The following is a 144,179-nucleotide window of genomic DNA, read 5'->3' on the forward strand; positions in this document are numbered from 1 at the left end:
TGGGCAACCTTCAGATTGATATTATAAATATACTTATGGAAAATATCATAACTGTAGTATCAAGGGTGCTCTCAGCTATATATTCGTCCTGATATATAATCGATATAAAATCTCCAACTGTCCTCTGTATCATGTTTTTTGGCAAATATCTGTTGAGGTGTTGATATGTAAACATATACAGAGGGAGGATTCTAACACACTTAAATGCATGTAGAGTTGGGGGGTGGGGATGTAGTGTTGTAACGGGTATATCTACGAAGGCGTTCAAAAAGTAGTCAGCCTCACCTAGAATATGATACAAATGCAACTGTTTTATTTTTCTACAAATTATCTGTCAACCTCAAACAAATTTGTTTTGTTATGTTCCAGCCTCACGATCCCCATTTTGTTTGACTTTTATCTTGGTACTCCCCAAAAACGCACACTCTGCAATAATAGCATCATAAACTTCAGGAAAGAAAATGCGCAAGTGAGTGAGTTAAAATTGTACGTCACATCGGCAATATTTCAACCATATCGAGACGACGAAAAAGGTATGTACTAAGAATATATATATGTGCGCACACACACACACACACACACACATATATATATATATATATATATATATATATATACACTTAATTACCGGCCAGAGAAGGACAGCATAACGACAAGTTTATCACACATTAATAACATCTTTAACTAGTTTGAGTTCAGTGTAAAATGCTAAATCATTTCAAAGCAACACAATATGAAATCGGGCTGTAGATTGCCAGCAAGTAAAGGTAGATCACTATGTGGACTTACGTTACTTTTGCTATCTGCATGGTCCCTATCGGGATTAATATCATCCCCTCGGCTGTTGGCGAATTTTGTCGAAGCCATAAATTAAAACCAGAAACATTCTACGATTAAAAATCTTGCAATGATCAACAAACATTAAATGACGTGGTCTTAAGTACCCTTTTCGGAGGACAATATTTTTCGCTACTTCCGAGGGTACAGCCACTAACAATCACAGTTATGTATTCATTCGACCAAATTTAAAAAGAACGTATTAATTACACAGACAGACAGACAGATTTATTTGTATAAGTGGCCCTGAGGCCAATGGTACATGTGTAAAATAATAACAGTGCATTTATGCGCAACCTGTAAATACGCGAGTTATAGGAACATCACTAAATCCATAAACACCCATTCACAACTCTCTCAATATAAGTATGTGGTACAACACAAGGGCTACCTTAAACAACAAGTCAATATTTTCTGTGCGAAGTAGCTTACAGAATTAATGTCTCGACGGTTGGTTGTAGAAAAAATAAGGCAAATATGTTTCGTATTAATTATTATCCATGATCGATCGGAGTTGAGAGAGAATGGTTGTTCCATGAAGTCACCAGACATCGTCGCTCTATGCTGTTTCCTCTGATGACTTAACCACACTTATGGTTATATCAGCTACATATTTAAAAAATGTTCATCTCAAGGAAATATATGTCTGCTCTCTTTGACCGTAATATAGTAATATGTCAGTTACAATGTATATCAAAAGTTTACAACTTTTCAAGGTTCATGTTCAAGCTCGTGCTTTCAACCCTGCCCCTTTGTTTATGTACAGTAAATTTACAGTTTGCACCATTGTCATGCAGTTTATATACTGTTAATCTCAACCTGGATACTTGTCACCCACGTCCTCATATCTTAGACGTGGACTGTGTGAGACAAGCAGTGGGGTAAACCTTGTTTGTTGTCAGTAACCTGGACATTCTGTGGCTAGTCCCAAGGAGACAAGATTTTCTGGAGGATGGAAGGTGTCTTACTGATTTTGTGGCTCACACTTTTAACCTTTTTTACACAATAGGTCCTGTTGTTACTTTGGGCCAAGGACGAAGTTTGTTGCGTGTCCCACTGGTGAGGCTGGGTGACCTCGACTTTGTTAACTGCTGAACATTAGAGATAAATAGACTGCATTTCTAAGCAGAACTATTGTGGCGATCCATTACTGTTCAGCCTAATGAGCCACAAGAAAAGCGACATAAACATCACACAAATTGTATGTCTGATGTTTTCGATTTAGATCAACTAGCTCACATGATAAATAACAAATTGAAATGCTGAGAGGTAGTCGTTTGATATAAAGGTAGTGATTGTGTAGGTATGTTTACGATACGGACAGACAGATTAGACAGACAGATTATTTATTAAAGTCTCAAATTCTTAAAAAATTGCATGTACATGTATTATGAGTAACAATAATTAAAAGTTATATAATACGGATTTTCTCCTTTATACAATAACATGGCAGGTTTTGGCAGCTATAAAACAGATATTGCTATTGGACAGGATAAAAGCAGTTTTTTGTATATCAGTAAGATTACTAAAATTCTGACATAGGCTATCACAAGTATTTAAAAGACTAAAACGTTCATCACTATAAACCGGACAATTAATTAAAACATGAACTTCGTCTTCAACACAGTGTTTATAATAAAAAAAAATTCTGTCGTTAAGTGGGATATTGTTATATCTACCCAGCTCAATATTAATTGGTACAGTGCCGCATCTGAACTTAGCATATGCACTTCTGTATGGGCGGGGCATGGGATGAGTTACGTAAAATTCTGGGGTATAAACATCCTTAAAAGTACCATAAAAGCGTAGTTTATTTTCCACTGTTTAGACGGACCACATATAAAGATAGTGATTGTGTAGGTATGTTTACCATACCTTTCATGTTGACCTTGCCAGTGGTTGCATCATGAAGGTCAACTAAATGTACAGTGGTATTTTCCATGAAGCAGTCTTCAGACGTCATAAATGACGAGAAAAATATTTCCGCATTTCTAACCTGAACTAATGGGGCGATCCATTACGGTTCAACAAGAAAAGCGACATTACCCAAATTGTATGTCTCGAATGTCTGACGCTTACGGTTACAGATGACAAAACTACATTGATGATCAATTTCTTTATTTTAACAATGGCGACGTTTCGGTATAAATTCTTATACCGTTTTCAAGCATATGGTGTTGTGCACCAGTTTATATACAAGATACATGTACATATGATAATGAGATAACAATAACAATGGAGGGGAAACAAAGCATCAGAGAAAGTTACATGATGAGCTACAATAACACGATGATGAGCTAAGATAACAAAATGAGATGAGTGGGACTACCATGACAGTTAGTGAATGCAAGTTAATTAGGCAGAAGCCAAGGTGGTGGGGGATTAATTAGTGGGAAGCCAGTGGTGAGGAAGGTGTCCTCCCATTAGAATGTCAGTTAGGCCTGGTGATGAGAAGCCAGGGTGGGTTGAGTGGTCAATTATTTGTGGATTATGTGGTTATAAGCTGATGGGATGTAATAGCCCTGATCTCTATTAATAGAGGGATTAAAACGGCGTGTTTGTAACGCTTCGGCCAATTTACGCTGAGCCATTTCGGAACACATCACCAAATTTCCTCAACACAACATCAACTGGGACACTGTCAAAACACTTACAAACAACAAACATGATTACACTCAGCGTAAATTGGCCGAGGCATTACAAATACGCCGTTTTAATCCCTCCATTAACAGGGATCAGGGCTGTTACATCCCATCAGCTTATGTTTAAAGTAAGTGGGTTTTTCTATTCTCCGTCCTCGGTGATTAACTAGGAGTGAGTGAGTTAAAATTTACAGTCACATCGGCAGTATTTCAGCCATATCGTGACTAAGAAGGTTGTAAATTTATAAATGAATAAAAAAAACACTTTAGAGAATATACTTACTTGTCTTCAAAGGACAGTAAAACAACCAGATTATCACAGATATAAATTTAAAAATAGTTATTAAAACTAAAATATTTTTACTATTAATGACAATACAATATAAACCATACTAGGGTCCATGGGGACTTACATGTACAGTACATTTGCTTTCTGCATGGATCCTAGCTGGGTTTACACCATCCCTTCAGATGTTAGCAATTTTGGGGAATCTAGCCATACATTAAAATGACATATATACTGCGGATTAAAAAGTAGTAAGTTTAGATTTACTTTGAACGTTTGGAGACTTACGTACCCTCTCAGGAGGACAATATTTTACAGTACTTTAACCCCTTTTGAGGATGCAGCCCCGAACAATCCAAGTTGATAATCTAAACTACATGTACTAATTTTAAAATATTTATCTATTTACGAAACATATCAACATTTATGCAACACAAGTTTATTTCTTTAAAATAAGCCCAATAATTAAATGAAAATTTACAGTAGTGAAAAGATCCTTAACAGTTTTTACATTGAAATACTTATCCCTTGTGAGGGAAAAATCAATACAGTCAAGCAGTACATTCTTTCCTATCATGCTGCATATTATTTAATATTTGTTTTATTCATGTATCAATGAAATGGAGAGGTATTCAAATAAGCCATTACGGCTTGTTTACCAGTCCTAGTTCAATTTATTTTGAATAAAATATGTTTACACTACATGCTTGACCGTGATTCTTTCATCACAAGGGATACAAAACGGAGGAACCTCACCTTTTAATAAGTATTCATGTGTATATCACGTAAGGCCAATGTGACATCGTCGCACGATGACCTCCTCAACTCTGGACTGACAAGCCAAGTAGGTGTAACGGATAGTTGGTTTTATTTGATGTAATTTATTGATACCTACTTGGGTGTCCCACTTCTTCTGCATCAGATCATGGATATCAGATTTGATGATAGCTTTATAATCAGAGTATGGAATCAGAAGTGGTGTCACAGATTTGTTGAGTGCTGCCTTAGAAGCAAAATCGTCTCTTGTATTACCAGAAAATACAACATGGCTGGGTAACCAAAGACGATGTCGTATTGGCCTGTAGCAAGATTATTACATATTTCAATAATTTCTATTAAAAGTGGATGTTGAGAAGATAAATTTTTAATATCCTGAAGGCACGAAAGAGAGTCGGAAAAGATTATGTATTGTTTATGTTCAGGGTGTTTATCGATATATTTTTAAGGCTGTAAATGTGGCATTTGCTTCGAATTCAGCTGTAAAGATCGAGCTGTTATCGGATAATCGAGAAGATATTGTTCTGGATCCAATGACAGTGGCACAAGCAACCGCGCCGCCATCCTTAGATCCATCTGTAATTAAGGATTTGTAAGTATATATTTATTTCTTAATTAATTATATTCTTGTCTGTATTTTAATTCATTTGTTTCAGATTTCTTTAATGTGGTCAGTGTTAAGTCTACTTGTGGCCTCACCAATTGCCAAGGAGGAGAATATAACAGGCGGGAATGAGATGTATTATTTAGGTCAATGTTAGAAGCAGAAAGAAACGGTTTTATTCTTATTCCAAGAGGTGGAATAAGAGAAGATGTTTTATTGTACAGATCCTCATGACACACACAGTTATAAGCAGGGTTGGACTGATTCAAAATAATTATTGTTTAAACAAAGCTGCAGTTGTCTTTCAAAAGAATGTATTTTTTCCACGACAAGAAATGTTAAAATCATCCACAAATAACGATCCATCAATTGAATTTTGTTTAAAACATTTGCTAAACTATTAATCTTTGTATTAAACAATGTGACAAAATACTTCTTTGTGAGACACCCTGATCCTGACTATAATGATCAGACAAGACAGAACCCACTCGTACTTGAAACTGCCTGTCATTTAAAAATGTGGTTATAAATTGAGGCAAACGGCCACTCAATCCACAGTCATGTACATCTTTTAAAATACCGTATTTCCATCTAGTGTCGTATGCCTTTTCTAGATGGAAAAAGATCAACACTGCATGTTGTTTATTAATTACAGCGTTTTTGACAAATGATTCTAAACGCACTAAGTGATCAATGTTTTTTCTTTTTTTCACGAAAACTACATTTGAATGTCAGTTATTAGGTTCAAATGTGCAAGAAACATTTTGCATGTTTCAGATTGGTAGAAGTCCGCTAGAATCAAACTTAGATATTAAAGTGCAAATTCAACGGCAACTTGAAATTACAATCGCTTGTTCAAGTGACTCCCCCTTCATGTTTACTGAAAGAACTTGGTTTGGAGACACTACCGACCCCCTTTCAAATGACGTAATCATAAGGACATAAGTTATTCTAATGTTTTCACTTATTCATACATGATGCCAAAGCTTCAAACGAAATACTGAATGGTCACACTAGTTTGGAGACACTACCCACCCCCTTTCAAATGACGAAACATAAGGACATAACTTATTCTAATCTTTTCACTTATTCATGCATGATGCCAAAGCTTCAAACGAAATACTGAATGGTCACACAAGTGTCAGCTCTCAATATATATCTGGACACAATGTTTTTGAAAGATTAACATAGGGGTGTCCTTAAAAAACAGCCCCCGTCTGAAAATAATCAAGCAATCCAAATCTTTGACTGTTGATTATGACGGGAAGTCATCCAATACTATACTGAACATATTTTATATGATATTATCTGAAGGCATACCACTATCAAGAGGTACCAAATGACAGATCGTTTTTCATATTCAGAAAATTTTATAGAAATATTATACCCCAATATGTTCTGATGACTAATATCTCGTTAACCACATTACCCACATATGTGAAATTTTGGATATGACTTTGCTAATGATTCCTTCAAAATAAAATGGAAGCTTTCATAACATTGGACATCGAGAATATAGTTAGGCTGGATACTTTTTCAACGCCCATCGTAACATACTCAAAAGAAAAGAGAATGCCGAAGGAAAAAGGCGTTTCGATCTCTGAATACTTCTTACCTATTTTGATACAAAACACAAAGGAATAAAGTAAACTATTATTATGCGATATTTATATAGCGCACATATCCAGGCAACTAGTGCTTGCTCAAGGCGCTGGTATTTTTTTCCCTCGATCATTGGATGTCAGTCTCAACGGCACATCGTGTTATCAATCTCAACTCCCTGCCTTCAGATAATATCATATAAATAATCTGAATAGAATAGCCAAGGTAAACTTTTATTCTAATTTTGATAACTATTTATCATCTCAGTCTACTCAATCAGGTGGTTATTGGATGATCTTTAATTTTTTGTTGAAAGGTACTACTTCATCGGGACCCATTCCCCATCTTGTCACTGATGATTCTGGGATACCTTCATTTTTTTACAGATTTGGATAAAGCTCAAACATTAAATGAATATTTTGTATATGTTTCAAATGTTAATGATGGCGGCAAGACTTTGCCACCTGTTAGCCATCGCTGTGTTAACAGTATAACAAATGTCACTGGAACCGAAAAGGAGGTATCTGGTATGATTAAGACCTCACCAGCAAACAAATCTAGTGGACCTGATGGCATTAACATGAGAGTGTTAAAACGAATTTGTACATCTATAGCTGAACCTCTTTGTTGGAAATACAGTCACACAGTGATATATTATACATCATATATCACTGTGTGAATGTATTTCCTACAATGTGGAAAACGAAACGGGTAATCTTACTCCTATTTTGAAAGAAGGAGATACATCCCTCCCAACTAATTACAGACCTATTTGTTTACTATCTATCCTGGTTAAAATTCTTGAAAGAATAATGGTAAAGCATATGAATAACCATTTCCATGAACATAGCATTTTAAGTTAATTCCAGTCAGGTTTTACTGCTAGTCATCCTACTACATCTCAACTCATAGACATTGATCATAATATATGCTCAGTCCTAGATAATCGCCACCTTTTCTGTATGGTATTTTGTGACATTTAAAAAGCTTTTGACAGGGCTTGGCATAAAGGTTTATTGCACAAATTAGAAAATTATTGTGTTCGTGGAAACGTACTTACAGTCCGTTTGGCTCAAAAGCGGACCGATGAATTGCGAGAAACACGTTCACAGACAAAGTTATTTATTCATTAACCTGTGCTGTGCCGTCTCCATCCGTTCTCGAACACCTGGCTGTCCCTTTCTCTGCACTCCTCCCTCGTAACAAATAGTGAACTGTGTCAATATTTTAATGATAGTTTGTTAAACAACTTTTTAATTTAGGACAAAAATTCTGCAAAAACCTCACAGAGTGGGTATGATGTTTTGATTATGATCAGCGTTTCATTAGTATTTTATGTTTATTAGTTTTCGAGTTAGATTGCAATTCATCGGTCCGCTTTTGAGCCAAACGGACTATAGTGGGTTAACTAACTATCTATCTGATAGACGACAGTGTGTCTCTGTTAATGGAACATTATTAAATAACTAAATGTTACTGCAGGGGATCCTCAAGGGTCTGTCCTTGGTCCATTTTTATTCGTTGTATATATATCAATGATTTACCTGGAAATTTATAAAATATCACACAAGTGTTTGTTGATGACGCATCAATCGGAAAAGATGTAAAATCCATAGAAGCTACTCTCAACTATGATTTAGTCCAATTGAATAAATGGGCAGAAAAGTGGTTAGTTAAGTTTAACCCTAATAAGACTAAATTTATGCTTTTCAACCATGGACATTGGCCTCAAGTCCCTGATTTGATCTTCAATAATGAACATTTGGAGTGTGTACATCAAAATAAACATCTTGGTATTATCTTATCGGACAATACAAAGGGATCTCATCATGCAACTGCTGTAATAGAAAAGGCCTCTAAAATAGTTTCCTCATTACGGTCGTTAAAGTACGCCCTACCAAGAAATATTTATCAAGCATGTAGAAAATGTACGCTAGACCTATCTAAGAATTAACTTCAAATATGTCCTTGCGTCAACGTTGAAAATAATTCCAAAATGAAAAAGAATAAACGTACTTTTCAAAGCGTAAACAAACAATATCCTGTTATTTTGGCATATGGCATGAAGAACTTTATAAGGAAATAGAATTTACATTAAAATATTGAATGCTATTGCTCGTAAAATATGTCATGGTGTCAACAGTGAAAATAACTCCATAATAAAAAAAACAATAAACTTTAATATTCAAAACAAACACAAATAATCTCTGGTAGTTTTAAGACGTGTCACGAATAATTTCATAGCTGGTAGAATTAACATGAAATTATAGAAACCAATTTCAAGCAAAATTTTGAAAATCCGTAATGAAAAGGTTCTTGTCACAAACACAGCTATTACCCCCGCCCAGGGCCACATCTGAATATCGCAATAATCCTCTGCGTGACCCTGCAAAGTATCTAAACGTTTGCGAAACTGCCATCTAATGCCTTGATACAAAATGCGAACAAATTCCATCCATTAGTTTGGGAGATATCGCAAGAATATTCGCTGTGACCTCGATAATTATCCGAAGATCACTGAATTCGACTGGCGTTAGACGATATTCCCAACACATTTTGGAACTACTTTTAAGCAGAATATATTAATTCTTTCTTGTGTTTTCGCACTAAAATGTTAGACATGTGCAAAACAATACAATTTTCGCTGTGAACTCAAAATGAGTTCCCCAATCAACTGGTGTAGGGGAAATCCCGCCAAAACACCCTGATATGAAATTGGACGAAAATCTGTTAATTCTGTCTCAAGTTATCGCCCTAACAAGCTTATATGATGTATGAAATGCAACGAAAAACGAACACACGCGTATTTACGAATGATTAAAACTATTATTACAATTTACGTAAATATTTATTACATTTTTACCGCAACTAAAATTATTACAATTTACTTATTACAAATTACGTCAAGGGTTATTACAATTTGCTGCAAGTATTACAATTTACGTTTATATTACAATTTACGTCGTAACAGCCTATCTACCTCCATCCAGTCACCAGGTCCGGGGTGCTGGGGTTCACATCTTCCCGAGAGACAGAGTACCGAATTATCTACAACATTACCCTAAACGCATCCGTGTACATCCCAACGAGTGACAAGCAGGACCTCTGTGTTGTACCTGTGCACTGAACAAATATTTGTAGTTGCAGAGGTTGTGAGCTCGGAAAAGTAATGACGCCACGTCGTTTGCTAACAATGGAGATGCAGTTGTGGGTGTCGCCGGCTGTCACGAATATGTCGATCGCGTCTGTTGAATCTATACTCGCAATTCAGCCAGGCAGGGGCGGTTGTTTGATATTGTTGGGTGGGTCCTTGAATTTTATGAAAATTTAAAAAATAGTAATGCTTCAAATTTTTGAATATAAAGAAAAATTATTCGTGCAAAATCAAACGCCCAAGACATAGATGTTGTCATAAGTAAGTTTATTTTAAGCCGCTTTTAGCAATATTCCAGCCGGGACACCAGAAATGAGCTTCACACATTGTACCCATGTGAGATTTCAACGAGACGAGCCAACGCTTTATCCACTAGGCTACCCTACCGCTAGAAGGTTATAGTCATATGACTTATCCCACCGGGTACCCATTTTCTGCTGGGTGAATTCGACCAGAGGCAATTTTTTAACAAACTCACTTGCCTAAGGTGAGACCACATGTGTCATATGTGCTTCGTTGTGGGGCAGGACTGTAGTCCTAGAAACTCTCAGAAGTCAAGTTGACAAACACGGTCACCCATCCAACGGCTCTCCGCGCCCAGCGTTGCTTAACTTCACCATATTTGTGACCTGAGGTCTATGCACAGGACCACATACCAACAAATAATTCCACATCATCGCGTTAAAGCACAAATCAGAATTCGTTTCTATTGATAATATATTTGGTACTTGGGATTAAACATGTATTATGTATAACCCGCAGCATACCCAATGCAAAACTTCAACACTGTATGTGTATTTACTATGTATAATATTCTTTATAGAACATATGTGTGGTCGTCTTCTGTTGTAAGTCCCAGCATTAACTGACGTTCCCACCGTCACCGTCCATATGTAGTGAATGATTCACCCTCGGTTGGTATTTACTTGCGCTAGGTGAGACGGTGCAGGTACATCATACCTGTACTCACCTGTCAGGTGTGTTAATACAGGTAACACATACGTGCTGCCTGAGAACTTGAGATGAAGGTCGATTTGTGATGTTACAAGTCTGCAAACAATCATCAGTGTTTGATTAAAACACTTGATGCCTTTTTTTCTGAAGAAATATGAAAATTATATAAGTGCACGATAATATTTCAAAGATTCGCATATAAATCCTGTTTTTCACCTTTATTTCTTGAAAATATCACCAATAAGTTATGTTACGTATACTGTAGACAATGAAGCGTGTAGTTATTAGTAACAGGTATGTGGATAAACAAAGGGTTGACGGTAATTGTGATATGGTTGATGGTTGATGGGTGGTGGGGTAGCACATTCGTTAAAGCGTTCGCTCGTCACGCCGAAGGCCCGGTTTCGATTCCCCACATGAGCACAAAGTGTAATTATATATTTCAAGTCATTATGCAAGATCTGAATATTTATTTTTTCTTGTCATAATTATGATGAGTAAATAAATACTATTGCTTATACCAAGTGTTTGGGTATCATTTATTTTGTCACATGATTTTTTCGTATTGTCTTCACATCACAAACCTACACAACCAAATTAATGGTATTTTGTTCTTCAACGCCACTCTCAGCTATTTGACAAAGCATAGATATATAGCCTCACCTCGCCTCCAATACATACAGGGGCGGTGGGGTAGCCTTGTGGTGAAAGCGTTCTCTCGTCACGCCGAAGACCCGGGTTCGATTCCCCACATGGGTACAATGTGTGAAGCCCATTTCTGGTGTCCCCCGCTGTGATAGCGCTGGAATATTGCTAAAAGTGTCGTAAACCCCAACACACTCACTCACACACTGATATACATGCAGTTGAAAATACAAGTTGTTTCGTAACCAAGCGGGTCACGTCGTTCGTTGTAGAGTTGTGTCCCTTGGTCGTGCAGGGTCCGCTGAACATGGTCCACGATCCTAGCTTTGTATCTCCATCTATGCTGCTCAGGTTGTTAAGGCAGTTCTAGGGGAAGAATTGACATGTTTGGGCTGTCGTGTGACAAGTCGAGATACATGCTCGAGCCGTCATGACATGTGTGGATACAGGACTGTCATGATAGTCTGTCAAGACACTCCAGTTGCTTAGGCGTCCATGACATGTCTCCATTCGAGGTTGGCATGCACGGGATGTCATGATGTGATCAGATACAGACATGACATGTTCGGTCTGTAACGACATAACCTGACATCGGGTTGTCACGCACGGGATGTCATGATGATGTTATGAGGATGTGTTTATGTTAATTATAATCATTATGTCACATTTATTAACTTTTGGTTGTTGGTTTAAAGCGTTATGGGTCATAAAGTTACCTCCCTTCGGTTTCGTTGAACGATGGTGGAATTACCAGCGCTGGAGTAGAACTGTACAATAGAACTCGCATCTTGAACTTAGGCTATGCAATTTCACCTGTTAAGTGTTCAAAGTTACCTTCCCTTCGGTTTCTAGGAGGAAGACGACGGGATTCCAGTAATTTCCAAACGCTGGTGGTATGGTATGGATTTTGCTAGAATTCTCAAGAACTATATAATAGATATATAAGAGACGGTTGTTGAGAGGTATGGAGCGACTACTTTGGATGCACGCTCATCATGTCTGCTACCAGATACAGACCTGACATGCTCGGTCTGTAACACATAAATTTGACACCAGGCTGTCATGCACGTTAATCATTTGACCAGATACAGTGACATCTGTTTAACGTCACATAACAGATGCGAATCATGCAATTGTTTGATAACGTGACCAGTTACAGACCTGACATGTTCGAGATTTAACAACATGGCATAACACCGGGTTGTCATGCACGTTATGTCATGATGTGACCAGATACAGACCTGACATGTTCGGTCTGTAACGATCTGACATAGCACATGTACCTGATACACCGGGTTGTCATGCACGTTATGTCATGATGTGACCAGATACAGACCTGACATGCTCGGTCTGTACGACGACCTGGCATGACACCGGGTTGTCATGCACGTTATGTCATGATGTGACCAGATACAGACTTGACATGTTCGGTCTGTAACGACATGGCATGACACCGGGTTGTCATGCACGTTATGTCATGATGTGACCAGATACAGACTTGACATGTTCGAGATGTAACGACATGGCATGACACCGGGTTGTCATGCACGTTATGTCATGATGTGACCAGATACAGACCTGACATGTTCGAGATGTAACGACATGGCATGACACCGGGTTGTCATGCACGTTATGTCATGATGTGACCAGATACAGACCTGACATGTTCGGTCTGTAACGACATGGCATGACACCGGGTTGTCATGCACGTTATGTCATGATGTGACCAGATACAGACCTGACATGTTCGGTCTGTAACGACATGGCATGACACCGGGTTGTCATGCACGTTATGTCATGATGTGACCAGATACAGACCTGACATGCTCGGTCTGTAACGACATGGCATGACACCAGGTTGTCATTCTTAAGGTATCATGACGTCCGGATACTGGGTGTAAATTTGCGAGAGGTGCCATTTCCGAGTCAGTTTCACAAATCAGTATTGATTCTGTACACCGAAGATAAGAGGAACTCAATAAATCTACACTGATTGGCTCCTGGGCAAGATGCTGTGCAACACAGTGTACGGCAATTTACAGGACTGATACCTCTGGACCTCACGCAACACCCGGGCACATGTCGGTTGTGGGTAGTAATTCAATAACTGGTTAGACCAGTCGTACCCAGCTAGTGTTAACTAGAACAAAACCTTAAGCCAACAATGGTGACACTAATTAAACATTGTATCTTGGTGGAAAATGTATGGTCGAGCAAGACAGGTTTGCAAAACTGTCAACAGTCCACTCGAGCAGGTCATTTTCTTCAATGAGTGACTGAGTCCATACTTTGCGTCGCTTTTAGAAATATTCCAGGAACACCATGGCGTGGAGCACCACCAATGCTCCTCAAACATTAAACCCGTGTGGGGATTCGAACACAACCCCTGGGAATAACATGCAGAAACTAAAGTCACGGGTGGTTGAAGCGTTCGCTAGTCACACAGAAGACCCGAATTCGATTCCCCACATGGGTACAATGTGTGAAGCCAATTTCTGCTGTCCACCGCCGTGATGTTGCTGGAATATTGCTAAACGCGGCATAAAACCATACTCACTCATGTATATTTTGATCACCAATAGCCATTTATTTACGGGTCTGGATCGTGAAAAATGTGAAATTCATAAAAGTGAACTGGTCAGTAAGTTGGTGAGTGAGTCTGGTTTTATGCCGCTTTACAATTGTTCAATACATATCAAGCCGGACACTTGAAAGGGAAGTTTTAAGGGTGGCCATGCGGAGATTCGAACTACGGCGCGGTGACGCTTTGTCCACTAGGCTACCTATTAGCAAGGGGTATTTTAATGATTATATGTCTGCCTTAAACAGTACTGATAATATGCTCTTCAAATAAAGAGTTTAATAAACTTTCAATTTCTTTAGGAAGTATAACCTTTAGCAAACTCTTTTTTAAGAATAAAGAATACCTATCATATTAACCATTTTTACACATTACCATGCACATAATCACGTGGGCTCTTACTTGAAGCATGATAATCCTAATATCTAACCGAAAAAAATATCTTTGATCATACGACAACAAATGTAAGGAAGTGAAGTACGGAAGTACAAGAATGGTGTGGTCATTCAAAGTCCTGTAGGAAATGTTCTGTTGAGGAAACAGCGCTGATCAAAGGGACGTTATTCTAGAGTATTTGGCTGGAATCAGGCCTTTTGAAGCGGACCTAAAATATCAACAAAATAACCATAAACCATTCTCATCAAATCCATTTCTTTCGGAAATGCCTGTGTACCCCTGAGGCAATGGTTCAGAACAGTGTGAACCTTCTCAAAAGGATGAACCGGAATTTTACATTCTCAATGTTAGCATGTCGCAAGAACGCTTTGGACGCGGTAAACGCCTCATTAGAGCGTCCGCCCGAGAGCGGACGCTCATACCAAAGACGTTAAAATATGGTACTTGTTGGCCCCTGCCTGGGGCTCGGCATTAATGGGTACAACAAGGACTGGTCGGCTCGGAGTCAGTATAATGTGTCTGAGTGGGGTATTCATGCTTCACTGCGGTGTGGTATCACAGTGGGCTAGCACTATAAAACCAGCTTCAGTCTGGGCTAGTACAAGCAGCCGCACCTACACATACACACGCATGCACGTCGTCATATGAGCGAAATATTCTCAAGCACGACGTTAAACCCAATTTCACCTCACCTCACCTCACATTTGTAAACAGCCAGCTATGTATCTGTCTACGTACTTGTCAAATATTACGAGAAATCCCTTGCTGCCAATGACCAGTCGTTCCATATCATCCTCAATGATGTGGACCAGTGATGGTCCGGGTTAGAATTGGTGTTCAGCAACCCATGCTTGTCGTAACAGGCGACTAACGGGATCGGGAGGTCAGGCTCACTCACTTGATTGACACATGTCATCGTTTCCTAATTGTGTAGATCGATGCCATGCTGTTGACTCGATTATTTACAGACGGCCGCCATATAGCTTGGATATAAGCTGAGTGCGGCGTTAAACAACAAACTACATAATCAACCAACTCAGTGACGTGTACGGATGGATACCTGTCCTGTCAATTGTGTGCGAGAGTAATTTGCGTTACACACGCATTTTATCTGAGGCTGCTGTTGATCACTGGTTTGTCTCATCCAGACTCGATTATTTACAGACCGCCGCCATACAGCTGGACTATTGCTGAGTGCGGCCTAAAACTATACTCACTCACTCATTTATCTGAGACAACGGTTTGATAAAAATGTGAACAAGTGAGTGCACGGAGGGGGGTATTGCTAAAAGCAAATGCAACCCCTCACTCCCCCATCCAAGCATCAAACATTCACCTACCCACTCACTACATAACTTATTCATTGTTCAGTGGTGTGTTTGTGGAGAAAGAACCTTGCGCTTGTTGCATGAAGACCGCGAAACAAACCGTAGGCCAATTGAGCATCACGTCTTTTGAGTCGGGATTCGAACCTGGGAAGCCCGGACGTTCATGGACAAAAGAAGCACCTCCAGATCTAGAATTGTGAAAGAAATAGCAAAATGTTTTCAATTTAATTTCTTAAACTTTCAAATATTTATTCCTACCCTGATTTCATTTTTTCATGAGGTTTTAGATTGTAGTCCCCGACGTATTTTCTAAGTGTGCCTTCAACTGGTTGACTTTGTTGACCCGTCACCGCCTGCCAACGTGCTAATGTTTAAAAAAACACATGTGAGGACAAAAATAGAAATTGGCATAGCAGGGTACGAACAAAAGTATTGATGATTCTATTTACAGATAATGTCTTAAAGTTCAAACGTAATCTTTTGAAACCTCACTTTTTGAATTTTAAGAATGGACATATATATGCTTTAGAGCTAATGGATTTTCAGACATAAAAGGTGGAGTGTACGGTTTGAATAAATCGCATTTGAACAGTATACAGACCCACCGTGGCTTAGTCTGACGCTGACTGTGGTTTAGACTGTCTGACTGTGGTTTAATCGCTGTCTGACTCTGGTCTAGCCTATTCCTGACTGTGGTTTAGTTTCTGTCTGACTGTGGTTTAGTCTGTGGCTGACTGTGGTTTAGTCTGTGCCTGACTGTGGTTTAGTCTGTGCCTGACTGTGGTTTAGTCTGTGCCTGACTGTGGTTTTTTACACTGTGTCTGACTGTGGTTTAGTCTGTGACTGACTGGGGTCGGTCTGTGCCTGACTGGTTTAAGCGTGTCTGACTGTGGTTTAGAAGACTGTGGTTCTGTTCCCACTGTGGGTTCTAGTCTGTGTGAAGCTCATTTAGTGGTGTTCCTGACCGTGTTTATATTGCCTGACTGTGGTTTAAAAAGCGGCGTAAAACCTGCCTGACTGTGGATTAGTCTGTGACTGACTGTGGTCTAGTTTGTGCCTGACTGTGGATTAGTCTGTGGCTGACAGTGGTTTAGTCTGTGCCTGACTGTGGTTTAGTCTGTGCCTGACTGTGGTTTAGTCTGTGCCTGACTGTGGTTTAGTTTCTATCTGACTGTGTTTAGTCTGTGTCTGACTGTGGTTTAGTCTGTGCCTGACTGTGGTTTAGTCTGTGCCTGACTGTGGTTTAGTCTGTGCCTGACTGTGGTTTAGTCTGTGCCTGACTGTGGTTTAGTTTGTGTCTGACTGTGGTTTAGTCTGTGGCTGACTGTGGTTTAGTATGTGTCTGACTGTGGTTTAGTCTGTGGCTGACTGTGGTTTAGTTTGTTTCTGACTGTGGTCTAGTCCTGTGTCTGACTGTGGATTAGTCTGTTTCTGACTGTGGTCTAGCGTGTGTCTGACTGTGGTTTAGTCTGCCTGTGACTGTGGTTTAGTTTCTGTCTGACTGTTGTTTAATCTCTGTCTGACTGTGGTTTAGTTTGTGTCTGACTGTGGTTTAGTCTGTGTCTGACTGTGGTTTAGTCTGTGGATGACTGTGGTTTAGTCTGTGCCTGACTGTGGTGTAGTCTGTATCTGACTGTTGTTTAATCTCTGTCTGACTGTTGTTTAGTCTGAGGATGACTGTGGTTTAGTCTGTGCCTGACTTTGATGTAGTCTGTATCTGACTGTTGTTTAATCTCTGTCTAAAAAGTGGTTTAGTCTGTGCCTGACTGAGTCTGTGGATGACTGTGGTTTAGTCTGTGCCTGACTGTGGTGTAGTCTGTATCTGACTGTTGTTTAATCTCTGTCTGACTGTTGTTTAGTCTGAGGATGACTGTGGTTTAGTCTGTGCCTGACTTTGGTGTAGTCTGTATCTGACTGTTGTTTAATCTCTGTCTGACTGTTGTTTAGTCTGAGGATGACTGTGGTTTAGTCTGTGCCTGACTTTGGTGTAGTCTGTATCTGACTGTTGTTTAATCTCTGTCTAAAAAGTGACTTAGTCTGAGGATGACTGTGGTTTAGTCTGTGCCTGACTTTGATGTAGTCTGTATCTGACTGTGGTTTAATCTCTGTCTAAAAGCGGCTTAGTCTGAGGATGACTGTGGTTTAGTCTGTGCCTGACTTTGGTGTAGCCTGTATCTGACTGTTGTTTAATCTCTGTCTGACTGTTGTTTAGTCTGTGGGTGACTGTGGTTTAGTCTCTGTTTGATTGTGGTTTAGTCTGCTGCTGACTGCGGTTTAGTCTGTGGCAGACTGGTTTAGTCACAGACTGTGGTTTTAGTCTGCCGCTGACTGTGGTTTAATCTCTGGCTGACTTTGGTTTAATCTCTGGCTGACTGTGGCTTAATCTCTGGCTGACTGTGGTCCAGTCTCTGCTTGACTGTGGTTTCATATCTCCCTGACTGTCTCTGGTGGATGTGGTTTAATCCGTGCCTGGCTTTCGGTTAGTCTCTGTATCACTGTGGTTTAGTCTGTTGCTGACTGCGGTTTAATCTCTGTCGGACTGTGGTTTAATCTCACTGACTGGTTTAATCTGTGTGTGACTGTGGTGTAGTCTGTGATATATTGTAGTTTAATCTGTTGGTGACTGTTATTTAATCAATGGCTGACTGTGCACGTGGCTGACTGTGATTACTGTAGTGTAATTTGTGGGTGACTGTGGTTTAGTCTTTGACTGACTGTGATTTACTCTCTGACTGTGGTTTAGACTGTGGTTGATGTTAGTTTAGTGATTGACTGACTGTAGAGGAACCAGGACTGGGCCATACTGATCAGACATCACTAAACAGCTGTATTAACAGGTCAAATCTCATAAGAGTTGATGAACCAAGAGGGTATCTGATCAGATGCACTGAGTACACCTCTATGACTCAAATAGTCTGTCGGGTGACTAAGTCGACGGGGTGTAAGTGTACGACAACCGCTGTTGATCGTTGCTCGTTACCGCATGATTGTCTGATCTAGACTAAATTATTTCCATGTCATATAGTTGGAACATAACTGCGAGGTAAACAACAAAGAAAGAATGATGATTATCAGGTATTGAATAATGTATGCATGCATGTATGTGTGTGTGTGTGTGTGTGTGTGTGTGTGTGTATTGGAGGTGAGGTGAGCTTATATAACTATGCTTTGTCGAATAGCTGGAACTTTGTGTGTGTGTGTGTGTGTGTGTGTGTGTGTGTGTGTGTGTGTGTGTGTGTGTGTGTGTGTGTGTGTGTGTGTGTATTGGAGGTGAGGTGAGGTTATATATCTATGCTTTGTCGAATAGCTGGAACTTTGCTGAGAGCGGCGTTGAAGAACAAAATACCATTAATATTGGTTGCGTACATGTGAAGACAATACGAAAGAGTAATGTGACAAAATATATTGTAACCCGAACACTTGGTATAAGCAATAGTTTTTATTTACTCATCATAATTATGACAAGAAAAAATAAACATTCAGATCTTGCATAATGACTTGAAATATATTACACTTTGTGGAGGGTATAGATCATATCTATGTCACAATGTAAGTTGGGTAGGGGGCACACAGGTCGTTATTACAATGTAAGTTCTGGGGTCCACTTTAGGCCACGTGGTTATATTACAATGTAAGTTCAGGCGGGTCCACGCAGATCTTTATTACAAGTTCGGAGGTGCACTATAGGTAACATGGCTATATTACAATGTAAGTTGGGTGGGTCCATGCACAGATCTTTATGACAAGTTCGGAGGGTCCACTGTAGGTTACATGGCTATATTACAATGTAAGTTAGGGCGGATCCAAGGTCCTCATTACAATGTTACATAAGGGGTTCAGTACATGACAAAGGGTTATGTACAATGTGAAGGTCAACGTGTCACTGAATATCACGTGATCTCAGGCACTCAAGACGCTGGATGTACACTGCATATATAGTCACATAGAGTTCACACCGACACTATTTACATGTTATATACACCATACATCTATAATCCATGCTACATCCATTCACTATCAGTAAAGAAAATCGATGCAGTCGGTCTATCGAAGCTTTTAGCTGTAATGAAGTTAAACGCAACGTAACGAACCTATTACAATAGCAAGAGATCATTAAAATGAATAAATATCAATATTTAAACTTTTCCGTAACACAATATCATGAAGATAGAGGCTGATTTATTGTGTGTTCAATGTCAACGCCTATATATAGCATTGAACAATAGGCACGTGGTTAGTGAATCTGGATACACTGCACATGACCAAGCTATCTACTGATGTCACTACCTGCCGTGTGAATATTGCGTAGGTGACATATTGGATGAACTTGCCGTTATTCTTTTCACGTTTGCCATGTGAACACCTGCCATGCCTACCATTACACGTCAGTAAAAGCAAAATATACTGCAAACGTGACTCGAATAAGCCTGAGAAATGCAGTTGTTGGCCATTGCACTATGATATAGTAGAAGCATACAATCGTAAAGGTATCCATTTCTCGTTCTTCAGAGGCAGTTTATAAGTTCCTCAGCAGGTTCTACTTACTTAAAATCAAACTCTCAGAAAGATTTGACTTTTGGAGCAACCAAACCATGATAAAGCTTCCGCCTATTGAGATACGAGTTACATATCCAATATACCTATATATGTGATGAGTGCATAATTTATTGCGATTATATATAACATATCTTTTTAGACGGTGGTGTCTTTGTCTACGGGATAAATTTTCTTTTTAGACGATGATGTGATGCCATAAAATGACACTAACTTCTGAGATCAACAGTTTCAATAATATCGCTACTGTATCACCTATTGTACCACTGTGTACCACCTGTGTTACCATAATACCGCAACCTGCTGACGCCCTGCAATTTAAATTTGAAATATAGAACTGACTCTAGCTTGTACATGAGCTTTGTTCCTTGATCTCCAAGGGTTTGATGATGACGAAGAAGAACACTGTAACAAAGAATGAACAAGGCTAGTCACAGAAAGGATGCATAGATTGTACGTCTTCTAGCAAATTGCCACGTTAATAAAGTGTCCGGAAGCCTGGTCTATCTATCCATTACAGTGTCACTCAAGAATGTTCTACTTCATAAACCCGACATCAGACATATACCATCACTACATTCTCCTGTCTCTGAATCAGGCTGTCCTCTCAAGCAGCAACATGCACGCATCTCCACGTGGATACATCGTCATCAAACACCTTCTACGGCACATTAAACAGTCTCGAAATCGCGAAATACGGACTCCGTCAAGGGAAGTAACCCAGAGATTGCTCGAAATCTGTTCCGGAAGTAGTGTAAGGAGTTGGCTCCCCTTTCTGAAGTTGGAAGTTCGTAAACATTGATGCAATCTCGGCTTCTTTCCCTTTAGGACCTTGTCCGCCATCCCCACCAGAAGGCGCTCTGCTACCGAGGTCGTAGTTAGACTGAGATCGTCCTTGACCTCCACCACTTGACCCGCTCCAACGGTTACCCGGATCATGTGATCTGTCGTCGTAAGCCGTTGATGGTGCGCTATACCTGTTGGAACCCCCTTTGTCCGCCTGCCTATGGTCAGTATCCCGTCTCTGGACACCGTAAGGCCCATCGTAGCTTTCAATATATTGACGGCTTTCGGTCTTCTCGTCGCTGATTTGCCGTCCATATTCAGGGGCGTAGCTGAAGCCCCGATTCTGGCTGCCCTCTTTAGTGTAGCTGCTGTCGCCGTAGGTGCCCCCTTTGTTGTAGTCACCGTAGCCCCCGCTCCTGCCGTAGTTATCTCCCCCTTTACCGTAGTTATCGCCCGCTTTACCGTAGTTATCTCCTCCTTTACCGTAGTTATCTCCCCCTTTACCGTAGTTGTCTCCCCCTTTTCCCCGGCCCTCGTTGCTGTGATTGTGATTATATATGTTCCGTTCTTCGGTGTATTTTTCTGAATGGTAGTTCTGATAGTCATTGGTGGGCTTCTTGTACATATGGATGTTGTTGTCGTAGTCAGGATCCGAATCCTCAGACCCATAACTTCTGTCATGTTTAGTTGTCTTGGGTTTCAACTTAATTGCTGAGGGAGCGAAACCAGTTGGAAGAACCTTCACGCCAGCCACCATGTGTGGTGGAACCTTAGCCACAGGCTTGGGAGCTGCCTCCTCTTCAGGCACCCGGACATCGGTCTGTCTACTCTCGAGATTGGACATGGAGTAGACGGGTCCACCGGGAGAAGAGGGGCCATAGCGTCCCCCTTGTGCAGGCTGGTTGTAGGCAGATGCTGGAGGGTGCTGATAGTTGGCTGATCGGGGCGAGTCCATTCCGCGGGGGGAGAGGGGACGAGGAGGGGAGTGTTGGTTGGGGCTGGGAGGACCCATTGATCTCATCATGGGGTCGGGTTTTTGTGGTTTCTCGGCTACCCTGGGGGGTGGGAGATGTGCTGCACGGGGTGAGATGTTACCCCGTTCCCGCTCATTCCATGACCTTCTTTCTGTGTGATCATCATGCCTACCACCCCTTTCTGATGAATCGCTGAAACTCATATTCATCCGCCCCTCACCACTATCAGACGACCTTTGACGACCGTGACTGATGTACTCTCTTCCGCCTTGATCGTAAGAGTACTCTCCCCTGTTTTGAGAACCCGCTCTCAGCTGCCCAGGAAAACGTTCATCTTGCCCACCAAACCGATCGTGGTCAAAGGTGCGCCAATGTTCATCATTGTTTTCTCTAGAGCGTTCATAAGACCACCCATACCCCGGATCCTCGTTGTTGAAATCAGGACCCCCTTCTGGTCCGGGGGGTCTGTATTCACCCTGTGGACCGCCTTCTTGTCCTGGGGGTCGGAAGAAGTCATCCTTGAGTTCATATTGCTTCTGTCCCCTGTACACGGAATACTCCCCGTATTCAGTTCGTATCACATCATTGTTCTGGCCGCGCTTGAAACTGCTGTTGTCGTTCTGTTTCAACTCAGTCATCACATCAGGGTTGGACCCCCGGGTCTGAATATGTCTCACTATGGACACAATCTTAAAAGCATCCTCAACATTTTCCAGCATGAAAATATGGCAGTCCAGAGCTTTGACTCCTTTTGGCCTTCTCAAGACGCAGGCCAACAGCGCGGGATGACTGATCTGAGTCAGGAAGTGAAAGTTCTTGTCGATGGTAAATGCGTTCTTGTCTTTCACACTTGGCAGAGATGATTCACCCAGAGGAACAAACATTGCACGAACTTTCTTGTCACTGTTCCCACTCAGCACAGTAAACCTGAGACTCTCAATGTAGCTGATGGAACTGATTTCGTAGAACATCTCTCCCTTCTGGCCGCCGCCCGTGTCAACAAGACTGATGGCCAAACCGGCCTGAACCAGTCTAAGCATTACTTTCTTGGAGTTTCCTTGTTTCCGGGCCTTCAGGTACTGCTCCTTGATCGGCTGCTGGAGAATCCCCACCCCAGTAGCCGGTTTGGAGAGGGTGGAGTACCCGATGTAGTCGCCGTTGAAGGTGTAACCGTCCATGGCGTCCCACTCGGAGGGTCACGGCTGATGAAGTGGTGTGCCTTCGTCAGCGAGTTCCGCCGATCTGAAACAGAAGATGAACGGTAAGTATTGATGAAGATGGGTATGTTCTATCAGTTACCAACTTACTACACTGCGATGATTGGAGTTTGGGCTGAGATTGTTCTGAACATTTGAGGGCCTAAAGAGGCAAGTACATAGATCAAATGGTCTATCTTTGGATCGATGGTGGTGAGTCGTCATACACAACGAGCACCTTAACCACTGAGATACCCCAACGCCCTGGACCTTCTTTTGAAACAATATTGCTAAAAGCGGCGTAAAACCAAACTCAGTCAGTCAGTCAGTCTGAAACACAGGGGGGTTAATCTCTCTCTCTGCTTGGTGAGGTAGACTGTTAAAGTGTTAGCTCAACACGTCGAAGGTCCGGGTGCGATGTCCTACTTGGAAACCCATATGCTTTTCTCTGTCGTTGATTGACTGTAATATTTCCAAACGCAACAGCAAAACCACACTTATATCCATGTAAAGGGAACTAAGAACAGACATTGTTCCAGTCTGAGAACTCCACCACTGGTTTCCATCCTCAAAGAATATTATCACACTCAACCCATCGTCAGCGGTACAAGGATGATAACTTTACACATAGTATTCATCAACACACAGATGTGTGCAGACCGCCACCGTGGTGTAGTGGTTAGAGCGTCCGCCCGGAGAGCGGAAGGTCGCCGGTTCGATCCCCGACCGCGTCATACCAAAAGACGTTAAAATATGGTACTTGCTGGTCCCTGCCTGGCGCTCGGCATTAATGGGTACAACAAGGACTGGTCGGCTCGGAGTCAGTATAATGTGTCTGAGTGGGGTATTCATGCTTCACTGCGGCATGGTATCTCAGTGAGCTAGCACTATAAAACCAGCTTCAGTCTGGGCTAGTACAAGCAGCCGCAAATACACATACACACGCATGCACGTCGTCATATGAGCGAAATATTCTCAAGCAGGACGTAAAACCCAATTTCACCTCACAGATGTGTGCATGGGTACATTACTTATACAACTGATTTCAGGGAAGGACATGCATATTGACTTGTTTGGTTAGGTTGGGTCAGATTTTACTCTTTACAAAAATTAAAGATTCCATTAAATTCTGGTATATTTTCGATCTTCGTATTTCGACAGAAGCAAACTTATTCCTTCTATTTTATTTAGGCCAGTACTTTAACCATCAGTCAACTTCATCATCTCATTGACGATAATGAACATTTATATTCCAGTATGTAATAGTTACTTAATTGTCAGGTATTTATGGAAGTGTGGGTGTGAACTCAATTTTGATAGGTTTATCTCGAGTTTGAGTTTAATAAACCAATATCACATGCAGTTTATTCATTTTCATCCAATATGCCTTGCAATCCCTGAAGAGTAATAAAAGTCGTGAAAAACAACACGCAAAAGAATGTTGACAGCAATAACATGCCGCTCTTTGTAATCCATCACAAAGACTGAAAGGTGACTGACGAGAGACAGCAATGAATCTCACTTATGACAATATGATTGACAGGTCACTCAGGGATCGCCTCCAAATTTGTTATTTTTCAAAATTGATCTAATCCTTATTTAAAGAACATATTTAAGTTAGAATAATTTCTACATCAAAAAGATTAAAAGAATTACAATAAAATCCATTTTCCGAATAACTTGAAAATCTTAGGTGACTACAATTGTGCTTTCTTCTATTTTGACACAAAATATTCGGAATATTTTGTGATACGTTCCCTGTTAATATTTTGCGAGATAAACACGATTGTTCTGTTGACGACAACGTCTTGGTGTGTGCTATCCAATCTGTCACAGAGGACGTCTCAACAACACTCGGCTCTCTTATTTGTATGACCATTTTTTCCGACTTTCTCAAGCAACAGAGTGATTGCTATTGTTTGTTGTTTACCAACACATTGACATCACAAACAACGCCTAAACAACATGACAGGACTTGAATTTACATGATCCCAATTTCATTAAATCCTACGTGCACCCGTGGGTTTGAAATTAACTCACATGCGTGGTATATTTAACTTCATATTAATTCTTTCCACTTTGTATGTTTAGCGCCGAGACGGTTTGACTCTAATTATATTTTTATTGAGCAAACGATAAAGCAAAAAAAATGTTCTTTCAATTCGATAATGAGTTTAAAACCTTGATCAATGTCAAGTCGGTTTAATATCTGAGAACACCTTGACACTGAATGACATTTAAACCATTTAAGAAGTTATTTATAATTCAAACGTATAAAAATAGAGTGATTAACATGTAATGTCCAAGTTTTAATTGTTTATTAAAAAATAAGGTTTAAAGAATTTGAAATACGTGTTTTAACGTTCGAATGCCATTTAGATTATAATGTTTGCCACTATTTAAGCAAGCTGACATTTCGCGTGATGTATTGCTCTGTACAAACATGTACATGTATGCTGTACGATAGTGTATGGCGGTGCATCATGGGAAATCAGCTGACTGATGGGATTGTATGAAATTGACATGATGCAGACAACTGTATAAGTGGTCACGTGGTTATGCAATCATATGTCCACGGAGAGCGCTTGGTAGAAATTAACATGATAATGACATAACAGTAACGAGCCTTTGATGCTGACGTCGGAAAATGTCAAAAACATTAAAGTAATTAAAGTAATACGGACTCATTAACGTTTACACTACTAAATGTATTGCAGAAGTAACAAACATGGTTGAAATACAGGTTCCCTAAACGATCTCCGAACTGATTGATTGAATGAAAAGTTATGTTCACGTATTTAGCAATATTCTGGCAATGTTATAGCGGGGACTACGAATGTCTATCACTAAACGGGGATCGAACCCTGTCTTCGGTCATGTAAGTCAACTCTTCACCACCTGGTTAACGTAAGTGAGTGAGTGAGTATGGTTTTACGCCGCTTTTAGCAATATTCCAGCAATATCACGGTCGGGGACACCAGAAATGGGCTTCACACCTTGTAACCACGTGGAATCAAACCCAGGTCTTCAGCATGACGAGCGGATGCTTTAACCACTAGGCTACCCCACGCCCTGCTTAAGACTACGGTCTTTTGTTGATTTCATTCAGCTGGTAGTACACGTGTCATCAATAATAGGAGTACAGTATGATTGTCAACAGACAATGTTGACAATATAACTGTTTAAAGTGTCATCAATATCACTGTTCACAAGAATATTATCTATCGATCTATCTATGGAAAAACTTATATAGCGCCATATCCAGAAATAAACTGCTCTGCAGCGCTTGAGACTCTGATGGAAAGTTAGTTGTATGCTTCACGGAAGTAATGAGTCTTTAGCTGTGATTTGAATGAGTCCAGGTCGTGGTTAGATCTCAGTTGTTGTGGGAGTTGATTCCACAAGTTTGGTCCGGCAATTTGGAAACAAAGGCTGGTGATGCGACTGGTTTTTAGTGCAGGTGGCTGAAGGTGAAACTGGTGAGAGGACCGACGAGATCTGACAGGTTGATATCTGGTTATCATGCTGGAGAGATACTGAGGGGCTCGATTGTGGAGACACTTGAACACAAGCAGGACAGCTTTGTATTATGATTCTGACACAATGACTATTGTTGACAAAATAAGTATTAATACTGTAGTCGGTGTTTGCCTGTCTCCAGTTCAGATATGACGTGCACGGCTCACGTCTCCACACGTGAGAGAAGCATGCCTGCATCAGTCACCTGTCATGTACATTTCACCCGGCATCACCTGTCATGTTGATAGCACTCCACGTCACGCCCACAGCCAGCTAGTGACAATGACAATGGAATCAACGACACGGCAACATTTCCAAACATTACGTCATATTCTACAGCTATGATTACACTTGATACATACACGCATAATCTTGTGTTCAAGTAGATGAGAGTATGATACTCCATAATGACAGAGATTTCTGTCCGGAGTCTCAAAATGAATGAATGAATGAATGAATGACTGACTGAATGAATGAACATACAGACGTTTTTTTGTCCGGAGTCTCAAATAAATAAATAAATAAATAAATAAATAAATACAATCAAGAATGAATGAATGAATGAATGAATGAATGAATGAATGAATGAATGAATGAATGAATGAATGAACTTTTTTGTCCGGAGTCTCACATAAATAAATGAATAATACATTTTTACATCGAACTTCAACTCCAGAAAATAACCAGTCTCGTATGTCTCAAATATCCACCGAAACAGTTCCCAGAGACGACGTAGCAGTGAAAAGAATATTCATGGATCGCTGGAAATTTGTATTGACGCAGTTGTATATTTATCTTGCCCAACCAGTAGCATCGGCAACTAACACGCTTTACATAAAGAAATGAGTTTGTTGCCTGACTCCGCACAGTAACTCTCTTGCCATTCGACCTAACATATATCACATGTTTAACACATATATTGTAACCTACCGTGCAAAAACACTCCATTCAACCAAGGCTGCATATTGGGACGAACTCCTTTGCAGCAACCGCTCATTTTTACCACCGATATTTATCCAACGCATCCAGATGCCAAATTCACAAGTGCTTCAAGAATATTATGTCTTGATTATTACTCAAGCGTCGATTAATTTATATCAATAAAATAGTCACAGCATGTCAATACAGGGAATACGCCATGACACGTGGACATGACGTTGTTTATTGCTGTTTATTGCCCAAACTTGCCTCATATAAGAAAGTGCGGTGCACAAACTGATAACGATCAGTTTTTCAGAATAAGTCAGTCCAGGTTGCATTATGCTCCTTATCATGTCAAACGGTAGATAATGCCGGAAGCGTGGAGAGAGTCATAAGAGAATATATGACTCTACACTTATACAAGATGTATTCAGGTTCGGCTTGGTTTATTGCCGATGTCCTTCAGAAGCAGTTATTCTCAGAATTTCGATAACACTTCCTGGTCGAGAGTTCCTAGAATCGACAGTTTATGCACGACAGGTGCAGATATTGCTATTTAAAGCGGGGGCTTTGTTTAGAAATGCACGGCTCTAGCATTCTGTTCGCTCATAAATTCATTCTGTAAAGCTTTTCGTATAGAAAAAGGCAAATTAGCATATAACGCCATATGCCCGGGAGTAATACAATACTGAAATACGTGTAGGGAAAGTCGAATATCATCTATGTTGTACAATATACAATAACCATATATAACCATAGATATAGAATAACGATGCTAATAATAATAATAATCATCATCATCATTATAATCAGTATAGTGATGGAGTATACTTGTTACTGAGTAATATCTAAGTTTTTTAACTCGGATATATACACCTAGGAGTTTATTTCACAGGGGTGAGGTGAAATTGGGTTTAACGTCGTGCTTGAGAATATTTCGCTCATATGACGACGTGCATGCATGTGTATGTGTAGGTGCGGCTGCTTGTACTAGCCCAGACTGAAGCTGGTTTTATAGTGCTAGTCCACTGAGATACCACGCCGCAGTGAAGCATGAATACTCCACTCAGACACATTATACTGACTCCGAGCCGACCAGTCCTTGTTGTACCCATTAATGCCGAACGCCAGGCAGGGACCAACAAGTACCATAGTTTAACGTCTTTTGGTATGACGCGGTCGGGGATCGAACCCGCGACCTTCCGCTCTCCGGGCGGACGCTCTAACCACTACACCACGGAGGAGGTCTTATTTCACAGGGACACGATGGGGTAGCTTAGTAGTTAAAGCGTTCGCTCGTCACGCCGAAGGCCCGGGTTCGATTCTCCACATGGGTACAATGTGTGAAGCCCATTTCGGGTGTCCCCCGCCGTGATATTGTTGGAATATTGCTAAAAGCGGCGTAAAACTAAACTCACTCACCATTTCACATGTGGAAACAGTTTTTAAAATAAATTGCTCATCATACTCGGTGCACTATGTACTCAGAAGAGGTGGACCGACACAAACAGAACCCTCACCCAACCTTCGACACTTTCGGCTTATTCGATTAAGGTTGCTAAGATTCGAGACAATTTGTCAGCAGTGAGGTTTATCGTGTGTCGCTACAGCAAAATGTACTCTTACAAAAATGTATAAAATGTAATTAAGTGCAAAAGGGTAAATGTTTGTCCTGTCCGTTCTGATACCTAGCAACGCATCTACGTGACTAGTGCATAGGAAGCCAAATCGGATTATCCCTAAAGGATTACGGTAGAATTCATAACATATCGCTCACCAAACAATGGAAAGTTTCTATAAGCACACATCGTTTGATGGTAAACATCACGTAAACATCATGTAAACATCATGTAAAGCACCATGCCATGAGATCCGTCTCGAGGTACGCGCATCTACATGGCTAACATCTTTCTAGACCACAAGCCGATTTACACTGGAATTTATTAAATATGGAACACACATATAAAATTTGAGGTGAAAGGTTTTAGATATCATGTACACACTACATTCACGTGTTGGGATGGTTGTGGGACAGCCGCTCTACCTGAGGTATATTAACGGATTATCTGCACTGCACTAGATTATCCCCCTTGAAGTGTTCCATTAAAACCCACGACCAGAACAATGCCAGAACAGTATACAAATATTTGTCAATAAAACACGAATGATTTTGAAAAAAAGTCGATTACAATGGTTTCATAATTGTTCTTATCAATGAAAGTATGTGACTGTATATATACTGATGTAAACAAATAACGGAACATGTAGCGAATCATAAGAAGAACAATGAGCACTGCTGTGGTAACAAAGAGCGACAATACTCTTGTTTCCATAATCATAAGATATGTCAGCTGAAAGAAGACTTGATTGGACGATAAAAACAAACGCATCATATTGATGGACAACGGATGAATGGCAACGCCTGGTGCATTCCTAAATTGATATTAAAAACTTAATGTATATAAGACACTACATACACCATACACCCGTGGCTTTATATATTCCCGTCAGTACATACTGCTCAAAAGACGGCTAAGGACATTTGATCCATTCATCTCCTGACAGAATAACAATAGAAATATAACAAATTAGGGTGTTTTTGAACTTCTTGTAAGTAGCATATTTTTTACATAAAGTATGAGACATTTCTCTCACAAATCTGATGTAAATAGTAAGGGTACACCTAAAACCGTGTCAAAGCTCTAATGCTTTACTGACTGACTGAGTTTTAGGTTTTACGCCGCTTTTAGCAATATTCCAGCAACATCACGGCGGGGACACCAGAAATGGGCTTCACATATTGTACCCATGTGGGGATTCGAACCCGGGACTTCGGCGTGACGAGCCAACGCTTTAACCATTAGGCTACCCCACTCTCATGCTTTAGCATACTGTGATTGTGCCAAAGCTTTTATGCTTTAGAATGGACTATCTTAGTACCAGTGTGGCTTATAGCAGGGGTCCTGTGTCAGCTTTTATCGCACATTTTCCACAAGCTGAAACTGCCATAAAATGACCTCAGGAAAATCTTAAACTCACCCTACCTGCATAAAGTAATTAACCGCAATGTACATAGATAAACCCTTTTTTGTGGATTAATGTTTTTGAAAACATGATGCTACCATTTACTCAAAACTGTTATATACGTAAGAGAAAACTCCTTTACACCCAAAGCTGACCTTTGTCATAAAGACACGTTTAGCAATGGAAATTGCTACATTGTTTTATTGTTATATTCAATTCAATGTACGCGCTGCATTGCTTACAGTATCACTTGGTTTCTTGTTACATAACAGGACTGTATTATCACAATATTACACACATCTTCATTGGTTACATTGCTACATTTTTGCATAATTACAATATTGTGAACATCTATAGTGTAATATTGTTACTTGAAACAATGCTACATTATTGCATAACTACAATATTGCACACATCTAAATTGTAATATTGTTACATTGCTACAGAGTTGCATTATTACAGAATTACACTTATCAACATGGTAACATTACTCTACGAGCTACAGTGCTACACTATTGAATGAGTACAGCATTTACTATAATCATATCTACACTGTAACACTAGTATGTGCTACATTACTACATCTTGGTATTATTACAATATTACACCCATCTATACAGTAACACTGTAACATTGTAACATGCTTCATTGCTACAGTATTATCGTGCTACGTTGCTGCAGGGTGTCGTCAGTTCAGACATCATCATCGATAACACTTTCCCTATCTCCCTACAGCAATACAATTGTCTTGAGGTAAGGACACATTCAGCGCCGAAGTCAAACATGATATCATTGTTTATCGAGACGTACATACATGGTTTTAACGTACCTCCCGGCCCTCTGGCAACACGGCGGTTTGGTATTGCCTGTAGCTATCGTTTAAGGTTAGTGGCTTAATGAAGCGGGATAACATTACATGTAACACAGGAATACAACAAAGCCCATTGGCATGCATTGCGTACTTTGCCGTATACGTGAATGGACTTCTGTCCACCAAATGTATAAGTGTCAAGGTTTACCGGCGAGGTTGCTGTGTAGCAGGTTTCTTTACACGCTAATGGTTGTGAAATACTCCAAAGATAAGTTTGGATGTAGCTGACGTTGTCAATGAGAATGAATATTCTCTGGCTTTGACCTCTACATCTAATACAGTTATACAAAACCCACATTGTTTGTTTGCCTCTAACAATCTAATAGTCATTATTGTTTGTCTATCTCGCATGTTTTAATGTCTAACAATGTATTAGTCAATATCGTTCGCCTGTCGCTCATGTTTTAATGGCTAACAACCCAATAGTTAGTATTTTTATTAGACACTGGCAATGCTTCAGTTCTACATGTGACAGATTAAAACATCTTCACATAGACTTCAAACGGTTACAAGATTGGCACTCCTCTAACTTAAGAGCTAATTCTTTTGAAAAATATAGCGTAAATAAGTTTAATATGTCACGGTATGAATTTTCATACCATTAGTGTTGAATGTCATGAAAAAACACCTTCAGAGTCATATGGTGTATAACAATAAATCATAGGCAAAATATCAACTACATAATGGAACAGATCTTGACACAAGCAATACATGTCAAAATATGAAAGAATTGCTAAAAAAAATTAACACATTTTACATTTCGACCGAAATACAATTTGAAAGGTGTTAGAAAAAGATCCACTTGGTTGATAATCAAAATATAAAAATACATAATAATAAACCTCTGGTACATCTTGACAAATATGTGACACATACCTTTGCTTCGTTTCAATTTCATCTTGAAGTATTATTCGTTGCAGATGGAGATATATAACAAGAGCAGTCTGAGATTCTATGTAGTTGTCACTTCAACACATAGCTTTAAAGCTCATCTCCACAGTGGGGTCCTGCAAGGTTGCTTCTGACTCCGTACGTTTCTATACAAATTGTGGAAGAAAGCGCTTCAGTGACAGAATCGCAACCCACGTCCGTGCTGCATCCAACACAAGCAGTCAATGTCAAGTTCTCGAACAAATTCTTGATTTTGTAGAAATAAAAAAAATGTCATTCCTTTCCCCGTTTGCTCAGTGCGCCATTGTGGTCAATATCAACAGCGAGTCAGGGCGAAACAACGTGGAGCCGAGATTAACATACAGGCCGGCGGGACCTCGTATAATACGCTTACACACACTTGGACAACCTATTGTTTTCTACTGCCTCTGGCTACAAGCCTCGATACAGTAACCCGTAGAGCAACTCCCCGTGGCTGTCACCACGACAATGATCGTCATCATATACACCGGTTATAAGTCATGTTCACGTTTAATTGCGAAAGGGCGTTGGTTGTTTGCTTGAAAATTTCAGCATGACGGTATATCAGAGTAAGTGTCATGTTGTCATTCAGCGTGATGTCGACTAATTTTTGGAATTGCGAAATACGTATTCACATTCCGTATGTTTGGATAAGAACGCTATCGTATCATGAATGAACCATGGTCGTATGGGCTCGCCTACTGCGTGCGTAAAGTATGTTGATACAAGTACAGAGTCACTGAACACGTGACCTGATAAACGTAGTATCCGCTATTGCAAATACAGCAACGCTATTGGTCATACTGAGTCAATACAAGTGCAATGAACGTCTAAAGATACCCGGGTATATAATACATGCAGGTCTTTCGTAAGACATTCATTTCCTTGGGTGTGTTTGTGACGGGTGCCGCCAATGGGGTGGAATACGTTCACTTATATCCAGTACCATCACTATTTCATAGTGATTCATAAACACTTATGGCATAGTTGCAATCGTACAGGGAACTCTGCTCTTGGCGGAGATTTATTATGATGATGAACATGTTTTTAGATTTTGTATTTATAACGTTTTTCTAACATGATATCTCGTCGAGGGTCATCGCATAGAACATACATCTAAGCATTAGACAGGCACGAATTATTGATACAACAGAGCTAAGTCTGAAACAACTACATGAAATAATAACAGTAAACTCAAGTGATAACGGTAGGTTTGATACTTCAATATACACAGTGAAAGTCGCTCATGCCATAAAACAAGATTTAATGTAAATATGGTAAAATTTATCAAGGATTCCGACATAGTACTGGATTTACATGTTTTACAGTTGTGGGACTCGAACATTAAAGAACTCATTAACCACACTGGCAACTTTATCGCGCCAGATACTCGCCACCGTTGCAACAGGACTTCGTTGTGTACTGATTACAGACATGAGGCCCTTTGTTGTAAAATACTACAATCTTAGTTGTAAAGACTACAATTATGTATGAAGCCATACTATTCGAATTATCGCACGATCTGTCTCCCGCCTTTTTAGAAACTACAGCTACGTTGTTGGGTGTGCCTTGATGTTGTGAGGGAAAGGCAGCGGTGAAGGGGGTGTCTGTGTGGGAGTGTGCGAGCGTGTGCATCGGCGGATCCAGAGGGGGGAGTCGAACCTCCCTTTAGAAAATAACTTAAGACCACATTGAAGATCACATCAATATAACCCCCTGAACCACCCACCCCCCTTTCAAAATTCCTGGATCCGCCCATGGTGTGTATGTATGTGTGTGTGTGTGTGTGTGTGTGTGCGTGCGTGCGTGCGTGTGCATGCATGCATGCTTACGTGTTTGAGCAAATCTGGGAATCGAACCGACACATAGTGGGCCAGGAATGTGGGATCTGTGAGCCATCCATTTCTTCAGATACAAGCATATTTAAGTATTCAATACAAATAATATGTATAATTCTTATAAATTAACATGATAATGAACTTTCCATAAGAAGCTTTGATTCGTCATCTGAATAATATTTAATCAAATACTTTCGTTTCGAAATCACTATATACAAATTTGCCGCAATACGGTATTGTAATGTCGTAATATCTTCACCACATACATCAAATAGAACGATTTATGGCAAGCCCTTCCTTCATTGTTGATATCAAAACTGTTGTAATGTGAGACAGTTAAAGTGTTGTAATGTGGAACAGTTAAACTGTTGTTGATATACCGATTGGAGAGTCCTGATCTTAATAGAAATATGCCAGGTATCTGTTAATATGGGCCACAATACCAGGCCATCTGAATGCGGTATGCTAAGCCCGTCCCTGTGTAAATGAGAGGGTTTCGCTATGTTACAGAACACACACACTTCGAAACTGTCCGTAGTGACTTCATGGACGTTGTGTGGACATACCCCACTCTCCTCCCAAACTTGACCTCAGGTCAAGTAATGTGTAACGCTTACTCGCTAAATGCTTGGACAAACAAATGAACTCAAAGTCACGAGTCTTCGGCTTGACTTGCAAAGGCTTCTGTGGAAGTAATCTAGAGATTGGACAGACGTACATTAGAACCAAGTATTTATGTCACTGCAGTTGTTGCTGTGGTGGATCCAGGCTATACGACCCTCATATCTCCGTTTCGGTTTAGGACAAAATGGTAGAAACAAAGTGTTACCTTTGAATTCATCAAATGGAAACGTGTGTTCACACTTTTCACGGGGGTCGTAGGGTAGCCTAGTGGTAGAAACGTTCGCCTGTCACGCCGTAGACCCGTTTTTAGCAACATTCCAGCAATATCATGGCGGGGACACCAGAAACGGGCTTCACACATTGTACTCATGTGGGGAATCGAATCCAGGACTTCAGCGTGACGAGCGAACGCTTTAACCACTAGGCTACCCCACCGCCTAAAACACTGATGAACAAATACATCTTCATCACCTTGGTCAAGTTCAAGAGCACCAATAAGAATCCTAATCAGGTCGCATCTTGGACATTGTCCACTCTTCATGTTGGAAGCGCCTCAGGTCACAGGCAAGTCGTACCCCTATTACATTCTCAAACCATGTGAAGAGAACTCATTTCAAAATGCCATCATCTCCAGAGCTCGTTTAGGTTAATGTACAGTTGAGAGGCGGGGTTAGTTCGGGTCAGTAATGTTGAAGCTTGTCTAATGACCTTGGTAGCTACAAACCCCAGGCAGTAAGTGCTGAGTCTATACCGAGACGTGAGGCGATCCTGTATCTGGGCAAGTTAAACAGGAATGTTACAAGTGTACATGTAGTTAGCAAATGGCTGTCACCCGACGTCTATAATTAAGACTTAGTATATATCAACCAATTTTAAATGGCTGAAGGGGCGGTGGGGTAGCCTAGTGGTTAAAGTGTTTGCTCGTCACGCACAAGACCCGGCTTCGATTCCCCATATGAGTACAATGTGTGAATCCCATTTCTGGTGTCCCCAGCCGTGATATTGCTGGACTATTGCTTAAAGCGCCGTAAGACTAAAGTCACTCACTCACTCACTCACTCACTAAAGCTAATATAGCCGAAGGCAGATATGTTATCACCGCCACAGATGCATTTCCTTGCTAGAGGAAGGATAATTATGATAATGTGTACTCCCCAAGGAGTTGATAATGAAATATGATAGTACATATCCGTTGCCTGAGGTAATAACAAATAGAGCGCTTCGGGCATGTTTCCATGTGGAGTTACAAGCATCATCATCGTCATCACTACCAACGTCGTCATCATAAGGATCATCACTGACAACGTCTTCAGGATCATCACTGACAACGTCTTCATCCTTCTAGTCATTATTATTGTTATTTATCAGGGATCAGTGCTCTAAAATAATTAACTGAAAGGCTATCAGAACCTCATTATATTCCACCGAATCGCTACCACTATTTGCTTATTGCAAGAATTATGATATATTACAAAGCGGTAATACATTCTGAAATACCGAATTACCCCCGGGACAAAAACTACCTCCCTGCGTGGTTCTAAAAAGTGTGACCTGGCAAACTCCATGACCCCTCACTGTTGATCCATGGGTTGTTCGATACCGTCTGGGACAATATATACCTCTCATACCTGAAGAACTAACGATTGCATTATTCCAGTTTTTATTGTGCGATTTGTGACGAGCATCCGTCATTAAACAAACCCAAATGATTCATTAAAATACATATAATATATTCTCCTACGTTGTTGTCTTCATACACAAGACAAGGTAGTGTACCAAAGGTAAGATATATGTACAATGGATAACAATTTACTTTGTCACCTTGGATACATGGGTAGATTTGACTTGATATATGCTCTCTAATGGTAGATGTGTATCTCCACGTAGACTATGCCTGTGTCAATGGGAAACCTTTCCCTCACACTGTGACCCGTGTCTCCAGCAGGGAGAGATTGGAATTCGGCTAAGATTAGGTAATACTTTAAGTTGGGGTCTGATTATCGGTTTTCAAACGGTGTGAAATAAATATTTTGAAGGCTTGCAACACTGTTATCTCACATGGAGCGATCCTTTAGCGAAGCCCCCGCAGAAATGCAACATGGAGTTAGCGCCGTTGTGAGATATGCACGTCGAATTTCCATCACATCGTTTACCTCCCTTTATATTCGTATGTCCTTACAAGTTGAAATGTTCTAAATTTTAGCTTTACTTTTTCGGGTTTGGGGTGACGCGCGCCATGCTGTTGCTTGTGTTGGGATATGGGACACCACACTTGAACATTGCGTCATGTGTTGAGCAAAGCACAGACAGAACCCTATCAATGTTTAGAGGCGGACAAGGCCCTTGGTCCAGCGGTTGTAGTGAAAGGGGACAGAGGGTAGACAAACCTGTCCCTCTACCCCCTCCCCCGCATCCTGACACCCACGACCTGCCCCACGTTAGCACCAGAACCAGATACAGCTGGTCTTCAACAAGGGGGTTAAGGAATGGGTTTGCTGAGCGTTTCGTTTCTTTGCAGTGAGGAATGCAAAAACGTTGCTATCTCAGACCTGTCTTTTATTGGGAATAGTATTCGTTCCTGTAGCGGTCTCAAGAACATGGCGATCGTTTTCAGCTTTTATGTTAAATCCCTTTATCCCGTTTAGACAATCCCTATGAGGTTATGAGTTTATTCGCTTTATCTTAAAACTTGCACTTGATTTCATCTAGCTGTTCTCACGTGTGATCGCTGAATCTAACATTGTGCATTAAAGCCGTAGCTTAACTTTCATGGATAAAAAAAACTCATAAAAAGGCTTTTGAAAAGAGGCAACATTTTGTCAGTCAAAGTGTTCATGTAGTAACTACGGGAAATGTACGGGGGCCAGATCATAGATATACTGCCAAGACAATATATCTATAAACCATTATATCCGTGTCCCAACCTGATGTTTTGTGTAACGATGTCATACCCCCAAAGACTTCTGAAATTATTTCAAGTGCAATAAAGCTTGTTGCTGCAGCCCCAAGAAGAAGACCCCCCACTACCCGGAGGATTTGACAACATCAAAATCATGAAGGGATGTCTCAATATGTCAGATGACTTGGGTACATATTCATGCGAACAATTTTCGGTATCGCCAAGAAAAAGAAGCAAATGAAGTAACTGTATAATTATAAGTAAAATAACAAAAGTAACAAAAGTTGACCGTTGTCATCCAGTAATACAGTATCTTGAAATAGCTCACTATCCCTTCCAAATATTGAGCACAATCGGTTCAACAGAAGGTTCGTGTATCTTCTTGAAATCACTCCTATGTATGCGCTATTGCAAGTATGTGTGTCCTCTTGAGAACACGGCCCGTGAAGGTCCGGGCTAGACTTTATCTTCAGTAACCCATGCTTGTCGTAAGAGGCGACTAACGGGATCGGGTGGTCAGGCTCGCTGACTTGCTTGACACATGTCATCGTATCCCAATTTCGTAGATCGATGCTCATGCTGTTGATCACTGGAGTGTCTGATCCAGACTCGATTATTTTATAGACCGCCGCCATATAGCTGGAATATTGCTGAGTGCGGCGTAAAACTAAACTCACTCGTACACTCTTAAGAACACCTCTGTATATGCACTATAGCATGTATAAAAAATTATAGGTTTGACTTCTTGAGAACACACCTACATATGCGCAATTGCATGTAGGTGTGTCACCCCTGTATATGCAAGTACAGGTATGCCAGACAAACAGTTAACCCCTTATGGTTTCTTCACTGTTTTGTTATTGGGCCAGGGAACCAATAACGAGTGTTGGAGTGATTGTGTTGATAGGTTGGTATATGGTACAGTAACGTGCGTGACTTTTATCAGCGACAGTGTCTCGCGTAACGTAAATGTAAGAACCACTTAAAGTGACACGGAGTTGGCGTATGGTGATATAAAGATAAGAATATGTGTACGTACATAGTATGCATTCGTATACAAACTGGGTCACTTTTTAATATTTTAAATGATGTAATACGAAACCTCGTTAATACGGACATCGACTTTATAATTTAAATGCATAAATGACAAGGTGTGAGTGAGTGAATTTAGTTTTACGCCGCACTCAACAATATTCCAGCTATATGACGGCGGTCTGTAAATAATCGAGTCTGGACCAGACAATCCAGTGATCAACAACATGATCATCGATCTGCGCAATTTGGGACAGGATGACATATGTCAACCAAGTCAGCGAGCCTGACCACCCGATCCCGTTAGTCGCCTCTTACGACAAGCATGGGTTACTGAAGGTTCATTCTAACCCGGACCTTCACGGGTCTTATAAATGACAAGGAAATATGATAATACGCAATCTGTAATTCCTAAGCAGAGACTGATGAGGAACAGTAAGGATGAAAATAAATTATTCTAACTATATTGAACAAAATAAGTTAGGGATAATGGCTATAAAATGACATGGGCATACTTACAATAATTGATTTCCAGTCTTAACAACAAAGAAATCTGCAACAATATTTTTGCATTTTTGCACATAAAATATTACTGTTCCAATAATGAACTCCTTTGGTACACAAAAGGTATTAAGAATGATCATCTGTTGTTCAAATGCTCAAAATTTCAATCACGACAATCACAGAAGGAAAAAAATTAACGGCAAATTCCTTTGGAAGGGATGAAAGGCAGGAAGGGTCTTAATATATCAATGCATTATTACATTGTCAAATCTGAAACTTACGTCATTGCAATCCTTAAAACATACCATTGAAATATGGCATTAACATCAAAGCAAACGGTTATTAACAGAGTGGACATAAGGTACTGTCCACCATGACCTTGACTTGACCTCTGTCATCCAGACAGCCAGTTGGTGCAATGCCATGTTCTGTTTGCAGAGATTCGGGGATGGAGCCACACAATACTGGAATGAAAATATTGTCTTTGGGATTTCCGTAATGCACTTTAAGCCACGTTAAACATGTGGGCAACAATACATAATTGATCCAATTAGGAAACAGCAGCCGTGCACCAGAAGGTGGAATGGAACATGAAGAGGAGACGGATGAACATTTTACATGTGCACGTTTTGTATTTTGTTTGGATTCCTATGGGTCCCGGGCTGGATGTGTCGGGTTTATTGTGGCTTTGAACAGTGTTTCGTTCGCATCAAGACGAGTCAGTTGATGTAGAAGATCCCGAATCATGCAGACTTGAAAGTTCACCTCTTGGATTAAACCCTCCAGCACCGATGTGCTTACGGGCAAAAACATCGTCACGACAAGGTAGATTCGAACCCACGATCAGTGAGTCAACATCTGAACGACTCGGATAACTGGGCGTATGTGGCTCTTTAGTCTGGGATACACTGAAGACGCCATGAGGTGAGATAAGGGACCTTTCATAATTTATGGCTTGGGGGGGTGATGATGATTTTTATGGAGAAACATGTACAATTTGAATGCCACCCCTAAAGTTATGTACAAAGTATGTGACCCCCGCATCCTACCTCCCCAGAACAAAATGGGTGAGCCCTTTCTCTCTCCCTCCTCTTAAAATCATCATCACCCGCCCCAGCCATAAATTATGAACGGTCCCTAAATGTCCTCTAACGTCCCTTTCTATAATCGGTTTTATGGCGTTATCCCATTGAGACACCATTCAAGGGTTTAATATGGAAACCCCCTCAGACGCAGAATACCGACTCCGAGTGACCAGTCCGTGTTATATTCCCTTTATGTCGAGCACAAGGCAGGTAACAACAAGTACCATCTTTACACGTATGTTGGTATGACCACTGATCACTCGTCTCCGGATAGGTGTTCTGTCCTCTAAACCACGGAGGTGGTCAGATTCCTCCAGAAGGTCACACAGACACCTTTAAGGTAGGTAAATGTTACGCTTCGTCCCCAGGACATTAGTGGCAGGTAAAATAGGCCAGGGGACACCGAATCTGGATGTATGCATTACGCCAATGCACGATGAGTCCAGTCGAATGAAAGTGACCACGACTGTCACATACTCGACGGATTTAGGAAACTATCATCTACAAGGACCATTTGGGTACCTGGTGTGTTCAATTCAACACATACGTCCACCGTGTAAATCCAATATTCTTGGTAACCATCGTCTACTCCACCGTAGTGTGATATTGATAGAATAAACCCAGCTGTGATATTGTTGGAATAAATATTAAAATCTAATAAAACATCCAAAACGATCCCGAATCGCCTCTGGCAACCAGAAAAAATTTTGTTCGATCGATATTTGATATAAGGCTTATAGAGCGAACAATACAACACGCATGATCAAACTAATCTGCAACCATTACGATAATGAAAGAAATCGTACATTTTGATCACTGTTCCAAATATAATCAGTGACGATAAAAATAAGCTTTGCTTATATTACTCCCTGAATATATGTTCCTTTGGGCTAATATATACCTGTTATAAAATATGTACCTGTCGTGTTCACCTGGTTCCTCCAATAACCTGGCTAATCAACAGGTTAACGACACCTGCTGTCTGAGTGCGGAGTACGGATCAAATCGATACCATCATACATCTCCCACACGGTGAGAGGCAAAGAGGCCAGTTTGCAGACAGGCAAAGGATACGAATGACGGAGTGGTTAGACTCGTTGTCTCAGTATTGATTCGATATTAATAGCAAAAGCTATTTCGACGTATTCTCCTACTGAAATATTAATATTTATCTGCTGTAATATCATACGTCCATTACCAATGTCCAAATCGTAAATTGCATTATTCTATTGATTATTGTATTGTTAGATGTTCATCGAAACTTCAGGAAGAGCATAATCGATCGACGTTGGTATCATCACAATTATCGACACCATCATCGTCGTCTTTGGCATCATCATCATCGCCACCACCACCATTATCATCATCATCATCATCATCATCATCATCATCATCGTCGTCATCATCGTCATCATCCTCCCACTCGTCTTCGTCGTTGTCATCCTGGGCATCTTCATAATTGTTACTAGATAAAGCATCCTCGTCGTCGATATTATCGACAGTTTTATCAACATGAAATTATTCTTGTTCATTTAACTCAGACAGACATGTCTCCACATTGCAACATTAATTGAAGTGTGCCATGAAATACCATGGCATAACTACGATCAAAGGCACCTCGACCCACATGCCGGCATTACTATTGTCGCCCATGTAACTGACGCTCTTCAAGGCATAGACGTTGTTCTAATGAGACGGGGAGCTCACGTTGCATCAAGGTCAGGGTCGACCGCACGGGGCTCGTTGTCATCATGACTCAGGTATTACTGTAACTGACGCGTCTACTTGTCACACCCTCAGCATGTCTTACATTCCTGATCTGTGTCTGCTAACGATGTGTACCGGTCCGTGGCCGGGGATCCCTTCCCTTGCCCCTTGTCCCCCAGTGTCTCGCATACCAATATCTACAGTTCGGCAAATAGTGAGAGTGTCATTTTAAAATGCTCTGCTCCACTGAAACTGACATCCACAGTTAGGCAAATAGTCAGAGTGTCATTATAAAAGGTTATGCCCCAGTACCATTAACCGTGATATCCATGGCCATAGTTCGGCAAATAGTGAGAGTGACATCAAATGTTCTGCCCCAATAACATTAACACTGATATCCACAATTCGGCAAATAGTGAGAGTGACAATATCAAATGCTCTGCCCCAGTACCATTAACACTGATATCAGCAGTTCGGCAAACAGTCAGAATGACATTATCAAATGTTCTGCCCCAGTAGCATTGACAGGGACATCGACAGTTCGGCAAAAAGTGAGAGTGACATTATCAAATGCTCTGCCCCAGTACCATTAACACTGATATCAGCAGTTCGGCAAACAGTCAGAATGACATTATCAAATGCTCTGCCCCAGTACCATTAACACTGATATCAGCAGTTCTGCAAACAGTCAGAATGACATTATCAAATGCTCTGCTCCAGTACCATTACCGGTGACATCCACAATTCGGCGAACAGTGAGATTGACATTATCAAATGCTCTGCTCAGTGCGGAAAATAGTGAAAACGACAGTTCGGCAAATAGCGAGAGTGACACAGCTCTATGCTCTGTCCCAATACTATTGACACAGGCGGTTCGACGGTCTTCGTACCATTTACAATCTGACATCTGACAGATCCAACAGTTAGGCGGATTGAGTAATGGCCACAATCCCTGTGTTCATCGTTTCATCTTCATTACTCCCATAAAGATGCCACGATGCAACACCACGCATCCGTGGAAAAGACAGGTGCTCAACTTGCAATATAACCTGTAATTGATTCCAAAATATTGATCGGAAAACAAGGTAATTTTAGCGTTTATGATACCATAATTTGAAAAACAATACGTCATGCCCGAGACTACTCTTTCTTGAGTGGCTGATAATTATGTGGGCGGGGCTTATGTTGCATTGCGCTGAACAATGTAGCTGCTTTCGCGTCGGTCTACTTTTTAGTTAAAGCAAAAATAAGAGATTTTCCTTGACTAATTCATTTATAATAATTGACCTCAATATACTTTGGTGTTTATGAAGTTACGAACGTTTGTTTGGTTGCCTGTTTATAACGCAGCACTCAGCAATATTTCAGCTATTTGATAATCAATTCTGCACCAGACAATCCAGTGATCAACAGCATGAGCATCGATCTACGCAACTGGGGCAGGATGACATGTGTCAACCAAGTCAGCGAGCCTGACCAACCCGATCATGTTAGTCACCTCTTTAAGACAAGTATGGGTTACTGAACACCAATTCTGACCCGGATCTTAACATTTTGTACATATTTTCTGTATCTCCGTAAGCGCAAAATATATTGACCTCGATTCCTAAGCATCATCTCTATGTACGACATGATACGTATCATAGCAACACCCCACACTGATACTGATCATATCCACATCGACACCTGGTCAACCTCACTCCGACACCCACAATATTAATCCTGAATTTGACAAACAGATTTGTTTACATATATAAAGATTATATTTCATACCTGGTCTATAACGGACGTGTTAATATCAATTTCATATCAACAACGCTGCACTTCAAACAATGTTTAAACACCCTTAAATGGTTTAATTATGTACACTATTATTGAATATTACGAAGTGGGTCAACATTAACGACTTGATGAAAATTATACCCACTTTATGCCATACGCTCTAATAGGCTTGAAGCCAACAAAGTACTTCGTGATACAACACCATAAAAACTAATAAAGGACTTTTGCCACCGCTGAAATATCACTTAAGTGAAAGTTAAGTTATTCCGTACACATACAATGCATTCCTCAGTATATGATCGCCGAGACTTATAGAACCCCATCGAACTCACGCTTATTTGACAGTTTGTAGTGGGAGCACAACTAAGTGAGAATGAACAGGTATATTTACGCTACCGATCGACCGCCAGACCAGCACTCCTCACTCCTAGGAATCCTGAATTGCCCAGAAATGTGAAAGTCGTGTAGAACGGAAACAAAGTGACACATGGGTCGAAAAGATCGATGTTTGCTAAATACTTGTGGGTAAAAGCACCGTGAGTAATCTCATCGACCGGAGGGACAGGTGGGAACAGGTTGGGGGACTGATGTGGAGACGGGTAGCAAGGAGGAGGGGGATCGGGGTAGTGACAATTATACCATTACAATTCTAATGTGAGTGAGTATGGTTTTACGCCGATTTAAGTAATATTTCAGCAATATCACGACGGTGGACACCAGCAATGGGCTTCACACATTGTACCCATGTGGGAATCGAACCCGGGTCTTCGGCGTGACGAGCAAACACTTTAACCACTTCGCTACCCCACCACCGAACAATCCTAAAGAGCGTGCATTAACTTATGGTTTGTGTTTGTATGTAATTACATTGGTTTGAATTTCTCCAAACTTTGGTTTGATAGTGCAAGGACCATACGTGACGGAACGTTGTTTGTTCATGGTACAATATTTCCATATGTTATTTCAGGTGACGTTAAGAAATGGAGCAGCGTGTTCAAGGTCAGGTAATGAAGCCCAAAGGTGAAGGTCACGGTCTGTTAGTGGAACCAGTGGGCAGGATTCAGTTTAAGGAATGTGTTCATGATACAGAATCGACCCTGGTTTAAACCACGACCACCGGATCCTGTAACTAGGGACTAAAACAACACGATACAATCAGCACCTTAAACCAATGGGCCATCCAACCCCCTCAAGAGCATATACCACCCTACTAGTCCACTAACATCACCATCAACAATAGAAGTGTTGATTACAACGTACATTACTTCCACCTGTTCCAGTTACCATGGCAATGCATCTACCTGAGTTGACGAAATAACAGGTCTGGTACAATGGCTTACATTGATCACGCGCGACGTACAGTCAGAGGAAATTACGCATTGTCCAATAATCACTAGTATAGATACAATGACAGCCGAGTGCCCGTTATTGTATGTGGCAGATTGTTGGGTAAAGTCCCACAGCTATGGTAATACACACCCATACTCACACACTTGACAACCTTAACTTGTAATTATCCCAGTGAGACTAAATCTAGGCAATATTGTGCTGTAAGCCAAGGCTCGCTGGTCCAAAGCTACATCAACGCTAGTCTGTCTCACAGTCCCTGAACCACATTATTTTCCCTACAGCCTAGTCCTCCTAGTCTGTCTCACAGTCCCTGAACCACATTATTTTCCCTACAGCCTAGCCTTCCCTGTAGTGCTAAAGCCCTAAACGAAGCAAGTCTAATCTCTGGTCTCCCTAGGGCTCCTTTTCAATTTAAATGGGCTTGTTTGTTACTATCAAAATTATATATATTCAGAGACTAAGCCTTAGTCTATAGTCCTCCCTGCAATGCTAAAGCCCTAAATGAAGCAAGTCTAGATCTCCTCGGGTTCTCTGTTCTCCCAGGGGCTCCTTTTCAATTTTAATGGGTTTATTTGTTACAATCAAATTATATATATTCAGAGACTAAACGTGAGTCTACATTTCGCCAACCCCAGTGTACCTTATCGGGATATTGCTAGTGTATATTGCAAGAGTATTCCAACAGTATATTACATTTCAATCATATTTCACAACACGGCAATAATTTACGGAAATATTTGAAACCGTAATTACTTTAAACCGTAAATGCATCGTTCACACGCTTTTCCTTCATATCTTTTTGATGCTAATATTTTGCTTGACCTTAGCGTTGCATATATACATGACACCAAGTGCGTTAGGGGACACTATATTTTTAAGCGCTTATTCATCACGCAACACGCTGGTTTGAATCCACAAATGGTTCATAGTGTTAACTTTAGAGGCGTGTTGTCCCCAAGCTAAAACATTACCAGAAGAAGTGTAACCCCTTTTTCCTTACATCCCTCGAAAAACCCAAAGCAAAAAGTCTTTAAAAACTTTTCTCTTTACTTAAACCCTAAAGAACCAGTAAAAAGTTTGTGGGTTTGTATTTTTCAGTATATTGCTACACCTCTGTTTTGGAGTGCTACGGTGTGACTAAGTGTTTGAACGGCAGTAATGACACACGTGTACTTAAAGGGAGTCAACAACTCGCATGATATACAACAGGATAAATACTACTAGCTGGACTTGACAAGGTGAGTGCTAGTCCCTGATAGCTACCTGATTTCACAGAATGTATTGACTTTGACATTTAGTCGTGACTGTCTAGACAAATTAGGACCTCATTTCCACCTCTCCATAAGACTGTCAGCGTGATTGTGGTTAATTTGTGAGACAATTATTTGCTTTCAACATGATCTACCGATTACCCAAATAAATGTTAATTAAATATTTGGTGCAGACATATTGAGCAATTACGACTTCAAACCATTACATTATCATAAGCTAACCTGGGCATGACATGCTTTATACTAAAACATGCAGTGCTGAAATAGGTTGCACCAGCTGTCGATCACTGTGAAATAGACATCGTGTGTATGTTTCACACTGTGATGTAATTACCACGTGAGTGGTTGTGAGTGCTGTTGTCAGGTGGTGGAGTGTGTGGTATACAGTGTCGGCAGTGAGGGTTTGCCGAGGGTGAGTTGTGTCTATACGTATCTTTGTATGTGAAGGTGTTAACGTGACACTTTGGGGACCACACAGTGTCCTCAACCAAAATGTAGGAGACAGTGTCCTACAAATAAACACTAGAGTCACTACAGTCCTACACTTAAAACACATGGGTCGGGGTGTCCTAGGCAACAAAAAGGGTGTCCCAATGGCCCACACTACAACACAGGTATCACATTGTCCTAGGCCACAACAGAGGTGTCACAATGGCCCACACTACAACACGGGTGTCCCACTGTCCTAGGCCACAACAGAGGTGCCCCAATGGCCCACAGTACAGTGCAGGGGGCACATTGTCCTAGGCCACAACAGAGGTGCCCAATGGCCCACACTACATCACAGATGTCACATTGCACTAGGCCACAACAGAGGTGCCCAATGGCCAACACTACAACACAGATGTCACATTGCACTAGGCCACAACAGAGGTGTCCAATGGCCAACACTACATCACAGATGTCACATTGTCCTAGGCCACAACAGAGGTGCCCCAGTGACCCACACTACATCACAGATGTCACATTGCACTAGGCCACAACAGAGGTGTCCAATGGCCCACACTACAACACAGATGTCACATTGCACTAGGCCACAACAGAGGTGCCCAATGGCCCACACTACATCACAGATGTCACATTGCACTAGGCCACAACAGAGGTGTCCCAATGGCCAACACTACAACATAGATCTCACAGTGTCCTAGGCCACAACAGAGGTGCCCAATAGCCCACACTACATCACAGATGTCACATTGCACTAGGCCACAACAGAGGTGTCCCAATGGCCAACACTACAACACAGATCTCACGTTGTCCTAGGCCACAACAGAGGTGTCCCAATGGCCCACACTACAACACAGATGTCACATTGCACTAGGCCACAACAGAGGTGCCCAATGTACCACACTACATCACAGATGCCACATTGTCCTAGGCCACAACAGAGGTGCCCCAGTGAGGTGCCCCAGTGCCCACACTACAACACAGATGTCACATTGCACTAGGCCACAACAGAGGTGTCCCAATGGCCCACACTACATCACAGATGTCACATCGTCCTAGGCCACAACAGAGGTGCCCAATGTACCACACTACAACACAGATGCCACATTGTCCTAGGCCACAACAGAGGTGCCCCAGTGAGGTGCCCCAGTGCCCACACTACATCACAGATGTCACATTGTCCTAGGCCACAACAGAGGTGCCCCAGTGAGGTGCCCAAGTGCCCACACTACATCACAGATGCCCCACCGTCTACACCACCATCATACAGTGATCACACTGTCCTAAACCATCTATGACAGTAAGTATGCCCAAAACCATCTTCCAAAAACTCTATCAATATGTAAGGCTTCATCTATTGCACAGGAGAGTGTATCCTTACACCATTTAGCATATTATTATCTATCATAGACTTGCATAAGTCTCTAAGATTATAATTAATAGTTTAAATGATATTTTCTAAAAAATATATATATCCCTCGAACATAATGGCGTCCTTAGATGTCCACTTATCTAGATTTGCCTCTTTAAAGGACAGAATTACTATACATCCATGGGCTTAGCCTTCGGTACAGCCTTGGAGCAAGGCTAGGTCTATCATGGCCAACAACATCTATGGAACAGAGGTCAGCATGCCCTATAGCTACTCAGTGGATACCTAGATACAGTTAACCTGAAGTGATGCAGTTGCTGGTGGCAGGTATGTCGAGATGCTGTCACTGACACAGCCTGTCTGATCATGTGGACCAGTCCAGGTCAGATGGTGTGCTGCATAATAACAGCTGCTCATTACCATCATTTCATGCTGCAGGCGTTCACAGACAAGAGAGTGAGTGAGTTTAGTTTTACGCCGCACTCAGCAATATTCCAGCTATATGGCGGCGGTCTGTAAATAATCCAGTCTGGACCAGACAATCCAGTGATCAACAGCATGAGCATCGATCTACGCAATTGGGAACCGATAACATGTGTCAACCAAGTCAGCGAGCCTGACCACCCGATCCCGTTAGTCGCCTCTTACGACAAGCATGGGTTACTGAAGAACAATATTCTAACCCGCTTCACGGGTCACAGACAAGAGATTGTTCTTTAATGAATTCCCCACAGGTTATTTGTCAGTTCACCTGTCGAGTCTCTCATTTCATTTTAAAGACTGCCAACAGTATAGTTAACCTGAGAATGACAGATCAACTATAGAAATGTGAAGGTATCGGGAAGTCCTTCATTCTTTTCAGTAGTGTGTTAGGACTAATGTTTAGTCTCTGATTATATGTGATTTTTATAGAAACATGTAATTCCTTTTAAATCAAAAAGGGAGCCCCAGAGAGATTCAGACCCTGAGGATATCTAGACTTGCTTCATTTAGAGCTTTAACATTTCAGAAAGGGCTAGGTGGAAGAAGAAATAATGCCGTTCAGAGACTGTGAGACAGTCTATAGCGTATTGTATAAATGCTTAAAATATGCACATTTGTAATTGTTAAAGATGACTGACTGACTGAGTATGGTTTTACGCCGTTTTTAGCAATATTCCAGCAATATCACGGCGGGGGACACCAGAAATGGGCTTCACAAATTGTACCTATGTGGGGAATCGAAACCGGGCCTTCGGCGTGAGGAGCGAACGCTTTAACCATTAGGCTACCCCACCGCCCCTCATGAAGATGAAGAATACGAGGTACAAATAATGGTTTGGTTACAAAATGTACTCAAGTGTAAATTTACAAGCTATTAAGATTTTTGTTAGATATGGCGAAAACTACTAATAAATATAATTGCTTCGTTTCACAAACAATCGTCAGATGAAAGACAATATTTGCAATACACATCAAATCGGGACCTTTATATGATATTTACCAGGATTCGTTTGAAGTGCACTTATATCCCCTACAGACTCGCTGGGAACACACAGTATAGTGTTAACAATACAATGAAACAACCGATTGACCATAAGGGCCACTGGTCACGCCTCGCTGACCACTTGGAAGGTGCGTGATAAGCACGGTGTTATAACAGGGGTATTGCCTAGCCGGGGGTGACATACGTTAATGTAACCACGATTATAAAGATATGGAAACCCTTGGGAGGCCATTATCTCTGGCTTGAAGAACAGTCTTCAACCTACCTGCTATATTGCGTGATTACGATGTGCTGACTTACGATACATGAGCAAAATAGCGTATTGTCAACAAGATAAGTATACATGTCAACACGTCGCGTAATGTGTATCAATTCAATGACAAAGTTATTAATAGTGTGAGTCAGTGTGTATTTGTAGTAATTCTATAATCGGCCTCGACAGATCTAAACGTAGACTAAGGCTTAGTCTCTGAATATATATAATTTTGATAGTAACAAACAAGCCCATTTAAATTGAAAAGGAGCCCTAGGGAGACCAGAGATTCAGAACCTGGGGAAATCTAGACTTGCTTCGTTTAGGGCTTTAGCACTACAGGGAAGGCTAGGCTGTAGGGAAAATAATGTGGTTCAGGGACTGTGAGACAGACTAGTCTATACGCTGTATTCATCTATGAGAAGAGTATGGTATGTTGTTGGTATGTTGTTGGTATGTTGTCAATACCAGCTGTGGCGACTGTGACCCATAGATTGATATTCAGAATCTATATACGGCTGTTCTCAGAGTACATTCCACACTGTTGGATCATAAAAATACTGTATTATTGTCACTGAATGGCCTTTGGTAACAATGTGTACATGCAAACCTTGAGATTCACTATGAAATATGACGAAAACGGGGTATAAGTATACTTTCTTTGATATACCTGTTGATCCATCCAAACATACTGCTACGTTTATTTAACAGATATAACATGTTCGATTCATATTGTTATGATATACTCGATCCTAATGTTTCGAAGTTCGAATAACTCGAATGACTTCGAATTATCTGATAAATGCATTTTATCCTCTCGCGCCAATCGTCATTAAACCTACTGACGCGTGTTGTGACAAGCAGACATATTTATCAATGCCTTTTAATCTCTTCATTACATGTTTTATCAATGACTATCGGAAAACAATAAAGATTCCACTGTGTGTCAATTTGTAAAATATTTGATTGATTGGGTCTTGAAACCAGTCAATGAACACGTTCTAGTCTGTTAAACAGGAACCGATTACATTAATCAATACTTAGAAACAAACAACGATCTGCAAGTTCAGAAAGTGCGTCCTTCTCAGCTATTTAATTTTTTAATAGCTAGTGAGTCATTAGACCACCAAAAGCTATTAACTTCGCGACAATATCAAGTTGTTTTCTCCAGTTTCAATACTTTCAAACCACTACACATAAAATTTAAATATTAATATAAGATATTGACTGAAGCATCGACAAAACATCTGGACGTGTTTTTGAAAAGGGCGTGGTCCGCCCAAAGTGTGATCGTGTCTCTGTATACATGTTTAATATAATCATGACCTAGTTTTTCGAGGACAGGATACAGTGATGCAGCTATTTTAATAATATACATTTATTACCACATTACGATTGACACGTGATTTACAAAACAGAGCCTCTTTTGTGACAGTTGTCAAAAACACTGTGCAATAGACGACAAAACCCTCTACCGTATGAAACATTTAAAACACATCGGGGTTATCCAAAAACACCAGCATCTAGACTCTATTAAGCATAATCGTGTGGTACACGAAGTTGCTACCGTGACGGTGCCGTGTCGTGTATCGTGACCATAGAATCTATTTATACAACAAGGGCAGTCTTTCCACTTCGGTGGAGCCTCACTCTGTAGAGGAGTGTGGTTGATACGAAGAAGCGGTTTCCATATCTCGAATACCATACGACTCGTGTACAATGGCCAGTGCAACCAATTCAAGCAACTGTTACATAAACTACCAGATGATCGGTCTCGCCATAAACTGTGGCAAGACGGGCGGAGGGTAATCTGAGACTTGGAACTGCCTAGACGAGGAAGTTGTACACAAAAGATATACAATGCTTGTACTGGGTCACAGTGGGTGACTTCGTAGGCTATTGACTGCTCGACAATGCATGGCAGTTTTCAATACGTATTTCAAACTAACGACGTACTTTATGACATGACATGACAGCCTCTGAAATGTATTCCACACCAACGATATACCCGTGTCAACATAAGTTTACACTGATTAAACCAATTGTTGAACATCAGGCTAATCTTTCAATAGGTTTGGAAATATAACAAATTCAAATATGGCTATATGGGATTGGCATCGCACAGGCTGAAATGACTCAACCAACACACATCAATATGAAAGGGTCTGATGTGTAAACAACACGAAGACATAAATTATTAATTATTAATAAACACAATAACGAATTCCACGTACGGAGCTTCGTTGGCACCGGTAACATCAGTCAAAAAGAGCACTAGTTTTTACAAACGTCAATACGATTCTGCCATATATATATCAACCTCAATGTAGTAATGTAATAACAGCAACGACAATGCCACACGACGTCTTCATTTCACAGCAGGAAACGACAGCTACGGTGGCTTGATATATGAATATTTCATGATTAATATAAATACATTGATCGACAATGTAGATAGGTATTTTGTCACAACTGAACAATACCTACCTATACAAATGAACTTTGCGACAGAACACTACAGCGAAAATCCATGGTAGCTTGTCCAATACACAGACGGTTGAACCGGAGTTCACTCCCGTGAAAGAATCACTCCCTTCTTCTTTCCTAAACCAGTTAATGTCGACAAATCCTGTTCAAAATGCCCCTGACAGGGTGGGGAGGCTTCTGTCACTAAGATAAATGTCAGACAATGCCGCAGTGATTATACCGCGCGGTATACCGAGACCCGCCCGTAGCGTCCCGCCCTCAGGTGAGTACAGGTAGCATGATGGCGTTGTTGGCTTACAATTGCCGCACATTAAAATGGGTCAACAGTGTGTGTCGGTGAAGTAACCGTAATTCTCAAACAAATACATCTAAATAACAAATATTTGCCACGTCTCAGTTACAGGGTTTAGCCCAGATCGGTATCATAACTCTTACCTTGTTTAAAATAGAAATACCATTGTTTACAAATCGCAAATCGATCGATAGATCACAAACGTGGATATTTCACAACGCGCAGTTCTCCGCCCTTGGGGTTTGCTGTGGGTTGGAATGGGTGGATGGTCTACCTACCTGTATAGACTCTGCAGGTAGAAACAGCATTAGGTATCCGACATAGAGTCACATGTCGTCAATTCTGGGCATGGAGTGGGTCGCGCCGATAGACCGGCTGCCGTGTCGGAGTGAGATGTGTAATCACGCACATCAATACTCCATGGGCTCTCGGCTCACAACGGGTATGTTTACTGAACAGATAAAGTGAGGGGGAAACAGGGTGTGGTCGAGAGGGGTGTAGGACAGTGGGTTGTTTAAACTGTATCGACTTTAGCATTGTGGATCATATTTATGAATTAATAAATAATAATTTGAGCTTTGTGCACGTGTACATATTAATTAGACCCGCCTTACACAGGTTGTGTGTGGACAAATGTCGATTAAAGCTGCAGTGTATCTGTTAACACGAATAACTTGGGTCATGTCGAGATGGGTGTAATTCGACACAAACGGAGTGTCGAGATGTGTATAATTCGAAACAAACGGGGTGTTGAGATGTGTATCGAAACAAACGGGGTGTTGAGGTGTGTAATTCAAAACAAACGGGGTGTTGAGATGTGTAATTCGAAACAAACGGAATGTCGAGATGCATGCAATTCGAAACAAACGGGGTGTTGAATTCTAAACATACGGGGTGTTGAGGTGTGTTATTCGAAACAAACGGGATGTCGAGATGTGTGTAATTCGAAACAAACGGAGCATCGAGATGTGAATAATTCGAAACAAACGGGGTGTCGAGATGTCTCTAATTTGAAACAAACGGGGTGTCGAGATGTGTATACTTCGAAACAAACGGGGTGTCGAGACATGTGTAATTCGAAACAAACGGAGTGTCGAGATGAAATGATAGTGTAGTGACTCAGTAACGCCTATTAAATTCCTTTGCCTTTAGAGTATCGGTCCGGAGTGCGTAATGTCAGTGGTTCGAATCCTTGGCTGGGTCAAACCAAAAAATGGTACTTGATGTCACCATGTAGGGAGCATGGTATTAAGAGTATATTACGAAGATTGGTTGGTTTGTGTTATGAGGCGACCTGGGATCGAACCACCACCCTTCAGCTCTCCTGTCAGACACTCTATCCACTGGGCCACGGAGACGTGTCTCCACCGACAAGAACCAGCCACATTATCTGTTTGCTTACATGCAGGATAATACCTTCAATACAAGCATGTAAACATGAGAAAACCCGTTCTAGCTGGTCGTCAGACAAGTAGTATATGTTATACACAATCAGTTGACAGGCCAGTAGGACATGACAATTCATAACGAGAATACCCGTGACACACAAAACAAGGAAGAAAGCTGAATCATTCGCATGTTTTAAAAACTTTAGATTTTTTTCATCTTTCTACAGTATTATGTTTTCCCCAGGTTCACATTTAGATTGACGGAACATGAATTTACATGAAATAGCCAAGTGGTAAAAGCGTTTGGTCAGGAAGCCGAAGACCCGAGTTCGATTCCCAACATGCGTACCGTTCGTAGCGCCTGTATCCTTCACGTAAGTCTATTCAGTGATAAACCGAGGGGTAAAATGATTTACGCTGATTGGGGTATTTTCATGTGAGGGTATTTAATAGAATGTGAAAATATATACATATTGCTATGAAACGCATCATCGATGTTTTACAGCTAATAGCCATTAATCAATATATAATTCACCCATTTGAAAAAAAAATCAATTGAATATATTTAAACCATATAAGTAGGTTATCGTATATTTTAAACTCTTGGCCAGTCACGCTTAAATTCTAATTTTAGCTATAATAAAAAATAAAAAAGACCAAACAATTCTTCTATGCTAATTTTTCGTATAAAAATTATGTAAATCGCAGATTTTCCTGTTTCAAATGACACAATTATTCTCGTAACACGAAACCCTCCGTTTAACTGACAGCAACCGTTATTTAGTTTGACAACATCTAATTTTCCGCCTAAATATGCAAATATCTCCCTCAGGTGAAGCGGGCGGGTTAAATTTATACCCCTTCATCCATTAAGCTAAGTCAATAGACTTTCCCGTTAGTTCCCATCAGAGTGGAAGTTTTGCACTTAGTAAGTAAATTCCATTACCAACAGTAGGCTGCACCCCTGCCTAGCACCGTACTTTTCACTTGATGCGATTACAACGGTAAATAGCATGGAACGTGTTCTGCGTTGCCTATGAATAATTTGGGCATATTTAACGACTAGGCATGTCGCTTTCTGTCGAAAAAAAATATAATTAAATACGATCACAAATACTCCATCCGGACGAATGCGTCCCTTTTGTTGCACTACGGGGCGGGGCCACAATTAGGTGATTGACGTAAGTACCTACTTAACGATGACGTTGCGTTTTATTACGTCCGGAACAAGGTAGAGTGATTTCACTATTTTCAAACCCATTATTGCTTCCACTGATAAAATAACATTAAATTAGGTGATATTTAACTCAAACGTCATCAATGACGTAATTATTTCACTGGATAATTATGTATTGTGGAATAGCTCCGAAAATTCATTACAAGCAATTGGAGCAAATACCGGGGATATTAACATGATCGATCAGGTGATTCAACACGGCAGTTTGCGCTCCTCCAAGCACAATGTAAATCCCACCAAATGTGTATAATCTATTTGCGTCCCTGTCCAAGTGATGTCCATTTGCGCCACGCCTTCCCACGGACCCACATAATACACAGTAGTTTGCAGTCACGAATCTGCATATTCCGATGGTGGTCTGATTTCTCCATATTCTGATGGTGGTCTAATTTCTCCATATTCTGATGGTGGTCTAATTTCTCCATATTCTGATGGTGGTCTAATTTCTCCATATTCTGATGGTGGTCTGATTTCTCCATATTCTGATGGTGGTCTAATTTCTCCATATTCTGATGGTGGTCTAATTTCTCCATATTCTGATGGTGGTCTAATTTCTCCATATTCTGATGGTGGTCTAATTTCTCCATATTCTGATGGTGGTCTAATTCCTCCATATTCTGATGGTGGTCTAATTTCTCCATATTCTGATGGTGGTTAGATTTTCCATATTCTGATGGTGGTTTGATTTTTCTCCATATTCTGATGGTGGTCTAATTTCTCCATATTCTGATGGTGGTCTAATTTCTCCATATTCTGATGGTGGTCTAATTTCTCCATATTCTGATGGTGGTCTAATTTCTCCATATTCTGATGGTGGTCTGATTTCTCCATATTCTGATGGTGGTATGATTTCTCCATATTCTGATGGTGGTTTAATTTCTCCATATTCTGATGGTGGTCTAATTTCTCCATATTCTGATGGTGGTCTAATTTCTCCATATTCTGATGGTGGTCTAAGTTCTCCATATTCTGATGGTGGTATTCTGATGGTGGTCTAATTTCTCCATATTCTGATGGAGATCTCATTTCTCCATATTCTGATGGTGGTCTAATTTCTCCATATTCTGATGGTGGTCTAATTTCTCCATATTCTGGTATTGGACCATAAGACGTCGGAATCTTGGTGACGAGATGTGAATCAGTTGCATATCATATTTTCACAAAACACCAAAACCACCTGTCTAATGTAATTACACTATACAAATGTAAGTGTTAAAACATAAATGTCAATTTGGTTCAAGCCCACCCTATCTTGAACGTACCTAAACCGGCTCAATCTACGGCAGAGACAGAAACTCCTCCACCGACGTGACGTCACCTTTTTGCATTTAAAAATATGACATTGTCCAAACATATTTTGGAATCGAACCCACGACAGCCATTGCTACCAGCTACACAGATGCATTTACTGAGAGAGTTACTGCCCTTTTAATCGTTACGTCAGCACCACTGATCTGTGCTCTAGCATAATCAAACATTAACGCATTTACATTGATAAACATTTCTTGTGCTTCGCCGTTCGTTATCATTATCAAATGTTACTCAATGTTTACATCAGATCATTTGACAGGAAAAAATGAATAAACAATGCCTTTCCGAAAGTAGTCGGAAATGTAAAATTTGGAATTACGGTTTCTTTGTAAAGTACAAATTACTTTGAGGGTTGAGTCTTGTCCGGGATTCGAACCCCCATTTCAGAATTGAGGCATTAAACGTCAGCTTACAAAGTCCGCGATCTAACGCACTCAGCTACCGAGGCTTCCACTTGTACTTTACTAAGAGGGCGTAATCCAAAAATTGTGACATAAAAAATGTTATTTGACTACGAAAATGAAGTAACCGATAGCCTTCTTCAAGGTAACAGATATGTCTACATCACAAAGACAAATAACGCACGTCAGCTGTCGCAGTGCATGTTATATCGTGTATAGCATGCGATGGTAGGGTTGTTATAGCACTATACAGCCTCTGAAGACACTGGACGCTACAGACCAGTGTGCGAAATAGCCAGTGGCCCGCTAGCCCGTGGCAAGTAAAAAACCGCTCGGGCCAGTAAATCACCACAGTCACTGGCCCGACTGGCTAGTGAATTACAGCCTCTGGGGTCACTGGACGCTACAGAACATATCAGTGGCCCGTTAGCCCGTGGCTAGTAAAACCGCTCGGGCCAGTAAATCACCACAGTCACTGATTATGGGGTCCTTTTTAAACATATCATGTTATGTACTTTTAAATCATGCACGATTATGGCGTGATACATGATAGTATTTTACCTTTTGTGTAATCTTTGCTTAATTTCTGCATTTTGGGCTAGTGAAATAATTTGTGGACTGGTAACTTTCGGGCAGCCAGCTTCATGTCACCGACATCTGAGGACGTGATCGAGTCTCGGTTCGAATTCCACACAGTTTGATAAAATAAAGCCGGTATTTGGTATTGAATGGGCTAGTGGCTGCATGGGTGTTTTAGGGAATGGGTCGATGGATGGTTTGATGGATGGATGGATGGATGGATGGATGGATGAGTTAGAGGTTCGGTGGGCTTGTGAGTTTTGTCTGTTTGTTGTTTAACGCGGTACTCAGCATTATTCAGTACATAATCAAGTCTGGACCAGACAATCCAGTGATCAACACCATGAGCATCAGCAATTGGGAACCGATGACATGTGTCAACCAAGTCAGCGAGCCTGACCACCCGATCCCGTTAGGCGCTTCTTAAGACAAGCATGGGTTACTGAAGAAAAATCTAACCCGGATCATCACGGGCTGGTCAACTTGTGTGAATGAGCGTAAATAGACAGTCGTATGTGGGTCTGGGTGTGTGGAGTTTTAAGCCTGTTTTATAGTTCTGTAAGTCTTTGATATTTTTGTTGAACTTCACACTCAATGTTGATACTATTTGGCGTCGGTCTGAAACTAATCGTGTGGACCAAACAATCCAGTGATTGACATCATGAGCACCGATTCACGCAAACTGGTACAATAACATGCAATATACATGTCGTGAAGCCTGAAAACGCCAACATTAAATGTCCTCTTACGACAAGCATAGCTTGGTAGGGACCTATATTCTAGTCACTTCGTTTGGTAAGTGGATAGGATGACAAGTGTTTTCTTGAGTGCGTACGTGCGTGAGTAAGCGTGTTAGTGAAACAGCTGTTACAATATTACGTATTAAGAACGTCCTTCACATACTTGTGTTCACGTCAGGTATATAAACCTCCGGATACTGGGGGACACCAGAAATGGGCTTCACACATTCCACAGATGTAGGAATCGAACCATTTCTTCGGCGTGACAAGCGAACCCTTAACCACTGGGCCACCCCACCGCCCCAGTTCTACATAACTAACGGCAACGGTGAAGATGGTCATACATGATAAATGAACAAATTGATCAAAGAACAGCAACGGGGGCGATAACACCGGTAATATGATCAAACCATATTTTGTTTTTTGTTCATCATGCATAAGCGCAAAACCCTTGTACACCGCCATTGCTGTACCGTCGCCGTAGGTCACCGGTGTGTAATCGTGTTACATGTTGGTATAGAACTATCGGAAATCTGAAGTCAGCGTAACAGATAGATGACAACGTCAGAGCAACTGATGACATTAATTATGAATGTGAAGGCAGCATAACTCAATCTCAGGATGCCCAGTGTTGAAGTCAGTCAGCCATGGTGACAGCCTACATATTGATTGACGTCAATGGGATTCATGTGTCGGATTTTTATCTGGGTATTTTTAGAATTTGGGGGTTGGTTGGTTGGTTTGGGGGTGGCTGGTTTGGGAGTTGCGGTTGAGTGTGTGTGTGTGTGTGTGTGGGGTAGTTAGTTGGTAGGATGGTTTAGTGGGTGAATGATACGTGCGTTGTTTGGTTGGTCATGTAGCTGGTTAGTGGGTGGGTGGGTTGTTGGTTGCTGGTAGTTGGTTCTACGAGTAAGCATTGCACTGTATTGTGAGAATCAAAGATTCAATTATAGGCTCCTCACACGTCAAAGGGAAGAAACTCTGCATAGCAAATCTCGACGCCTGGGACGATTACCTAGATATGTATTGTGAATGAAGTGAATGAGCTTGTTTCAACACACGTCGAAGACTCGTAACACGCATAAATGTAAGTTTGGAAGATAAAGTAAGCATGGAAAACGTGTGTATTGAGGAATTGTGAAGGCAATGATGATTTGATGAAGATACATAGATACTTCGATTATGCCAAGACGATACATTGTCTCGTGTTGATTCAGTGATTCCGCTTGGACTGATGGTACATGACGTCATAGACAATTACGTCATTATGACATCATAATAGTCTTTCACACAACCGATATCTGGGTCCGCTTGCACATAGCAATCTTAGCGCTACAATTATTGAAAATCCTTAAGATCGCGATCTTAGGCTTCGGCTACAATCGCCATCCACTTGCACAAAGCGATTGTAAGCTAAGATCATTGTAAGCTACAATCGAAACTTACAATTGTTCCGGACCAATTGTAAGGAGCTAAGATCGTTGTAGTCTGTGTCAAAATGGCGTTCAGGTTAGGGTCTGTTTCACGCAAGTAATTTGTTTTACGCTTGGAAATTGCTTTAATATTGCATAAAACTGTATGATTCACCTCGACACTTCAACAACAGAGAGAATGCATCACCGATTTAACGTCAGAAACATTGTTACATGCTGTAGTGAACCACATATCGAGTCAGTATCAGAAAGTACTATTCTCACCCAATTCAGTGTTGGAAGAAGTGTGGAACAACATACTTTTTCGATAATAATACGTTACTCCTGATCAAACTGACTAACTGACTTCAACATCACTTCCACCAGAATAAGCCGACATTCATATTATCTGGTTCATGGGTAGATGTCAAACACACAGACAAACACCCCCAACCCCCCACCCGACACACACGCACACATAAACACTACGTTTGAAACAGTAACTGATTGTAGTTATCTATTTCAATGCATCTTCAACGTACCCAGAATCCAAACATTCCATCACGATACCAGCTACCCATCAAACACCACCATAACAGCTCGCACCTAAATACACACTTATTCCTCCCAACGTAAGTAATGATTTTCCACTGAGCGCCCGACTCAAAGCTGCACACAACTGGTTCTCCGACCAGTAGGCGTGACGTAAATAGACGCTTCATCGCAACATGCTTTTTCACTCGGCTAAAGATCAAATCCTTACAACGAATGCTCCCTTGGTTTTAGGACATCAAAGGGGAAAACAAGCAACTGTTATTAATTACAACGTGAGAGCAACTTGTCACATGATGGGTGTTTGGGTTTGGAGGTTGGTGATGTGTCGTTCTACTCTACAAAGTGCAATCGCCTTGGATTTTCAGCTGCCGTCGGCAATGAAAGGGGGTCGTTCACCGTAACGAGGCCGCAATTACAAGATCTAAGACACTGAGACCATTCCGTACAAGGCCTATGAGCTTAAAGGTGGCAGGATTGTAAGTGCCCATCTGTTAAATGGTTCATGGTGGGTCTCAGTTGTCAAAGTCGCCTGAATTCGCTGATATAAATGTCCGTCAAAATTAACAGAGTACAATGCTCGAGGTTCGATACAACATTCGTCCCCTTCATTTGGTTCCTCAACACAATATCCATGTTGGAACCTTTCACTGAAGTTGTACAATTATTTATTTGGCTATTTCACAATTATGTCAATTAATTCAATATGGTGAGGGTAGCCTAGTGGTTAAAGCCTTCGCTCGTCACGCTGAAGACCTGGGTTCGATTCCCCACATGCATGGGTACAATTAGTGAAGCCCATTTCAGGTGTCCCCGCCGTGATATTGCTGGAATATTGCTAAGAGCTCACTAACTCACTCACTCATGCCTTATCCCATGAACAGAATGCATCATTATACATCAGCACCCGATCAGCAGATAAGATCCCCTGGCCCTGTGTCTCCCATTACACAATGCTGAAGTATGAGGTGAGGTGAAATTGGGTTTAACGTCGTGCTTGAGAATATTTCGCTCATATGACGACGTGCATGCGTGTGTATGTGTATGTGCGGCTGCTTGTACTAGCCCAGACTTAAGCTGGTTTTATAGTGCTAGCCCACTGAGATACCATGCCGCAGTGAAGCAGGAATACCCCACTCAGACACATTATACTGACTCCGAGCCGACCAGTCCTTGTTGTACCCATTAATGCCGAGCGCCAGGCAGGGACCAACAAGTACCATATTTTAACGTCTTTTGGTATGACGCGGTCGGGGATCGAACCCGCGACCTTCCGCTCTCCGGGCGGACGCTCTAACCACTACACCACGGAGGCGGTCACTGAAGTATGACATTACGATAGTCGAAGTCCTGAGGTCGCTATGGTAGGACCGATCGAGTCATCGAACAGCATCCTACATCACGACATAATAGCTGTTAGCCAAAGATAATTCTTGCTGTTCATTAGTCAATCTCACAGTCCCTGAACCACAATATTTTCCCTTCTGCCCAGCTCTTTCTGTAATGGTAAAGCTCTTGGGTCCTCCATCTCATGGGGCTCCTTTTCAATTTAAATGGGATTATTTGTTAATTTCAAAATGATATATATTCAGATACTAAGCTTAGTCTAGCTGTTCATGGGTGTGGTCTTTACGGACTACGGATCACAATGGAGGAGGATCAAGAATCGAACACAGGATCCAGACACACCTAAGGGAGGCAACTCTATATAAAAAGAACGTAACGATCTGGGCAGTCGTGAACTATGACGCACTGATGTAATGATGGTGGTCGACGAGAGCAACTGACGTGGAGGATGAGGGGAAACTTATGATGATGATTTTAATCATACAGATAATTAACATTACATTATGATTCAATCCGTGAGTGATCATTTTCGGACGTTCCGCAATAAATGGACGGCGATGCAGCCGGCATTTTAGACAATTTCTGTGAAACAACACACGTCATATTAACCTTGACCTTTTCAGGTAATAACAAAGCAGAAAATATATCATTATATCTTGACAATATTGACCATTTAAAACTTGAAAAGAACCATTGTGTATTTAGTGAATATATGACTGCTGAGGTTTATCAAACATCTTTCCTATTTTTATCAATGCTATGGGTGTTGTTTACACATCTCAACACAATACACTTCTATTATACCACGTTGAAAGTGTTGATGAGTGCCAACTTGGATTTGAAAAAACATTAAAAAGAGGTTATATTTGCTCTCAGATTACAGTCAAAGAAACACGGGAATGGTAAAATTTCTTTTGTCAAGTTTGACAAACAAACTATTTTTTGCTGTGTTTTCGCACTATTCCACCAAAAATAGCCACTGGGTCTATTTCAGGTTAATATCTCGCCGAAAATCCATTTTGTAATTGCATTAACACATGGATGGTGTTGACAAGAGGCAATTGGTGTCAATATCAGTGTTACAAAACATATCAACCGGCGTTTTTCACTAGTTGACGAACATGGCTGTGTTTGTTCCCAGATCATTGCATTGTAAGGCGACCTCCGACGCCAGCAGCAGAACGTTCTACTGTAAGCCGCCGGGCGTGATACGGGAGCGATTAGAGAAAGTGCTCCCTAATCATGACTCACGGGACTCGATGTTCTGTGTACAGAACATACTTTATAGTCCTCTCCTTTGAAATGAGGAGATTCGGTTGGGTGTGCAGGTTATACAAGGTTGCACGTAACGACTGGCTTGTCGGTCTGAATGGAATAGTGATGACTCGGCTGATTGCTACACTTGGTGCAGTATTTGTGTAGATCTATAGTATATATGCCTGTAATTGTCTGGGTGCAATCTGTGTGTACAGAACGTGAGTCATGTCACTCGGTGCATGTGATGCACGTGTTAGATGTGACGTGAATTTAGATACATACGGTACTTCAGAATAATTATCCGTCGCTTTACAATGACGTCATCGACAACACATAGCTGAGCCAGTAAATATTGTTTTAGGAAGAGTAGTTGTACCCATGTGGGGAATACATCCTCATGCGAGAAGGGCGGACTCTTTAACTCTCGAACCTAGACTAACATCTAGCCTCTGAAATTAACATATTTTACAGAAAAACGGTTCCTAAATTATGTTCATAAAATATAATAAAAAGGAGCCCAGAGACTTCTTCATTTTCAGTGGTAATCTAGACTTGCCTCATATTCTCAGTCTAAGTAAACTTAGGCTCAGTATTATTCGTTACACTGCTATACTGATCAGTGAGTGAGTGAGTGTGAGCGAGTGAGTGAGTGAGTTGGGTTCGACGCTTCTTTGAGCACATCCTTTAGCATATGTGCACCATAGTGAAACGACAAGTCATGATGCTTCGAACACCTTGTGTAGACCCCATCTGTAGCATAGCATGTCTTGCATCTGAACCTTCTAACAAACAAGCCACCCCCCACCCCCTGTAACATTATACACCGCGTGACGCCACCATGCCTGTAAAATCAAACGGTTTACGGTTATTTATACCGAACTTTTAAGTCAACTTTTATGTCAACTATGATTTCGTAAAGAGCGATTACTACGGGAGTCAGTGAGTCACATGACCATCTCTTATCTCCGTTGACACAACTGCTTATAATCCAACAACTGCGGCATTTTAGAGACTGGCGGAAATGTCTGGGATCTTAAATCACTTTTATCGATCCAAACGAGACGTCCTTGGTCGTTTTAAAACTACTTGTACTGCAATATATCAATATACGCACCCTTTATGCCCCGTGATCGTTTAACAGCTTGAAGGTAGTCGTATTTGTTTTGGGGCGGTGGGATAGTCTTGTGGTTAAAACGTTCGCCGAAGACCCAGGTTCGATTCCGATATGTAACATGTGTGAAGCCCACTTCTGATGTTATTCGCCGTGATATTGCTGGGCCTAGATTTTCGAAGCTCTCTTAGCGCTAAGATGGTCGTAAGTTAATGTTAATGTATGGCATTTACGACTATCTTAGCGCTAAGAGAGCTTCGAAATTCTAGGCCCTGGAATATTACTAAAGGCTGTGTTAAACCTCACCCACTCACTCACTCACTCGTATTGGGTTTTCACGGGGGTACTGCGAGTGAAGTTTCATAAAATGCTGTGTGTGAAAACTTTCGTTTGGCGATTTAGGTTGTAAACAATCCACCCTAAAAAGGGAGACTGCCAGCCTGGTCAAGTTGACAGAATGTCTACTTGGAGAGCGGAAGGTCGGTGTTCGATCCCTCGGTAGAAAAGATAGCTGCGGTTAAAAAGATGGTAATTTTTGTTACCCTGCCTGCCGTTTGGCATTCAGGGATGAAATAAGGCAGGAGTTATCGGCACTGAGTATAACTTCTCCAAGTGGGATACCCATGTTCACCTGAAGTATGGTATCTCTGTGTGCGAATACACACACGCGCATGCGCACGCACAGACACACAAATGCACGTGCATGCAGGTCACTTCACCAGTTCAATAATCTTAAACTCTCAATCAGGACACTTAATCTGGTTAATTTCATAATAACAGGTAACGTCCAGTTAATTGGAGTCTCCTCGCTGGAGTGTTGAATGGTCACCCTTTTGACAAGTTTTTATGATACACATTCGTTAATTTTGCTAATCTGGGCGACAGTCCAGAGTACTGAGGTTCCATTTATGGAGGGACGGCCTCATTTGGCCATTAAAGCCAAATCAAAGAACGTATATATCTAACTGTAGATCCTACTATGTATGCACCTTGGATAATCTACAACATTCAACACTGAGTGAGTGAGTGAGTGAGTTTAGTATTACGCCGGATTTGGCAATATTCCAGCTATATGGCGGCGGTCTGTAAATAATCAAGCCTGGACTAGACAATCCAGTGATCAACAGCATGAGCATCGATCTACGCCATTGGGATACGATGACATGTGTCAACCAAGCCAGCGAGCCTGACCGCCCGATCCCGTTAGTCGCCCTTTACGACAAGCATGGGTTACTGAAGATCAATTCTACCATTCAACAACATTCCACCTGAAACATGAGCTGAACGACACCATCTGTTTTGCATCGGCATTTCAATAAAACATTCTTAAGTACCACAGTTGGTGGCTTATAGAAGGAATATTGAACAGAAGTAAGGCAGTTATCAATCCAGGAGTCGCGACAGCTGTTCTGAAATGTACATGATCAATACAGGCTTTAAGATTGACAGGTCTATCAAACTCCGACACAACAAAGGATCTTATATACGTAAAGAATGGAACATCAAACAAAGAATTGATTCAAATATTAACAAACAGGCGGCCTGATTTTGAAACAGTCGCATATTAAATATCGCCAAATGTTGAAATTCGGGTTGTATAAATAATACAATTGTGTTTCGTTGTATTCAAGTCGTTTCTGTTGTAGTTTTGTCAAATATGTCCGACGCAGTGCACAAAACAGGTATGTGTATATTAAATTTTTTAAAAACGTGGGTAAATAGCGAGAAAAAAGATTAAATTAGTTTAATGCGATATTGAATTCAAAACAAAAGTTCCATCTCAATACAGTTTCAGAAAAGAATTTGGTGTCAAGTGAATGACAATCGTTACAATTGATTCTTTATGCTCCAGGAATAGATCTGCCAAACGTCATGTAGCAAAGTGTTCTGATACAACATGGACCAGAATCAAATTGTGTTGTGCAGGTGAGAGAACCACGTAGAGGAGTCAGCTGTCAATATTCATACACCTGAACGTGCTCTGGAGTCTCAACCACCACCGTGCCCCCTCCTCCCGCCCTTCACCCTCCCCTTATACGTGCTACTGAGGTCACGCTGTGAACAACGTGGACTGTGTCAGCTACGACGTGATCTAGACCATCATCCAACATTGTGTCAAGTTGTCAACCCGTGCTGACAACACTGGAACATTGCACTGGGGTAATCGTAGCTGCAACTTGGTTTCGTGGTAAATGTTTTCAGCGTTACACAACTGAACTGACGTCGCTATCGGCGTGACGTTACAGAAAGAGATCCACTCAGTCGGTAAGTGGCAAACGTATACATGTTATCATAACGTAAGTGGGGACATGGATAAGTGAGCGAGTTGGGTTTAACTCCGCTTTGAAAGTATTCCAGTAACGTCATGGCGAATCTGTTTGTAGACATATGCTTAAACTCTGAATATATATAATTTTGATAGTAACAAACAAGCCCATTTAAATTGAAAAGGAGCCCCAGTAACGATTCTGAATGAGGCTAGAGTCTTGACTTTTGCAGTAGGGGAAATAATGTGGTTCAGGGTGTGAGACAGAAATCTGTTTGCCCGAAGTGATGCAGATCTCAGACGTTTACAACTTTGGAGAAACCCGTGACGACGACTACAGTGCTGGCACCGCTTTTAGCAACATCCAAGCGTTATTACGGCGGGGGACATCGATATGGACTTCGCACATTATACCCATGTGGGGAATCGACCCGCGTCTTCGGCGTGACGAGCGAACGCTTTAACCACGAGGCTACCCCACCGCCCAAGAGTCTCATAAACTGTAGGTAAAATGGTCTACACGATAGTTGCACTGATTTAGCGCATTGCCTCACAGATATTAAGAAGGCACTTTAGCCATGCAAAGGAACTTCAGCTGATACCACGTTAAGTGGTCTATTTCTGTTTCTCATATGCCGCCTCCATTCCCCCGCGAGTCAGGTTGATCTTTTTTCATCTACATTCATTAAAGAATGTTTCAGAAATACAACAACTCGCATTGCATCATCAATTATCCCCTGATCGAAATTTTAAAATATAATAAAATAATGTACACAATGGTTACATTATTTTTACATTTTTTATAATTATGTCTGCCCACCCGGGCTCTTGTTGGATGAGCTTGAAGACGAGAAACATAATATTCGGATGGCCTACACCCCAAGTCGGCAAGGGTGCAAGGAGAACCACATGTAACAACGGACGGCGTGCACAGTATCGACAACAGCTTCTACCACGATTACCACAAAGATATAATTCGCTCTCACAGATGGAACGCAGGTCTGCGGAGAAAGGGCAGGGGGATATTTCCTTGAAGCTTCCAGTACCTTGCCAGGTAGACCTTCTGACTGACTGCTAGGAACATAGGAAACAATCACACCCATCCTCATCCCTTCTCCGCTGTGACAGCCCATGGCAATCCTTTATTCGCATCTAAGCTTTAAGTAAGGGGTTAGATGGTTACTTGGTCGAGTTTATTTACTTAACCTTATTTAAACGGTTATTTCGGGGACGATGAGATAGTCTATGTGTTAAGCTTAGTATGTGTAATCACCCGATAAGGTCGGGCAGCTGGGGCTATCGCTCTAAGACTACTCGCGTAGACAGAATAATTGTGTTACATATTGGGTGTTCTTACAGCATTATCACGTGGCATATGATCCCCCCATACACTTGGATCCTTGTAATTATACAGATGTATCATTTAAGGAAATATGCACACATAAAACACAATGTCCCATACATATTTTAGGCATTATCATCGTCACCATCATCATCATCATCATCATCATCATCGTCACCATAATCATCATCATCATCACCATCGTCACAATCATCACCGTCACCATCATCATCGTCACCATCGTCACAATCATCACCGTCACCATCATCATCGTCACCATCATCATCGTCACCATCGTCACCATCGTCGTCGTCATCATCATCGTCGTCGTCACCATCATCATCATCATTACGTGTATATATAAACGCTACATTATCATCCAGACTTAAAGTGTACTCGATTTACATCCGAGTAGTATACAATCCAAGCTTATTCTAATGCATGAAATGAACATTTATATCCTCCCATCCTTCCTGGTACCCATTTACAGCTTGTTGAACGGGGCATACATATATGGAACAAGGCCACATGCCTTCAGTAGATAATGCATTTAATAATAAAATAAAGATGAGTATTTATCAAGCGCTGTATCCACCCACAAGGGTGCTATAGCGTCTGTGTTCGTGAAGACTGGACACCGAGAAACGCAACAGAGCCAAGCTGCCGAACACGGTCACCTTCAAACTACACTATATGTGAGAAGTGCACATGCTCTTTCCGCCTCCGAATTCTACGCCACGCTATACATATGAAAAACGGATCTATAAATGATATTTATGGCACGATGTGACCAGTATTTATACGCACATGTATTTGAGCTAACGATGTATGTAGGTTTCATCAAGCAAGCCCCTGGCGGTGGTATTTATGGCAGACCGATCTGAGTGGCATTTGGTTTCTTGTTGGCGTTGGCACAGATTCGACCTACTTGAAAGGCAACGCTACCTCTCACATGCAGCCCTTGCTTGACATTTAGCGGAGGTTTAATTTCATTGGAAGCATATCAAGTCTGTGGTTAAAGGATTGACGAACAAATCCAACTTTTCACAAAGATTAAGTGTTAAAGTGGTTCTGTAAGTGGGGGTGTAGGTATTCTCCCACGCGTGGCATGTATAGAACACGTGTTGTGCTTACTATGGCGTGTATGGCGTGTATGGCGGATGAGTGAGTGAGTGAGTGAGTTGGATTTAACGCCGCTCTCAACAATATTCCAGCTATATGTAAATAATGGACCAGACAATCCAGTGATCAACAACATGAGCATCGATCTGCGCAATTGGGAACCGATGACATGTGTCAACCAAGTCAGCAAGACTGACCACCCGATCCCGTTAGTCGCCTCTTACGACAAGCTTGGGTTACTGAAGGCCAATATTCTAACCCGGACCTTCCGGGTAATTTCAGTTAAAGCTTGACGTGTCAACCTTGTATAGGCGAAAGTGCAGCGTGGTGCAGGTTTAGAAGTTTTTGACTGTGGTAAAAAACATGAAAATATGCATGGTGCTGAAAAACCGAAAATCATGATCAGGTGTCTGGGATTCGAACCCTTGTAAACAGATAATGGATCCCCGCTGTGAGATGCATGTGTGATCAAACGCTTTGGACAAGGCAGTAACAGTAGGAGTAGTGGTAGTGGTAGTAGTAGTTGTTGTTTTAGTAGTAGTAGTTGTAGTAGTAATACAATGTATTTGTAGAGCGCTAGACTCCATGCTCTAGGGGGTAAGCGCAGTACTTGGAACAGTGAAACAAATGCACGTGCGGTACGTGTTGAGCGTTAACTTAGACCAACCCTACTTGATCTCGGTGTTTCATTTTATATGCATACCCCCTTGTAATACAAACCAATAATATCGATTTGAATCTATGATCGTTTGTTAAACAACTTTCATCCCAAGTTGAATAGAATTCTGAGATTTAAATTTTCAAATGGCAAGGTAAAATTATGAGGATTCGCAATCTTAATTTCACTTTATTTGATTTACTTTTTTGTTTAAAGTGAAATTCATCGGTACGTTTTCACCGCAAAAAAACAGAGTAGTAGTAGTAGTAGTAGTAGTAGTAGTAGTAGTAGCAGTAGTAGTAGTAGTAGTTGTTGTTATAGTAGCTGCAGGAGTTGTAGTAGAGGTGAGAATATTCCGGTAATTACCATGGACACCAGAAACGGGCTCGACACATCTTAGCCGTTTAGGGAATCGAACCCGGGTTTTTAACGTGACGAGGCAACGCTTCAATCTCTAGGCTACGGCCTTGGCGGAGGTGAGGTGGTAGTACCAGTAGTGGTAGCAGCAGTAGTATTAGAAGCAGAAGTAGTAGTTAGCAGCAGCAGCAGTAGTAGTTGTAGTGGTGGTAGTAGTAGTAAGTGAGTGAGTTTTTTAGTTTTACGCCACTTTTAGCAATATTCCAGCAATATCACGGCGGGGGACACCAGAAATGGGAATCACGCATTGTACCCATGTGGGGAATCGAACCCGGATCTTCGGCGTGAGGGGCGAACGCCTTAACCACTAGGATACCCCACCGCCCCGGTAGTAGTAGTAGCAGTAAGATACGTCGTAGTAGCAGCAGCAGAGGTTGTAACAGTAGTTTTAGTAGTTGTGCATGTAATTGCAGCAGTGGCAACAGAAGTTGTAGAAACAAGACGTTGAGCTAATCATAGCATTTGTAACATTCTAGCCTGACAGAATATTGCACTGTTCTATTAGAGAAGCGGGTCAAGGTTATTGCTGCTTTAATCATACAACCTTCAACAACAAAAACATAATTACCACACCGACATTACCAAGACTCTCTGAAAACCACACCACCTGTCTCAATTGACATGCAATAACAGATCATGTGATGTGCGTGTAGATTGATAAAACAGTGACAATAGAAAGGATTCGTGTGTGATGAAGCTAGTCAGAGTTATCTGCCCTTATATCAGACTTTTGTTCACAACTTTCATGAGCCAGCTGGGTGGGATTTCGGTAACATAATAATGTATAATTTATGAAAAATTATTTTGTCATTTATGAGAAAAAAGTATACAAAATATCGATATCTGTCGACTTGAAGACTTTAGCGGGTTCATTCTGCCCTATAACTCTCCGTTCTGAGACAGTACGCCACTCAAAAATAATCCAGAGGAATACTCATGACATATATTCACGATGCCGTATTTCACCCGATCCGTTACAGTCAGTAAATATGTCATAATGACGCTGTCACGTGGCCCAGATGAAATATACTCCCGTTGGGCGTTTCCTGAAACAGTGCACGGTAATAAAAATTACGTTCCTAACACCAAAGGACTTTCTCAAGGTCAAGTTACCGATTACAGCATTAATTAGCCATATATGGAAAATAGCATGAAAAATATGCATAACATTTCTACAGATATAATTATAAGTAAACCCTATATACATAAAGAATGTCTCTCGATTAGAAACATAATTTCCTTTGAAGACATCAAACACCGAGCCTGTAAATGCCCACACAGAACAATTTTATGCCCTATTAGACAGACACAGACGTAAAGAGACTCCTGAATACAAAAACACAAAATTCCTCTTTTATATTAAATGTTGGTCTCATCGGCATGTTTGCAGAGGTCGACTGTAGTTTTCAAGTTCACATATTCCATAAACACAAAAACGAAATATGAATTCAGTTTAAATCCAACTACATAATCATATGAAATCCTTACCTTCCATTGCTCCTTTTACGGATTAAATTAAATTAATGTCCTCTATCTAGGGAAGTCTTTTCAACACAGCCTATCCAGTTAAACGATGTCCTTTGTTATCGGAGCTACACCGTCACTCTGTCTGTCCATGCACCATAAATATGACTTGTCATCTCCTCTTGATATAAGAGAATGCCAGTACGTAGTAGCCTCGTTGTAACAGGCTGGGGACGAGGGTAAGATGGTGGGTCATTATAAAATTGTACCCTGAAGACATGGATACGCGGAGAAGCTAGGATATACGCTTGATTAAATTACAGGTTAAACAGCGGAGGCGTGTGTCACATTCTTCATATGTGTGCGATACCACAACAGGTACTTGTTGCTAATTTGGGTAGAGCAGTGAGGAAATCTTGACACACAGGAGCACAAGTGGGTTAGTGCATGGTCTGTGGTCCGAGTTAGCCCGTTAAATGTCAGGATCCTCTGGGTTCAAACCTCACATTGATTAGATGTGGGTTTCCCGGGCACATTGATCTAAAGCCCCGAATTAATGGTTGCGTCCCTTGGTTGGGAGAGGATACGATGTTGTAATGTTGTTTTAAAATGTTGCTGTAGTGTTGCCGTGGCGCAACAGAAAGCTTGGCGTGATGTTGATGTTGCGGTTTTGTTTGGGTGAAGTCGTCATCAGGTTGTGATGTCATGTTGCCGTGATGTTGTCGTGTTTTCGTCGAGATGCCGCAGTAATGTGGCTGTACTCTTATATTCACTAAACTGATGAATAACCAGCATTTAGGATGACTTTGAGTGAGTGAGTGAGTGAGTTTAGTTTTACGCCGCTTTTAGCAATATCACGGCGGGGAACACCAGAAATGGGCTTCACACATTGTACCCATGTGGGGAATCGAACCCGGGTGTTCTTTCTTGACGAGCAAACGCTTAACCACTAGGCTACCCCACCGCCACAGCATTTAGGAATGCCCCACTAATGATATTCACACAGTCATACATATTTGTTTTGAACCGTTGAAATGTCAACCCTTTTTACCAACATATTTTGGATTCGAACCCGGATTCTTTAACAACAACAGGTATGGAAGACCTGTATATTTACAGAGAAGGGTTTGTGCAGGGACAATAGAGTACCTAATTTTACTTTCATATCTATAGAAGTTGATAATAATGATTTTTTGGGGTTAAAACTATAATTTTTAGCATTATCAACATTATTATTCATATGACATTGATTATGTTCGGACATTCTTCCAATTAATACCTAACGGGACTCGGTGAGTACACGATTTCTGTGAAACGAGCTGGTATGGTGTTAGTGCCTACACGTCATAAACTGGTTGTCGATAGTGTGACAGACATTTTAAGGCAATGAGTTGGGTTGTTGACGTCGACCCTAGATTACACCAGCCACGACGGGGAGGCAGAGATTCGACTTCACCCGTTGTACAATACAAGGAACAGAACCCAGTCATCGACGTGTCCAGCGAACGCTTAACACCCCGGGCTACAGACCACAATTATGTTCGCTTGTACCAGAGCAACCATCCACAAATCTGAGCTAAAGCGTGTTGAAAGTTGTAATTAATGTTTTTTCGAAACGTTCTAACAAAATGCCATTATGGTTATCATAAAAAGTATATCTCCAGCAAAACAGCGGAAATCCGGACAAACAGCAGATCAATGAATTTCCTGATATCCATACATGTTAACGTCCGTAATCTTCAGGAAGGTGGTGCTGGGGTCTGGATTAACGGGGTCGCGTCCTCAACACATCTACAGGAAAGCTTTCAAAACAACGATTGAGGTAAACATCAAAGGCTGTGTTTAAACCGATAACTAGGCGTATCCCGGGTTCATCAGGAAGATCCGTGTGTAACCTTTAAGATACTGATGGTAGGGTTTATCTATCTTCAATCCGTTGCTTTAGATTTTTGTGCGAGTTGTGCGGCAGTTATATTTTATGTCAGTCTACTGGATTCTTCACAGTTTACAAGTTGAATACAGAAACAGGCTGACGTTTCAAGCAAACATTGATAACAGAACTGGAATAACGCGGAATAGACTAACAACCAGTCTCTGAAATGAACATATTTACTGAAAAAAGTTCATAGTAAAAAAAAAATATATAATGAAAAGGAGCCCTGAGACTTTCTTCCCGAAGCTGAGGAAATCTAGACTTGCCACATTTTCTAGACTTGTGTGGGCTTTCTTGAATATATTTGCTTCAGGGTCTGTACGACAGACTAAACGCGGAATAACGGGATAATCTGTTATGGCTAACGGATTAACGGAAATTTTTGTTGTGTTTAACGTAAAAACCGGATAATGAGTTATAGGGTAACGTTATATAACGGGATAACTTGTTATGGGTACTGTAGTAATGGGGTAATTTGTTATTGGTAACGTGGGAACGGGATAATTTGTGGGTAACATGAGAACCTGATAGTTTGTTGTGATAAAGTATCGGATAATTGGTAGTGATTAAGGTAATAAATGGACGATTTTATTAGGGTAGCGTAATAACTGGGTACATTTTTGTGGGTACCGTAAAAACGGGATACTCTTTGGAAATCAGTGATGACACCCGGTGTTCGTGAAACGTTAAGCATGTACGTCCTGCTCTACCGCCAGCACACATCCCACACAAGTATTATGACAAGGAAGTAAGGGTCAGTGAGTGTAAGGATGTGTGAACACGTCATATGAAGATCACAGCATGGGATAGCATAGCGTGTCATGTGACAGACAAGGTGTCATATTTAGTAAATCCCTCGGAATGTCCGTCATAAAAATTCTGGAATCACTTAACCAGGCCTTTTATAGCGATACCTTGACTGAAAAGCTATACTTGTAGGCCATACGTGTTTTAATGTGAAGCTTGAATACAAGGGAAATGCTCTGAAGAACCATAGGAATTGAGGGATGCAACCGCCATACGTTGGAGCTGATGTCGACTTGATCCAAAGATGTACTGGAGGCTTAGCCCATGAATATATAGCAATTCTATCCTTTAAAGAGGCAAGATAAGCGGACAATCTAACGACACTAGTCTGCTACAGGGACAATGTGTTAATTTTATTTACATTTTTTGGAAATTTCCATTTAAATTATTGTTATTACCTTGGAGACTGTGCAAGTCTAGAGCTGATGGTGGAGTGGAGACTGCAGTCTGCCTCCTATATCTTAGAGAACACATTAAGTAGAGGTCATATTAAAGTCTACAATGATTTGGCAAGTATGGATTGAATTAGCAGTTAAAGATTGCTCATGGCTCCATTAGTATTCGTTTTGTATATAGATATATCTTTTATAGATTAAACGTGTGGGGAACTCAATGTCAGTTAAGGTATAGTCCTCAACATCAAGGGGTAATTAACGACTGAAAAATCGAAATAATTCTTCTTGTCTGTTTGTAGTTCAATGCACAGACAAGACGTTGAAACCAGAAAGTAAAAATGTTGATTCGATTCGAGTCCACAACATCAAGGGGTAATTCACGACTGAAAAATCGAAATAATTCTTCTTGTCTGTTTGTAGTTCAATGCACAGACAAGACGTTGAAACCAGAAAGTAAAAATGTTGATTCGATTCGAGTCCACAACATCAAGGGGTAATTCACGGCTGAAAAATCGAAATAATTCTTCTTGTCTGTTTGTAGTTCAATGCACAGACAAGACGTTGAAACCAGAAAGTAAAAATGTTGATTCGATTCGAGTCCACAACATCAAGGGGTAATTCACGACTGAAAAATCGAAATAATTCTTCTTGTCTGTTTGTAGTTCAATGCACAGACAAGACGTTGAAACCAGAAAGTAAAAATGTTGATTCGATTCGAGTCCACAACATCAAGGGGTAATTCACGGCTGAAAAATCGAAATAATTCTTCTTGTCTGTTTGTAGTTCAATGCACAGACAAGACGTTGAAACCAGAAAGTAAAAATGTTGATTCGATTCGAGTCCACAACATCAAGGGGTAATTCACGACTGAAAAATCGAAATAATTCTTCTTGTCTGTTTGTAGTTCAATGCACAGACAAGACGTTGAAACCAGAAAGTAAAAATGTTGATTCGATTCGAGTCCACAACACCAAGGGGTAATTCAAGACAGAAAAATCGAAATAATTCTTCTTGTCTGTTTGTAGTTCAATGCACAGACAAGACGTTGAAACCAGAAAGTAAAAATGTTGATTCGATTCGAGTCCACAGAGAAACGGATCAACGTGGAGAGGGGCACAGATGGTAACCTTGAGGTACACCTAGACACTTAAACGTGCAGAGGCTGAACAGCTCATCATCAATGCTATTTCGGGATTCGAACCTATGACCAACGAAGACAAGCACTCAAACAGCGATATCAGAACAGCGATTGATACACTTATTACACATCCAAATACATTAACAGTGTTACAAAACGGGGAACGGAGGGGTAGCTAAATAGCTAAAGCGTTCCTTCGTCACGCTGAAGACCCGGGTCCGATTCCCCACATGGGGACAATGTATGAAGCTCATTTCATGTGTTCTCCGCCGTGATATTGCTGAAATATAACTCACTCATCCACTATGAAAAGGACACATCCATTAGAAAATTTATTTCACCTGAGAAGGACAAAAGACAAAGTTGAGTTTTAAAATACATTATTCCGCTTCACTGCTTGGTTAAGAACATCTGAGACTCTGTTTCTAAAACGGGTTTCAGGAGCAGGAAAAAAATATACCTGAAATCGTCTTCATCCATCACAAGTGTGGGGATGTTTTCCCGGGCTTAGCAACACTGCTGCATACTAAGTGCAACATTCAACACATCCTTTCCAGTTCCAAGATGACATGCAATTACACAGCCTTCCATGCACTCAGCCATCCAGCAGACATCCCCTGCATGCCTGCATGCATCCCTCCCCCTCCGCACCTCCCTAGCATGCTGTCTCTCTCGCCCTGGGGCTAATTTTCACGTGCAGTTGTCTGCGGGGCGACGTCAGTCCATGAGATTCTCAAGATGCCTGAGTGAATATTTGAAGAAACATTGGGATGGAGACGCGGGTTCATGCTGTAACATCAGACTTAAGTGAGAGAGTTTAGTTTTACGCCGCTTTTAGCAATATTCCAGTAATATCACGGCGAGGGACACCAGAAATGGGCTTCACACATTGAACCTGGACTCGACACTCGAAAAAGATTATCCCCATATGTTGAGTGAGTGAATATACAAAGTTCGGAAATTGAGAAAGCAAACCAGAGGTTAACAGCATGAGCACAAATCTTTGATGACACAACCAGGTCTACGGAATGAACACCCGATCAAAATTCTAAACTTAGTCGGTTCTACTTCACTGATAATTGAGATCATAGTCTGTCCAGGAACCCTAGTCTGCCATACAGACCCTGAAACAAATATACCTAAGAAAATCCACGCAAGTCTGGATTACCACGAAAAGTCTCTGGGCTCTTTTATATATTAGTTCATGATTATGTTTAGGAACAGTTTTCCTTCTGTAAAATATGTTCATTTCAGAGACTAGATGTCAGTCTATGGGAATCCCAAACCGGGGTAGGAAATAATGTCCGTGTGTAGATTACAAGTGTTAAACATTGGGTTCTCTGATCCTGGCTCGATTGTTTACAGACCGCGTGGTACAGCTGTGATACTGCTAAACGCGGCATCAAACAAATACTTACTCATGATAAAGGCACGATTGAACAATGGATTCTGCTTTTAAATAAACATCTTGTGGATGGGGAAAGGGTTTTGTCATATCTATTCACAGAATCAAAGAACCGTGAAGATTCGGGTTAGAATTGGTCTTCAGTAACCCATGCTTGTCGTTAGAGGCGACTAACGTGATCGGGTGGTAAGGCTCGCTGTCTTGGTTGACACGTCATCGTATCCCAATTGCGTAGATCGATGCTCTTGCTGTTGATCACTGGAATGTCTGGACCAGACTCGATTATTTACAGACCGTCGCCATATAGCTGGAAATTGCTGAGTGCGGCGTAAAACAACAATCAATCAATCAATCATGGAATCTGAGATCATATAAAAAAAGATGGTCTCTGGGAGAATCGATAGACACGTGACCAGTAAACCCAATGCGATGGCCCTCATGGCCAATTACATGTTACTACATGTTACTACATGTTATTATATGTACATGCGTGTTGTTGTGTGTCGAAAGCAGGAAAATAGGTCTTTTTCCATCTTCGGTATTTCCAAATACATTTACTCTTTAAATACCGTCAAACTGCTTCTGACAAAACTCCTCACACCGCTCGACGCACAGCTCACCAATTGTTACACCCTATGTCGTACAACTCCTCACACCACCTATTACACTAGCTGCCGTACCACTCCCAGCACAACAATGGTTTCAGTTACTGGAACATACAGGAAGATTAACAACAAAAATTCTCCCCCTGTCCCTTACGACGAGTAACAGATGCCTCACATTGGTACAATATGTGAAGAGCATTCTGGGTGACCCTGATGACATATGGCTGAAAGGTTTTAAAAGCGGCACAAAACATAACTCATTCGCAGCAATTTACCCCAGCATCTGAATCAGACAGTCTATATCGCCATCAAACCGAGAGCGCCTATTTAAACATATGCTTCTTCTCGCCTCTCAACAGTAATCTATGGCCACAACAAAAAACACACGTATATTTCTTCGGATGCTTTTTCCAAGTCGTGAAATTGAATCCCGTGGCCAGGAAAAAAACGTGTAATGTTTGATACTCCAGGAGATGAGCTGTTTGTCTGGGCACGTGGTATATTCCCTGGTGATGTGGCTAGTGAAGAGGAGACGGACTGGGATGCTATCATGTAGCGATAGTGAACAACGCAAGGATATTGTTACCTGTGCATCTGGACGCTGTTCACGTTATCAGTGAGACATGCGATGAATACTGGATGAAACATCAGCTTCAGCATCGGCATCAGCATCAAGCATCAACATCGGCTTCAGCATCAGCTTCAGCAACAGCTGTGTTTTCACAATCTAAAATTCCGGTCGTTATCTGTCGAAACATAATTACGAGAAACAGCCCCAACAGCGGTTCGAGGCCAACCATACGATAATATTGCATTACCGAATGCATTACGAGTGTTTATCAACTGTGACATATGGTAACATCCCTTAGAAAATAAACATTTATTCCCTGTTATGTTTTAAAGTGATACGGTGACTGTAACGTTTTGTTTTGATAGCTCGTGTATTAATCATATCACTTTCAGTTAAATTGATTCGGAAAATAATTCTAGGGCTGTAGAACCGCATTCAGTAATCGGTAACGTTCTTGTGATCAATACCATGGTCTATCAGTATGAATTAATTTGTATGTCTTCTATCGATGTGATAATGAAGGCACCCTTGACAAGGGCAATAACCCCATGATGTGTAACCGATACATTTCAAGTTACAGAAGTCATATAAATATCATCACTTGTGAATATTTTTGACTGCAGCTGTTCAGCGTCTGATGTAAAAGGCATCTTGCAGATTATAAAAAAAATATTTTTTCTCAGTTTCTCTGTCTCGGTGGTATTGGGTTTCATCCACTCCCGTGTACTCATCCCGCCTCTAGCATCCTCTTCTTCCCCCAGTCAACAACTGCACCTCCCTGCCTTGTACACGCCGTCCCGCCCGGCCCGCGACGTCGACGACTACGCCAGCTGTTGAGGTGTTATAGGGATTTATTTTTCTGCAAGCGTCTTAACACATCAAGAAATGCACGCAGTGTGTAACGAGGATTTAGTTGTGCAACAGCTGCACACGACAGCGCCAAATCTACAAGCCGGATCTACTTTCAACTTAACCTTGACCTCTCAAAAATGGCGGTGAAATGAACTGAAACAGTGCCAAATCAAAATCCATTGCCATCGTTAAAACATTTAGTATTTCCTACACGTCCGTCCGTCTCCTGGGATTACCTCATGTTAATAGCTTCAGTAAGGACCCCATTTTAGAAAAAAAGCTGTCATTTTCTGGAACTCATAGCTGACGCGACACTGTGGCGAGTAGAAGCCCAGCGCTTTAAATGTTGACAAATCAGGTGTTAACCGCCCAGTCCTCTCGATTTACGGTCGTCGACAAATTGTCAAATGTTTACGTATTCACTGTTTTTTCCTCTGTCTGGCAAGGTATCTGAATGAATTGATGCATGTGTCCAGTGACTGGCTGGCCGGCCGTGTTTGGTTCTGATCGTGTCATGATGATGTCAATGCTCTCCCTACAACGATGCGACGTCAGGCATGTTACAATAGTGCATCTCTGTATGCCCAGGGCTGAACTAGGAAATCTTCAAGTTTACGATGATAACATATAATTCCATACCACGTTCGAAGGTGACATCGTCTCAACTGTTGTGTAATAGCACAAATTGTTCGACGCTAAACATACCCGTCCAATCAAATTACATTCTTGAGCGAGACAAATAACAATGATACAGGGATTGGAGGGACTGAAATGATGGCGTCACTTCTGAGACGAAGTATTAGTGGCGAATCGTCGATAGCATTTACCACAATGGAATGAAGATAAAATACACTGGATCCGAGATAGGGTGATTGAGTGACTGAATGAGTATGATTTTACGCCGCTTTCAGCAACATTCCAGCAGTCACCACGGGAAGACCAGATAAGCAACCACATCTGGGTACAATTAAGAGTGAGTGACTTAGGCTTTACGCCGCTTTGAAAACCATTTAATTGTAACACGGTGTGTCAGCCTAGACGGACTAGGATGCTTTCATGGGATGGAGTACGGTGTGGGTGGAAGTGAGTGAGTTTGGTTTTACGCCACTTGTAACAATATTCCAGCAATATCACGGCGGGGGACACCAGAAATGGGCTTCACACATTTTAACCATGTGGGTAATAGAACCCTTGTCTTCGGCGAGACGAGAGAAGGTTTTAACCATGGGGCTACCCCACCGCCACCCAGAAGCGAGCCCTTCCAACCCCAGTTCCATTGATGTAACTAAGCACCTGAACGCCGTGCCCTATTCCTACCGCTATGACAGCCGTAACTCCGATACCGTAACATCGACGTGACAGCAGGACATCTAACACGGCTTTGATGGAATGCCAGCCAAGAGTGAGTGAGTGGACATAAACATGACTTTCAGCAAGCCTGCAGCAGAATTACAGCAAGGATTGAAAAGCCTTCACAAGTGACTATCAGCCATGTACAACTAACTCCAATATCAAAAGGCCATAATCGACACGAGGTACCTTAGTCCAAAACATCTCTTTAAGAGAATGACGCATTCCATCACTTCAGCCTTTGTTCTGACAAACGAGACATTCCTACCGGGGATTGCAAGTTTAATCACAAAATACTTTTACACCTCTGTCTTTTATACTACAGACGAAACGACACCACCAAAGGCAGCCATCTTGAAACGTGTGGAGAGTCCGTTATGTAGGGGACTTCAAAGACATCAAAACGAGTCTGTCTGTAAATTATTACAAGCCGAGTTACACCAGGAAATACAAAGCATTGCGAGGCGAACTTCCGGCAACAACTAGTGCTATATTTAGTCTGCATTTGCGACGTAAGAAATGGTTCTAGTCGAGTTTCAACACTCACATGCACACATTCGCTAACCAAAAAGTGCTGCTGTTCATTTGGGTATTTATAGACAACGTTTCCAGGGATAAAAGCGTCTGTCTGGCGAGAGTTTCTAATGAGAATAACGCGCAAGGATACATGTATTTCAGACTTATTGAGTCAGTGGCGTCGCCAAGAACCGATATCATATGTTTGTGTTAATGACATGTCAGAACAACGTTCTGTTTACGACTGACAGTTTTCCCATGTTAGCTGGTTATGAATGTATGATGTGGGGAACAGTGAGTGAATATAGTTTTACGCCGCTTCTAGCAGCCATCGATATCTGGCAAGATTGTGCCCTTACGGTAACCAAAGTTGGGTGTAAGTGTAAAAGGCGAAGAGCTCGTAACGCCAAATACCCGGGTTCGATTCCACATGAGTATAGTGTCTGAAGCTCATTTCTGGTGACCCAGCCGTGATATTGCTGGAATATTGTTAAAAATGGGTAAACCTCAACTCACTCACTCACCTGCTCCGGATCTCTGATGTGAGAGATTAAACGATAAACTGATCCTGGATTATCCTGGATTATTGCTTGGTTGTTGTTTTACGCCGCACTCAGCAATATTCCAGCTGTATGGCGGCGGTCTGTAAATAATCGAGTCTGGACCTGACAATCCAGTGATCAGCATCACTGTCAGTGAGCCTGACCACCCGATCCCGTTAGTCGCCTCTTACGACAAGCATGGGTTGCTGAAAACCATTCCGAATCTTCACGGGTTATTATCTAAGGTACATGTATTATATTTTCATTTCATATAATCGTAAATAACCGAAACCCGGAGTTTTGCTCAGCGTATAGATTGAGTCAGTGGAGTAAAACGCCACTATTCACCAGGATGTATCATACGCTTGATCACGATTGTTATCACACAGTATACCATATGGAACAATCTACATTCAGGGTACATCACGGTGACAAACCCACGAACTGGTTCAATTATTGTAACAATACCGGAAATAAAACCCAGGTCTTCGACGAGACGATCGAACGCTTTAACGATTGGGCTAACCTTCTTAAGCACCGAATAACGGAGGAATGTCTCGGTCCATGATCGGACAGGGGGATGGGGAAACAACCGAGAAGATAAACATTTAAAATCGACATGGTGCATGTGAGGCTTCAGAGTTATTTCTGGACATTCTTCACCTGTAGCAACAAACAAGCAGTCAACAAACTGAATTTTTCCAGGTTAGATTTATTTTAAGATCCATGCATACTTCCCTGACAAAACGTGTTCAGATAAGCTTTCGTGTCACCTCACAGATTAACTGACAGGTGCAACTATGTTGGTACTTGGGGGTGAGTGGGGGAGGGGGTGTGCGTGAAAGAAATTCTTCCACGTTCAAATAGGTGTGTCAGCTTCAAAGGAAAAAACATGTGATGTTGATAGCATGTCCAGATGGAAGGAGGCACCGCATCAGGAGACTTCTAACAGGGAACGAACGGAAGTCAACTGTCTATAGCTTGCATAATTCCCGTGCCTTGAACTATACTATTCACACTTTGCTAAGGATCAAATCATGGATTCAACAGAAAACTATGAAGTGGGTCAAATATGGTTTAAATATCTAAGCTTATTGTAAGCATGGATCCTAGGTTTCAGTTAGTCATTTCATCTTGTGGAACCCATACCTGCTATTGACAGGTGTTGTGTACTTGTCAGTGACTCGTTCCATGATTTGCAAAATGGCTGACTGGTGCCATGAAAACCATTTTTATGGTTCCTCATGTATCAGGTGCATAAGGTTAGATTAAAGCGACTGTTTGCCTAAAGAGGGGTTACCATATTATTATTTATCCAGTTTTAAATGGATACAATTTCAAATTATGAATCTACGTTTAAGTAAAGTTGTGAATTTTTGTGATCCTTAGCAAAGTGTGAGTAGTATAATATATTAAATGCAATTCCATAAAACCATTGAAAATCCATTTTACCCAACGATAGACTGCGGCAATTTCATTCCATGTATAGTAAATCACCAATTTCTGTTGGAACAAACGAATAAAACCCAAATAATCAATTTATGTAATATAGCTCCTAACATTGTCTAACAATGCAGAAATTCATAACGATATAAATGTGAAAACATGCTTTGGAATCGGCGCAGTTGTAAACAAAATCGTTAACGAATACGGATCCATTGGTTTATACTAATCTAAGGATCCTATATTTGAGAAAGTACAACCGTCACAGTAGCTGTGTCTCCAGCCTCGGAACAAACAAATCAATCAGCGTAAACATCCTTGTCCTATCGCTTTCGTATGTATGTATTTATATGCAGGGTCTCGATTCTATCATTTCAAGGCCGTACACGCCGTGCCCACATTTATTACAAACACGATGTGACAACACACAGGTTAACTGTTATTCCAAACGCTGCAGCCGCAACTACATAGACTGACATTTAGCCCCAGCGTCTGTTAAATAGATCTCACTGATAAATATCTACAAAATAAACAAACATACTCAAATGGAGATCAAAACATGGAAGTACATCTTATTAAACGCCATGTCGACATGGTTTTATTGACTGTTTTCCACGACATTCAAAATCTGTACCAGATTACATTTGACGACATATGTGAGTTTTTGTAAACGTTCTAAGGTAAGATGGAGTTTATCATTTCTCCAGCATCTCTTTCATACACCGGAACACTTTATCTGGACATTCCCTTTCCCATCAAATTCCACCAGACTGATAAGTGTAACAATTCAACCATTCTTTGCTATGGAATATCATTTGTACAGACGTTACCGAAAAAGTGAGTGAGTGAGTAGTGGTTAGCGCCGCTATGAAAATTATTCCACGTGTATTCCATCTCACGGAGGGTAATCTTAATGTAGAGGAAGTCGAAGCGTCCATTTATTTAAAGTGACGAGCATGGATATAGTGCTGACATACCCGAATCATAATAAAGGCAAATCTGGGATTAGAACCTACCATCATAGGTTTCTGCCACGTCTAAGGGGCGTAACTCTGCACAATATATAGTGGGCGTCAGACGGCTGGGTCACTGCGATTCCAACGCTCTATGAACGAAAGGGATCTGGTAATTTGTGTATGACCATTCAGAATATTAATTGTCGGTCCCACATGAACTCATACGCTGACACCAATCAACGCCTGCATGTCGTACATGTATTTTATGACTTTAGGAAACTTTTCTGCTATTAATAAGTTTTTGAGTGCCACTGAAAAGAAACCAAAGTGCCATTAAAGGGTAATGAATAACGTTTTGACAAAGACGTTTGTAAGATGATAGTCTAACATTGGCATAACCCACCACAGACAGTATCCCCTATACCTTAGACAAAACCCAACACAAGAAGTGTCAAATGACGTCGTTGTTGTCACGCGATCAAGCACCACGCCACCTAGTGACAGACTGTCATGGTGTTCTTGTCAGCAAACATGTTATAATGGCTGAATATTCCTGGGTGATTTACACACGGCGGCGTCCAAAGAAATTCGTTATTTCAGGCACCAAATTAGTCTTGGAGATCGAGTTAACATATGGAGAAATACCAGTATTTGTTGCATGTTTCTATAATTTTGATCTGGAGCATATATATGAATTATGTACTAGGAAATCATAAGAACCTGTTAATCCCTGAACGACCCCGAATCAACAGATTCGAGTGATTTGTCCCACATATTTCCCATAACAACCTATGGTGGTGTCAGTATTACTTGTAAATATGAAACGGTTAATGACGTCATGGCTCACCAAGTGCAGCAAAAATAGCGTGACGTCATCATAATGAGTGAGAGTTGGTGGGATCTTGACATGCTTTGTGAGTGAGTATAGTTTTACGCCGCTTTAGCAATATTCCAGCAATATCACGGCGGGGGGACACCAGAAATGGGCTTCACAAATTATACCCACGTGGGGTATCGAACCCGGGGTTTCGGCGTGACGAGCGGCAGCTTTAACCGCTACTAGGCACCAGGCTACTCCACCTCCCCTGGCATGCTTTGAAGTTTCAGTGTTCATGAGTTTGGTTTTACGCCGCTTTTAGCAATATTCCAACAACATTACAACGGGGGACACCAGAAATAGGTTTCACACATTATACCCATATAGGGAATCGAACCCGGGTCTTCGGCGTGACGAGCGAACGCTTTAACCACTAGGCTACCCCACCGCCTCTTTCAGTGTACTTTGTCGTATTTGTAGCACAGAAGGAACTACATACCTACATAGCTAGGATACCACAGTACAGAATATGCATGAATCCGCATATTTTGGTATAACGCGGCAGGCTGTACATCATACATTCCAATAATACCCTGATTAAGCAATAAAAATTCAATATAAGATAATATAAACGATGCACATCGCAATGCAAGATCAATAGGGAGCTCCGGTGACCCTAGGGGTTCCAAACTCATACTGGGTGTTACTTGTAACATGGTGTAACAGCGTACCATTCTAGGACAGTAAATTCTACTGAAACTATTAAGCAGCGTTTTATGACCTACTATTGCCTATCTAGGTCCCCTCTACCGTTTTATGTTAGGTCGTAATCTTCAAGCCTTTGTTATTGGCCATTAAGTAATGTAATACTTCAGAAAGCCCGGTTTAGCCTTACACGTACACACACCGTATAATATATACCAGTGCTTCAAACCCGTCCGGAATTTCTGCACTTTAGCAAATATTCATCGAATTATATCCGTTCCCCATGTATCCAGTGCAGTCTGTGATGATCTATAGCTCCCCCTCCTCTTCTCAAAGACCCCCCTCCCGCGGGAGGTGATATTACACATACAAACCCGTACATCGATACACAAGTACGCTTCTCACTGTCCTGGGACTGATGAGGTCAAAGTGTCAACCCATTCATCAACACGGTCTTTCTCTCAGCTATAGCTGACCGTCTTACAACGTAGTGGGTCCAACCTAAGACGATAGCCTGTCTCACGGCCTCTAAACCACATTGTTTTACATTCAACCAACATCTAACTGCAACACTATATATATAGCTCATAATGGAGCAAGTCTAGACTTTCCACTTATCTGACACCCAAATGGGCTCCTAAACAATTAGGTTTAATTCCGTTTCTAGCCAAGTTATGCATTCTTATGATCTAGATACGCATACGTGTTGGAATATCGAACTCTCGATACTGTGACCCCCGTTAATATGGACACTGATTGTACCGAATTCCCGATTATCAGGGCGATTACTGTTAGGAACATTTATACATCAATACAGATAAAATTGTTTGATACTCGTTGATCAGGAACTTTGTTAATACGGACATTTACCGTCCGGATTACACAGGTATACCTACAGCTGATGTCAACAGTTTTTCAACAGCGTTAGTGATATATTTCACTCCATACACATAACATATATTTTAGCCTGAAATTATGTTTGGTACTAAATAAAATGAAATTCCCGTTGGAATAAAACAATATGATAAGACCCCATGTTACAATTGGTAGGCTTGGGTTATAATCAGTGCACCCGGAAGTACGTCTATCATTGTGAGATCAGTAGGGAGGGGTTTTAGTTCGCCACACGTTGGTATCATCTTTTCCTTGTCCACCATCTCATGCAAGCGCACGTTCGCTACATCCCTATAGAACGTTCATCGTGTATAATTTTACTGGAAGCTGAAGGGCTTATGTAACAACCCCAAGGGCTCTTTAGGAGTGTGTGCGTCTCAATAGTAATCATCAACAGCTACAGCGGGTAGTGAATCATAACTGAATCATTACTGACGCTTCACAGAAACGGCGAACAAAACATTACATGATAAAAACTTAAATTTAAACACACAAATACATAAGATAATTCGATTCGTTTCGATCGATGCAAATTCTCTTTTAAAACCGAGCGCTTTTAAGGATCAAGGCCCTGAATTCTCAAATGATTTCGCTAATGCTTTCTAAAGTACGTGTTTTCAGAAAATGGAGCGACTGAAAGACACAGTGCCGCTGACCCACTACCCCGACACTCACCGGCAAACAATTTCCAGTTCCCGTCATGGAATATTTCCATTCTTCCAAGTTTGGTATCAAACATCATGCAGGTTCGGCTCCCGACACGCGTGGTGAATTAAAATCCCATTACCGTCCCTGTCGTCGTCACAAGACTGACATTCTGGGGATAGTGAGGGGCAGGTTGGGATCGTTGAGAAACAGCGGACTGTTTACACCCCAGCCCTAACAAATATTATCCCAAGGAGGCAGCTACCGTCTTCAGTGCCCATTATGTGTGTGCATTTCTCAAGAATTGAATCCCTTAAACGATCGATTTCATTGTGTACGTGAAGGTAAAAAATAAAGAACAGGGCTGGTTAGAATACGACAAAGTTGTATATAAACAAAACAGAGACTCACCCGCCGATCCTGACTGACCCATTGTTGAACGTGTACTTGACCGTCGGGATGAGTGACCGCTGCTATCTTATTTCAACAGGTACGAAGGTAATTAAACTCCAATCCAGCTCGAACCTGTAATCAACACAACTGACACGTTAACCATGTCTTCCTTGAATATCACAGTTATAACTCGTTCGCTTCCTCCTTCCCTCCTGCCAAGCCTAACGCTGTAATCCACGTCTATAACATACGTTCCTTCAGCTTAATACTTGGAGTAAGTCATCTCCCACCATTCCTAGTTACTAAAACTGCCTGGCATTTGATTATGCTGGCAATTGTCTACTAGATGTGGGAGAATACTCCCATACCACGTGGTAAGCCGAGTCACCGATATAGTTCCTGCCGTCTGCTGATGTGAATAGCTTCTGTACGCGATAAACAATCGGAATGAACGTTCCGTTCATCTCAGAGCGGCTGTACACTGTACTCGGGTGCTCGTTTTTGTCTTGTCACGCGCTGTTCGGAGCTTGCAGTTATTTTACCAGATGTGAGAGGACGTTCTGGTCGTGTTTTGCCTGGCCCGAGTAAGCCGAGGGATTTGGTTTCAAATTATTACTGACAGATTTCAAAGATATATAACTTCGCTCTGCGGGGTGCTGACACGCTGTGTATGTCACCGTTCAAAGTCGGACCTTTGGATCATGCCGTGTGTGTTCGACCCGGGCGCGCAAACCGCAGTTGAAGTGTATATTTATGTCAACACTATGAATTTACAACATTCATGATATTTTTCACGAACTATCTCTTGAGATAATTCAGTATGAAGCAATGGTGATGAAAAAAGACATGACCTCAAACTTGATCGAAGCAGAACGCCACACAGTGCGGCATAAAACCACATGCCGATATTACTACCTTTGATGTCTTATTCATTTACAATAGAAGAAGAGTGAGTGAGTTTATATTTACGCCGCTTTTAGTAATAGTCCAGCAATATCACGGTTGGGGACACCAGAAATGGGCTTCACACAGTGTACCCATGTGGGGAGTCGAACCCAGAATCTTTAACCACTATAGGCTACCCCACCGCCACAATAAAATAAGAACGTCCACTGTGTACTGTGGAACTTCGTTATTCCGAAACCCGTTAATCTAGTAAGCCCACATTCCAGACAGAATATTTTGGAAACACCTTGCTATGAACACATGGAACCACAATGGATAAAGGGAGGTGGGGTAGCCAAATGGTTACAGTGTTCGCTCGTCACGCCGAGGACCCGGGTTCGATTCCCCACATGGGTACAATGTTTGAAGCCTGTTTCTGGTGTCCCCCGTCGATATTGCTGGAATAATGCTAAAGGCGGCGTAAAGCCATACTCACTCACACACTCAATGGATAAAATCTTCATGATTGTTTCAAACGATGCATCAGGGCTACACCGCGCCCCTTCATCAGGTAAACGAAATACGTAAAACCTCACTCACTCGACGGAGGGCAGAGAGGAACCCTGCGCCGTATTCATAAACTATTATATAGCAGTAATTAATAATAATAATAATAATGGATATTTGTAAAGCGCCAGTGTCCACCCACTCACGCATGCTCATGGCGCGTTAAAACTATTTACAGAAGAAGGGAAAATGTCAATTATAGCCTTTAGTAAAAATAAATGCCTTTAGGGCCTTCTTAAAAGAGTCCAGGGTAATTCATTAAAGTTTCATGTCTATGCGTTTTACCAATTTCTACATGCCAAAGACGTGTCTTTGTAAGCTTAGAACAACATTTCTGCCAGTGATTCGTTAATTCAGAAATTCAAATGGCACTTTCACATTTGCGTCGTGCGGATAAACGAGGTAACGTGGGAACCTTATGACGTCACAGTTATGGCAAGCGGCAATCTGTTGTATAAAGTCCTAGGTGAATGTTTAGGACCCAAACATCCGTAATCCCAGGTAAATATGACCAACTTGGCTCCCGCAAAGGTCAAACAGCTGTCCGAAAATGATCGCCGCCCTGGGCTGGGCAGGGCTTCCCCCCGCTCCTCCCTCCCCCCAAACACGTGTAGCGAAACTGACACTGCCTAGTGCTGTCAGGCATTTAAGACAAATGTGTTAAATATCCGCCGCTACTACTACTACTACTACTACTACTACTACTTCTACTACTACTGCTGCTACTGCTACTGTTACTGCTACTGCTACTGCTACTGCTACTACTACTACTACTACTGCTACTGCTACTACTACTGCTACTGCTACTGCTACTACTACTACTACTGCTACTACTACTACTACTGCTACTGCTACTACTACTACCTACTACCTACTACCTCTACCACTACTGCTACTACTACCTCTACTGATACTGCTCTTACTACCTCTACTACTACTACTACTGCTACTGCTACTCTTGCTACCGCTACTACTACTATTTCTACTACTACTACTACTCCCTAAAGACACGAGTTAGAAAGGGTCTCATGCATGTCGAAAAATTTAGATAATGGGTAAGAAAATTGCTCGTGGTATCAATCACCATCTTGTCTGGTCAAAACTTGATTATGTACAAACCGCTGTCGTACAGCTGTAATATCGCTGACTGCGGCGTTACGAATACACACGAACAGGAGGATGCCTGTTGGGCTAATATTTAGACTCTGAAAACATAATTTAATCAAAACAAGCAAGTACATGTAAACTGAGCCATGAGTTAGGAGACTAAGAAACTCCTTTTATCGCTATAGCATTAGAGCAAGGGATGGGCGGAAGAGTGAGTGAATGAGTGAATATAGTTTTATGCCGCTTATAGCAATATTCCAGCAACATCACAACGGGGGACACCAGAAATGGGCTTCACACATTGTACCCATGTGGGGAATCGAACCCGGGCCTTCGGCGTGACGAGCAAACGCTTTAAACACTAGACTACCCCACCGCCCTGGGCGGAAGAGAAAACAGTAAGTTCACGCATTGAGGCAGACACTGTGCCTGTCTGAAGAAGTGATTCCTGGGTTGAATCTTAAAGGCAGATACGTCTTAAATAAATCTGGTATTATTTGGAACGTTCATGATGACAAGTGAATACATGTATATATATAGTTTTACGCCACATTAAGCAAGACCATGATTACGTTATGTAATAGTGTATTATATTAAATATTTCATACATTCGAAATATCGAATGTCGAAACTCGGATATCTCGAAGACATTACGTAAGCCCCTTCAACACTGTGGTATTTTACTGTCATATATGGTCCTAACATACGACACCATTCCTCAAGTTAAGTTAAGATTTCCTTCCTTAAGTACCTATAACCCGCTACTTAAAAGACAGTATTGAATTTGACCATGATGCACTTACTTATATTTCTGAAGACTTACCTGTTGCTTTCTTTGAATGGATTAGTAAAAGAGTGTGAAAACCTAGATTGTGACTGTCATTAGCAATACAGGAAGTGACGTAATGGGATACACACATCCGCAACGTACTAAGCATTCTTAACTTGTTGATGGTATATGGTAAAGAATTCCAGTTCACGTTTTCTCCAGGAACATGTATGTTTTGCCAATTTCCTACGGAACTGCAACTGAAGTAAAATTGGAATGAAATGTTTTTTTGCCAAAACCGTAATTCATTTTAAATACAGCACCTCCTACAAACCTGGAAGCTTCCAACGCACGGCGACTCCGCGCTGCAGAGCTGAACCAGTTTTACATGTCACTGACATTAACAGATAATAAATCATCAGCCTACATGTGTTGTTGAAGAGATAAATGCTGACTGTGCCTCGTCTTCATCACTAAATCATCGAATCCTGAGGCAAATGAAAAAAAACATAAAGAGAGGGGTGATAAAAGTTGTTTTACGCCGCAATGAATCTGAAACATAATCATGTCTGGACATGGAAACGAATGGTTAGAACCACATACATAAAATCGATCATGTTGTGCTACGACGGAGCACGAACACCAGATTACAGATCGGCGACTTCAGATCCTCACGCGGCGGTGGGGTAGCGTTCGCTCAACACGCCGAAAATCGGGGTTCGATTCTCCACATGGGTACTATGCGTGAAGCCCATTTCTCGTGTCAAGTTTTGGGAACATTCCAAAAAGCGGTGTGAAACCATATTCACTCACTAACTCACCGAATCCTCATAAACGAATGAAAAATAGGTGGGTGACTTGCTTACCTCACGTCGTAGGTATATAGAGCAAATAACGAACCAGTGACGATGATTTAGAACGGATCTTAATTCATTAAAAATAATTCACACTCATTGAATAACCCAGTGGTTAAAGCTTTTGCCAGTCACGCCAAAGAGTGAGTGAGTGAGTGAGTGAGTATGGGTTTACGCCGCTTTTAGCAATATTCCTGCAATATCACGGCAGGGAACACCAGAAATGGGCTTCACACATTGTACCCATGTGGGGAATCAAACCCGGATATTCGGCGTAACGAGCGAACGCTTTAACCAATAGGCTACCTCACCGCCACTGTCACGCCAAAGACTCAAGTTCGATTTCCTTCATGGGTAAAATGTGTGAAGTCCACGTATTGGTGTCCTTACTAATATTGTTGGAATATTGCTAAAACAGTGAAGAACCATATTCACTCACTCACTCCAAAATATATCTCTTATCAACCTTTATGTGTCAGGAAAGCCCTAAGTGCTGCCGGTCTCAGACAATTACCATTTTAGTGAACCCTCCAAGTATGGATATGGTGTTGACAAGGGTACCATGATAAGGACAGTAATAAGAGCAAATCTTGGATTCAAACCCAGCAAGGGCTATAACTCGTATTGGACCACTTGGCCACCCAGGCCCGTTTCAAAGGTAGAGTGAGTATGGTTTTACGCCGCTTTTAGCAATATTCCAGTAATATCACGGCGGGGGGACACCAGAAATGGGCTTCACACATTGTACCAGTGACTCTTTAACCATGATGCTACACCATAGTCCCTTCAACGTTAGAAACAGGAGCACAAAACAGTCAATAGTATTGAGCGTGATAAGTATTTCTGATAACAAGTGGTCAGCAGTATCTTAGTGAGTGAGTGAGTTGAGTTTTACGCGGCACTCAGCAATATTAGAGCAATATGGCGGCGGTCTGTAAATAGCCGAGTCTGGACCAGACAATCCAGTGGTCAACAGCATGCGCATCGATCTTCCAGCAGTATCTTAAATACAGCGACCCCAACAAACCAGGAAGGCGACGATATTTGTCTCAGGTAAGCTAAAACGGGGGAAAATCTATAACGATAAAAACCTATTCAGTCTCTTGTTCAGTGTGTCTACCTACCGTCATCATCATTTTAGAATTAAGATAGACAGATGACAAATATAATTCCGTGGAAATTGAAATGTTGAATTGATAGTAATAAATCAAACGAAATCAAGACAACTGCGCTTGTGTAATACCCCATTAAATCAACGTCAAGTTAGAAAAACTGCGTAACTCAACGTTTGCGGTGAACACCCAGCCTTTAATGATGCTTATCAAATGTCGCTCCCAGCAAATACACAACCTCTTCCCCCATGGCTGCCAATCTCTGGTTAAATTTACTCTTATTCTCAAGAACCCCTAAACAAACGCGTCTATGTTTCAACGCCGCATCTCGGTTTAACACCTCTCTGTCCTCGCAGAAGAATAGCGCTCTGAGCACATCAGCCATCCATCCTTAAGACCCTTACATCCAGCTGGGTTTAGTCGGTCTCCATGTATTGGTACAGAAGGAGGGGATGCCCCTGCCCATTACAGTTGCTGGGAGGTTGGCGATATGCCGAGGGCTGCGCCTTTAGGTGAGGTGAGGTGATTTGGGGCTTAACGTCCAGCCCATGACACTTAAATAGCTACGGCTACGCGCGTGCATGCGTGCTTGCGCGCATGCGAGTGCTTGTTCACAGCGATACAATGCGGCATTTTAAATAAGACATCCCACTCAGGCACAGTATTCAATTATGTCGAGCGCTAGACAAGGTAATAACAAGTACCATTTCTTTACGTATTTTGTATGACGTGTCCGGGATCGAACCACCGACTACTCTCCGGACAGACGCCCCATCAACTAGACCATGGAGGCGATCCTTGCGCTTATAGGTGGGCAACACCTCAAGCATGTCTTACAGGTGTGTTACCCTTGTCAACTCGTTAAGATGTGATATAAAAGCGTTGGTGGTCTAGACATACCATGGTACACACTAAATAACTTGTTTACTCCTCGTGCGGGCCATTGTACACACTAAATAACTTGTTTACTTCTCGTGTGGGCGAGGTTCCAGTCATGATCCAAATTCCTTCTACTTGGCTTCAGTTTGTAAACATTAACAATAACTCACTGTGTCTTGAGTACAAAGAGTACAGCTAACCATCTTTAGTGGCAGTGACTAGTGATGTCATTCCATTGTGGAAAGTCATTTCGGGAGGATAAAGTCAGATATCCAATGAAACGTGAAGACTGGTATAAAATGTACACGTCCCGGTGAAAATCCGGTCAAACTTTATCTTCAGCAACCTGTGCCTGTAACCCATGAAGATCTGGGTTAGAGCTGAAACTAATGCTTGTCCCCCGTGAAGATTCGGGTTAGAATTGGTCTTCAGCAACTCATGCTTGTCCCCCGTGAAGATCCCGGCTAGATTTGGTCTTCAGCAAACCATGATTGTCTTTCGTGAAGATCCCGGCTAGATTTGATCTTCAGCAAACCATGATTGTCCCCCGTGAAGATCCTGGCTAGATTTGGTCTTCAGCAAACCAAGATTGTCCCCCGTGAAGATCCCGGCCAGATTTGGTCTTCAGCAAACCAAGATTGTCCCCCGTGAAGATCCCGGCTAGATTTGGTCTTCAGCAAACCACGATTGTCCTTCGTGAAGATCCCGGCTAGATTTGGTCTTCAGCAAACCAAGATTGTCCCCCGTGAAGATCCCGCCTAGATTTGGTCTTAAGCAAACCATGATTGTCTTTCGTGAAGATCCCGGCTAGATTTGGTCTTCAGCAAACCATGATTGTCCCCCGTGAAGATCCCGGCTAGATTTGGTCTTCAGCAAACCATGATTGTCTTTCGTGAAGATCCCGGCTAGATTTGGTCTTCAGCAAACCATGATTGTCATTCGTGAAGATCCCGGCTAGATTTGGTCTTCAGCAAACCATGATTGTCCCCCGTGAAGATCCCGGCTAGATTTGGTCTTCAGCAAACCATGATTGTCCCCGTGAAGATCCCGGCTAGATTTGGTCTTCAGCAAACCATGATTGTCTTTCGTGAAGATCCCGGCTAGATTTGGTCTTCAGCAAACCATGATTGTCTTTCGTGAAGATCCCGGCTAGATTTGGTCTTCAGCAAACCAAGATTGTCCCCCGTGAAGATCCCGGCTAGATTTGGTCTTCAGCAAACCATGATTGTCTTTCGTGAAGATCCCGGCTAGATTTGGTCTTCAGCAAACCATGATTGTCCCCCGTGAAGATCCTGGCTAGATTTGGTCTTCAGCAAACCAAGATTGTCCCCGTGAAGATCCCTGGCCAGATTTGGTCTTCAGCAAACCACGATTGTCCCCGTGAAGATCCCGGCTAGATTTGATCTTCAGCAAACCATGATTGTCCCCCGTGAAGATCCCGGCTAGATTTGGTCTTCAGCAAACCAAGATTGTCCCCCGTGAAGATCCCGGCCAGATTTGGTCTTCAGCAAACCACGATTGTCCCCCGTGAAGATCCCGGCTAGATTTGATCTTCAGCAAACCACGATTGTCCCCCGTGAAGATCCCGGCTAGATTTGATCTTCAGCAAACCATGATTGTCCCCCGTGAAGATCCCGGCCAGATTTGGTCTTCAGCAAACCAAGATTGTCCCCCGTGAAGATCCCGGCCAGATTTGGTCTTCAGCAAACCATGATTGTCCCCCGTGAAGATCCCGGCTAGATTTGATCTTCAGCAAACCATGATTGTCTTTCGTGAAGATCCCGGCTAGATTTGGTCTTCAGCAAACCACGATTGTCCCCCGTGAAGATCCCGGCTAGATTTGATCTTCAGCAAACCATGATTGTCTTTCGTGAAGATCCCGGCCAGATTTGGTCTTCAGCAAACCACGATTGTCCCCCGTGAAGATCCCGGCTAGATTTGATCTTCAGCAAACCACGATTGTCCCCCGTGAAGATCCCGGCTAGATTTGGTCTTCAGCAAACCACGATGGTCTTTCGTGAAGACCGAGGGTAGGACTGCAGCACATGCTGAGCAACTATCCAAGTTTCGAAGATCAAGCTTCTGTTGTCAGCCACCTATATGCTGTGATCTAGACACCATTATTTACAGACAGCCGCCATAAACCTGAAATATCGCTAAGTGCTGCATTAAACATCTAACAAAGAGTAACAGACAAGGAATACCATATTTGGGACTTAAAATTCATGGAATCGGGCGACAGCAAAACCATTGCCACGCGTACAGTTTCAAACAGACGCATACGGGAAACACGACCGTCTGGTACGATTCGGTTGGTTTATATATGTTTTTATTACCGTTATTTAAAATCCGCGAATTAACTGTGACAGCTGGCCATCTGATAGCAATCTGTTTGAAGTCAATAGCCTTGTAAGCACGCACAACAAACGTCAAACACATGGTCACAGACTTCTGAGGGTATTTTTTTCTAATCCATTTGACCCAATTTACTGATTTTACATCGTTTGGAATTGGAATTCAGCCAGTCTGGTAAAAAAGACCAATTTGAACATAAATATTAAAGCATGTATGACAGTAGATACAATCCCGCCATTGCGTTCTGACGTACACTTGTGGCCAGTTTAGACTTACTGGACTAAGAAAAGGAATTCATCATTCAGTATGTATTCATATTCCCAAACATGAATATTATACACATACATACACAAATATTCCTGTTCCTTGAACATGGAATATATATATTTATAAACCCAAGCCTGTCTGCATGAAAAAAAAACATCCGTTCAACTCTGTTCCCCAGCATCAAGAAGCGAGGTTGTCGGAGAGCAATGTATTGTGCAATAAAAGATTCCAGAGACTGTAGACTAATCTACCACAGACGAACGTTTTTCCAACGATGTACACTGGAATGAAATCCAGTTATTACGTTTCAGAAGTGGATCTAACATGACTTCGATCAAATATGTCTATCTGAACAAATAATTCTTGTAGATGAGGAGTAGATTTGTTGCAGATGTGAGCTTAATCGAATTATATCCATTATTCAACAGCGGTCGAACAGCATTACGATTTTGAAAAGATAAAGCTAAGTGCAACGTATTTTTATAATTAGGTTTGAAAAAATGTACATATGAAAATTTATTTTCAATAATCTTACCAAGCTTTAAATTCTTTACGTCTTTTGAATGTTTCATTATTAAGTAATTAAAACAAGATGTCCTCCTCGAAGTCATTTCAAAATTTGAACCAATTTGTAGGAGACACCCGCTTGAATGTCTAACTCTGTCCAGACAATGGTTTGGGCGGAGACACGTCTGGGACGGTATTTGGTTTTCTGGGACGGTATTTGGTTTTCATCTTCTCTCTGTAATCCTAATCAAAGTTCACTTTCTGTGGAATAAAGACAGCGTGTCAAAGGGTAAATGATTAAAGAAAGATTCTTGCTCATTGATCTTAAATTAGATTATGACTTGTGTCAAGCTGGCTTCTTAGATCGAGTGACCGAGTGTGGTTTATAACACGACTCCAGCAACATCACGAGGGGGACACAAGAACTGGGCTTCGCGCTGAACCCAGTAAACCCGTTTTGGGAATCGACTCCGGGGTTTCGGCGTGACGAGCGAACGCTTTAACCACTAGGCACATATTGGAAGATTTTTACAAAATGCGGGCGATCGGTAGTGAGTGAATAGTGTTGACGTCGCATGATTCTTGCAGTTGTGGCGACGAAACGATGATAGGCCCCACTAGTGACTGTGTGCAGCAGCGGAGAATTATCAATGATTGATTGATTGATTGATTGATTGTTTGTTTGTTGCTTAACGCCGCATTCAGCAATATTCCAGCTATATGGCAGCGATCTGTAAATAATCGAGTCTGGACAAGACAATCCAGTGATCAACAGCATGAGCATCGATCTACGCAATTGGGATACGATGACATGTGTCAACCAAGTTAGCGAGCCTCACCACCCAAACTCGTTAGTAAGTCTAATGACACTGACTGACTGACTGAATTTGGTTTTACGCCGCTTTTAGCAATATTCCAGCAACATTACGGCGGGGGGACACCAGAAATGGGCTTCACACATTGTACCCATGTGGGGATTCGAACTCGGGTTTTCGGCGTGACAAGCCAACGCTTTAACCATTAGGCTACCCCCGCCCCTCTAATGACCAGCTTGGGTTGCTGAAGATCAGTTATAACCGGGATCTTCAGTGAACGGATAAGGTGATGCTGCAGATGAAGAGTAAGTCTGACTGACTGACTGACTGAGTTTAGTTTTACGCCGCTTTTAGCAATATTCCAGCAATATCACGGCGGGGGACACCAGAAATGGGCTTAACACAGTGTGCCCATGTGGGGAATCGAACCCGGGTCTTCGGCGTAACGAGCCAACGCTTTAACCACTAGGCTACCCCACCGCCCCTGAAGAGTAAGTGAGTGTGTTTAGTGTTGCGCCACTTAAGGACGGGCAATTAAGGGTGATAGTGACACCAGATCGTCTACTGCATTACAGCCAAGGACACTCTATATTTATCTCATCAGAAAACAGTGGATGTCAACAACGCTTTCTTATAGTGAGTTAGTGAGTGAGTTAGTTGGGTTTTAGCAGTATTCCAGCAATATCACGGTGGGGGGACACCAGAAATGGGCTTCACATTTTGTATCAATGTGGGGAATCGAACTCGGGTCTCCAGCGTGACGGCAGATGAAGAGTTAAAATCGATCGAAAATGAATGATGGCTACATTGTCTGACATGACACACATGACATTGTCCGCTAGCTAAGAATCACTAGTTCGCCTGGCTGGGACGTTTCCCTGCCGACGTGATGCAGAATATTTATGCAGCAAAACTGATTTCCCTGTCTAAAAACTCAAAGCTAGATCAGTTAGTTTCAACATAGTCTGTCTCAGAGACCCTGAACCGCATTAATTTCCCTCCTACCTAACCCTCTCTGCAATGCTAAAGCCCTAAATGAGGCAAGTCTAGATTTCCTCACGTTATCGCCCATCTTACTGGGGCTCGTTTTCAGGAGTTGTTTGTTTCTATCAAAATAATATATATTCAGAAACAAAGCGTTAGTCTAGTTTTAACAGTATTCCAAATATATCTTATATCAGTCATATGTAGCTTAAGTGAGTGAGTGAGTTTAGTTTTACGCTGCATTCAGCAATATTCCAGCTATATGGCGGCGGTCTGTAAATAAACGAGTCTGGACCAGACAATCCAGTGATCAACAGCATGAGCATCGATCTGCGCAATTGGGAACCGATGACATGTGTCACCCAAGCCTGACCATCCGATCCCGTTAGTCGCCTCTTATGACAAGCATGGGTTACTGAAGGTCAATATTCTAACTCGGACCTTCACGGGTAGTAGCTTATGTAGGGAGAGGGGCGGTGGGGTAGCCTAGTGGTTAAAGCGTTCGCTCGCCACGGGTTCGATTTCCCACATGGGTACAATGTGTAAAGCCCATTTCTGGTGTCCCCCGAAGTGATATTGCTGAAATATTGCTAAAACCGACGTAAAACCTAACCCACTCACTCACTTCAGTAGGCAGGCCCAAAGTGACGCGGGTCTCAGACGGTTACCACTATGGCGCAGACAAACCTAGAACCCAAATCGGGAAGAACCGGGATTCAAACCTAATGAAGCCAGATGAATCTACAGCGTTTTGTACAAAAACAGTTCTTCCCTCAAGATTTTACATTAAAAAAATACCAGTGAAGAATTGTTCTTCAGTAACCCTTGCTTGTCGTAAGAGGCGACTAACGGGATCGGGTGGTCAGGCTCGCTGACTTCGTGTAAACATGTCATCGTATCCCAACTACGTCGAACGATGGTAATGACGTTGATCACTGGATTGTCTGGTCCAGACTCGATTAATTAGATACCACCGCCATGTAGGTGGAATATAGCTGAGTGCGACGTTAAACAACAAGAACAAAACGCATCCATAAACACGAACTGGAACTAAACACTCTTAACTGACGCTGACAGAGGTTGACTGGCGCCAGACAGACAGCCATTCTGATAACTTCATGCAGCGCACACCTAGTGGCTAAGCCGTGCTGTTTGAGGTGTTGCGTAATGTGGAGTTCGGGCGTGAAGGAAGTACTTCAACAATTTGAAGTAAGTATCCGCATACTGATGTATGTAAATTAGGGCGTATCTTAAACTTCTAATTGCGTAAGACTGTGTTGATAATGACATTTGCTTAGTATTTTAACACTTGCTTATCAAATCTGTTATTCTTGTAGGTAAGCTGTACGTGTCGTTGTGAATTCCATGTTAAATCAATCTATCCTATAGTCCGTTTGGCTCAAAAGCGGACCGATGAATTGCAATCTAACTCGAAAACTAATAAACATATAATACTCAATGAAACGCTGATCATAATCAGAACATCATACCCACTCTGTGAGTTTTTGCAGAATTTTTGTCCTAAAAATAAAAAAGTTGTTTAACAATCTATCATTAAAATATTGACACAGTTCACTGTTTGTTACGAGGGAGGAATGCAGAGAAAGGGACAGCCAGGTGTTCGAGAACGGATGGAGACGGCACAGCACACGTTAATGAATAAATAACTTTGTCTGTGAACGTGCTTCTCGAACACCTGGCTGTCCCTTTCTGATTTTCGCATTCGCGGTGACTCAGATGAAGATGGTGGACGATGCAGGGTGAGTGAGTGATTAGAACTTTGGAGTGAGTGACTTGTCTGTTAATGGTGACGTGAGCGAGTGGGTGGGTGTAAGAGGGGGGGGGGGGTGACTGAGGGTTTCTAATGAGTTAGTGAGTGTGTGGTGTTAGCTAGCCCACGCTGGTGCTATGCCGAATGTGAGATGGGTTGTAAGCCAGTGAGTGAGTGAGTAGATCTGGTGGTGTGTGGATTTCAGATGAAAAAGTGTAAAGATTTCGAGTTTCAAATATCGTTGAATATATGAACACATGATTGAGTTGATACAAACGTACACTTACGTGTAAACATGATGAAAACATCCATCTTTCGTCAAGACAAGACTCTCCCTATTGTACGATTCACCTGAGAGGGAGTGTTTACGCCGATGATCACCACGCAAAACACATGCTGCTCGTGCAATATGTGGTCGAGCAGGCAAAACCATGTTCATTGCCGTCAATCACTTCAGCTGTTGAACATGTGCCAGGAAAGTCGATTTCTTTTGCTTGACCTCGCATAATAGTAATGCATAAGTTCGTATATTGACAACACAGGTCCAAGCGCGAAGGAAGCGTGTTCGCTGTGACTGACTAGGCCAAGTTGTAGGCTGCGCGTTCGCAGGGGTGGATAGTTCGGGACACCCCAGCATGATTGGTTGGTTTGTTGTTCAGCAATACTACAGTCGTCAGCTATATGGCGGCGGTCTGTAAATAATCGAGTCTCTACCAGACAATCCAGTGATCAACAGCATGAGCATCAATCTATGCATTTGGGATACGATGACATGTGTCAACCAAGTCAGCGAGCCTGACCACCCGATCCCGTTAGTCGCCTCTTACGACAAGCATGGGTTGCTCAAGATCAATTCTAACCCGGATCTTCACAGGTTGGTTCAGCATGAACGTGTCCGAAACTTCCAAGCAAACCAGGTCCACTCACTCATCATTCTCCCATCGCGGGGGGCAGTGGGGTAGCCTAGTGGTTAAAGCGTTGACTTGTCACGCCGAATACCCACATGGGTATAATGTGTGAAGCCCATTTCTAGTGTCCCCCGCCGTGATATTGCTGGAATATTGTTAAAAGCGGCGTAAAACCATACTCACTCACTGCTCCCATGCGGAGACAATATTGACAGCGGCGATGATCATGAATGATCATGAGTGATGATCACTTCGGCCACGTGACATAATAACGTTTTAGAGTTTTCCACAGAATATTTCATAGTTTGAATGGGACAGAAGATATTTCGTCACTCCCCGCCAGTTATTTCACCAACCTGTCCTCACCATGTTTCAGGTCACATCACTAACGCTTTCTCACCATCTGAATCCCCTCCACAATCACATTCAAACAGAAAACGATAACCATATCAACTTAAGCTCACCTGAATACGAACAAACGCTTGAAGCTGAAACATTGTGCGCACAACTAACGAGTATATTTAAATATTATCCATGTTACTTAAAGTTGTAAAGATAGGTTTTATATACTTTTCAGAAACTTTCTATGAATATACTTTAATAAAATCGCCATTGCGTTATATATTACATTCATGTATGCATACAACTTTTGCTTTTGCTGTGACAATCTAAAATCAACCCAAAGGCTTTGTCGACCCCCTTTTGTTTGACCAGGTGAGCTAAACAACCGTGGCACTCTTTCAATTATTTATTTACAGGTTCAAGTTTGGAGGCATTGTTGAACCACGGCCAAACTAGATAATAGCATTATATATAACTCATGGCCGTCTTTCTGGGCGAGATATTCTCCCCTGCAGCACACAAGTGGTAGACTAAATGAAAGGTTATCTGCATGTATATTCGTTTTTCCAACGTGATGACACGGTGTGCTGATATATCGCGGATACAGATGTAACAAATTTAATTATTTCGGGGCTGTTGGAATTCTACCGGTTCTTCAGGTACACACATTAACAAATGGCTACAAAAAACTTTACTTGTACAAACAAGCGAAACATGCTTGTAAATTGCAAGGAATTCAGCGTCTGATTATAATTCACAGATCGTAAAGTGCATGCGCAGGTTTTTGTGAAGAACGAACTCAACTTGTTTCGAATTATATGTAATAGTATCCACTCTATCTACAGGGCTCATATTTCGGTAAATATGCATGAACCTTGTCATTATTTTCTCCTCGTTCTCGTAATATCAAATTATCCACTCCTGACTTCCATTAGACAATTTGATTTGCTGGGCTGCTCTGTCTAACGGACCAATCAGCTTCAAAGTTGGGTCGGCCATGTTAACAACATGGCGGCCAGGCCCACTGCGTACGACGTGTGTGAGAATTATCCATTGAAAAACTGTCTGACGGGTGAAAGGATGTCTTTTATGGACAGAATGTCTGAATGTCCCGTAAAACTGGCGTAGCCTCCTCATCTGTTCCTTTTTGTTCATGCCGCCGTTTAATTGGTGGGGAAAATGTTAATGAAAATCAAGGGCGGGTAATTTGAGCGGGAATGGATCGCGGGGTTGGTGTCTGCAATGCGACCTCTTGAGATATAATGAAGAAAAAACATACCGCCAGGTACTATTGCGTCATATGACAGTCATGTGCAGAAAGCTTGTTCCAACATCGATTTCTTTGATCTGAGGCTTGATGCATGTTTATCATCCAAAACTGTGTTCGACTGGAGATATTGCTTGTGTGAGATCAAACGATATCTCCTAGGAGATGTCGTTTTGACAGTAGATTTTGTACAATGCCCTGACAATGCTATGACGTCATGTACTTGATGACGTCACAATGCTATGACATCACTGCACTGCAAGTATAATGGCAGTATAATGGCAGTTCAGAGATGTACATTTTTCATTGAAAATTAATGAAGAGTGATTTTGGATGATAAATAGAATCTCACCCTCGTGTCTTCTGATATCAAATATATACACTCGTTGATAAAAGTTAAAATATTCTCGGTAAGCCTCGGATATTTGTAACTTTATCAACTCGTGTTGATATAATTGATATCAGATGACACTTGGGTGAGGTTATCTATATATCCAACTCAAGTCTAGAATAATCGGCAAGTCCACATTACCTCAGGTCCAGACCTTACACAATGATCTGGGCTCCATTTGGGCTTTATTTGGTATAAGTGCACGCATCATATATACTAGCCTTATCCCTAGGCTGTACTGAATGCTGAGCCAACGGATGTATAGTAACTCAATCCTTTAAAGAGGCAAGTCTAGATAGGCACTTCTCCCTGAAGATATAAGTGAAACATGTTGGAGAAGATCCGTGTCGTGTGATTATTTCAGAAACTTCTTCTTATATATGTACTACTGTACGCTCAGTATTCTCATCACTTTCTTTCTTTATATATATATATATATATATTAGAAATTATCATTTAAACTATTAATTATCACCATGTCAACGTATCCCAATTGCGTAGATCGATGCTCATGATGTTCATCACTGAATTGTCTGGTCCAGACTCGATTATTTACAGACCGCCGCCATATAGCTGGAATATTGCTGAGTGCTACGTTAACCAACCAACCAAACAACCAACCAGACAGCCCTGATTTCGCATCCGTTTCAGTCCGAGTTACACAGTCAATAAAATCATCTTCATGAACCGAATGAAGAAAAAGTCCCAGCCTTGTACTTCATATCAGTTATATTAATCGTATATGTCTATTCGTAAGTGTCTAAACTGTTCCATTAGGTGTAGTCAACGAGCGCTGACATCTGTGCCAGATTTACGCTGAAGAGGACCAGTCTTGCGTGTCAAAGGCGGTGCCCATACTCCGCAGACACTCCTTCCGTTTAACGCCGGTAATTGTAGCGCCATCTGCCGGTTCATGTAATGACTGGGTTAAACGATTCGACATTTCAGTCATTTCTAAACAATACGATCTCGAACGGAAAACAATGGTGACTTTATTTATTATGTTTTATAGGCCTTGGTTTTGGGTTTGTTTTTGTTACTCAACTTCAGTGTTTTTATCCGACATCTGAGCCAAGACTGCAATGTTCCTCTGGTGTGATATGGGAATGATTTCCTCAACACATCTTATACATTAGGAACAAGAGATGTTTCATTTTCATTGTGGTCGGAAGACCATTCCTAGTAATATTGATGGGATATTGCTGTAAGACGTGCCGAGGGATGGGGTAGCCTAGTGGTTAAAGCGTCACGTCGAAGACCCGGGTTCGATTCCCCACATGGGTCCTATGTGTGAAGCCCATTTGGCTGGATTATTGCTAAAAGCGGCGTAAAAAACACTCACTAACCCTTTCATTGTGCATGACGTCATGGTCTTATATTAAACACCTCTAAAATCGAGTAGTTTTGCTTCCGTCCCCCAAAGATCCAATGGTTAGCTGTCTCGTCGCATCGAATACACGTGTACATGTCAAAAACCTTTCCAATCGCAGAGTAGGAAACTCCCAAACATTTCAGCAAGACAACAGGGCTGGTTAGATGTAAAACTTGCCAGCACTGACCAAAAATTACCTGCCCACAAAATATCTTCATTCTACATGTCTAAATTTTAACCCGACCGTCGGTCAGGTGAATTTGAGAATCTGGCAGTCCGTGCTGAAAAAAACACAGAGACACAACGGCCTGTGAAAAGAGCGTCTGATCGGAGAGCGGAAAGTCGATAGTTCGATCCCGCACCGTATCATGCGTTAAACGCGAGGTCGATGCTCACGATGCCAATCACTGGATTGTATGGCCGGAGTCGACTATTACAGACCGCCGTCATATAGCATTAAAAGTGACGCGTTAAACAACATACTAATGCAAATCATACGTTAAAAAATGGTACTTGATGTTGCCCTGCCTGGCGCTCGGGATTAATGGACGCAGCAAAAACTGAACATGTAAATCATACGTTAAAAAGTGGTACTTGATGTTGCCCTGCCTGATGCTCGACATTAATGGACGCAGCAAAAACTGAACATGTAAATCATACGTTAAAAAGTGGTACTTGATGTTGCCCTGCCTGATGCTCGACATTAATGGACGCAGCAAAAACTGAACATGTAAATCATACGTTAAAAAATGGTACTTGATGTTGCCCTGCCTGGCGCTCGGGATTAATGGACGCAGCAAAAACTGAACATGTAAATCATACGTTAAAAAGTGGTACTTGATGTTGCCCTACCTGGCGCTCGGCATTAATGGACGCAGCAAGGACTGAAAATGTAAATCATACGTTAAAATGTGGTACTTGATGTTGCCCTGCCTGATGCTCAACATTAATGGACGCAGCAAGGACTGAAAATGCAAATCATACGTTAAAAAGTGGTACTTGATGTCACCTTCCCGCCCAGCGTAAAAGGGGATGCTAGGACTAATCGCATCGGTATACAGTGGCTGAGTGGGGGATGCTATCTCGCTACGGCATATCTCAGTGTGCTAACAACGAATATTACACCACGCTCGCACACGACGTTGACCCCCATTTCACCTCACCACACCTATTCCTAAAACCCAGGTAGACGAGGGCCCCTAGGACATGTATAGACGTATAGTACACACAATAACCAGACGCCGTGAAACAAAAGGTGTAACGAGATCTTTGATCAGAGCTAACCATGTTTGTAGTCACAACATACCCGCGTTCCACATAACGCATTTACCGTTAGCCGACAAACCTTTTACATTCGGAGCCTCTTACGCTGCATACTTCTCCATCTCGGGGCGCCACACAGGATCTGTATACACCTAGAGATGGGGAGCTGTCCATCTGCTAGACAGGTATTAATATTAATGCTGTAGGTTATGCTGACTTGGTGTATAACACATTGATGTTTGATTCAGTGCCATATCTGAAGATACTCTAGTATGTGTCTGTTTGTGCCATTTGACACTTAAGGACATACAATAAGGGTGCTAGTGACACCCGATCGTCTAATGCACCACAGCCAAGGACACTCTATATTTATCTCATCACAAAACAGTGGATGTCAACAACGTTTTTTTATAGTGAGTTAGTGAGTGAGTGAGTTAGTTGGGTTTTACGACGCTGTTAGCAGTATTCCAGCAATATCACGGCGGGAGACACCAGAAATGGGCTTCACACCTTGTACCCACGTGGGCTTGTTTATAGATTAACCGGACAATAGGCCTGTCTTGAAGACCAGTATATCTCGTAATAGGACACCGGGATTGTCTAAAACACTAGCTTATCTCGTCACTGGGGATTCTGATAATCTCAGCACTACTTTATCTCGTCACAAAATTATGTTCTTGTTATGTTTTGATTCGTCACTGGAGGCCAGGATCGTCTAAAACACTGGTTGATCTCGTCACTGGAGACCATTACCGTCTAAACACTGGTTCATCTCGTCACTGGAGACCAGGATCGTCTAAACACTGGTTCATCTCGTCACTGGAGACCAGGATCGTCTAAGCACTGGTTGATCTCGTCACTGGAGATTATGATCGCCTAAACACTGGTTCATCTCGTCACTGGACCGGAGATTATGATCGCCTAAACACTAGATAAAATATCGTTACTCGAGACCATTATCGTCTAAATACTGTTTTATCTCGTCACTGGAGACCATTATCGTTTAAACACTGGTTCATCTCGTCACTGGAGACCATTATCGTCTAAACACTGGTCACCTCGTCACTGAAGACCAGGATCGTCTAAACACTGGTTCATCTCGTCACTGGAGACCATTACCGTCTAAACACTAGTTCATCACGTCACTGGAGATCAAGATCGTCTAAACACTGGTCACCTCGTCACTGAAGACCAGGATCGTCTAAACACTGGTTCATCTCGTCACTGGAGACCATTACCGTTTAAACACTAGTTCATCTCGTCACTGGAGATCAAGATCGTCTAAACACTGGTTCATCTCGTCACTGGAGACCATTATCGTCTAAACACTGGTTCATCTCGTCACTGAAGACCATTATCTTCTAAACACTGGTTCATCTCGTCACTGGAGACCATTATCGTCTAAGCACTGGCTCATCTCGTCATTGGAGACCATTATCGTCTAAGCACTGGCTCATCTCGTCACTGGAGACCATTATCGTCTAAACACTGGTGTATCTCGTCACTGGAGACCATTATCGTCTAAACACTGGTTCACCTCGTCACTGTAGACCAGGATCGTCTAAACACTGTTGTCGTTGATGCCGCGTCCAGAAATATCCCAGCTTAATCGAGGTCGTTACAAATAATCAAATTCAGGCCAAACAAATGATCATAATTCATGATCATGATTATCATCTTTGGTAAAGAGTGATTCTCTAAACTGTACAACTGAGGACGGCATAAGAATAACGAAAGCAAGTACAACGTAGATATGAGAAACATTCACAATCACTGACATAGTACGTACGGTATGCTTGTAATTGAGTGTTGCGTCACCTGCGCGCCTGCCTTCTGCAATGTTCTGGCAGCGTCTGTTGACGTCACTAAAACATTCCAGCTCATTCTGATCAGCTGGAGATGCGGAAACAGCTACTTACATGTTACCATCCTCATCTTTACTGTCGACGTACTCGTTTTCCATTAACGCAACGTTAAAACTAACAAACAACATTGTTATTAACCACGCGTAGTACTTTGTTTGGCGAATAATAGCACGTTTGTGGTAGGAAAGTAGTTTTTAAACAGGGTAGGTTAACGTACTAATATTCGGCAAGGGAATACACATCATTGTTTATTTTCATATGTTTCCCCCCAACACATATACCATGCCACTCTTAACGCACTCGATAACGAGATACACATCCTCAAGTGGTTGTATCTGGAATGGCAGACTGCCCTTCCTTACCTCTTTGTTAGAAGAGCGCGCACTCAGCCAGGCCCAGAACCCGTAAACACAGCAGGGTAATAATAAACCATGGCATTTGGAACGGTTCGCCCAAACGCAACCGGTTACTCGTTTAAACGTTCGCGGCTGATGGGGAGACTTTTTTTGAGAAGATGCCAAATTCCTGCCGTTTAACCAAGTCTAGGTAGGCAGACATCGCTTCATTTGCCTGGAATTCAGTTCGGTTAGGACAAACAGTTTGAAGGTCATGCCATACTGTTATGGAGTGGTCACTACGTTCTTCTATTAAAGTCCATTAAGACGATTCTGTTTCATATGGAATCCTGGAAGGGACATTGTCGCGTTGTCGCCCTCTCAAATACAAGCAAAATGAGGCAAAATTAACCAAAGCGCGACAATGCGACAACGCGATATTTCGGCCATTTGTCGCATTGTCGCGATGTCGCATGTCGCATTTTGAATAATATTTTTCTATTCCTCCAAAGGGCGACATGCGACATAGCGACAATTTTCAAGGTCAAAATATGTCGCATTGTCGCCCTATCTAAGATGTGTAAAAAAAGCCTAAAATTTCACTAAAACGCGACACGCGACAGTGCGACAACGCGACAATGTACATGTCCCTTCTCGGATTCCATATAAAGTTTCAAGTGTGTTGTTTGTTATTAAAACTCGTGGGAACCCGTCTACCTTTTCTAATTGTTCAATTAGCTCACTTAGCTATCACAGAGCAGTAATGTTATTCCATATATCGTGTTTGTTTGCTTGTTTGTTTGTTTGTTTGTTTGTGTTTGTTGACACACTAAAACAATATTCAGCTGTATGGAGGAGGTCGGTAAATAATCGAATCTGGGTCAGATAATCCAATGATTGACACAATGGACATCGATCTACGCAAATGTGATAATACAAGTCAAAACATTAATTACACAACAGTCTCGTTTCCTGCTGACTGGGTTCCGTCCTATTGCGCAACTTAGTACAATAACCAGTCCAGAATTTTGAGACAAATTCATTCAACTGGATACATAAATATTAATCAGGATTATTTGTAGATCTAACCACTTGTATACTGCAACACTACGCTCCTTCCAATCCTTGCAAACACGTCGTGCAGCGTGCTCTGTCGTACAGCGTGCTCTGACAAACGGAAACATGGAAATTGTGTAAACTCAAAACGAGGCTCTGCCGCTAGAAAAGTTTGGCGGTCTGGTACAAACTTGATATTATATCAATCACATCGTCCTTTTCAAAACTACACTTAATAATATAAGCGCAAAGAACACATAACCAGTGCGCCAGATGAATTGTGATTCATTTTACGAACAGGGGCAGTCTGTGACGTCTTAGTTAAAGCCATGCTGCCTACACCTCGCCATAAAATATAGAAATACGATGTTATTAAAGTTTAAAATTAAAATTAACTGTAAAAATCATTTTCTTATGAAACAAGCAATTGGAATTCAGTGTAACCATAGTTGTTTGTGGTGTCTATTTTCACTTTCACACGAGAAAATTCGGATCGGCTGAAAAGTAGGTCATTGTCTGAATAGGTTAATGGCACTCATGTTTTGGTTTGTGAAATGCGTCAACCAAGTCGGCAAGCTTGACCGCTAATCGAAAATGTTGTTTATAAACGCGACGTAAACCCTTCCTTGAAATCTCTACTAAAGATATAATATTCCAGCAATATCACGGCGGGGGACACCAGAAATGGGCTTCACACATTGTACCCATGTGGGGAATCGAACCCGGGCCTTCGGCGTGACGAACGGACGCAGCCTAAAACCATGCTCACACACTCACTCACTCATGCGTCTGAACTGCAATATTACTTTAAAATGCTGTCAGATTTTAATGACAAATTAGAGGCCATCAAATGTATCTGTGTCAGCGTCCACTGTCTGGTCATTAAGGCAGTTTGATTCCGATATGTACACAAGGATACGAAGAAATAATTTGTTCATTTCTCAGGCACATCTAAGCGATTTTGTCTCTGGTATATTGTCTACTACAGGAAAACAGAAACTTTATATGCTACGTTTTCTGCATCTCATTACACAGATATATTTTTAGATATGTTTTTCACTCTGGCAATTCACACCAGGAAACGCAGAGCCTGAACGAGACTCAACTTCAGACTTCATGCGATCACACAATATAATAGATGTGAGTAAATGAGTTTAGTTTTACGCCGCACTCAGCAATATTCCAGCTATATGGCGGCGGTTTGTAAATAATCAAGTCTGGACCAGACAATCCAGTGATCAACAGCATGAGCATCGATCTGCGCAATTGGGAACCGATGACATGTGTCAACCAAGTCAGCGAGCCTGACAACCCGATCCCGATAGTCGCCTCTTACGACAAGCATGGGTTACTGAAGGCTCATCCTAACCAAGATCTTCACGGGTAATAGATGTGAGTTGTAAATACGGTTGATAAACGGCCGGACAAGACACAGTAGATTCCCGTGTTTGATTCTGACTACATATGAAACAAACAAATGTTTTGATACGGGTATCAGTTTTTTTATCCTTAAGTTCGCAGTTTTTAGGCGACAATCAGATAACGTTTTCACAACGTTTGTATGTTTTGATCAAATTATATTCCAAGTGTATACTTTTCTTACACAGCAACATGACGTTTCTGGACTCGAAATGTCACGTTGCCAATTTCATGTAAAAGCAGATACTTTAAGAACACTCACCGGATAATTGGATCCTAAATATCCATTGACATAATTTGTTCCTAGACGGAATATTCCAATATACCACAGCTTGCATCAATATTTACACTCATACCACGCTTGTCGTGCACGGAGAAAGGTACAATAATGAGATTATTATTTCCTGATGGTATTCACTATAACCTATATTAATGAACAGGTGCTCCACGACAGCCCGTCATGTCAATGTCATCACGTGACGTGCTTGTAATTATAGGCCTGTCAATCAGACAAGGGATGGCACCATAATTAATTTGATAAGACATTGATCAGAACAACATGGAAGGGGGTGACATACATGGCATCTACACTAATATACCAGGTCGGACGAGGCGTTACAGGACGTCAAATTATTTACATGCCGGCAGGTGACACGTGTTGTGCTTTGCTGTTGCGTTTAATATAGCCTCGAAGTTTAACGTCATGCTATAAGTTTCAGGTATGTCGATGATATCACATTGTTCAATAATGATGAAAGGTCAATTCCCTTACCAACCTGTACAAGACTGACTAACTGAGTTTTGTTTTACGCCGCTTTTAGCATTATTCCAGCAATATCACGGCGGGGGACACCAGAAATGGGCTTCACACATTGTACCCATGGTGGGATTCGAACCCGGGTCTTCGGCGTGACGAGCCAACGCTTTAACCACTAAGCTACCCCACCGCCCCCACCTGTACAAGAAGTAAAGGAGACCAGTGAGATCGGTTAATCATGTTTTAATTTATGGTCAAACTCCAAATGAGGCGGTGGAGTAGCCTAATGGTTAAAGCATTCACTCGTCACCCAGAAGACCCGGGTTCGAATCCCCATATGGGTACAATGTGTGAAGCCCATTTCTGGTATCTCCCGCCGCGATATTGCTGGAATATAGCTAAAAGCGGCGTAAAACTGAACGCACTTACTCATTTACTCAAACGTAAATGCGACAAAGAGATATCTATTTTATGACAGAGTGATGACTTGAACCTTCCACTGTCAACTTTCCTTTTATGTCGAGCAATATTCCAGCAACTTCAGCCCTTGTAGACTTCATTACAGAACTTCCAAGGTAAGCGTATAACCGAACTTGCTCTTTCCACGAAGATGTCGATAAGCGTTATGCTGCTAACAGCATGCCATGCCTTCTAAATGAAATACACGTGGAAAACATGTCCAGTGACGCCTCTGTGATACCATTCTGCTATCGACTACCATATGACTATTTCCATGTATATCGTTTTGGTTAACATTTGGCTTGCCTTTGCATGTGTTTGTGACGGATGTCTCCTACAGGACATGGTACCCTTACCTCTCCGCGAACATTCCTATTTGAATGTGATTCCCAAACCCATGCTCTTGTGCAGAGAGTAGTTCATTTCTAACCTTATAATAATTAGGGGTGGGCGATAATACCGGTTAACCGGTATATTGCAATTCGAACCATATATTGCGGTACAATTTTCGCGAACCGGTTCACCCGATACGATCGGCAATTTCCGTGATGCATTCAAAACTACTAAAAACATTTGAATTTCCTTTTATTATTATACATTAATAGTTTTGAGAATGTTTATTGGTCATATAATTGCATTTGCATGACTTTTAAACCATATAGATAAATAAAAATTAGATTGGTACCGGCACTCGTAAGGATAATCAAACCAACATGGCGGACGCCACTGCAGACGCTTTTTTCTCGAGTTCCAAACTTTAGAGTGAAGTCTTCAATTTGGAAACATTTTCAATTGATCTCTTGTACAATCACATCTGAGTCCTGACAGTGGCCAGTGGCAATCTTTCAAAAGAAAGGAAACAGTAATTTCATTACCTTAAATCATGTGTTACACTTCCACAATATATTTCAACATATATTGCAATACGCCAACACACATATCACAATATATCGCAATACGAACATGTTGGCTATACCCAACCCTACTAATAATTACTTCTGGTATATTATTTATCTTCTTGTTCTTGAGAGATACATTCTTAAATTCAGTCCGATGATGGTTCCCGAAATCGTCATCAGAGATTTACATGTACAATTCAACTTCTCGGCATTATTACTGCTTCTGCTACGCTTTCTGCTGCCACCACCACGACTGTTTCTTCTGTCACTATTAATGCAACTCCTGTTACTACTACTTCAACTACTCCTGCTGATGTTGCTACTACATCAACTGCAGTTGCTGCTGATACTACCATTGCTGCTGCTATTGCTACTGCTGTTGCTTTTCTGGTCCATGCTCGCATCTAGCTGGAACACTGCCAACCACAAACATACAAACAGAACTACTGCTGCTGGTACTACTTCTACTACCACAACTACTGCTACTACTACTACTACTGCTACTCCTTACTACTACTACTACTTCTACTACCACAACTACTGCTACTACTACTGCTACTACTACTGCTACTACTGCTGCTACTACCACTACTACTGCTACTACTACTGCTACTACTACTGCTACTACCACTACTACTGCTACTACTACTGCTACTACTATGGCTACGACTTCTACTACCACTACTACTGCTGCTACTACTACTACTACTACTACTACTACTACTGCTACTACCACTACTACTGCTACTACTACTGCTACTACTATGGCTACGACTTCTACTACCACTACTACTGCTGCTACTACTTCTACTACCACTACTACTGCTACTACTTCTACTACCACTACTACTACTACTTCTACTACCACTACTACTACTACTACTGCTACTACTACTACTGCTGCTGCTGCTGCAGCTGCTGGTGACATTGAGGTATGCTACCCATCGAAAGTTTAGACTCACTTAGAGCACTCACTATATGTTATGCACAAATATATGGTTACATCGACTTGGAAGAACCAACTTACTGCAAATCGTATACAGATGAATTGCACGAGGATCATGCATCAAATTTCTGAATAGCATGTGCAAATATCGTGCATGTGAACAGCGGCGTTTTGGTTTAAAGTTTTGTTAAGAATTCGCCAATTTTCACCAAGTTTCATAATTTATTGAACTCATGACAATAATCTTTTCAACGTTACGAATTTGCTTTACAATACATCAGTTCATGTGTAAACAGTACCTTTAAACAGTATGGAATATTTTGCAAAATCTAGTTTAGAACAGCTGACTGAATTAAGTGGCTACATTTACCCTAGTGAGTCTAAACTTTTGATGGATAGTATATATTGTCCACAACCACCATACGACAATTATAACTCAAGTACTATTTCCAGTACGACAATTACAGCTGAGAACAATTATACTACAGTTGCCTCAAGTACTAGCAGCAATACGGCTACCTCAACGTAGCATTACCCACACGACTATTTCTACTACCAGGACGACTTTGAGATGTCACGCTCGGGTACCCACTGTCAACTGTAATAGACTCAGCGTAAGTAATACAATATAATGTCAGGTAGGTTTGAGTTGAGTAAGCAGTTGAAAGTAAGCTAAATGTTTTCAAATAAAGTTTTTACTATTTGTATTAAAAGTCATTACAACAGTAACCAGTTACACAAAATATTGAACTTTTGTGAACGGTGTGTATATAAACTAAACTGTTGTTTTGAACAGGCTTTCTGGTGCGTCCAAAATGCCAGCCTGTTCAACGCCATGTCGAGACGGCTGATCCAGAATGTGGACCTACGTTTTGTTTTAATTAAACCGAAGTGTCAAAACCTTAAAAACCTGTATTGTCTCCCATTCAGAGAACGGAAACCCTTGTTTTGCTCAGTGCTTAGGTGTTTAAGTTTCGTGATAAATCAGATTACAGAACCGACAGAAACCCCCGTCTGCTGTGCAAACCGCTCTAATCTGATTAGGGCATTTGAAATCACTTTGGTCAACTATCTGACACGGAAATGTCAACAGCGACTACTTGCTTGTACACGCTGACATATCTTTTGGTTGGGTCTCAGAGCTTCAGGTGTTTGCCCATTACACGTGTACTGTACGGTTATACATGTGTGTACAGGTTGGAGACATTACACATTAACTATACAGGTAGGAGACATTACAAGTGTACTGTACAGGTAGGAGACAGTGCACCTGAGCTGTACAGGTGGGAAACATTACACGTGTACTGTACAGGTAGGAGACATTACACGTGTACTGTACAGGTAGGAGATATTATACAGATACAAAACACGTAGGAGACATCATACAAGTCCTATACGGCAGAATACAGGTAGGAATATTACACGTGTACTGTATTACAGGTAGGAGACATTACTCGTGTACTGTACAGGTGGGAGACATTACACGTGTACTGTACAGGTAGGAGACATTACACGTGTACTGTACAGGTAGGAGACATTACACGTGTACTGTACAGGTAGGAGACATTACACGTGTACTGTACAGGTAGGAGATATTACACGTGTACTGTACAGGTAGGAGACATTACACGTGTACTGTACAGGTAGGAGATATTACACGTGTACTGTACAGGTAGGAAACATTACACGTGTACTGTACAGGTAGGAAACATTACACGTGTACTGTACAGGTAGGAGACATTACACGTGTGCTGTACAGGTAGGAGACATTACACCTGTACTGTACAGGTAGGAGATATTACACGTGTACTGTACAGGTAGGAAACATTACACGTGTACTGTACAGGTAGGAAACATTACACGTGTACTCTACAGGTAGGAGACATTACACGTGTACTGTACAGGTAGGAGATATTACTCACGTACTGTACAGGTAAGAGATATTACACGTGTACTGTACATGTAGGAGACATTACTCGTGTACTGTACAGGTAGGACATATTACACGTGTACTGTACAGGTAGGAGACATTACAAGTGTACTGTACATGTAGGAGACATTACACGTGTACTGTACAGGTAAAAGACATTACACGTCTACTGTACAGGTAGGAGATATTACACGTGTACTGTACACGTAAGAGACATTACACGTGTACTGTACAGGTAGGAAACATTACACGTGTACTGTACAGGTAGGAGATATTACACGTGTACTGTACATGTAGGAGACATTACACGTGTACTGTACAGGTAGGAGATATTACTCGTGTACTGTACAGGTAGACGACATTACACGTGTACTGTACTGGTAGAAGATATTACACGTGTACTGTACAGGTAGGAAACATGACACGTGTACGGTACAGGTAGGAGATATTACTCGTGTACTGTACAGGTAAAAGACATTACACGTGTACTGTGCATGTAGGAGACATTACACGTGTACTGTACAGGTAAGAGACATTACACGTGTACTGTACAGGTAGGAGATATTACATGTGTACTGTACAGGTAGGAAACATTACACGTGTACTGTACAGGTAGGAGATATTACTCGTGTACTGTACAGGTAGGAGACATCACTCGTGTACTGTACAGGTGGGAGATATTACACGTGTACTGTACATGTAGGAGACATTACACGTGTACTATACAGGTAGGAGATATTACACGTGTACTGTACATGTAGGAGACATTACACGTGTACTGTACAGGTAGGAGATATTACTCGTGTACTGTACAGGTAGGAGACATTACACGTGTACTGTACAGGTAGAAGATATTACACGTGTACTGTACAGGTAGGAGACATTACACGTATACTGTACAGGTAGGAGATATTACTCACGTACTGTACAGGTAAGAGATATTACACGTGTACTGTACATGTAGGAGACATTGCTCATGTACTGTACAGGTAGGACATATTACACGTGTACTGTACAGGTAGGAGACATTACAAGTGTACTGTACATGTAGGAGACATTACACGTGTACTGTACAGGTAGGAGACATTACACGTGTACTGTACAGGTAAGAGACATTACACGTGTACTGTACAGGTAGGAGATATTACACGTGTACTGTACAGGTAAGAGACATTACGTGTACTGTACAGGTAGGAGATATTACTCGTGTGCTATTTATTACACGTGGTGTACGACATTACACGTGTACTGTACTGGTAGAAGATATTACACGTGTACTGTACAGGTAGGAAACATGACACGTGTACGGTACAGGTAGGAGATATTACTCGTGTACTGTACAGGTAAAAGACATTACACGTGTACTGTGCATGTAGGAGACATTACACGTGTACTGTACAGGTAAGAGACATTACACGTGTACTGTACAGGTAGGAGATATTACACGTGTACTGTACAGGTAAGAGACATTACACGTGTACTGTACAGGTAGGAGATATTACATGTTTACTGTAAAGGTAGGAAACATTACACGTGTACTGTACAGGTGGGAGATATTACACGTGTACTGTACAGGTAAGGACAGACATTACACGTGTACTAATACTGTACAGGTAGGAGATATTACTCGTGTACTGTACAGGTAGGAGACATCACTCGTGTACTGTACAGGTGGGAGATATTACGCACGTGTATATGTACACGTGTAGGTATGAAGACATTACACGTGTACTATACATGTCGCGTGTACTGGTGAGATATTACGTGTACTGTACATGTACGGGAGACATTACACGTGATATTACACGTGTACTGTACAGGTAGAAGATATTACTGGGCGGAGTCGCATTGTACTGTACAGGTAGGAGATATTACACGTGTACCTGTACAGGTAAGGAGAAGATATTACACGTGTACATGTAGGAGACGTACCGTACAGGTAGGAGATATTAGGAAACATTACACGTGTACTGGTACAGGTAGTGAAGATATTACGATGTACGTGTACTGTACAGGTAGGAAACATTACACGTACTGTACAGGTAGAAGATATTACACGTGGGTGGGAATGTGCTCACGTACAGGTAGGAGATATTACTCGTGTACTGTACAAGTAGGAGAATCACACGTGTGCTGTACAGGTAGGAGACATTACACGTATGTACAGGTAGAGATATTGCACGTGTACTGTGTGCACCTGTGCATGTTAGGAGACATTACACGTGTACTCTACACAGGTGTACATGTACACGTGGAGAAACATTACACGTGTACTGTGCGGGTAGGAGATATTAATCGTGTACTGTACATGTAGGAGCATTACGTGTACTGTACAGGTGGGAGATTACCGTGTGCAATGTAGGAGACCATGTACTATACGAGTAGGAGATAAACATGTACTGTACCGTACAGGAGTATTACCGCGTGTACTGTAGGTAGGAGATAATACTCGTGTACTGTACAGGTAGGAGACATCACTCATGTGTGTACTGTACAGGTGGGAGATATTACACGTGTACATGTACAGGTGGGAGATATTACACGTGTGGCTATACAGGTACGTGGAGTGAATATTACGTGTACTGTACAGGTGGGAGACTACGCGATGTGCTGTACCCAATTGAAGATATTACGCGTGTAAGTGTAGGGTGAGGAACATTACTGCATTATTACACTGTACGGGTACATTACACGTGTACACCCGGGTAGGAGATATTACACTGTACAGGTAGGGACATATTACTCGTGTACTGTACATGTAGGAGACATTACACGTGTGTACTGTACAGGTAGAAGATATTACCGTGTGCACGTGTACTGTACAGGTAGGAGATATTACACGTACTGTACAGGTAGTACACGTGTACTGCGATATTACACGTGTACATGTGGGAGACATTACGTGTATTACCACATTTGCAGGAAACATTACACTGTACGTCAATGTACAGGTAGAAGATATTACACGTACTGTACAGGTAGGAAACTTACAGGTGGGAGACTGATACACGTGTACTGTACGTGTACTGTACAGGTAGAAGATATTACACGTACCGTACAGGTAGGACATAATAAGATACAAGTGTACGGTACGTACACGTGTAATAGGAGACATTACGTGTACTGTACTGGGACGTGTGCTGTACGGGTAGGAGATATTACACAAGTAGGAGAATCACACGTACAGGTAGGAGACATTACATGTACTGTACAGGTAGGGAGATATTACTGCGTGTATGTACAGGATAGGAGACATGACACGTGTCATGTAGGAGACATTACACGTGTATACTGGAAACATTACCGTTATTGCTGTACTGTACAGGTAGGAGACATTACACGTGTATTACACGTACTGTACATGTAGGAGACATTACACTATACGGGTAAGGAGATATTACTGCGTGTACTGTACATGTAGGAGTGTACTGTACGAGTACTGGAGTGTACGTACGGGTGAGACTCCGCCTAGTAATTGGGAGATATTACACGTGTACTGTACATGTAGGAGACTGTAGGAGATATTACCGTGTACTGATATAGGGAGACATTACACATTACACAGGTGGGTACTGTGTACATAGGAGTACCGTGAGACATTACGTGTACTGTACGGGTAGGAGATATTATTACTGTACGTAAGAATATTACGTGTACTGTACATGTAGGAGACATTGCTCATGTACTGTACAGGTACAGGAAACATTACACGTAAGTTACTGTACATGTAGGAGACATTACATGTACAGGTAAGGAGACATTACGTGTACTGTGTACAGGTAGGCATTACGTGTGCACTGTACAGGTAGGAGATATTACCGCGTGTACTGTACAGGTAAGAACATTACCGTGTGCACAATGAGTATGTGCTGCGTGTACTGTACGGGTAGACGACATTACCGTGTGCTGTACTGAGTAGACGATATTACGTGTACTGTACCAGGTAGGAAACATGACACGTGTACTGTACAGGTAGGAGACGTACATTACGTGTACTATTACATGTAGGAGACATTACGTGTGCAATACAGGTAAAGGTACGTGTGCTGTACGGGTGGGAATGTACGTGTACTGTACAGGTAAGAGACATTACACGTGTACTGTACAGGTGGGAATATTACATGTGTACTGTAAGGGTAGTAGGACATCACGTGTGCTTAACCGTGTACAGGTACCGTAACAGGTGGACGTGTATATACACGTGTACTGTACAGATTGGAGATATTACACGTGTACTGTACGTAGTGGCTATTACGCGTGTACTGTACAGGTGGGAGATATTACACGGTACTATTACGTAGAAGATATTACACGTGTACGTAGGAAACGTACACGTGTACTGTACAGGTAGAAGCGTACGTGTGCTGTACGGGTGGGAGACATTACACGTGTACTGTACAGGTAGAAGATATTACACGAGACATGTACGGGTAGCTGATATTACTCGTGTGCATAGAGTAGGAGAATCACCGTGTGCGGGACAGGTGGAGACATTGCGTGTACTGTACAGGTAGGAGATATTACGTCGTGTACAGGTAGGAGATATTACCATTGCTGTACAGGTAGGAGATATTATTGCATGTAGGGACGTACCGTGTACTGTACAGGTAGGAGATATTACCGTCGTGTACTGTACATAGGGGGCTACCACGTAGGAAAATTGCACGTGTACTGTACAGTGGGAGATAAGATATTACGGGTATTGGAGACATCACTTCGTGTACCGTACAGGTAGGAAATATTACACGTGTACTGTACATGTAGAAGATATTACTATACGTGTATTGCTGTACATGTAGGAAACATTACGTGTGCTGTACAGGTAGGAGATATTACGTGTACTGTACAGGTAGGAAACATTACACGTGTACGTGTACGGGTAGAAGTGTACTGTACGTGTACTGCGGGTAGGAGATATTACTCGTGTACTGTACAAGTAGGAGAATCACACGTGTGCTGTACAGGTAGGAGACATTACACGTGTACTGTACAGGTAGGAGATATTACACGTGTACTGTACAGGTAGGAGATATTACACGTGTACTGTACATGTAGGAGACATGACACGTGTACTGTGCATGTAGGAGACATTACTCGTGTACTCTACAGGTAGGAAACATTACACGTGTACTGTACAGGTAGGAAACATTACACGTGTACTGTACAGGTAGGAGATATTAATCGTGTACTGTACATGTAGGAGACATTACACGTGTACTGTACATGTAGGAAACATTACACGTGTACTGTACAGGTATGGGACATTACACGTGTACTGTACAGGTAGGAGATATTACTCATGTACTGTACGGGTAGGAGATATTACACGTGTACTGTACATGTAGGAGACATTACTCGTGTACTGTACAGGTAGGAGATATTACTCGTGTACTGTACAGGTAGGAGACATTACATGTGTACTGTACATGTAGGAGACATTACACGTGTACTGTACAGGTAGACGACATTACACGTGTACTGTGCAGGTAGGAGACATTACACGTGTACTGTACAGGTAAGAGACATTACTCGTGTACTGTACAGGTAAGAGACATTACACGTGCACTGTAGAAAACAATACACGTGTACTGTACAGGTAGAAAACAATACACGTGTACTGTACAGGTAGAAAACAATACACGGTCGTCAAAAATTCCAGAGACTGGCATCGAGATCGACGCTCCACCCTCCACTGGGATACGATGACAGCCTATTGAGTTGTCTCTTAAGCGTGTAGAAAGAGATATTTTCTGTTGTGGCCAAGTTGTTATTAGGAATTAACAATACAAATATATTTAGTAATCGTAAATATAATCGAGGTCACTGGTGGCCTAAATCCCAGATTGTCATCCTTGGTTTGTTAGCATGATGTTCTTGCTAGGGATTTTCACGAAAGCGGTTAACAAATATCATCCTATTATTTACTAATGATGTTTTCACAGATGGAATATGCAAATTCTCTGTTCTATGACACCTGGTGATTTTCAGTGTTGATAATATTTTCTGGCGTTAATGTTTGGTGTTATATTTGACAAAGCAACAGGCAGTGGAAGAAACTGTGCAGAGGTATGGTTGCCAGACTGGATATAAAATTGTCAAATATATCTGAGCTTTGTCTGATAGATTGTCAGACATCACGAAATCCTCCTCGGCAGCAATGTCAGCTCCCACGACGTCCTTGATGACACGTGACTTCCTCTTCCTGGTTTACGGTCTTTGAAAAACACGCCCATAAGACACTGTTTTTCGGGTGGGTTATGTTTAGTGAGTGACAAGGCGTTGTAAGATACCCCACGAGGCCAAGCGTTACATGTATGGTCCGCACCGCGTCTCCCCAGGGATGCAAATAGGCTGCAGAGTGTGTTTCTGAAAGAGTTGAGGTGAGGTGAAATTGGGTTTTACGTCGTGCTTGAGAATATTTCGCTCATATGACGACTTCTGAAAGAGTGAATGAGTGAGTGAGTTTAGTTTTACGCCGCACTCCGCAATATTCCAGCTATATGGCGGCGGTCTGTAAATAATCGAGTCTGGACCAGACAATCCTGTGATCAACAGCATGAGCATCGATCTGCGCAATTGGGAACCGATGACATGTGTCAACCAAGTCAGCGAGCCTGACCACCCGATCCCGTTAGTCGCCTCTTACGACAAGCATAGTCGCCTTTTATTGCAAGCACATGGGTTGCTGAAGACCTATTCTACCCCCGATCTTCAGGGGTCACTTCTGAAAGAGAGGACATCATACTCATTATATAATATACTGTATACGCGAATAGGAATGAACGTTAGCGCAAGTGACAGTTAGGAGTGAAGATGTCTCGTCTTTGATAGGCATTTAGACATGAAAAGTTCATGGAAAACAACTTTATTTATCTGGCTTCGGGCGATGACAGCAATATTAAGAAGCGGCCCTGAAAAACCGCTATAAAACGTGTTATCAAAAACAGTTTTATGTATACAGTGAATATATCCCTTTGCTGTAACACGTCCAACATAATCTGAAACCAATATACCAATAAAGCTTACGCATATTGTGCTTGTGATAACTAACTGGCAGCTACAATATATATTGTGATGAGATATTATCTTAATCTCCAACTATTATAATGATACTTCATGTGAGTGAAAATAGACGAGTGAGCAAAAGATTAATAATAACGTATTATTGCGGGTTTTATTTGACACAACTCGTCTACATCGCCCCAGCTCGCCGTGGCGCTTTGCATCACTTCGGCGCACCAAAACCAATGTTCCTGGGTTCGAATCCCGGTTCTCGATTTTGTGGGATTGTTGGTTGGTTGTTTAACGCTGCACTCAACAATATTCCATAAATGATCAGGTTCTTTTGGGTTCCCTTAACAACGCTATATAAGGACAATCTGCACCCCAAGCCCATTCATCGATATGTTGGTATGGTAAGTACAGGAGTACTGATACCGGGATGAATGCCGGTTGGTTAGTTGGTTTGTTGTTTTGAAGCCGCACTCAGCAATATTCCAGCTATATGGCGGCGGTCTGTAAATAATCGAGACTGAACCGGACAATCTACTGATCAACAGCATGAGCATCGTTCTACGCAACTAGGATACGATGACATGTGCCAACCAAGTCAGCGAGCCTGACCACCCGATCCCGTTGGTCACCTCTCACGACAAGCAAAGGTTAGGGACCGTTCCCAATTTATGGCTAGGGGGCTGATGATGATTTTAAGAGGTGTGTGTGTGTGTGTGTGTGTGTGTGTGTGTGTGTGTGTGTGTGTGTGTGTGTGTGTGTGTGTGTGTGTGTGTGTGTGTGTGCGTGCGTGTGTGTGTGTGTGTGTGTGTGTAGGGGGGTGAGAGATGGGGGCACCAATTTTGCTCTGGGGAGCTAGGAGGATCAATTTTGTACGCACATATAGTACTGGGAGGGGGCAGCAATTTTGTACATGATATTATATTTAAAAAGTATGCTTAGAAATTATGGGAAGGGGGTGTCATTGATGTTGTACATGACATGCACGGGGGGCACTTATTTTGTACATAATTTTTTTAGGGGGGGGTTGGGGGTGGCCCATTCACATTGCACAAGCTTCACCATAAAAATCATCATCACACCCCCTAGCCATACATTTTGTACGGTCTCTTACTGAAGATCAATTCTAACCCGGATAATGGATAATCACGGGTATGTGTGGGTTTTTTATCACCATGGATTCTTCAAAGTGGTAAACGTCTGTGGCCTGCATTACTTCGGGATTACCACCCACTGTATGCTGCCGTGTCTGGAATGCTGTCCAACTCACTCATACTTGCATATCAAGTAAAATAATAAGTAAATAATCTATTTCTAACTGTAAACTCGACATTTCAAGTCAGTGAAATATAATATAATGACAAATGTGTTGCAACAAATGAAAAATAAACTTGTTCTTTGTTTGTGTTGTTTGACACAAGCAGGATAACAATCGATGCACTTACGTTCCATGCAACTGAACGAGTGATCCGATATCCAATTTTTGAAAATAAGCATTTATAGTATAAAAAGCCAGTTTAGGCCATTTCCATCTACCCAATGGTCATTGTGTTCTGATGCCACTTTTTTTTAAAGCCAGGCGCTTAGCAAGCCATTTTTTTCGTGTAAGCCTGATAGATTACAAAGCTTTATATTCAGATGGTAGTGTGGGCTTGTCCAACCTTTTTAGCAACAATCACGTGTAATGGTAGCTACGCCTCTGAAAACAACCGAAACAAAAACCAGGTTGTTGAGGAAGAATGTCGTGGAACTATGACAGACAGAGTTGTCTCCCATGATATCTTCCCCCCAGTACGCAGTGTGTATACCCTTATCCCCAATCCTCGCAGAGTTACAGAATGGTTTGCAATGAATGTTGCATGTGCAAATATAGAAATTCACAATGAAATAATGATAATGCACTACGTGCACACAGTAGAAACAAAAATGAAACGGGGATACAATCAAGAAATCCCAGCGGGCTACACACAGTTCAGTTCAAAGAAATTTTAGAATTTAAGATGTTTTAATCCCGCCATGTCACGAACTGCTCAGCTTGCACAGGGAAGTAAGGAACATCAAACAAATAAAAGGCCCCATGTCGGTGGTGCATATACAATTACCTGAACATTAATCTCCCCTCATGCACGAGTTATGTAACATGCGCAGTGATCCACATCCGGGTGTCTTGTTCACGTTCAGATGGGCATGACATCATTTCGCATAGGTTGATGTCACGACCGCTGACAGTAAGAAAATTTGAATTTTTAAGGATATTTTCACGATAAAGTTTTATTATATATTTCAAGTCATGGGGTTTCATCTCCATAAGGGGGCGGTGGGGTAGCCCAGTGGTTAAAGCGTTGGCTCGTCACGCCGAAGACCCGGGTTCGATTCCCCACATGGGTACAATGTGTTAAGCCCATTTCTGGTGTCCCCCGCCGTGATATTGCTGGAATATTGCTAAAAGTGGCGTAAAACTAAACAGTCTCCATAAGATCGGATATATGTGCAGTACCGAATGTGAGATTGGTCTGGGGTCGAACCTCGAGCCCAGGTGAACCGACGCTAACGCGCTGAGACACCATGCTTCAGTTTAGCTTAGATAACTTTCTCTCTCAGACACTCTGTACATCCTCCGGGCTGGCCGGTCCTTGTTTTACCCTTAATACCGACCTCCTGACATAGGAGGAGCGACGGGGAAGCCTAGTGTTTGAAGTGTTTGCTCGTCACGCTAAAGACTGGGTTCGATTCCCCACATGGGTTCTATGTGTGAAGCCCATTTCTGGTGTCCCCCGCTGTGACATTGCCAAAAGCGGCGTAAAACTAAACTCACTCACTCAGGCATAGGAACCACACGTATCATCTGTACGCATGAAGCAACAGAGATTCGAACTCGTCACAGACACTGTACCCACTCGACCACAGATAACTATCCCATGTGAAAGCCTAAGATAGTTCACAGCACCTGGTAAATGAAAATCAATGTTAATATACGTGTCGGATAATATTGTATCAATAGTCCCGACAGAGTTGCATCCCTTAGTCTGAAATCATCTGCAATGACGCCATGGCGTCTACCAACGAACACTGTTCCTCCGATATACCTTAAAGGCATGGCATTCCACACCACATTTCTCTAAAAATACATAAATGCATTTCTCTCAATAATACTATCAGCCCTCAGGGAAGCTACCATATAATATATTCCCAAAAACATTACGTATTTAGATTACAATATTAAATTAAAAAGTTCGAATGAATCAGTGCAACGTTGCGTTAAATCGACTCTCGCGCCCTCTACAGGCCAAAGATTATTTCAAGCGAGCCCCATAGAGTTATGTCCCTTAGAGCGCTCTTTATGAATATACTACGCGTGACGGTTCCACTACACTAAATCAGAATCATATGCTTCCTGAGAGAGCACCGTATGTAAACAACTGAAGAGACAGTGACTTGTGACAGCTGTGATTGGATGAAATAGTGTAAGATGTTTATACATTTTAAAAGTACCTCCATCCAGTAATTAAAAGTGACCACAATTTTAAGTATTTAGTGCTGTCATTTTTTATCACCATGACTTATGCTTATTGTATGTACAGATATTTTCCAGTAGGTGACATTTGGTGCGGAACTGGGATTGATGTGTTCCGCTTCCTGTGCTCGGACAATGAGCCGGACAATTTGGCCAGAAATAGTGTTTTATTGTAGTTGAACGGCCAGACTGTACCCATGTGTACGTGGAATGGCTGTTGATAGCCTGGATAATTTGTAAAAAAATATAAGGTTACTATAGAAGTCTATGGGAAAACATTTGGTGTTGTGTAACCTAACTTGTGATTGAAACACCGACAACACCGCCTGCGACAGTTTTCGATGTACGGAGCAATTGTTTACATTCCATATGGCAAGACTTTCTGTCTGGCAAGTCGTAAGGGATAATAAGTCTTTTATTGCATCAATGTATTGTATAAGCCAAAATATTGTCGAAAAAGCGTGACATTGTGCCTTTAAAGGTGTATTTTCGGCATGACACTGATCACACTCAGTGCACGTCGTCATCGCTCGACTAACATTCTGTCCGTTGACTGTTTGTTGCAAGACGTTCTGCATTCATGATCAGGGCTTGATGGCTGCGCAGTCACCCACACACCCAGATTATCATACTGACGGAACAATACATTGGGGCGTTCTGTGTGATAAAAGTGCATCTTCGTGCTGTGAACATTGTATAGAGTGACGTTCTTAAATATTTGCTCCTTTTGTAATGCTGTTTTCTTTTGTAATGCCACGTTCCAGAATTTCGATGTGATTGCGTAACACTGTTGATGAGTTTGGATGAAAGCTTAAAAGTAGGTTTTGATGTCATATTGCGCATGGATCCGATCATTGGTGGACCTGTGAAGATCCGGGTTAGAACTGGACTTCAGCAACCCATGCTTGTCTCCCGTGGAGACCCGGGTTAGAACTGTACCCATGCTTGTCGTAAGAGGCGACTGACAATATCGGGTGGTCAGGTTCGCTGACTTGGTTGAAGCATGTTATCGGTTCCCAATTGCGCAGATCGATGCTCATGCTGTTGATCACTGGATTGTCTGGTCCAGACTAGGTTATTTACAGATCGCCACCATATAGCTGTAATATTGCTGAGTGTTGCGTAAAACTAAACCTGTATATAAGGAGAGGTGTGATCCTATCATCGCTGTTACTGTTACCATCACTGCTGCTATGGAGATACAACAGAAATAAGGTCAACTTTTGTTGGTAATAATATATGGAAAATAAACAATCGGCAATTAAATTACAGATCAGTCCATTGTCGGTGCTTGCCGGGCATGTAAAGACAATCGTCATCTCAAGAGTTCACCAGTTTGTGTGTGTTTGTTGTTTAACGCAACACTTAGGTGTATTCCAGGAATACTTCGCCAACTGACGCATGGGGAAGCCTAATGGTGAAAGTGTTCGCTCGTCAAACTGAACACCCGGGTTCGACCATAACTCCCCCCCCCCACAAAACACACACACACACACACACACACACACACACACACACACACACACACACACACACTCACTCACTCACTCACTCACTCACTCACACTCACTCACTCACTCACTCACTCACTCACTCACTCACTCACTCACTCACTCACTCACTCACTCACTCACTCACTCACTCACACACTCACTCACACACATGGGTACAATATTTGAAGCACATTTCTGATGTTGCTAGAAGCGGTTTAAAACCTTACTTACTCACTCGCTCATTACAACACGTCCTCGTTGTTGGGGACCAATTCTGATTATAACACAATCTAAGCTCTCCTTGCAATCGGAAATGAATATACGTCTTTTTCTCTATATCACAACATGTCTATAACACAGAACCTTCATTGAATGATAATATTTCATCATAAGCTATATGACTGATCACGTGTTTCCCTTTACTACAGTTTAACCATTATAGATAGAAGATATTATACCTCTCTACAAACCTCGACATGACCTCATTTGAGCTACCCTTTACACATCAAAGGGTACACATATTTTCCTCAGTTTTAAATCAAGGATTCCACGTGACATATCGATTCAAGTGGTTTGTAAATTCTGCTTTAAAATATCGATGTAGCCCTGTGATCAGAGCGTTCATCTCTCAACATATGTAGATGTGTGAAGCTCATTTCTGGTGTCCTTTTCGTGATATTGCTGAGCAATATTTAGAGACTTCGTTAAACCATTAGGGGGGTGGGTATTGCAGAGAATTTTCATATTGCAATATATTGCAAGAAGGTTTTTTTAACAATAAACTACCAATGATCAAGTTAACGCTTTATTTATAAAGCAAAAACACAACAAAATCACTATGCTTCATTAAGCTTAATAAAAACTTTTAATCATGACAAAATAAGAATAAAGATAATATTTAAATGTAATTTTCACCACGATCATTCCCACCACCATTGCCACAACTGCCACAATCATCAAGGTTTCCGAGTGTTACAAAGTTTTCCGAATACAAGTCAAAATACTGGTTTTCTATCAGCGTATCGCAATACGTATCGTTTTCATGTCTGAACCGGTTAATACCGGTAAACCGGTTATATTGCGCAGCCCTATAAACCATACTCACCATCACATGATATTTGAGACACCATGCAACAATAAGTGACTAATGATACATTTTACGGCCGCTTGGAAAGGCTGGGACATGATTTTGTTTGACATGCACTGATGTTGAATGCAACTACCGGGCAAGAGAAAGTATACTCTTGAAAACTTTATTTGATCTCAGTCACCTTCCCTGCCCAAATGGTCAATACGAGGAGGTAGATACGAGGAGACGTAATAGCCGCTATCGCCTGGCTCCAAGACACAGGCAAATGCTTCAAAGTGGCATACTGTTATGTTCAGTGTGCGAAATAGACACTGGCCCGCTACCCCGTGCTAGTAATTATCCAGTCGGGCCAGTAAATCTCCACAGTCGCTGGCCCGACTGGCAACTGAATTTTCATGGGGTCATTTGTTTTTTATGGTATTTTGACCTATTTGTAATCTATTGCTTAGTTTCTTCATTCAAATTTCGGGCTAGTGAATTGTGGGCTAGTAACTTTCACGCTAGTAACTTTCTAGTAACTTGGCTAGCAAAATTTGGCAACTATTTTGCACACTGGTTATGTTTGTTTCTTCGAATTAGTTGAATTATTTATTCCTTACGCTGCACTGTATCAGATCGACATTGGACTAGACAAACTAGTGGTTGATAGTGTAAGCATCGTTACCAACAATCAACCAATAACGTGCTGGACCGCCTGGTTCATGTAACCGGGACCCCCTCGCTAATGGCGGATTTCAACTCAGCTGAGTCGCACATTGTCATAAACTGAGCTGTATGTTACGAAATGTGTATATATTTGATATGTTGGTGAGACAAGTATCAAACTCCTGATACCGAGAGGACAGCCAGATGACGGGACCAATATTCACAACGCAAACACAAACCTCTACCGTGCCTGTGATACTGGCCGGAGTCAGGAAGGATAGATATACTGACAGGTAAAAGAAAGTACACAACTTGGAGATAATAACAAAAACGACCCCAAATGTTTTCAAACGTCACAAAGATGGAAACAGACCCCGAAAACAAGCTTCAGCTGTGATGCCAGTATAATGCACCACCTTTGTATAACCATAATTGTTTGTTCATTATTAGCCACATCCTTTGTCGGAACCAGTGAAGATCCGGGTTAGAATTGGTCTTCAGTAACCCATGCTTGTCGTAAGAGGCGAATGACGGAATCGGGTGGTCAGGCTCGCTGACGTGGTTGACGCATGTCATGGTATCCCTTCGCATCCATGCTCATACTGTTGATCACTGGATTGTCTGGTCCAGATCATGTACAGACCACCGACAGTTTACTGGAATATTGCTAAGTTAATCAACAAACAACTAACAAACGTTTGTCCGACACGGCCGTGATGCACTTCTCAAACAAAGATGGATGGTCAGTTGTACCACAGACTGTGTACACTGGGAAACATTGTATGTAGGGTATATACACATATCAGACATATGTAGAAGTAAACATGTTCAGGAATATGCGTTTAAATCCCAATCGGAATACACATTTGGGTTGATACACATGGAATTTGATATCTTCTCACAGCATTAACATAACATCCTCCAAGCAATAGCTTTAGACCCACACACACACCCCGCACACACACCCCAAAACCTCACGCGTTAGAATTATGAGACATTGAATGTTTAAGTTTTGTATTTAGGATCTAAACTTATATTTAGAGTATCGGTGCTGTGAGAATTATAGGATATATATATAGCGCACATTTACCCACATGACAGTCCTGGCGGTAGGTGCAGTCAGATACTTTTAAAAAAAATTATTTTGAAGGAGAGATAATTACGCATTCACAACTGTACAAATCTACAGGTAAGACGATATATCGATACGAAATAGATACGAAAGTCACTTTCTAGCTGATCCTCAACTGAACACTTATTGTGACTATCTGTTGTCTTCATGACGTCAGTCTAACGTCTCTGGGCTCCTGTGTGCTACTCTGATATGGCTGTTTGCTGGAACAGGTTGCTCTGACACCATTTATACGTATTCCAAACATACTAAGACAGGTGCAGGTGGGGGCAGGAGTAGGTTGGGAGTGATACGTCAACGAGCGAATACAATAGCGTTCACGTAAACAAGCACACGCACACGTCTATGTTACACGCTTGTGGGTGTTTTTTCAAGGTCATAGTTTTCAACGATATCCCATTTAATATATTATGTACAAATCGTTCTTTGAGATTTTCCAAGAATCTGGTTTTCTGTATTTGACTTCTTTCGACTAGGATATTTGATTTGTTAATGTCATTTATCAACCTATTAACATTCTGCAGAGACGTCAGCCATGAACAAGACCGAGCGACGAGGGATCGGACTTGGAACCAGGAAACCATTTCAGAGATTGATAGTGTGAGCATCGACTTGATGTCCACCATCTGAGTTGATGTCCACCATCTGAGTTGATGTCCACCATCTGAGTTGTTGTCCACCATCTGAGTTGATGTCCACAATCTTAGTTGTTGTCCACCATATGAGTTGATGTCCACTATCTATCTGAGTTGAGGTCCACCATCTGACTTGATGTCCACCATCTGAGTTGTTGTCCACCATCTGAGTTGATGTCCACCATCTGAGTTGATGTCCACCATCTGAGGTGTTTTCCACCATCTGAGTTGATGTCCACTATCTATCTGAGGTGTTGTCCACCATCTGAGTTGAGGTCCACCATCTTAGTTGATGTCCACCATCTGAGTTGATGTCCACCATCTGAGTTGATGTCCACCATCTGAGTTGATGTCCACTATCATCTGAGTTGATGTCCACCATCTGAGTCCACCTATCTCCGCCATCTGAGTTGTTGTCCACCATCTGTTGTCCACCATCTGAGTTGTTGTCCACCATCTGAGTTAATGTCCACCATCTGAGTTAATGTCCACCATCTGAGTTGATGTCAGTTGATGTCACATCATCTGAGTTGATGTCCACCATCTGAGTCCACCATCTGAGTTGATGTCCACCATCTGAGTTGTTGTTGTCCACCATCTCCACTATTCATCTGAGTTGAGTTGTCCACCATCTGAGTTGTTGTCCACCATCTGAGTTGATGTCCACCATCTGAGTTGATGTCCACTATCTATCTCTGAGTTGATGTCATCTGGAGTTGACCATCTGATGTCCACCATCTGATCTGATGTCCACCATCATCTGAGTTGATGTCCACCATCTGAGGATTGATGTCCACCATCTGAGTTGATGTCCACCATCTGAGTTGATGTCCACCATCTAGTTGTTGTCCACCATCTGAGATGTTGATGTCCACCATCTGAGTTATGTCCACTATCTATCTGAGTTGATGTCCACCATCTGAGTTGATGTCCACTATCATCTGAGTTGATGTCCACCATCTATCTGAGGTTGTTGTCCACCATCTGAGTTGATGTCCACCATCTGAGTTGATGTCCACCATCTATCTGAGTTGATGTCCACTATCTGAGTTGTTGTCCACCATCTGAGTTGATGTCCACCATCTGAGTTAATGTCCACCATCTGAGTTGATGTCCACCATCTGATCTATCTATCTGAGTTGATGTCCACCATCTGAGTTGATGTCCACCATCTGAGTCCACCATCTGAGTTGATGTCCACCATCTGAGGTGTTGTCCACCATCTGAGTTGATGTCCACTATCTGAGTTGTTGTCCACCATCTGAGTTGATGTCCACCATCTGAGTTAATGTCCACTATCTGAGTTGATTTCCACTATCTATCTGAGTTGATGTCCACCATCTGAGTTGATGTCCACTTTCTATCTGAGTTGATGTCCACCATCTGAGTTGATGTCCACCATCTGAGTTGTTGTCCACCATCTGAGTTGATGTCAGTTGTAGCCATTCTAAAAACTCAAATATATTTCCCAATAAGTTAGTGATCTTCAAACGGCTGTACATGTGTTCACCGTATGGACCAAAGAAGATCCGGGTAGGAATTGGTCTTCAGCAAACCCATGCATGCCCTAAGAGGCGACTAACGGGATCGAGTGGTCAGACTTGCTGACATGGTTGACACATGTCATCGTATCCAAGATGTGTCGATCGATGCTCATGTTCTCAATTACTGGGCCGTCTGGTCCAAACTCTATTCTTCACAAACTGCATTGAAAAACCTCACTCACTGATTCCCACCAATATGTTTGAGCTAAAAAATAACCAAAACGTTTCTCGAATTCTCTTTTACAGGTACAGGTGTCAAGAAAGAAACGGTTAAATGTCAAGGTCATATCCCTGTCGTGCAACACGCACGGGAGATTGTGATCACAGCGCGGCATACAGAGTGAAGGTCATTTCTAACTGTATTGAGAAATCGTCACGCTCTCCTTGGTATCGAGAGACTGCACATGCGCAATGTGTGTCTTCACCCTTTTGAGTTTGATTTCAATTCATCATGTAAATATCGTCTAAGTCTAAAGTAAGGAAGTCTAAAAGGTTACCTATTCATCCATTTCAAAGAAATCTTTTCACAAGATTCAATCAACGTAACGATTGTTATATGCAGGTGAATCACATCTTCCGGGTTGAAAGAGCACGCGGTTCATCGTGGGAATTGAAAATGCATGCATTATGTGACATTTTTCCTGGATCCTGTTTGCTTGTTGGTTAAGTGAAAACACGCAAACATTCATCTTCGAAGTATTTACTCACCTGAACGTCAATGGCATTATCCCATACAAATCGGGGTATCAGCTTAACAGCAATACGACGGGGTCATTCCGTTTACCCCCCTAACGTAAAGCCCACCATACAAAACAACCTGCTCTCACAATGATGAGATGTTCTGTACACATGGACTTTTTATCACTCGAGATAAGTTTTTAATTACCCACGACCAAAAAGCCAATTTGAACTTCTACAAGAATGCATCAGATTGGCCGCTGTGATGGTGGTATTGTCATGCCGATATGGTGTTGTCCACTACTGAGTTAAACTGTTCACCCGTACCGCCGACGGTCTGGGTTTGAATCCGGACATGGTTACACTGTGTAAAATCAATTTCTAGTGTCCCCAGCCGGGATATTGCTGGAATATTTCTAACAGCGGAGTAAAACACTATCGCTACTGCAATTGCTGTGCCATGCTAACGGAAGGTTGCTACCATAAATGTGAGGTGAGGTGAAATTGGGTTTTACGTCGTGCTTGAGAATATTTCGCTCATATGACGACGTGCATGCGTGTGTATGTGTAGGTGCGGCTGCTTGTACTAGCCCAGACTTAAGCTGGTTTTATAGTGCTAGCTCACTGAGATACCACGCCGCAGTGAAGCATGAATACCCCACTCAGACACATTATACTGACTCCGAGCCGACCAGTCCTTGTTGTACCCATTAATGCCGAGCGCCAGGCAGGGACGAACAAGTACCATATTTTAACGTCTTTTAAATGTAGTCACACCATACCACCTTATTTCCTTTGCGATACAACCGCAATTTTAGCATGTTACGACCGAAGTTGTTGGAATGGGGTACCCGGGTGATATTATAGCGTTATACTGTAGTATCAATACATCTGTTAGTACATATGCCTGGTCACCGGTTGCTCTGTCGTCAAAGGCGTAATTTGTTGGCGTCCCTTGCCACGTCTGGGACCGGTGGCAATTGTTTCAGATCCCAGTTCGATCCGATTACGTTTTTCGGTTTCTTAACACCATACCTGTACTTGTGGGTTTGACGAGTGATTGAGTCTAGTTTTACGCCGCTTTTAGCAATATTTCAGCAATATAACGGACACCAGAAATCGGCTTCCGACATTGTGCCCATGTGGGGAATCGAACCCGGGTCTTCGGCGTGACGAGCAAACGCTTCAACCACTAGGCTACCCCCCAAAGTGTTGTGCCACTGTTGTATCTGCTGAAGAATACTATCAGGCGATTGAAAAATACATCTCGCCTGCTCGTCTTAATCGTTCGGTTGGCCCAATGCAGAGTTACCTCCCTTTAGTACCAGGATTCCCTTTAGTTCCAGCTTCACATACACACACATAGAGACACTGAGAAATACCCACACAGATACGCACGCACAGAGACAGATGCGTAACACACACACACAGAGAGAGAGAGAGAGAGAGAGAGAGAGAGAGAGAGAGAGAGAGAGAGAGAGAGAGAGAGAGAGAGAGAGAGAGAGCAAAGTAAAACGTTGAAGGTTACTTAATTCGTATTCTTTCTGAATATATCGATTCTTGGTTCTTCTGTGTTCACTTCAGTCATGTGAAGCCCATTTCCGGTATCCCCCACCGTGATATTGCTGGAATATTGCTAAAAGCGGCATAAAACTCACTCACTCATTCACTTCAGTCAAAAAAGATTTCCAAAGACTTTCTTAGTCTTATCTGAACTAGATAGGTAACCAAGTCACTAAAACAGAAACGTGACTGGTCAAGAAATTAAAGTAAAGTAAAGAGCTTAAAATAAAGTAATATGACACACCTCGATATATCAGTTTACACTCTGCCTGGAAGATGACCTTGACAGCAGCAGTGTTGAGCATGTCGTGTTGTATACGGGACCACGTCTGTTTGTTGTTGTTGATGTCGTTGTTTGATGCTTAAAGCAGCACTCGGCAATACTTTGGTCTTTGAATAATCGTGTCTGTACCAGAGAACCAAGTGACTGACTTCATAAAATCCGATGTACGCTACTGCCAAAAACAAAGGGACTAACGGGATCGGGTGGTCAGACTCGCTGACGTGGTAGACACATGTCATCGTATCCCAATTGCGTAGACTGATGCTCATGGTTTTGATCACTGGATAGTTTGGTCCTGTCTCAATTATTTGCAGACCGCCGCCATTTTACTTGAATATAACAAATCCTGACCAAATGATCCCGTTAGTCGTCTCTTACGATAATCACAGTCGCCACAAATGTTGGTTGCTGAAGACCATTTCCAACACAGATCTTCACGTCAGTTGGACAACGTTCAGTTAAAGTTATACTATACTTACCAAATAGGCTTGATACGGCTTGATCAATGATATGGCATCGTACGTTATTTCTATATGAAATAGACAGCAACTGTCATACTGATCTACAAGCATGACGTATGGCAACATGACGTAATACATTAAGTTAGTACGGCTGCTTTGTTGTTTAACGCCGCACTCAGCAATATTTCAGCAATATGGTGGCGGCCTATAAATAATCTAGTCTGGACCAGACAACCCAGTGATCAACAACGTGAACATCGATCTACGCAATTGGGATACGATGACATGTTTCAATCAGGTCAGTGAACGTCACCTGTGAATAGCCTTTTATTACAAGCATGGCTTGCTGAAGATCAATTCTAACCCGGGACATCACGGGTAGGATACATTTAAGTATACAGCAGATGACGTAATGTTGATCAACAAGCATGACGTATTCTAGCATGACTTGGCAAGATCCAATCGGGTCCATTGTGAAGGTGAAAACATCGTCAGTTATTCCCGCAAGGGAATCTTAGACAAACGCGGTGCATGTGTGGACTCTGGGCGGGATATACTCTCAGGTATTCCTGCTACAAATAGTCTGACAATGACTTTTCACATTTTCCCTATTTTCTTAGCGTTATGTACACGTCTTAAGGAAACCGCCGTCTTGGCTGTGAAAGGCCATCGTGACTCTGATGTTTCCGCCTGACAGCGTACTCGTTACGAGCAAGGTTGTCATTAGAGCTGACTCTCATGGATGTTCTGAACATTAAGTACAATGACGGAATTTTTTCGTACAGACTCAACATCATATATTAAGTAAGACGTTCACCCCCATTGCGTTATCATCATATTGCAGCTCTATCAGCCTACATTCCTCACTCTCTCAGACTCATCGGCCTATATTCCTCAATTTCTCAGTCCTCTCAGCCTATATTCCCCTCTTTCTCAGCTCTGTCAGCCTATATTCCTCCCTTTCTCAGTCCTCTCTGCCTATATTCCCCCTCTTTCTCAGCTCTGTCAGCCTATATTCCTCGGAGTCCCTTTCTCAGTCCCCATCAGCCTATATTCCTCCCTTCCTCAGCTCCATCAGCCCTATAGCCTATATTCCCCTTTCTCAGCTCTCTCAGCCTATATTCCTCCCTCTTTTTCAGCTCTATATTCCTCCTTTCTCCAGCTCCATCAGCCTATATTCCTCCTCTCAGCTCTATCAGCCTATATTCCTCCCTTTTTCCATCAGTCTATATTCCTCCCTACTTTCTCAGCCTCCATCAGCCTATATTCCTCCCTTTCCTCAGCTCTGTCAGCCTATATTCCTCCCTTCCTCAGCTCTGTCAGCCTATATTCCTCCCTTTCTCAGCTCTCTCAGCCTATATCTCCCTCTCAGCTTCAGCTCTATATTCCTCCCTTCCTCAGCCTCTGTCAGCCTATATTCCTCCCTTTCCTCAGCTCCTTTATATTCCCTCCTCTCCCTCAGCTCCCTCAGCCTATATTTCCTCCCTTCCTCAGTCCTCCATCAGCCTATATTCCCTCCTTTTTCCTCAGCCTCTATATTCCTATATTCCTCCCTTCCTCAGCTCCCATCAGCCTATATTCCTCCCTTCCTCAGCTCTGTCAGCCTATATTCCTCCCTTTCTCAGCTCTGTCAGCCTATATCCTCCCTTTTCTCAGCTCTGTCAGCCTATATTCCTCCCTTTCTCAGTCAGCCTATATTCCTCCCTTTCTCAGCCTCCATCAGCCTATATTCCTCCCTTCCTTTCTCAGCTCCTATCAGCCTATAGTTCAGCTCCTAGCTCCTGTCAGCCTATATTCCTCCCTCTCAGCTCTCAGCTCTATATTCCTCCCTTCTTAGCCCCATCAGCCTATATTCCTCCCTTCCTCAGCTCCTTCTCAGCCTCTCAGCCTATATTCCTCCTTCAGCCTATATTCCTCCCTTTCCTCAGCTCTATCAGCCTATATTCCTCATCAGCCTCTTTCTCAGCTCCCCTTTATCAGCCTATATTCCTCCCTTCCTCAGCTCCATCAGCCTATATTCCTCCCTTCCTCAGCCCTATAGCCTATATTCCTCCCTTTCTCAGTCCTCTCAGCCTATATTCCTCCCTTCCTCAGCCTCTATCAGCCTATATTCCTCCCTTTCTCAGTCCTCTCAGCCTATATTCCCCTCTTTCTCAGCTCTGTCAGCCTATATTCCTCCCTTTCCTCAGTCCTATCAGCCTATATTCCTCCCTTCCTCAGCTCCATCAGCCTATATTCCTGTAGTAACAGCCTTTGCTCACCAGTTCAGCCAATATTCATCCCTTTCTCTAAGCCCCTTCTAAGCCGACAGACCATACTCAACCATTGTTCCTATATGGAATTTCTAGTCCCTTTTTCAGAAGTTTATTCCAGGAAGCCTTTGCTGGGGCAGCCTAATGGAGCAAAGCGTTGGCTCGTCACGCCGAAGACCCGGGTTCGAATCCCCACATGGGTACAATGTGTTAAGCCCATTCCTGGTGTCCCCCGCCGTGATGTTGCTGGAATATTGCTAAAAACGGCGTAAAACCAAACTCAGTCAGTCAGTCAGTATTCCGGGAACTAAGTGTCAGTGTACTATTTGAGGAAATGAAACTTTTCTTCTGTTCGTAGGGTTTCGATTACATATCGAATCTCTATAACAGACAGTGAAGAGTGTCTGTAAACACAAGTGACTGAAAGAATTAACAACAATCCACTCCTTCGGGTAGGACGAGGCACAGTCAACTGCAGGTCTATCACACATATTCAATGATTCCCATACTTTTCTGAGTAGTAGGGGCGACGGGGTAGCCTAGTGGTTAAAGCGTTGGCTCGTCACACCGAAGACCCGGGTTTGATTCCCCACATGGGTACAATGTGTGAAGCCCATTTCTCGTGTCCCCCGCCGTGATATTGCTAAAAACTCACTCACTCTGAGTAGTAGGCATAGTGTGTGAATAACCTCTGCAGCACGAGGTTCAAAGTTGGCACTCCTGTCTAGAACGATGGTACGTTGCCATGTTTGCGACCGTCCCGGATCTTTGAGTTAATGAAGTACGTTTTTGTCCTCAGCGACGTATCCTGAGGCGAGCAGAGCTGGAGTTTCAGCAGATGTCATGAATGTCAGGTCCTGTTGTCAGCGAATGTTTTAGAAGAGTCCCTAGCTAAACCGCCGGACAAAAAGTAAGTATACACTTAAAAACAGGACTTAACCAAATGATTACAACACCTTAAAACGTCAAAACGCCACAAACTTTAAACACTGTCACCAAAACACTACAAACATAAGGTCCACGACACTATGATGAACGTATAAAATACATCCCCATCGAATATTGTTTGGTAAAGGTTTAGCTACCATCCAGCATAGATGCATACTTTCTTTTATCGTGAGGCTAACTTAATAAATATATTGTTAAGTCATAACGTGTAAATTCATCTCTTACTTTTGATCCAGCAGGTCTATATTGAAATAATGTGGTTTTAATAAAAAATTGGTTTCAACGATATAACTACCAATTGTTTTGATAAAACACATAAGTGAGGTAGGTGAAATTGGGTTTAACGTCGTGCTTGAGAATATTTCGCTCATATGACGACGTGCATGCGTGTGTATGTGTATGTGCGGCTGCTTGTACTAGCCCAGACTTAAGCTGGTTTTATAGTGCTAGCCCACTGAGATACCATGCCGCAGTGAAGCATGAATACCCCACTCAGACACATTATACTGACTCCGAGCCGACCAGGCCTTGTTGTACCCATTAATGCCGAGCGCCAGGCAGGGACCAACAAGTACCATATTTTAACGTCTTTTGGTATGACGCGGTCGGGGATCGAACCCGCGACCTTCTGCTCTCCGGGCGGACGCTCTAACCACTACACCACGGAGGCGGTCAAAACACATAAGTACATGCATTGAGCATAAAAAATGGTACAAAACATAAATTGCTATCTATAAGACATTTTCATGATCAGGTAACCATTAACAGTATACAAAGTAACATATGATCCCCGGGGAGTTGAGACAGATAATACGATGTGCCGCTTGAGATTGGCATCCAATGATCGAGGGTAAAACAAAGCGCCTTTGAACATCTGAGCTGGATATTGGCGCTATACAAATATTATCATAATAATAATAATATTTAAACATTGAAAAAGACTCTAAATGACCTTTAACTCAAAGTCTTTAGACATAGCACATAGACCAGTTTACGACTCCATCTAAAGAGATTTTAGAGTCAACATTAGATACATATACATAGTAACATACCACACCCTGTCAACAAGGTTTTGGCAACCACCAAACATCACTAACTTCTTGATCTGCATATATAAAGGCATACTTTAAAAAATGACGATTTCGCAAGATTTACTTAGAAACGTATAGTTTATTTCGTTGAGTATCACAATGAATATTTATAATGTTTGTGATATTCTCGAGTGTCTAAGTATAACTGCTTCCATCCAATGACGTTATTCAATGTTTGGCCAGCTGACGTTCAGATGTGGAAACACTCCCTCAAAGCAAACAACCCACCTTCTCATCGACGGACGCTACCCGACAGGAATTAGGTAAGAAATTGCTTGGGATGCTTTGAAGATTATTGCCTCCTGCGAGGAGTAGGGGTGTTTTGCTTGCTGACTGTTTGCACCAGGGAGACGAGTGTTGACAATGTATCCACGTCTAAACAGAAATCAGGGACAATTAGTGAAAATATCTGCCCTAACCCGACAACCCTGAAATCAGAATTTTTTTCTCGGTCTCCGGAACCATGGCGAAATTAGGTCACTAAGACCCCAGGAAATGATAAAGTCACGTGGTGGTGGTTAAATGTCACGTGATATAAAGGCAAATGTCACATGTCTGTACAAATATCATGTCTTGAAATTGAGGATTGAGAATGGGTGGACCAACATCCAGCGTGGCTGCCAAAAACATAGCCCACGGCCTTGACCTACTTAAATAGATACCTTGCACTGTGACATTAAATTCTGTATTTACATTCGAAGGGCGTGCTGAATAAATATTTTCATCGGAGAAAAGATCTGATTCGCTTACAAGAATTCAGTGTTTGCATATGTTCTTGACAAATGTCAGCGGCTGATGATAATATGAGGCTGTTTGAACCACCCAGACATATATCTGGCGGTGCGTATTTCCGGAATGTGATGTAGATTTAAAACCTTTGCATGTTGTCTTTTATTGTTTGAGAAAATTGACTTTGTTCTGGGGTATTGAGGTACAGGCTTAGTCGAAAGTATGTAACAAGGGTTAGTGAGTGAGTTGGGTTTAACGGCTCTTTTAACAGTAGTCCTGTTGTCTTATGGCATGCCAGCTTAATGATTACTACACTAATGACAGAAATAACCTTCAATTGTCTGTGCCGATTACACTGTGTGGTTAAACGTCAGACGTGTGCGGTGTTGTTAAATGTTTGATCTCTGCACACTGTTGTTACACGTTTGATCTCTGCACACTGTTGTTACATGTTTGATCTCTGCACACTGTTGTTACATGTTTGATCTCTGCACATTGTTGTTAAATGTTTGATCTCTACACACTGTTGTTACATGTTTGATCTCTGCACACTGTTGTTACATGTTTGATCTCTGCACACTTTTGTTAAATGTTTGATCTCTGCACACTGTTGTTAAATGTTTGATCTCTGCACACTGTTGTTACATGTTTGATCTCTGCACACTGTTGTTAAATGTTTGATCTCTGCACATTGTTGTTAAATGTTTGATCTCTACACACTGTTGTTACATGTTTGATCTCTGCACACTGTTGTTACATGTTTGATCTCTGCACACTTTTGTTAAATGTTTGATCTCTGCACACTTTTGTTAAATGTCTGATGTCTGCTCACTGTTGTTACATGTTTGATCTCTGCACACCGTTGTTAAATGTCTGATCTCTGCACACTGTTGTTACATGTTTGATCTCTGCACACTGTTGTTAGATGTTTGATCTCTGCACATTGTTGTTACATGTTTGATCTCTGCACACTGTTGTTAAATGCACTACCTCTGCACACTATTGTTAGATGTTTGATCTCTGCACACTGTTGTTAGATGTTTGATCTCTGCACACTGTTGTTAAATGTTTGATCTCTGCACACTGTTGTTAAATGTTTGATCTCTGCACACTGTTGTTACACGTTTGATCTCTACACACTGTTGTTACATGTTTGATCTCTGCACACTGTTGTTACATGTTTGATCTCTGCACACTGTTGTTGCATATTTGATCTCTGCACAATGTTGTTACATGTTTGATCTATGCACACTGTTGTTAAATGTTTGATCTCTGCACACTGTTGTTACATGTTTGATCTCTGCACACTGTTGTTAAATGTTTGATCTCTACACATTGTTGTTAAATGCATTATATCTGCACACTGTTGTTAAATTGTTTGATCTCTGTATGATCATAGCATTTCTTTATTGTATTTTCTCGCAGTGAGGTGACACGTATGATCTCTGCATGTCGATTTCTACACAGTGTATTAAATACAGGTTTCCTAATGTCTGCTACTGTCCCTACAACATGTTGTTAAATGTACAAAAGTTACAAAATGCTCTCTCCCCACACAATGTCCCTTTTTTACAATCCATTGATATACCAGCGCTCAACATGAATCAAACCCAGACTTGTCAGGACGACCCAACACTGTAACCATTTGCCCACCCTACCTCCTCCTTACTGTTGGCAGCTTCTCAGTCTAGACTGATTTACGTAATGCTCCTAAAATAGAAGCAAATTACGTCTCCCGCCGCTGAAGAGCTGACAGTATTTACCCTCGCTGTTATTCACAGACAGAACACATGACAACCATCCTCACTTGTTTGTGTTCAGTTACTTATTTCCTGAGTACTGCAGTGTAACAAGATTGGGGGTTTGAATGAACAACTCACTGTTGCCATGCAAGTGCAGTCACCACCTCACTGGCTGACTTCCATACTCTAATCCCATTTCCAGCCCTGAACCAACAGTGTGATGCCCGGGCAAGTTGCCCCCCGTTGAGATCCATGCAGGTATACTTCACCTGTGACAGGTGCACCTTTCAATTGTTTTTAATCTTGTCAGTTCACAACAACAGGTCCGTACTCATGAAGGCCGTGGACAAGATCTGTTCTGTCAAGCAAAAACATCGCTCATATTTAAACTGATGAGATAAGGAGGCCAAGGGTTGGATCCTTGTTTGATTCCACACATGTGATTGAGAGAAGACCGTTCCTGGTAATACGTATTGATGGGATATTGCTGTAAGACGCATGGGGACGGTGGGGTGGTCCAGTGGTTAAAGCATTCGCTCGTCATGTAGAAGACCCGGGTTCGATTCCCCACATGGGTACACTATTAAAGCCCATTTCTGGTGTAAACCAGCAGTGATTTTGCTGGAATGTTGCTAAAAGCGGCGTAAAATTGACCTCACTCAATTAATGAATCAATCACGCGTGAAACAAAGCTTACTCTCTGTAATGTGGCGCACACTGTCGATGGGGGACTCACCGGCTGGTATGGATGCATGCTTATCATTTTCGCGAACACCGGGTGTCATTACTGATTTCCATTTACCGGTTGACATTTTTCACCGTTATTTTGTCATTTACTTCCAATGGAATCTGTTTTAGAGGATACCAAAGTCATAATATTTTCTGAAGTTGACTGTTTAGACGTATACAAAACAACACAAAGGTATATTAAAATGAATTCAGGATAATGCATCGCTTAAACTGTAAACAATATAAAAGCTGTGTGATAAGTAATAATACAGGCTTAACCCCCTGGATGCCGAGGGATATTTTTTCAGGCGCACATTTTCATAAGGTTTGAAAAGTGAACGTTGAGCGAGAATTGCGCTCGCGTGGTCGATGATCTGCGTACGGCTATAAAATTACACAGAAATGTAGAATATTTCTAAATAAATATGTCAATATTAATAACAATACAGATAAGTTCGGCAAGCAATAAAACGGTAAGTGAACAAGGTTTAGTGTGTGGTTAATGTTATTATTTCTCAAGGATAATATACTGTGATAAAAATGTGCATAAGAGGTAACATTGTAGTCAATTACTTTATTTTACTTTTGAATATCAGAACAAAACACTGAAACTTTTAAAGTTGTTTATTGGCCTTCTTCGTCAGTTCACAAATAGTGCCAAGTCCATATCTGGTGTCCCCCACTTTGATGTTGTTGGAATATTGCTATATGACGTAAAACCATAGTCACTCACTCACTCACTCACAAATAAAAGAAGTGCATACGTTTAGTTGAAAGAAAATCTGAAATGCAGTGGGTGGTCGTGATCCTTCTTTGATCATCGTCTAACGCTGATGAGATGCAAACAGATTTATGGCTTAAACTTGAAGAGGTTGCATAAATATCATGATCTGTCTCATAAATAGAATTCTTATTCTGACAGATATTAATATTTGAGTGTCTACTCGCAGGTGTAGCTGTCCTTCAAGCAGATTCTTGAATTAAGATGTTTGTTG

General features: G+C 41.8%; 1 protein-coding gene across 6 annotated transcripts; it reads right to left on the bottom strand.

Moving 5' to 3' along the window:
• Positions 1 to 19,230: 19,230 nt before the first annotated feature.
• Positions 19,231 to 88,009, bottom strand: LOC124289278 (filaggrin-2-like). 6 transcript variants are annotated; one of them, XM_046725890.1, is made up of 3 exons: positions 87,932 to 88,009; positions 87,582 to 87,695; positions 19,231 to 23,362 (listed from the first exon to the last, which is right to left on the bottom strand). In XM_046725890.1, the coding sequence occupies exon 3, from the start codon at positions 23,296 to 23,298 to the stop codon at positions 21,067 to 21,069; it is 2,232 nt and encodes a 743-aa protein (XP_046581846.1). In that variant the 5' UTR covers positions 23,299 to 23,362; positions 87,582 to 87,695; positions 87,932 to 88,009; the 3' UTR covers positions 19,231 to 21,066. The 6 variants fall into 6 exon arrangements, with proteins under 6 accessions (XP_046581846.1, XP_046581848.1, XP_046581843.1 ...); XM_046725892.1 differs by lacking the exons at positions 87,582 to 87,695; positions 87,932 to 88,009 and adding an exon at positions 71,621 to 71,823; XM_046725887.1 differs by lacking the exons at positions 87,582 to 87,695; positions 87,932 to 88,009 and adding an exon at positions 53,271 to 53,411.
• Between the last annotated feature and the right edge of the window lie 56,170 nt (positions 88,010 to 144,179).

The sequence above is a fragment of the Haliotis rubra genome, unplaced genomic scaffold, assembly GCF_003918875.1.
Source record: "Haliotis rubra isolate DU_JTF1 unplaced genomic scaffold, ASM391887v1 Scf438, whole genome shotgun sequence".
Taxonomy (NCBI): Eukaryota; Metazoa; Mollusca; class Gastropoda; order Lepetellida; family Haliotidae; genus Haliotis; species Haliotis rubra.

What these genes read in the sequence shown, in the direction of transcription:
- LOC124289278 (XM_046725890.1), bottom strand. Translation starts at nt 23,298, where the DNA reads ATGGACGGTTACACCTTCAACGGCGACTACATCGGGTACTCCACCCTC.